Source organism: Bidens hawaiensis, unplaced genomic scaffold, assembly GCF_021521415.1.
Source record: "Bidens hawaiensis isolate Kalapana, Puna unplaced genomic scaffold, B.hawaiensis_p1.1 tig00013806_1, whole genome shotgun sequence".
Classification (NCBI taxonomy): Eukaryota; Viridiplantae; Streptophyta; class Magnoliopsida; order Asterales; family Asteraceae; genus Bidens; species Bidens hawaiensis.
This window is the reverse complement of record NW_027492180.1, coordinates 509877-654055: the sequence shown is the minus strand read 5'-3', so window position 1 is coordinate 654055 and position 144179 is coordinate 509877. Positions and strand designations below refer to the sequence as shown.

The 144179-nt window shown below is 38.8% G+C and overlaps 10 protein-coding genes and 1 pseudogene across 11 annotated transcripts; 5 read left to right on the top strand and 6 right to left on the bottom strand.

The window, feature by feature from the left end:
* The first annotated feature begins 20714 nt into the window (after positions 1–20714).
* On the top strand, positions 20715–22568 carry LOC143545009 (adagio protein 3-like). Its single transcript, XM_077036970.1, has 2 exons — positions 20715–20882; positions 21035–22568. The coding sequence occupies exons 1-2, from the start codon at positions 20761–20763 to the stop codon at positions 22566–22568; spliced, it is 1656 nt and encodes a 551-aa protein (XP_076893085.1). The 5' UTR covers positions 20715–20760.
* A 1279-nt stretch (positions 22569–23847) lies between these two features.
* Positions 23848–24180, bottom strand: LOC143545027 (ethylene-responsive transcription factor 4-like). The gene has a single exon (XM_077036985.1). It carries the CDS (start codon positions 24178–24180, stop codon positions 23848–23850), a length of 333 nt encoding a protein of 110 aa, XP_076893100.1.
* An 8823-nt stretch (positions 24181–33003) lies between these two features.
* On the top strand, positions 33004–34585 carry LOC143545026 (ceramide synthase 1 LOH3-like). The gene is made up of 6 exons (XM_077036984.1): positions 33004–33193; positions 33355–33569; positions 33646–33801; positions 33868–34053; positions 34155–34339; positions 34554–34585. The coding sequence occupies exons 1-6, from the start codon at positions 33077–33079 to the stop codon at positions 34583–34585; spliced, it is 891 nt and encodes a 296-aa protein (XP_076893099.1). The 5' UTR covers positions 33004–33076.
* A 740-nt stretch (positions 34586–35325) lies between these two features.
* LOC143545012 (transportin MOS14-like) lies at positions 35326–41522 on the bottom strand. Its single transcript, XM_077036973.1, has 24 exons — positions 41319–41522; positions 41162–41260; positions 40874–41086; positions 40690–40809; positions 40495–40578; positions 40356–40415; positions 39722–39847; positions 39558–39619; positions 39180–39236; positions 38959–39073; positions 38748–38882; positions 38600–38680; positions 38362–38475; positions 38188–38267; positions 37598–37733; positions 37382–37531; positions 37218–37300; positions 36954–37139; positions 36785–36879; positions 36524–36711; positions 36335–36446; positions 35813–35970; positions 35617–35733; positions 35326–35545 (listed from the first exon to the last, which is right to left on the bottom strand). Exons 1-24 carry the CDS (start codon positions 41520–41522, stop codon positions 35330–35332), a joined length of 2991 nt encoding a protein of 996 aa, XP_076893088.1. The 3' UTR covers positions 35326–35329.
* Positions 41523–46449: 4927 nt separating this feature from the next.
* On the top strand, positions 46450–56984 carry LOC143545025 (threonine synthase, chloroplastic-like). Its single transcript, XM_077036982.1, has 2 exons — positions 46450–46825; positions 55996–56984. The coding sequence occupies exons 1-2, from the start codon at positions 46450–46452 to the stop codon at positions 56982–56984; spliced, it is 1365 nt and encodes a 454-aa protein (XP_076893097.1).
* Positions 56985–57493: 509 nt separating this feature from the next.
* Positions 57494–62708, top strand: LOC143545024 (acetyl-coenzyme A synthetase, chloroplastic/glyoxysomal-like; annotated as a pseudogene). Its single transcript, XR_013137353.1, has 18 exons — positions 57494–57644; positions 58426–58572; positions 58657–58812; positions 58889–59011; positions 59086–59254; positions 59366–59448; positions 59572–59673; positions 59761–59849; positions 60194–60284; positions 60749–60862; positions 60938–61014; positions 61104–61182; positions 61252–61320; positions 61390–61565; positions 61645–61701; positions 62009–62099; positions 62180–62278; positions 62358–62708. The product of XR_013137353.1 is annotated as an acetyl-coenzyme A synthetase, chloroplastic/glyoxysomal-like (transcript).
* Positions 62709–63261: 553 nt separating this feature from the next.
* Positions 63262–66117, bottom strand: LOC143545011 (uncharacterized). Its single transcript, XM_077036972.1, has 14 exons — positions 65914–66117; positions 65636–65730; positions 65338–65556; positions 65197–65268; positions 65004–65116; positions 64815–64943; positions 64672–64740; positions 64467–64554; positions 64327–64398; positions 64150–64250; positions 63962–64079; positions 63830–63889; positions 63637–63747; positions 63262–63372 (listed from the first exon to the last, which is right to left on the bottom strand). Exons 1-14 carry the CDS (start codon positions 66029–66031, stop codon positions 63262–63264), a joined length of 1476 nt encoding a protein of 491 aa, XP_076893087.1. The 5' UTR covers positions 66032–66117.
* Positions 66118–78205: 12088 nt separating this feature from the next.
* LOC143545008 (protein COFACTOR ASSEMBLY OF COMPLEX C SUBUNIT B CCB1, chloroplastic-like) lies at positions 78206–79396 on the top strand. Its single transcript, XM_077036968.1, has 4 exons — positions 78206–78502; positions 78572–78708; positions 78824–78976; positions 79050–79396. The coding sequence occupies exons 1-4, from the start codon at positions 78206–78208 to the stop codon at positions 79234–79236; spliced, it is 774 nt and encodes a 257-aa protein (XP_076893083.1). The 3' UTR covers positions 79237–79396.
* Positions 79397–80154: 758 nt separating this feature from the next.
* Positions 80155–81159, bottom strand: LOC143545007 (cytochrome b-c1 complex subunit Rieske-4, mitochondrial-like). Its single transcript, XM_077036967.1, has 2 exons — positions 80982–81159; positions 80155–80786 (listed from the first exon to the last, which is right to left on the bottom strand). Exons 1-2 carry the CDS (start codon positions 81157–81159, stop codon positions 80155–80157), a joined length of 810 nt encoding a protein of 269 aa, XP_076893082.1.
* Positions 81160–100149: 18990 nt separating this feature from the next.
* On the bottom strand, positions 100150–100887 carry LOC143545022 (uncharacterized). The gene has a single exon (XM_077036981.1). It carries the CDS (start codon positions 100885–100887, stop codon positions 100150–100152), a length of 738 nt encoding a protein of 245 aa, XP_076893096.1.
* Positions 100888–105459: 4572 nt separating this feature from the next.
* LOC143545006 (aspartokinase 2, chloroplastic-like) lies at positions 105460–109404 on the bottom strand. The gene is made up of 12 exons (XM_077036966.1): positions 109309–109404; positions 109139–109218; positions 108994–109034; positions 108115–108269; positions 107854–108003; positions 107643–107738; positions 106769–106885; positions 106328–106447; positions 106132–106224; positions 105930–106052; positions 105732–105848; positions 105460–105654 (listed from the first exon to the last, which is right to left on the bottom strand). Exons 1-12 carry the CDS (start codon positions 109402–109404, stop codon positions 105493–105495), a joined length of 1350 nt encoding a protein of 449 aa, XP_076893081.1. The 3' UTR covers positions 105460–105492.
* Between the last annotated feature and the right edge of the window lie 34775 nt (positions 109405–144179).

The window sequence follows — 144179 nt, the reverse complement described above, 5'->3', positions numbered from 1 at the left end:
AGTTTGGACAAAGCGCTTGAGGAAATCATAAAAGTTCATACACACCATACGATATTATACAATGTCTTTACTAATACCAATCCGCATTATAAGTTCTCAAAAAGTTTTATGTGCAAGGCCGGCTGGAGGGTGGCGTCGGTTAGACCGTCGACCGGGGCATGTAATTTTTAGGGACCAAAATTTTTTATATCTATATTTTTTATATATACATTTAAAAATATAAAACTTATAAAATATGAATTGCTCTTTACCATCTTATAATTACCGGGCCCGAAATTATTTTTTATCCATAATCCATTTAATTAAGTTTAAATTATTGGGCCCAAACTAAAACTAAAAACTAAAAAAATAAATAAATAAAAACCCGATGCAAAATAAAAGAAATAGCAGTCAATTGAAATTTCTCTTTGGTTCCTTCCTTCTTTGCGAATGTTGAACAACGACCAACCCAGTCGACCACCACTATTGGTTCGTTGTTAACCACAAGGCTCCTCCACGGTTGACCAAGTTAGCCACCAAGGACTAAGCTATTTTTTTTTTCCAGTGTTAGGACTTAGGAGAGTTTCACGAATCATTGGTTAATCGTTAATTATTACGGTATTTGATTTTAATAATATATTTTTCTATGTTTATTGTTATAGCATTAAGCCTCGTTTAAAAAAAATTAGCTTATATATTTCATTACTCCTTAAGGCTATGGGCCTTTTTTTTCTGGCTCGACTGAGGTATTTAAATCCTCGGAGATTGCTCTGTTTATGTGGAAGACCTTTAAACATCGGATCCACTAGCATGTTCATAGTGTTAATGTATTTGATACAAAGGTTATTTTCCTCTACTCGTGCACGTACGATTTCAAACAAGTACTTTGTATCAAGATAAAATGCAGGGCCACTCGAATTGTTATCATTCGAGAAACATATGGCATCCAACTTATCACAGTAAATCTTCAATGGCCATGATATGGAGTTAACAATTTTGATTCCACTTATCAGATTTCTTAACATACCATGGTCGCAAGGATTAATTTTAGGTGGACAACAACAAGTTGATTATATCTGTAGATTAGTTACCATCTGTATCATAGTCTAACAAGTCTAGGTTAGCTATATAAACCAAATTGTTATTTACCTTGTAATCAAACTTTTAAGTTAGTTTTCTTAGTTAATTTCTCAATATTTTGCCACCGAAGAATATGTGAATGTGTTGAAATAAACCAAGTAATGGCAAAATATGTAAACATTGGCGAATAACAGGTCGGCCATCTTGACGAAAGCTCTCACAGGGGTCAAGTTCAAGGAAATGCGGGAACTACTCGGTGTTGAAGACCTACCTAGTTTTAGTAGTAGATTAGCAGGGTGATTGTTGACTAATTACCGAACCTTAGTCCACATGTAATGATACCGAAACTTGCGGCGCAAGAATAGCTATTTGGAATCTAATAATAACTAGTTGGTTAATTATCCTAATCCGGTTATTTGACTTGGGTTTAAGTAATTTAGCAATCCTAGTTGTACTCTAACATATTTAGGTTTTGTCTATATATATCAAGCTATAGTAAGTTAAGTTGTGTTTGTTTTTGCTTAAAACATCTGCAGGAAGCTTATGTCTGCGGACGCGCAGACATAATCTTCTGAAGACTGTGTGTTTTTTTTTAAATAAGATCTGCAACTACTTTTATGGTCTTAAAAAAGAAGCTATTATTCAACTTCTTCACACATCTTCACACTTCTTAACATCTACCAACAACCAATTGTCCAACACCACCACCACCCATCATGCGCCGCCGCCACCACCACCCACCGTCCACCACCACCCACCACCACCGTCCACCACCACCACCCACCGTCTGCTGCCACCACCATCCATCACTGCCACCACCCATCGCCCACTACCACCACCACCACCATCCACCACCCACCACCACCGTCCATCACCACCACCACTGCCCACCCGTTAGCCACAACCATCATCCACTACCAGCACCCACCACCACCACCACCACCTACCATCCGCCACCAACACCATCCACCACCCACCACCACCGTCCATCACCACCACCACCATCCATCACCACCACCACCCACCCGTCGCCCACAACCATCGTCCACTACCACTACCTACCATCCGCCACCAACACCGTCAACCACCTACCACCATCACCGTCCATCACCACCACCACCCACCGTCTGCCACCACCACCACCTACCATCTGCCACCAACACCGTCCACCACTCACCACCATCACCGTCCATCACCACCGTCCACCGCCCACCACCAACTATTTTACTAGTCTACATACATTAAATGATTTCTATCTACTGTGATATGTATGATAGATAACTAATTTTCAGCTTATGCAGACGATACCCAGTTTATAAAACAAACAGTATTATATTTTCAGATTGCAGACCTTCAGACCACATCTTCAGTTGCAGACATGAAATCAGATGAAATCAGATTGCAGATAGTTTTTGTCTTAAAAAACAAACAGCACCTTAGTAAGGACTATAATCAAGTTTTTTGAGTTACATTTTCTTGAGTTATCCAAATTCTGTGCTTTGTTTTCATAAAAATTCAAGGCTTGAATTGGTGTAAGAGCCTTAACCAAGAACAAGGTAACAAAAGTCAGAGAACACATTCTAGAAACCAAAGAACACGACAAGAAGTTGATCACGACTTGTTCAAGAAGCCGATCAAGGCTTGTTTAAAAAGTGATCAACTCTCGATCAAGAAGACGATCGATAATTAATTAAGAAGCATGGAGATCATTACCCAAAGGTGAAGAAGCCACAATGCTATTCTTGGCATCCGTTTTGCTTTACTTTTTTATGTAGGGTGCAATTCTTTACAACCATTTTGCTTTTCTTTTTAATCCATGGTGCTATTCTTTACAATCATTTTTCTTTATGTAATAATAAAGTCGCTCAAAGTGTGCTATGACGACCTATGTTAGGTTTCTTTTCTAGCTTTATTTCACTTATTATTTAACAAGCTTTTATATTATTAAAGAAAGTAATGAATTTGATGTTAACTTGTCACATCCCATTTAGCAAATTGTGGAAGCGTAAAATGGAAATGTAACAGACACCTCTGGTATCAACCACATTGTTCATAAAGAACAATAAAACTAATTTACAATATTTTACATCGATCTAACTTCGTTTACAACTAGGTGATACAAACTAAATCCAGCCCGTTAAGTGGCTTTACTTCTTACTAGCGCACTTGTATCAATTCACCCAGCATTGATCGCAAGTCAAACACGTAGCACATTTACATTCTAGTTCAAATCCAGTATACCTGAAAAATATGTTAAATGAGTCAACTGCAAATAGTTGGTGAATTTCATGAGTTTAAAGAAAACAGTTTATGCATACATCATCATAGTTTGTAAGTACGCAAGTATGTATGTATGTATGTATGTATGTAAGTACGTTTGTTTGTATGTTTATGATGTAATTATGCTAAGCTACAGTGAAGTCTTGACTGTTCGTTCGTGCTGCGTGCCTCCATTTCCCACGCACAGTCAACCACTGTGGCCCCCCTTTCGCCCACAACATGCCTCGATTAGCTATGTCTAACACTACATAGCGTGTTTGTATAGTTATGATCATGTGCAAACGGCGTTATGTGTGCCACGTAACCAGGCCGGCTCCGTTTTGGGTTTGTCAAACCAATAGTACTATTCACAAGCCACTGGCTCGAAGTTAATCACCATGTTAGTGGGGACTTTTGTGTGTTAGCACTTAGATAGTTCCCATCATCAAACAATTCCAAGTATGTAGATATGTATCAACATGTTTTTCACCCTGAAAGTTCGTAAAAACAATTTAAAAGTGGGGTTATGAAACTCACGGTTTAGTATATATTCGGTGCTGTATCGGCTCGTGTTTCGTCTCACTCGCTCTTACTTAGTCCCTATAATCAATATTATAATAATATTAATATTTTAATATTATTATAATATTTATACTAAGCTGGGCTGTATCTCTGGTCTGGGTATAGCTGTTACACCCAGAAAGTGTCAATAGGCTTAGATTGTGATGTTGTTCAATGTCTAATACTTAAAAACGAACTTGGCTCAGTTTCCCTGTTTTACATGATTAGCCAAGTTGATTGTTTGCGCATTTAGAAAATAGATGCGAGTATGTAAAATTGGGTAAATGTGTTAGTTGATAAAATGATTAAGTTATAAAGAAATATCACAAATTAGGGGTCTAGATTCGCTACGGGGCTCATTTCCGTTTATTCAGTTTGGTTTGGAGAAAAGCGCGTACAATCCATCCATATTATCCGAATTTCTCACAAAAAGTTCGGTTTTACTTAATTATCCCAAAAATATGATTTTTGATCACTCTTGATGTTCTGATGTTCCAACATGTTCGTTAATCACGAACTCGTCGGTTCTTATTAGAATTGAATTTGTTTAATCTTCAATTTAGTACAATTAATTATCCGTTTATCATTAAATTATGAAAATTTATAAACTTATCAATTAAAATATGAATATTTTTATAAAAATATTTCTGGAATTATTTACTAATTTTTATTTTACAAAAATTCATTTTATGTGCTATAATTTACCCGAAAATTGTCCGTTTATACCCAAATATTTCTGAAAAATCCTAAAAAATTTTGAGTGATCCAAATATCTCCCAAAACACCTTGTAAAATTCCTAGAACCTAACACTTTTGCCAAATTACATTTATGAGCCAAAAACGACTATAAAAACTTGAATAAACGCGAATCCACAAAACATAGCTAGAGTTTTCCAAATGACCCCAAATTTCATATGTGATCATATCATACCAAATATGATTCTCCCACAAAATTTCATAATTTTTCAAGAATTTTAAGTATTTTCCCATATAAACGTCCCTAATTGGTAATAAATTCGCTAAATATTCTCGGATGGTCGAAAAATTACCAAATTTGAACAGGCACTCAATCATATGGTCCCTGATGTCCCTAAAAATTTTTACAAGCTAAAAATATGCACATCACAATCTAACCCTAAACAGCCCCTAAACGAGTAATTCGGTATTACCTTTGCGGTTTTTGTTTGTTTTCGCTCTCTTATTCAAATTTTTGGGTTAAGGTAGATACAAGCCCTATATCACAAAACAATCATGTACTATCAATAAATCAGCCTTGAAACTTAGGGTTTTGGTTAGGGCTTTAAACCGAATTTTTGAACCGTAAAACGCGATTTAAACCCCTTATTTCAGTGTTTGTGGCAAAAAAAAAAACTTATCAAAATAGGTTCCTAACCATGTGTATGATCAAACTATATTTTTGAAAAATTTTTAGGGTTTTTCATGTTTAGAAGTGATTTTTTGTAATCAAACTATGTTTTTATATAATTAAACATGGCTAAAATTGATCAAAATTGTGGGTGTTTGATGAAGAACAATAGGTTTTTCTCCATAAATTGTAAGAAAAGTGTGTTAAATTATCTTAAAACATCAGTATATAAAAAAAAGAAACATAAGGGGGAAAAGTCCGCTTTGGCGGGCAGGAAGTTAGGCCCCCCTTAGGCCCCATTTTGGGCCCATTTGCCCCGTTTTGCGTGCCTGAATATGAATTCCCGAGACCAAGTTTATTTTGGGTTCGGTTTTTGGCAAGAAAAATATATCGGGTACGACAAACAGCGCGAAAACGAGTGTTTTTCGGCCAAATTTCTTGTAAATTTAGAAAAACATACTTTGTAAAAATCGAAAATATTTTCACGAATCACTTAAAACATTTCAAAGTGTTGTGCAATTCTTTTTCGGCTTAACGGATGATACAATGCTTGTTTAGTAACTATCTTTCATGTTTAAGCTCATAGCAGGTAGTTAAACGAGCATGCTTTCGTTTAACTGGTTGGCTATCGTACTAAGGCCATAACATCAATATGCTGGCATATATTAAACGTATATCACTTATAGATGCCCCCCCTGAGATATCCAGGTCATAACCAGACCCGTTTAGTTATTTGTTCGTTCATTACACAATAAGCCGTTAAACACTTTTTCGATTTGTGAATACCGAGGTGTATCCGGTTTTGTCACGAATGTCATATAACTTCATAATTTTTATTAATTTTAGTTAACTAGTTTTTTCTAGTTCAATATTAGAAAAGCCAATGAACCTATCAGGTGTTGATATCCTTTTAGGCATGTTATGATCTTTTTTCTTTTTTTTTTTCTTGTTATAATAAGTGTTTGCCGATACCGTAACGTTACTGTAGGAAAACAAACTGATTCTTAATGAATCACCACCACATCCCGTGCCACACGGGGTTCAAGCCCAATATTATGTGTGTGTTTTTTAATTAGTATTAATACTAAGTTATTTGCAGCAACTAATTTGCGTTTGTTATTGATAAAGTTTATTAAAAAAGTATTAAAATAATATGTTGATTCATTTATTAAAGATGAGCTTGATCCCGAGCTTTACTTATCGAGCTTGAGTCGGCTTATGAACATACATGAGCCTATCATTTATATAATGTTTATTGAAGAGGTATGTACCCGCCTCAACACCGAGCAAGGCGGGTCAACCCACAAGATAAAGACATTGTGAAGACACAAAGCCAAAACCTATGCGCATGGCGCATACGTTACATCCTCAGGCATCATATGCCCAGGCACACATATGCTCGCGCATCACATATGCGCGTGGCGCATATCACATGCTCGTGCATATCACATCTGCCCAGACACACATGCTCGCGCATCACATATGCGCGCAGCGCATCAGCGCGCGGCGCATATCACATGCTCATGCATATCACATCTGCGCATGAAATATCTGCGCGTGAGAATAAAGAGAAGACCTCGCGCATCCTCAGGATGGGCGCATATCACACGTGCGCATAATCAACCTCGTCCTTATCCCAATCAGGATTAGGGCAACCTTGATTGTGCACGTCAGACAACCTTCCAGAAGGCATCTTTTTAAGGAGAAAGAATATGCTGATGTTGATAGCTGCCAAATGAAAGGTCGACAACTCAGCATGACACATGTGTTACCACGTGATTACAACCAACGAGAAAGCGCCAGGTGTCCCAGAGGACACGTGGCGCAGTGCGATTGGAGGAAGCCAACGAGGTTGAGCCCAACCGGTGGTAACCCTAGCACTATAAATACAGCATCAACTCCACTTTGATGGGACATTCATACTCAATCATTGACAGTTACAAGCAGTGATCACACATTCAATCATATTGAATCACATTCATTCACAGTCAGTTACATACAATCACACAGTCTCACAACCAAAGGGTATTGAGCAATTAAGCAAATACTCTTGAGATTCTCTGACACATTATTATCTTCTCCACAAATATACTGATTCTCACGCCGGAGGGTTACCCCAAAGAGGACCCCTCTGTCCCTTTCTGAGGGGTAAGTAACGGCGCTGTTCATTTTGTAGGTGGAAGAACACTGATCCAGAAGAACCGTCGATGAAATAGTATAATCACACCCGAGGAAAGTAGATCTGCTACCAGTGAGTAGATCCACGTTTCTTCATTGGCGCCAAACGGCAATCAGATCTCATCAGATCTATAAAAAAAAAAAAATCAATCACCATGGTTTCTGGAGTTCGTAACGTTGATCAAGCTCTGGAGGATATTGAACGTGAGGGTGTTAACGACGGACAGCAGGTTCTGAGGGTTCCGCGTGATTCTACGCGTACCACCAGCAACCGTCCCTTCGTCACAACCCCTCACGGCCAGACTGAAACTCCTCCAGACGATCTCACGTTACAAAATATGGCCGGCGCGAAGCTGAAAGGACCAATGGGTCCAGAAGATGAAGCAAATGATCCGAATGAATGGCTCATAAACGAGCAGCGGCGTCTGATTGAAAAGTACAACGAAATGGTCAAGCAGAAGAAGCTAGCCGACCAAACACAAAGGCAAGCTTTTGATAAGCAGACTACAAAGAGGCCGCGCGCGCCGGAAGAAGGACATTCTGTTCACACTGCACACACTGAGTTCAGTGATGAAGAAGTGCATAGCATGAGGAAGACACGGGATACTCATGCAGGAGGCTCACAGCTCCGCGCGCCTGTGAACATGGCGCCTGGAGCCAGAGCAGATCTGGATCTGCACATGCCGTACAGCCCACCGGTCAGAGGGCAAGTAGACGTAACCACGCCCTACAGACCAGCCATCCTGGTAAAACACTCAAAGTTTACTGCGCGCATCGCGCAGGCTCCCATCCAGCACAAGACAAAGATGCCAAGTGGTCTGGGCAACTATGATGGCACAACAGATCCAGATGACTTTTTGCAAGGTTTCTATAACACGGGAAACCTAGAGAGCTGGACGATGCCAACATGGTGTCATATGTTTGCTCGCTGCCTCACGGGCGCAGCGCGGGTATGGTTCGAGAGCTTGCCGACAGGGCAGATTGATGGGTTTGAGGAACTATTAGAAAAGTTCCAAGCCCACTTCGTACAGCAGCGCAGGCACACGCGCGATCCTGATGACATCATGCACTGCATACGCAGGAATGATGAAACGATTGAAGATTACATCACTCGTTTCAATCAGGAATCCCTGGCAATCGGGGGTATAACTGAGCAGCTCCTGCGCGTGGCCTTTATACAAGGCTGCGCGCAGTGATCAACTCCGCCGGGCTCTCGTAAGCAAAGATGGTATGCCCACCACGTGGGCCAAGTTAATGGAGGCATCGCGAGTTTTCGCGAGAAATGAGAAACAGATTGCCCAAGATAGGGCAAGAGAAAGAGCGCATCAGGCAGAATCACCGCGCAGCAAAGAGAAGAGGGCCAAACAGAACTCTGTATGGTCCAGGTTGCAGCCAACAAGTTTTTCTTCCGCGGAAAAACAAGCGCAACCAACCTCACCACAGCCCCAAAAAGAAGTTCGTAATCGCGGGGAGGGTGACAAGAGGGAGGGCGGCAGAGATCCTAGCAGACCTCTGCCAAGAATATGGACGCCCCTCACTAAAACACCTTCACAGGTGTTAAGTACTGAGAATGTCCAATTCAAGCCCCCCAAGCAACTACACTACAAGGGACCGCAAAACAGTGGCAAATATTGTGAATTTCACAGGTCCCCGGGCCACAACACCGACGCATGCCATCATTTAAAGGATGCCATCGAGAAGGATGTAAAGTCAGGCAGGCTGGCTCACTTGGTAAAAAACCAAAGAATAGAAGATGAGCAACCGGAAGGAGCCTCTGCCAGCAAGAAATACAAAAGAATCTGTGTGGCTGAGGGGGGACGACAAGGGCAGACGTCAAAAAAGAGAAGCGCGCAAATCCACGGAGATTGGCGCGAGCAGCAAGTCATCTTCCCAAGAATCAGGGGAGGACCTTCAATAAGCAGTCCTCTCGTCATCACCACACACATTGCTCATTACGAAGTGTCAAAGGTCCTGGTGGACACTGGAAGCGAATCTGACATTATGTATGAGCAGTGTTTCAGAAAGTTAGACCCGGCAGACCAAGCGCGGCTCGAAATTGTGAACGCACCAATCTGTGGTGTCTCAAATGAAATCATACATCCCCTAGGCCAGATTCAGTTTGAACTAACTATGGGGGATGATGAGCACAAGCGAGCCGAAGTTGTCAACTTCTTGGTCTTGCCCACCACGTCATGCCACAATATGATCCTGGGTAGGGGAACGATTGCTCAATTTAATGCTGTACCGTCGCCAGCGCACGGCGCATTGGGGTTCCCTACACCAACAGGCGTAACATTTGTTTACCGCGATCATTTGTGCGCAGTGACAAGCACGCCGCGGGAAGGGAGAATGAAACTTCCAATGGCTGACAATGCGCCAGAGAAGTGGATTTTAAACCCAAAATTCCCAGAGCAAACGGTCACAATTGGCGCTACCATTTCAGACGAAACGAGATTGAGAATGAAAAAGTTGCTCACAAAATACACGTCGGTTTTCGCGTGGCAACACTCCGATATGACGGGGGTACCGCGAGACTTGGCGCAACATTCTCTTAACACGTTCAAGTCGGTGGAGCCAATTGCTCAGAAAAAGAGAATCATGGGGGATGAAAAGGCGAAGGCCATGAATGAGCAAGTGGAGGACCTGTTGCGCGCAAACATCATCCGCCCGATCCGATACCAGACATGGGTAGCCAATCCTGTGATGGTAAAGAAAAGCAACGGGTCATGGAGAATGTGTATTGACTTCAAGGACCTCAACAAAGCATGTCCGAAAGACTGTTACCCCCTCCCAAACATCGACGCAAAGGTGGACTCCGTGGCGCCATTCAAGCTCAAATGTTTCCTGGATGCCTACAAAGGCTATCACCAGATTCAAATGGCACCACAGGATGAAGACAAGACTGCCTTCAGAACCGACAAGGGTGTTTTTTGTTACACAAAAATGCCCTTTGGTTTAAAGAATACGGGCGCAACCTATCAGAGACTTATGGATTCGGTTTTCAGTGAACAAATCGTAAGAAATCTAGAAGTCTACGTTGATGATTTGGTGATCAAGAGCAGGGAGGAGAGACAAATGCTCAAAGACATCGAGGAAACTCTTCAGCGCCTAACGGAAGTTAACATGAAGCTCAACCCGAGCAAATGTACTTTCGGTGCAGAAGAGGGGAAATTTCTTGGTGTAATGGTCACTAAGGATGGTTTCAAGGTGAACCCTGAAAAGGTGGAAGCCATCCTTGACATGCCTTCACCATCCACCATGAAAGAGGTTCAGAAGCTGAATGGTAGATTGGTGTCAATCAACAGGTTCCTAGCGAACCACGCCAACAAATCTACTCCATTCGTTAACACCTTGAGGAACTGTTTGAAGAAGAGCCAATTCAAGTGGACGCCTGAGGCTGAGCAAGCTTTCACTGAGATAAAAGAATGTCTCATAAAGTTGCCAGCGCTCACAGCTCCACTTCCTGGCGAAACCCTTACATTGTACCTGTCAGCTGGAGACCGCGCGATCGGCGCAGTATTATTGGTGGATCACAAGGGGATCCAAACGCCAATATACTATGTGAGTCGGGTGCTCACAGACCCTGAGACGCGCTATTCCATCATGGAAAAGTTAGTTTTGTCACTAACACACGCGTCGCGCAAGCTCCATAGATACTTCAATGGTCATCCTATTGAAGTTCTGACTGGTTACAACATCCAGCAAGTCTTGCGACGCCCCGCGCTCTCCGGAAGGCTGACAAAGTGGGCGCTGGAATTAGGTGAACACACGATCACTTATAAGCCCCGTCCAGCGATAAAGGGTCAAGTTTTGGCGGATTTCATCACGGAAATCCCAGAGGGAAAGATTGAAGAAGCTCAGCGCGAGGTAGACCCTCCGCGAGCAAATGATGAAGAAGATGTTTGGAGGCTATTCACTGATGGAGCCTCCAACAGCGAAGGGTCCGGCGCAGGCCTCAAACTGGTGGACCCTGATAATCATGAATATACTTATGCTATTAGGTTGGACTTCAAGAGTACCAACAATGAGGCTGAGTATGAAGCCCTGCTGGCTGGTCTGCGCATTGCGCGCAAGTTTGGAGTTAAAAGGCTAGAGGCCCATGTTGATTCTTACTTGGTAGCTGCTCAGGTCAACGGCCTATATGACGCCAAGGAGAACACAATGCCTCTATATCTAGAGCAGGCAAAAAAGTTCGTTGAGCAGTTTGACTTCTTCAGAATCATACACATCTCGCGCAGCGAAAACAAGTCCGCTGACGCGTTGAGTAAGATGGCATCAACTAATTTTGATCACTTTGGCAAAGATGTCAGGGTGGAAGTGACGAGCAACCCGTCAGTACAAACGCAATCGGTCCTTGTAATTCATACAACCCCTTCATCCTGGATAACTCCAATAATGGAATTCCTGACGGAGGGGACGTTACCGGATGATCGCGCACAGGCGAGAAAGGTAAGACACAAGGCGCAGAACTATGAACTACTTGATGGTACATTATATCGGCGCTCTTATCTTGGACCGCTCATGAAATGCCTGGATGCTGAAGAAGCAAGCTATGTGATTAGGGAGATTCATGAAGGAATCTGTGGAATACACGCTGGTCCGCGCATGGTGGTTGCCAAGGCAATGAGTTCAGGCTACTATTGGCCAGGCATGTACTTGGATGCGCTAAAAGAAATCCAAAAATGCAAGGCATGTCAGAGCTACGCGCCAAACACCATGCGTCCAAAGAACAACTTGATTCCAGTGACCTCCGCATGGCCTTTCCACAAATGGGCCATTGATATTGTGGGGCCCCTGCCGAAAGCGCAAGGGCGGGTGAAATTTTTGGTAGTGGCGATAGACTATTTCACAAAATGGGTTGAGGCCAAGCCACTAGCAAAAATCACAGCTGAGGCGATGAAGCAATTTATCTGGAGCCACATCATTTGCCGTTTTGGCCTTCCTATGGAAATTGTGAGCGACAATGGCAAACAATTCACTGACAGGAAGATATCAAGCTGGCTCAAAGAATTGCACATCAACCAAATCTTCACGTCCGTCTACCACCCTCAGGGGAATGGCCAAGTGGAGCGCGCGAATCAAAGTTTGCTAAATGGGCTGAAGAAAAGGTTGGAGGGAGAATCCCATTCTTGGGTCGAAGAGTTACCTAATGTCCTGTGGGCGCACAGGACATTAAGCAAAACTAGCAATGGCGAATCCCCGTTCAGCCTAACCTATGGGACAGAGGCTATGATCCCAGCAGAAATTGGATGCCCATCCCATAGGGTACTCATGATGAGCAAAACTGATAACGAGCGCGAAAGAAGATTGGACCTTAACTTGCTTGAAGGGCGCAGAGAAGCGGCTATCATTAATGAAGCCAGATACAAGAAAAAGCTGGAAAAATATTATAATCAGCGCGTTAAAGAGTGCCACTTCAAGAAAAATGATTTTGTCATTCGAAACAATGAAGCTAGTCGCGCAATACCCCCAGGAAAAATGTCCCCCAATTGGGAGGGACCTTATCAAATTTCAGAAGATTTGGGGAAAGGCGCGTACACTTTAAAAGATTTGAATGGAAAAAAGATACCGCGCGCGTGGAACGCGGCACAACTTAGAAAATGCTTCATGTAAAAAGTTCAAATATGTAATCAAGGCTTTTAAGCCATCATGAATGATGATTCGCGCTATCTTTCAATATTTGTCGCGCTATCTTTCAATATTTGTTCTATTACCTTTGCATACATGTTTCACACTTCCTTTATTAATTTGGAACAATATGACAACACTATATTGACTTCAAAGCAAAATAAAGCGAAGTAAAACATACATGCGCGAGCCTTAGCTCAAACGCGTTAACGAGTCTTAACTCTAAAACGCCAGGGCCTTAGCCCAAACTTACGAGCTTTAGCTCAAACACGTTAATGAGTCTTAACTCTAAAAACGTCAGGGCCTTAGCCCAAAACAAAGAGCCTTAGCTCAAAACACTCACAAACATCCATCTTACATCCCGCGCAGCCTAATCATAAAAATCCTTAAACACAACTAAGGCAAAGTACATGCCATATCATGTTAAGGTCTCAGGTCGAGGTCGCGCGCGGAATCATAGTGGATATCTGAGTAACACACGCTGACATGTAATGGCTAAACTCATACTTCCATATAAATACCGCGCGACAACGACGCGCAAAAAATAAATAATGAAAAGTTAGCGCGCATGTCAGCATGAGCAAGATACAGCGAAACCACAAACAAAATAGAACAGAGGTTAAGTGAATAATTTCCTTACAACCTTGTTCTTATTTTAACGTGCAAGCATATCTCATATCTACAAGCAAACATGAAGAGATGAATGGAAATGCGCAAGATGTGAAAAAGAAAAAACAAGTTTCATTCCATTGGATTGAAATTTACAAGTATGATGAGTTACAAATTACAAGTATAAAAAATTAAATATGTAAAATTTGATGAAGGGCTTCTCAAGTCTCCACGTCGACGTCAGCCACTTCATCACCTTCATCATCCCCCGCAGCATCTGACGCGGCCTGCTCTTCATCTCCGAACTGACCGTAGTCAAGTTCTTCCTCCTCATTGGAGTCTTCTATCACGACGGTGGCAGGAGCAGATTTATTCGCAGCGCCAGAGCCGCTGGCAGGGGCAACATCCCCCGCGCCATCATCATCGCCACCAGCCCTCTCGCATTCATCGAGCAACTTCTTTAGCGCGCCGAGGTCGGGCTGGTCAGCAAGCGCAGCTATCTGCAAAATCATTAGAAAATATTGAGTACAAAACACTTGGAAAAATTAGTCAAGTAAAACTCATTAAGGTCAAGGTACCTGCATAAGGATGGGGATGGGAGTATTCATATACTTTTCCCCCACCGCGGCCATGTCCGCGCAGGCCGCGTCGCTCTTGTAAGGGTACTCGGATGGGTTCTTCTTCAACATGCCATAGTCATACCCATCCGTAAACCCTTCAGCTCGGCCCACCAAGCGCGCGGCGGCATTGCAGTCCATCACAAGGGCCTGAAACTCGGCGGAATATTTCATCGCCAAAGCGCAGCGAGTTATGCCCTGTGACACCAGCCATTGGCGATCCTGCGCTAGGCCAGCAACAGACGTCTCGAGGACAGGAACCTGGGAGTTTAATAACTCAACAGTTTCCTTAGTCTTTTGTAGCTCCTCCTTATCAGACGCTGCTGCCGCCAAGATTTTTTCTTTCTCCGCCTGCGCAGCACCAAGTGCTTCCTGGATGGACGCCGCCGTCGCCAAGGCCTCATCTCTATCGGCCTGCGCGGCCGCCAACTCCCTCTTCAGGCGCGCAACCTCGCTCTCCAGTGATGATTTTTCAGTGATACTCTGGACGATAGCTTGGTCACGCGCCTCAGCCTGCTGTTCCAAGACACGCACTCTACGCGCGTACTTGGCAACTTCGGCCTCCGCCAACTGCTGCTTCTCCCGCGCAGCTTGGAGCTCATGCCCGCGCTTAATATAGGCGGTGTTGGCACTTGCTCTATTTTCGCTGAGCTCCGCCTGGAGTTTCTCAGCTCGTGCGCGAGCATCAGAAAGGTTCCAGGCAGCCACCTTAGCCTCTTGCTGGGCTGCCACAAGAGCATCGCGTACTTTAATATAATCGCGATGAAGCTCTTGGGAGGCAGCAAAGAAAGCTGACCCAGCGAAAATGTGATCGTTGAGCAAGTCAGCACGAGTGCGCTCCTCCTGATACCTCCTTTCAGTAGGAGGCACGGCATGAGCCCAGAAGTCCTCGCATACGCCCATGGATTGGAAGGAACTTTCTTCATTAATATTCCATCTCGGGCGATAAACGTGGTCACCTTCCTACAAAACACAAGAAATGTTCTAAGTCATAAAACATACTTATATGGAGGTACGCGCAGCGGAGCAACAAATTAAAACATACCTGCGGGGATGAAGCAGAAAAGTCAGCGCCAGCCCCACCAGAAGTATGCGCTGCGAAGACTTGTGGCATCGCAGGGCTGGCGCGGTCTCCCAAGGAGCCCTCAGCTTGAGCCCCCTCATCCTCCTCATCTTCTTGAATAGGCCTCTTCTCCTGCGACCTGGGGGGCTCCAAACCAGCCTCGCGGAGAGGGCTGCGCGTAGGAGGAGGCGAGGGAGGTCTCGACGCCGCCAGTTCGGCGCGCAAAACGGCTTCCTGCTCTTTTGTAACCCCAATAAGGGGAGAATCAGCACTAGCAGGAGCAGGACCAGAACCAGCGGCGCCGCCAACGGCGCCAGGAGTGTCGCCAGCAACTTGTACGCCAGCTACAACTCCTATGAACAAATCAACAAGGAAAAATGGTTTATGACTGAATCCAAAAGAAAAATAAAGAAGACAAGTGTGCAAAACATACCTTGGCGCAATTCTGTTCGCGCGGCGAACATCGCCATAAAATTCATTCTACCCTTTTCAGAGGGTAGAACAGGGGACTCCGAAGCAGCCCCCGGCGCAGCCTCAGCACCTTGTGGCGCCTGTGGCTCATCTCCTACCGTCGCCGGTTCTGCAAACATTCAAAGGAGGAAAGGTTTAATAACAATTCAGCCAGATGAAGATAAATAAAGTATACATGTTGCAGGCGCGGCACTGCTTCTCTCTTCAGCCGCGCGAAAGGAGGAGGCGACGCCACCATACCTCAAGTGGACAGGAGGTCTGCCCACTCTCACAGGCAGGGAAGCTAAAGAAACCTTTGTGGTAAACACTTGGGTTTCCTTAGGTCCCTTCGTTTGAGCATGGGGATGAGCGACAGGGGTGTCATCTTTCTTCTGTTTCTTACTGGCCCCTGCGCCAGATTTCCCCTTAGCTTTGCGCTTTAGTAGGGGCGCCTCCTCTTCCTCCTCCTCCTCTTCCGCGAGCTCTAGCTCGTAGTTTTCAAGCGCATCTACAAAAACAACCAACAGAACTGTTAATAAACTTGGGTATTCTAAAGGAATGAGCATAAGTGCGAAGGCTTACCAGGCGCGTCACTGTCAAAGTCAAATTCCAGATCCACTGGGATGAACATGTCATCGAAGCGATCTGGGAAACCAACTTCCCCAGCGCCAAGCGCGACGGAGCCACCCTCCACTTGTTCATCATAAGCGGCAAGGACATAATCCTTGGTGACTGCGCAAAAACAAATCAAGTGATATCAGCAAAATAATTATGTTCGCGCAGAAAAAATAAATAAACCAATGAAATAAACTTACACAACCCGTCGACTTGGATAACGGGCTCAAGCGCGCTATCGGCCCAAAGCTTACTCATGCCGACCCCAACCAGCGCCTCCTCGCAAATTTTCTTCGCGGGGGATGGTTCGGCGGTCAGTTTCTTAACCCAGGCGCCAGTTGGGTTCTTGAGGACACCCTCATCCGCAGGCGCAGAAGAGATAGAGCGCATGGTCATACGGATGGGGATCACACCAGCCCTTATGTAAAAGAACCTCTCAGACCAGTCATGAAGGCTCTTGAATGAAACAGTGGAGCACTTCACCTTCTGACTGCGAGGAATGAAAGAGATCCAATTGTCCTGGATCTTGGGCTTGTAAAAATATTGAAAGCGCCGAGGAGTGGGTTCCTCGCGCTGGGATTTGCACATGAACTCAAAGTGAGTCACGCGCACGAGTCCAAACGGATGGACTTGGGATATATGAATCCCATAGAACTTCAGCAGTGCACCCACAAACCTTGTCATCGGGAGACGAAGGTTGCAGTGGGTGAAAAAGTGGCTATATAGGGAAATATAGCCGGCAGGCGGGTCCGCCGCCGTTTGCCCGGACCTAGGCAACATGCAGCCAAACAGGGTGGGAAAGCCCTGAGAGGCGATGAGGTTGTCGAGATCGGCCTGCTTCAATTTGCAGAGGATTTCATTCCACCTTTTGGTGGCCTTGGTCCTCCCTACTTCCTCCGATGTGGTCTCAACAACCCTCTTCCCTTTCCCCTTTTGCTTCAATGTCGACATCACCACAGATTTCACACGGCGTCTTCGAGAGGCAACAGAGGTGATTGAGGGGTTAGACGAGTCTGAACTATCAGACATACAACTGCAGCAGCAGATAATCGAGAAATCGAAAAGATGGAAACACTCAATTCAGAATATGAAAGGCAGAAACTCGAAAATTATCAACAATGAAGATGAAGATAAAAAATTTCCTAAGGGCCTCCTTTTATAGGCCCAGGAGAGAGAAATGTGGCAGCTGATCGGATTTCACGCGCCCCCACTCGCGGGTGCAAGCCAACGAGGGCGCGACACGTGTCCCTAACACTGTTGAGGGGACATAAAATTGTAACCGACCTGCCACGGAGCAGAGACGCGCCCCCACTCGCAGGTGCTAACCAATGCGAGCGCGACACGTGTTCAAGACAGCTGTGTGAGGGGACGTGAAAGGCAACTGTAGCACCTCGAGCACACGAAACGTCTGACATGTTTACGGCGCACGTCACAACCAACTAACCACGTGTTCGACCCGTCGTTTTCAACCCTTCGTTTTCAAACAAATGGATAGAAATTCGCGCAACGATGGAGGCAACCAGGAAAACGACAAAACCCCGTTTAAAGACAAAAATCAGTGAGTCTAATATCCATCTTACCGCGCTCGCGCGAGATAAGACACACATTAGACTGGGGGGGCTTGAAGAGGTATGTACCCGCCTCAACACCGAGCAAGGCGGGTCAACCCACAAGATAAAGACATTGTGAAGACACAAAGCCAAAACCTATGCGCATGGCGCATACGTTACATCCTCAGGCATCATATGCCCAGGCACACATATGCTCGCGCATCACATATGCGCGTGGCGCATATCACATGCTCGTGCATATCACATCTGCCCAGACACACATGCTCGCGCATCACATATGCGCGCAGCGCATCAGCGCGCGGCGCATATCACATGCTCATGCATATCACATCTGCGCATGAAATATCTGCGCGTGAGAATAAAGAGAAGACCTCGCGCATCCTCAGGATGGGCGCATATCACACGTGCGCATAATCAACCTCGTCCTTATCCCAATCAGGATTAGGGCAACCTTGATTGTGCACGTCAGACAACCTTCCAGAAGGCATCTTTTTAAGGAGAAAGAATATGCTGATGTTGATAGCTGCCAAATGAAAGGTCGACAACTCAGCATGACACATGTGTTACCACGTGATTACAACCAACGAGAAAGCGCCAGGTGTCCCAGAGGACACGTGGCGCAGTGCGATTGGAGGAAGCCAACGAGGTTGAGCCCAACCGGTGGTAACCCTAGCACTATAAATACAGCATCAACTCCACTTTGATGGGACATTCATACTCAATCATTGACAGTTACAAGCAGTGATCACACATTCAATCATATTGAATCACATTCATTCACAGTCAGTTACATACAATCACACAGTCTCACAACCAAAGGGTATTGAGCAATTAAGCAAATACTCTTGAGATTCTCTGACACATTATTATCTTCTCCACAAATATACTGATTCTCACGCTGGAGGGTTACCCCAAAGAGGACCCCTCTGTCCCTTTCTGAGGGGTAAGTAACGGCGCTGTTCATTTTGTAGGTAGAAGAACACTGATCCAGAAGAACCGTCGGTGAAATAGTATAATCACACCCGAGGAAAGTAGATCTGCTACCAGTGAGTAGATCCACGTTTCTTCATTTATAACTAGTTTTTCTACCTGGCGCGTTGCGCCAGGGCAACTGACAAAACCCCAGCATTGAAACATGTGTCTTGGTAAAACCCGAGCGTTATAATGATGAGTTGACACGAATTCGGTCAGTACCAATTTAAGGTACCGGAATTAAAACAAAAGGTTCGGTAAAACTCGGGCGGTGCGGCGTGAGTCGGTAAAACCTTAGCGTTGTTGGTCTTGGGATTTTTGGCGTTAAGTCGAAACAAATTTAATTTGTTTCAATTACTCTTGTTACGATACCGAAACTACGAAACAAAATAAAAAATACAAAAAAAAACTTTGTTTAATGTCGGACTGCCACTTGGACCAATAAAATGCTAGCTGCACCAAACTTTTAATTTATTGCATAATCTGTTTTGTCTATGTTTTCTAAAAACACAAATAAAAATAGATGTAGTTATAGTTCATTCCACAAGTACATTTCAGTTTGAGCCGTTTTAATTTCTGTTGATATAAAAATCTTTATAGTATAAAACAAATATCGTGGAATTCCCACCGTTAATATGAAACTAGTGCAGTGGGTATCAAAACAGAATTTGCAGCCAAGATTCGAGCCATGCCATGTCATCAGCAAAATATCTATCTAAGAGAAATATCTATCATTCCATGATGACTTGGCGAAATATCTAAAAATAATATCAATCTTTTTGCACAACCCTAGGAAACATATATATATCATCATCATCATCATCATCATCATCGTACTTAGTATATCCCACCAATAGCAAAGCTATAGTAGAGTCTGAGGAGGGTAAGATGTAGGCAGCCTTACCTCTACCCCATAGGGATAGAGAGGCTGCTTCCGGTGAGACCCCCGGCTCGATAGTAGTTTTGCATCAAGCCTTAGACATAAGGCACATAGCACTCAATCATTGGGACATCGGCTGATCGGTGCATGTACCCTTATCTTTCAGCTATCAACGCCACTATATGATGCCTGATAAACCGTCCGTCACTTTTAACGTTATTTTCACGAGATTAGTAAAATAACGTCAAAATTAGTGCAATTTCACTTTTGCCCACCCGAGGGTTCACACATATATACATCATATGTGCGCACCGCAAGCAGGGCTAATATATATATATATATATATTAATAATCAGTTTACTCGGACACACACAGTATTATACATTTTATATTATTATATTTTTATTTATTCTTTTTTTTTTAATTTTACAAAACACGTAAATAAATAAATACATTTTTTATTAAAAATTTTAAAATATACATGAAAAATCAGCGTGACTGCAAGAATAAAATGTGTAGGACTTACAAAATTCAAAAAGAGTTGTTAATGAGAAGAAAATCGTTTAGCTTAATTCCACGTGTTATTTAGTAATATAAAATATTATTATACCCTAATTAATAAATAAGAAATTAGAGTTTTTACAAAAGAAAATATCATCTGAAAGGGGTTCCGGATATTTCGAAAGGGGCTAAGCCTGAGCAGGAGATATTTATTTATAAGTTGTTGAATACATAAATAAATAAATAAATATCTACAAGCTTCCTTCCTTTCATTCACCTTGTATTTGTGTGTGTGTATCTATCTACCTTAGAAATTAAAAGTAGCCGCAGCTATGGGGATGGATCTGAAGAGACTGAAATACGAAGACGACTACGCTGATGTAGACGAGGAGGAGAGCTGCGGCTTGAGGTTAGGCGACTTCTTGAATCCGATGATACCCACTTCAATTGTGGTTTCTGATGCTCTGGAACCTGATTTTCCTGTTATTTACGTTAATAAGGTCTTCGAATCCGTCACTGGTTATCGCGCCGATGAAGTCCTTGGCCGCAATTGGTACCAGTCTCATTCATACTTTAATTCAATTCATTCATTTGTAGATCTTATTATTGTTATTGTTTATATAAAGATATATGAAAAGTTAGTTAGTTAGTTAGTTAGCTAGGGTTAATAAATACTAATATTAATAGTAATTGGTGGTTTGTCAGTCGTTTCTTGCAGTACAGAGACCCCCGAGCTCAAAGACGGCACCCGTTGGTGGACCCGGATTGTGTTTCGGAGATCAGACGGTGTCTGGATGAAGGCATTCATTTCCAGGGGGAGCTTCTCAATTTCAGCAAGGATGGTACTCCTATTGTCAACCGACTACGCCTCGCCCCCATACACGGCGATGACGGCATTATCACACACATTATAGGCATCCAGCTCTTCACGCACGCCAAAATCGATCTCAATACCGTCTCCTACCCTGTTTTCAACCCCAAGACCACCAGCTTCACGCAGGAGACGTGCCCGATTCTTCAACTCTCCGACGAGGTGATGGCTCAGAACATCTTCTCCCGATTGACCCCTAGAGACGTGGCTTCCATTGGCTCTGTTTGCACCAGAATTCGCCAGCTTACCAAGAGCGAGCACCTGCGGAAAATGGTGTGTCAGAACGCTTGGGGAACAGAAGTCACGGGCGCCTTGGAGCACATGACCAACAAGCTCGGCTGGGGACGTCTTGCTCGTGAGCTCACCACTCTTGAAGCTGTTTGCTGGAAAAAACTTAGGGTCGGTGGCGCTGTGGAGCCCTCGCGCTGCAATTTCAGTGCGTGCGCGGCTGGGAACCGCTTGGTTTTATTTGGTGGGGAAGGAGTGAACATGCAGCCCATGGATGATACCTTCGTTCTCAATCTTGATGCTGTCAATCCCGAGTGGCGGCAGGTGAGCGTCAAGTCCGCTCCACCGGGTCGGTGGGGGCACACGCTCTCCTGCCTCAACGGTTCTTGGTTGGTGGTGTTTGGTGGGTGCGGGAAGCAAGGATTGCTGAATGATGTGTTTGTGCTTGACCTCGATGCGAAACAACCGACATGGATAGAAGTGTATGGCGGGAGTCCGCCGCCACCAAGATCGTGGCACAGCTCGTGCACCATAGAAGGGTCTAAGCTAGTGGTCTCAGGTGGGTGCACCGCAGCAGGAGTTCTTCTCAATGACACGTTTTTGCTTGATCTGACAATGGAAAAACCAGTGTGGAGAGAGATTCCAACTTCACGGGTGCCACCGTCTCGATTGGGGCATTCACTCTCGGTCTATGGGAGGACGAAGATTTTAATGTTTGGTGGGCTTGCTAATAGTGGTCATTTAAGGTTAAGATCAAATGAGGCATACACTATTGATCTGGTGGAGGAGAAGCCTGAATGGAGGGTTTTGGAATACAATGGGGTTGGGACACAGAACGCAGTGGTTCCACCGCCGCGGCTTGACCATGTGGCGATGAGTATGCCATGTGGACGCGTTATCATATTTGGTGGTTCGATTGCTGGGTTGCACTCTCCCTCCCAAGTATTCCTGTTGGACCCGTCGGAGGAGAAAGCATCTTGGAGGATACTAAACGTACCTGGTGAACCTCCCAAGTTTGCTTGGGGTCATAGCACCTGTGTGGTTGGGGGTACGCGGGTTCTTGTGTTGGGTGGTCACACAGGGGAAGAGTGGGTTCTTAATGAGCTGCATGAACTGTGCTTGGCAAGCAGGCAGGCGTAGGCATTGGTAAGTTACTAATTTTAAGTTGTTTGATGATTGCTATAGCTTAGTTTACAAAGGTGTGTGTGTGTTTGGGCCGCATTTTGCATCTAATAAGTTCATGGTCTTGTATGTTATGCATGCTCATTTTTATCTCAACTAAATATATTATTTTTCACCGTTTGTTTTAATCATTTATAAGTATTTGTCATGAATGAATACAGACTCACACTTCATAGATGTATTAGATATTTATCAACGGAAAAAGATTTGTTGAAGATATTACAAATTTATTAAAAATATTGCATCATATAATTAAGGTTTAAGAAATGAATTTACTCCTACTCTGTTACAGAAATCACAAAAAAAAAAGTAAATAAATAATAATAATAATAATAATAATTGAACTTGTAAAGTTGAACATAATTAATAAATAAAATGCTACTGAAAATCTGAAATTACCTGTTTAGATATGGGCCTTACCAGATTTTTAGCCGTGGCTAAAGTGTAGGGCATTTATTCATTCATCTCTTGAACATTATTCTGGTAGTCAGTCACAGCGTTTGCAGCAAGAACAGCTTCTTCTAGCTCGCGTGCAGTTTGTGTAAAGCAAGTTCCTTTGATTTTATGCTTTGTTGATTTCAAAATATTAGAGAATCAATGATAAGAATTTTTTAAAAACATCTAAAACTATCTTAAAATTATGCATAGTTAGTTGTCATACAAAGATCATTAAAATCCACTTAACAACTAACAAGGTCTAAAATCATTGTTATATAAATCACCATGTCTAATTTCTTTTCCTTTTCTTTTTCTTTATTTTTTCCAATTTTGTACTGTTTATATAATATAATAACCAATGAATGGCCCGTCTAATTTCTGGTAAAAAAACCTTAAAATGATCTAAACGTGTCTAGGCTAGCTAGTCAACTCTCAAATAGATTAAAAAGAAAGAAAAATAAAACATGATAAAATTTTCAAAATAGCCCTTTTTAGAGAGAGAAATCCTAAAATAGCTATTTTTTTCTCAAAATCTTTTATAATTTGGACTGTCAAGACGCATTGGGAATAGATAAAAATAAAGACGAGATTTTGAAAGAAAGTCAGGTAAAAGGCGAGATTTAGGGAAATAATGTCGATAAAGTCCAAATTATTTGTAATCTTGGAGCAAAAGTTCAAATTTTTCAAAAACTTTTTTACTCAAAAAAACCGTCTTGAGAGACTGTTTTTTTATGTTTCCTACATTTCATGTCCATATTTTTAAATTCTTAGAAAAATATATTTTTTACAATTATACCCCTTAACCACCACCATTACCGACGCCGTCGGTTGCCGGAGCTCCGGAAGATGAGATAGCGTTCGTTAGCCGGAGATCAATCGTCGTTGTCGCCGGTACCGTCACCGGAACGGAGTTAGACGACTCGCCAGTGCTACTATCTCTGCCGCCGCCGGTGAATTTAACCGGCGACGAAAAGTTCGTCTTCGCCTTATCGCCGCGGAACCGTCTAGTGGCGGCGTCGTACGCATGCGCCGCCTCTACGGCGGTGTCGTATGTGCCTAACCAGACACGGCTCTTCTTACCTGGATCTCGAATCTCAGCGGTGGTGGCGTCAGGTTTCCGGTGAGGAAGCATGGTGTGTGAGAATGAATGGGTGGATACGGGGGTTTATACGGTGGGTGAAGAGTTGTAAAAAAATGATACGCGCGGGAGAAATGGCATCGTCGGTGATGGTGGTGGTTCAGTGAAGATGAGAAAGGAAGATCGGAAGACGGTGGCCAGAGCTTCGGCAACCGACGGCGTCGGTGATGGTGGTGGTTCAAGGTGGTGGTGATGGTTAAGGGGTATAATTGTAAAAAATATATTTTTCTAAGAATTTGAAAATATGGACGGGAAAGCTAGGAAACATAAAAAAACAGTCTCTCAAGACGGTTTTTTTGAGTAAAAAAGTTTTTGAAAAATTTGAACTTTTGCTCCAAGATTACAAATAATTTGGACTTTACCGACATTATTTCCCCAAATCTCGCCTTTTACCTGACTTTCTTTCAAAATCTCGTCTTTATTTTTATCTATTCCCAATGCGTCTTGACAGTCCAAATTATAAAAGATTTTGAGAAAAAAATAGCTATTTTAGGATTTCTCTCTCTAAAAAGGGCTATTTTAAGAATTTTCCCATAAAATATTCATTTTTCAAAAATACTAAAAACCCATCTAAGAAAGAGGCGTAAAAAGTAAAAACGTCATCATACAAATATTTTCAATCCCTCACTTCTGGCTTGGTGGTATGAGGCTTGGGTTCTCCAATAGAGATTCAAGTTTGAATCCCACTTGTGTCATATTTTGGTGGATATCGGCAATGATGGAGAGTTAGGTCTTGTGCAAAGGCTGTCAGTTCGAATCCTGAGCCCATCCGGGTTTTCGTCCCGCCATGTGTTAACGGCTGTCAAGTGACAGTCGGCAGTATGGTTTCCCGAGGGAACGTCCAAAACAAACTCTAAAGCCAGCGTGGGCCCGGTTAAGACAACATAGTCTGACCAGAGTGGAGCATCGGGGCTCTCTAAATTTAAAAGGTGCGGTAGCCTAAATACAAGAAAGTCGACGTTCTAATAAAAAAATAAACTTTATTTTCAAATACTTTATTTTTTTTTTATATATAATATAATTAAAACTAAAGCCAGTACTCTATTATAATATTAAGTGAAAATTCTTAGAATACTCCTTTTAGTGTGACTTTAGTAAAGATATTTCACCTATGTTCTCATATGCTAATGGTTTCTAAAAACGTCCTTTCAAAACACTTAGGAAGCTACTTCTTTATTGAGAGCATTTTCATCCCACTTTCTATCCCTAAACTAAAAATTATACTAAAACTTACTACATTTTTTCTCTATTTTAATTAATACTTTTTATACATTTTATTATTACCTTTTCTCTTTCCTTCATTCACAACCACTCTCAAAATATATTAAAAAAATATAGGGGATGAATAGTAAGTTTTCAAATATACAGAAAAATCATTACTTTTTCTAATATAAAAACTATTCATTCACAACACCCTAAATCACCCTCTAAATTATAAAAATACCTCTCACATTAAATGAGGGGTTGGATGAAAATGCTCCAAGGCTTTGTTCAGTATCCAATGCATAGACGACATGTGCTACCAAACACGTCGGCAATACCAATTTGTGATCTGCCACCCAATTAATTCTGTCACGTCACCCTACGTTAATTCTGTCATCCCGACTTGAAACCATGCGTCCAAATGTTTTGAAGCTATAATTTTGAATTTTATATTATTATAATCAATTTTTAATTATATTTTGTTTTTCTTTTATAACTTTTAATGTATAAAGTTTTATAAAATTCTGAATATACCGTTGAGATGTTCTTATTTTTATGGTATATTGGTGTTTAATGATCCCAACTATTGTCTTTTGGTCACTTTGCTGGTCCCAACTAATGAATTGGCTACTAAGGGTCACAACTTTTAAAGTATTTGTTCTTAACGGTCCGCGACTAACAGAATCCTAACATCGTTAGTTTCAGGTCGCCGGAAAACCGGTTTTGGCCGGAAAACTTAATTTTTTTTCCCAAAAACTCAACATTTTCGTCCTAAACATCTTTGGTAACTTCGTATCGGACATTTAGGAACCTTTTTCTAGTAAAAGACTAAAAGCCCAAATTATTGAGGCTGCCGGAAACCTTAGAACCATCGTTGGAATTGGTTGATGGTGCTCAAGTGGTGGTAGTTGGTTAGCGGTGAGTCAATTGGCGGTGGTTGCGGTGTTCAGGTGGTGTTTTTCGGCAACAAATTTGAATTTTCCTGACAAAAGCGTTTTCCCGACGACCTGAAACGAACGACGTTAGGATTTTGTTAGTCGCGGACCATTAGGAACAAATACTTTAAAGTTGGGACCATCAGTATCCAATTCATTAGTTGGGACCAGCAGTGACCAAAAATCAATAATTGGGACCATCAAAAACCAATATACCTATTTTTATTTACATGCCAACATTAATTTTGAATATACTGATGAGATGCTCTTATTTTTTATCTGCATGCCGGCATTAGTTTTGTTGTCAAAATCGAGTCCGATCAAAATTATATCGAAACATTCAATAAAATTTGTCCATGATCGATTTTTAGTAAAGTTTATTGTGGCACACTGGCACTTAGATCAAATTAAAAGCATTTCAATGGTATGTCTAGAATTTTATAAAATTTATATTTAAAAACCTTTAAAAGAAAAAAGTAGATACGATTAAAATTAATATAATATTAAAATACAACTTCAAAACAAAGTTGAGGTTCAAATTCTGAAAGAGAATGTGACGGGACTGCGGAATAAAATGGGTGACGGGACGAGAATCGATTAAGTCAAATAAGTCGTCACGCTGTATTTGGTATGTAAATACATCGCTGCGGGTGTGGTCTTCTTTTTGGACGACCAAACATGTTGTCCAACTCAAAAACCACATCGTCGCCGACGTGCTTGGAGTGGACAATTTTGAAATTTTGTTGTTTTGGGAACATTGCTCGATTTTCTCTCTTTAAAACGGACATTTTCTAGGAATCAATATGATCGAAGTTTAAGGCTTCTAAGTATTTGAAAATGTTATAGCTCAACATGTGACTCCTTACATAAATTGTCTAGCTATGTGTGTGCAAAGTCGATTCATTTATAGGGACTTAATCATAATTGTAACCGAGGTCCGGTTATAGATGACTGTTTAACCACAACCATAATCGAATGGTCTGTTAATCATGGATCGGTTAATTGTCCAATGTATTTTTTATGTTTTTTTCCTTTTGTTATTATAGTTAAAATTGGCTACGTTATGGTGCTTCAAGCTTGCTTGTGAAGTTTCAAAACTATGTCGGTTCAAAGCTTAGTTATGGTGTTTCATGCTATGTTATAGACAGATGCACTATTAATTTAAATGTTCGAAGCCATAAATAGATGTATAAAAGAAGGAAATAGATGCATAAAATTTGAAAAAAACATAAGCGTATCTATAACTGAATGGTCAGTTAACCATATTCAGTTAACCATAACCGTCGGTTTTGTTCAATTATAGTTAATTTCAGTCAAATTTTTCGATCGATGGTTCGATTTTCGATTATGGTTTGATTTTTTCTCACCCCTATGTCTAGCAAATACTCGACTTTAAACAATGCAACAATGTGTGGTAATATTAAAAATGAATTGTAAGTATATATTTGGTTGAATGTCTTTAAGAGAGTTTTGTTGATAAATGCTTGTCCTACATGAAAACTAAAATGGTTTTATATGGTGTAAGCTTCTTTGATTATTATTTTTACGAAAATTGGATTTTTATAAATCAAACATTTGATTATTGATCACACCCATCAATTTGACTAGTGGTAATGTGACATTTTGATGGTGTACTTTACATGACTGTGGATGATGAGCGTAATGTGACCTTTTAATGATGCACTTTGCAGTTGATACCGAACACGATAGATCGGCTCGGTTGTTGCTAATTAAGTGGAATAATAACAATTGTTAGGAAGAATGGATGAAAGTCCGAAAGTCATGATGGTTTAAAGGACCGATTACTAGTTGAGTCTATCCGCTTACAAAAGAGTCAAAAGTCAAATGAATGGTAGAAACGAGCATAAAACAAACTTTGATACCATTTGTTAGAAATAGAGGGGCACGTAACGGAAGTAATTAGCACTCTCACATATATACGGTTATTCACGCGAAAATAGAAAACATAAATGACAAGAATTTATAGTGGTGGCTGCAACTAGGTTATTTCATTATTCAGGTTCAAAGATTACAGTTACGACATAGGAGTTTATATAATAACAATATTATGTTAACAAAACTTAGGCAACAAGATAACAATATAATTAGGGTCGACGAACTTTATTCCTTCTTTGCCAACCGTGCCGAAGGCCTAAAAGGCTTCTCAACGTACACAGCATTTATGATCATTCAAAAGCATGGGAATGTTGCCTATAAGCTTAGCTGGACCTTTCCTCATATTCTCGAATTCATCCAGTTTTCATGTATTCTTATTAAAGAAAGCTTATGGAACCAATCTTCCAGTTGGTCCCTATCCAAGCATACGCGCATTTGATTTACCAACCTCGAGCTATCATATTGATAGGCACCTAATTCGTAAGGAGGAATGGCTAGCTGCATAGGTCTTGGTCCACTAGAATAATCTACCTTTGTCAGAGGCAGTGTGGGAAGACTTGGAAGAATTTAAACTCAGGTTCCCGCAATTTGATTCTTGTTCTATGCGGGAAGTTTTGTTAAAAATACAGAGATTGTTTTTGCCATTGTATTCTTTTGTAATAGTTGTATTCAAGGAACAACTTTTGTAATAGTTACATTCTAGAGGACTAGAGTTGTTAGTCTAATAGTTAGTTCGTTAGAGTTTGTCTGTCCTAATAACAAACTAGCTATGAATTAAGATAATTTCCCTCTGTCTTTCTTCTTCAATTTCTAGCTTAATAATTTGATTATTGGGTGAGATACTAAGGGTTGATAATACAAGAGGAGTTTGTTTTAGGTCTAAGCAAGTGATCATGAATTAAGATTTGAGAACAAGATATCAAGTTCAAGTTGAATAGGTTCGAATTCAAACATAAAGTCTCGTCTCAAACTCATGGTTTATCCAACCGAAGTATAATTCAAATGGTTGAAAAGAGCTGTGTTAAAAGCAGCACAAAGAAGTTACAAGAGTTTGATCTTTGAAAACTAACTCTTGGAAAAGTGTCCTCAATGTGCATGCATAAGTTGTTTATTGGAGTATTTTGAAGTAGGTAAGTTTGCCGTTAAAAAAGCTGTTAGAAAAGTGTGTTAACTCCGTCTTATTCTACAAGTAATTATATATAACTAGATTTTATCTCCTCATATTACGGGGGTTGTTTTATATTATTCTTTTTTAATATTTATATATGTATATTTGGATTTTAATTTTTTTTATTGTAAGAAAGTTAATAATTAATATACTTGACGTTTGATGATGAAATGGTTTCACAAATAAATGATATGTTATAATCCGGTTTAAAAATTATCTGGGTTTGGTGATACCCATTACCCATTTATTTTATTTATTATAAAATTGTTTCTTAATTTTAAATAATATATATTTTTAAATAAAATAGGATATTAATTTTTAGTATATCCCTATTTTATAGGATTTTCATATCAAATATATTATGAGATTAATTTTTAATATAATGATATGTTATAACCCGTTTAAGAGCTATCTAGGTTTGCTCAGACGTTTACCCGTGAATTCGAGTCAAATGCGTGAGAAACCTTCATTTACAAATAAAGCAATCTGATGGCTTGAGAGAATGGTTATTTTACATTTTTCGTTTTTTAATATTTATTTTTTGGATTTTAATTTTCTTTATTGTAAAAAAGTTAATAATATACTTAGGGTTTGATGATGAAAGAGTTTCATAAATAAATGATATGTTATAACCCGTTTAAAAGCTATCTAGATTTGGTGACCCATGACCCGCTTATGTTTTTACTATAAAATTGTTTATTAATTATAAATAATATCTCTTTCTTTTTAAATTTGATATTAAATTTTAATATATCTCTATTTTATAGGATTTTCACATCAAATAATTGGTAAGATTAATTTTAATTTAATGAGATGTTATAACCCGTTTAAGAGCTATCTGGTTTTGGTAAGACCCATACCCATAAATTTGGGTTAAATCAATGAGATACCTCCATTTAAAAATTAAGCAATCTGATGACTTCCATAAAAGAGGAGCGACCACATCGCGACACGTAGGATTTTAGGGTTTTCATTTATATATATTATTATTACTAGATTTTATCCCCCGTATTACGGGGGTTGTTTTACATTATTCGTTTTTAGTATTTATATATGTATATTTGGATTTTAATTTTATTTATTGTAAGAAAGTTAATAATTAATATACTTGAGGTTTGATGATAAAATTGTTTCACAAATAAATGATATGTTATAATCCGGTTTAAAAGCTATCTGGGTTTGGTGATACCCATTACCCATTTATTTTCTTTATTATAAAACTGTTTCTTAATTATAAATAATATCTTTTTTTTAAATAAAATAGGATATTAATTTTTTGTATATCCCTATTTTATAGGATTTTCATATCAAATATTTTATGAGATTAATTTTTAATATAATGAAATGTTATAACTCATTTAAAAGTTATTTGGGTTTAGTGAGACCTTTACCCGTGAATTCGGGTCAAATGCGTGAGAAACCTTTATTTGCAAATAAAGCAATCTGATGGCTTGAGAAAATAGTTTTTTTACATTTTTTGTTTTTTAATATTTATTTTTTTTGGATTTAATTTTTTTTATTGTAAGAAAGTTAATAATATACTTAGGGTTTGATGATGAAAAGGTTTCATAAATAAATGATATGTTATAACCCGTTTAAAAGCTATCTGGATTTGTTGACCCATGACCAGCTTATGTTTTTACTATAAAATTGTTTATTAATTATAAATAATATCTTTTTCTTTTTAAATTGGATATTAAATTTTAGTATATCCCTATTTTATAGGATTTTCATATCAAATAATTGGTAAGATTAATTTTTAATTTAATTAGATGTTATAACCGTTTAAGAATTATCTGGTTTTGGTAAGACCCATACCCATGAATTTGGGTTAAATCAATGAGAGACCTCCATTTAAAAATCAAGCAATCTGGTGACTTCCATAAAAGGGGGGAGCGACCACATTATAACACGTAGGATTTTAGGGTTTTCGTTTATATATATTATAGATAGATAATTTAATTAATGAGTTAGTTGATGAATTTATTAAAACAAACACGTAACTTAATCACGCATATAGCAATGGCTTTAGTTGATAGATTTATACAATAATCATTTGTGTCTATCTATATTGATGTAAAGGAAATCATGTTATATACAACTAACAAAAAGACTTTATCAGATGCCATAATATATTTTCTGCGGATACTAGTAAAAGTAACATTTTAAGAAAAGTATGGTTATGTAACAATAACATTACCTTACATTAATTTTGATGTGAGATATGGTTTCTCACTTTATATACCACATAGAGTAGAACATAACATTACACAATAAATACATATACCATAGACACAAAATGTGAGACATGCAACACACACAACTCGTAAACTTTTATTGGTTTTGACAATGCATGTTTGATACGTTGAAGGGTTTGTCTTGATAAAGTTATAAATTTTGAAACTATTAAAGTTTGAGTTTGTGTTAGTTATTCAAGTTTAACATCTTTTATACGTTTATCATTTTTTTATTTAAATAAGTATATAAGAGTTTGACTCATAGTTGGTTTAGGTTTTGAGTTTACTATAAATAGTTTGAGAGGGCCGATACTAAGGATTAAAATGCTTTGGCCGAGTCGAAAGAAAAATACCCTTAGGCCCTAACGGGTAACGAACTATATAAACTAATTTTTTTAAAGGACAATTAGCATTATAACAGTAAACTTAGAAAAAGATATAGTATTAATGGTGGTTGAAGGTGATGGACAAGGTGGTCGATCACTCGGCAGTCGACTCCTCGACTCTTCCCCCTCTCATCTCTACTCTGTTTCTTTGTTAATTTTTTTTATTTTTATTCTTTTTTACTTCTAAGTTAGGCCCAATAGTTATAAAGGTTTTAAACTTTTAAAAGGATCTATTAATTTTTATAAAGTGTCGGCCTCAGCCAGGGGGTGAACCTCGCCCGCTCTTGGGGCCGACCCTGAATAGTATTGATGGCTTATGTGTGGTTTTGTTTTCAGGTTGATTACATTAATAAACTGACAAATCACATCGTTTTATTCTGATTCTTAACAATATAGGTGTTATTTGACTTTTAACTCATGTAATTTTATATGTTAGATTTATTAGACCATGTGTAGTGGTAACATTTACCACCATGGGACGTTATGCGACACATGACATACGTGCCATAAACGGGGCATTATACAAAAAATGGTGTAGTTGTATACCCCACCCCACCGCTTTTTCCCCTTCCAAACATTACCCAATAATTAATTAATTCTTATAATATAAATATTTGATTGGTTGGAGTTTATAAGGAAAAAACATGATTGGCTGGAACGATTGTGGGGCGAGCAATATTTACAAAACACCCAAGCCTATTACCCCCCCCCCCCCCCAACACCCTCTCTCATAAAGCCCCTAGGGGCGGTGTTTGGGGCGCTATAGGCACCTATAACGCCCCGCTATATATGATCTTACGGTTCATTAACCTTCATTTTTAGAAGGGCGTCATAAAACAGGAAAGGTTAATGTGTTATATGTGTATTATGGATTTAATGAAATTAAAGGTTTGATGAAAATATAAAGTTATTTTTGATATTTATTGTATTTCAAAGTACAAGGTAGGATGACCAAAGTCATTTAAGGAAGAGAGTAGTTTAAAACCCAACTTCCACCTGATTTCCAACTGCACTCACATAGTACAAAATCAATGCCCCAAGGATAACACCATCCATCCATCCATCATGTTCATTGATTTTGAACATGAATCCTTCCCAACTTATCAAGATTTTGTGTTTCTTCCTCTCTTTGCTATCTTCTTCCCAACTCTTCGCTTTTTCCTCGACAGACTTGTTTTCGTTGTAAGTTTAAGAATCGAATTTTATGCAAGGGAAATTAATATCATTAGTTTTACATCGTAGCAGTATTTCATCTAAAGTTCACATCAAACAAAGTAACATGTTGGGCATGACACAAAATAATTTGTTTGAGGTCTATGTTATATAAAATATATCTGTTGCAGCATATAGGAAGGCGCTTAATATGTAATCAACGGCTGGAAGATGATGAAAGAAACAAAAGGATGTATAAATTCAAGGAATCAGCCTGGAAATGCGTATATTATCTTTCAGCAGAAATCCTAACCTTGGCTGTAACTTTTAACGAGCCTTGGTTTACTAAGACGACCAACTTTTGGATCGGTCCCGGCAATCAGAGATGGCCACACCAGAAAATGAAGTATTTTATACTGCTTGCGCCCACTCATTATTAATTCATTCATTCATTCATGGTTTATGAATCTGACCACTTGTAGGTTAAAACTAAAAGCCATGTACATGTATACTGATGGATTCTACACATACTCGATATTTGCTTTGATTTTCTGGGAGACAAGACGATCGGATTTTGGTGTGTCGATGGGTCATCATGTTGCATCTGTCATTCTTATCACACTCTCGTATATATGCAGGCGGGTATCATTAGTACGCTAATTAATTCTTTATTCATATACGCTCTTTAAAAGTAGTTTTTGCAGGTTTGCTCGTGTTGGGTCGGTTGTTTTAGCTCTTCATGATGGCAGTGATGTATTTCTTGAAATAGGGAAGATGTCTAAATACAGCGGTTTTGAACGGATTGCAAGCTTTTCATTCATTTTGTTTGTATTTTCATGGGTGGTGCTTCGCCTTATTTATTTCCCCTTCTGGATCCTGTGGAGTACAAGGTCGATCGGTCATCAAATAAGTTATATTTTGTACAATCTATATATGTCCATCATTAGATATACATATTAATTAATAATATCTTTTGCTTTTGTTGTTGTAGTTATGAAGTTCTTCAAACTTTGGATGAAGAGAAGCAGACTCCAGAAGCACCAGTCTACTATTATGTTTTCAACACTCTGCTTTTTTGCTTGTTTGTTCTTCACATATATTGGTGGGTGCTAATGTACAGGATGCTTCTTAAACAAATCCAAGATAGAGGCAAACTCAGTGGCGATGTTCGTTCCGGTAAGTTGTTTTTGCTTCTTTCCATGAAATTAAAATGCAACTTTGGATTTGGTAAACCATAGCATTTTACTGATTATGATTTCCATTGAAGAATGAAACAACTCTTTCTTGTGGTCTTTATTTTGCTGATGATGCTTAACTATTTGTAATCAGTTTGCCTGTTCCACTAGCTAGCAATTATTAAATTTACACTTTCTCTTGATTCTTTTTGCAGATTCTGAAAGCGACAATGAACACGTAGATTGATGGTTGTATTGCTCAATGAACGTAATTAGTGGTCATTCTATGATTTGGTAAATGCCATTATATAATATACAAACCTCGCCGTGATCCTCTCAGCATACATACAAGATACGTCTGTCTATGGTCGAGAGTTAAAAGAATTTTGTTTATTCATATGAAGAAATTTGCCTGAAAACTGGGTTGAAAATATGATTTTCAAAGTTTTGAATCTAAATAATTATACTGATACATGATATATGTAATTTTATAATTTACTGGTTTGTATCTGTCATGGGAATTCTACAACAAGCTAGCCAACATGTGTCTAAAACCGAGCTAAGTTGAACGAAATATCAATGCTTAAAGGCCATCTAAGTGGAATTTCATCATAATAGCTGATTAGTGAAATAAACGGCTCTAAATAAATTAAATTTTAGTTTTCTTTTGACCATAATGGATCATTTCTAAAATGCACATTTTTTGACGTAGCATTAAAAAAAAAAAAAAAAAACAGAAGAAATTTAGTGAAGATAAATCTCATATTTTGTTCCATTTCACGAAACATTTTCTCCTTCCTTTTCCATAGGCAACTAGATAGGGAAAATTTTGATAGTGTATGATTAATAAGGCAAATTTTTCAAAAAAATATGGTTCTGTTCGGTTCATACAATCAAAGTTGTGGGTTGTTATTTGATTGAGAAACCCATAAAAGCATGCATGATGGTGATAGTAATAGTGATACAAGAAACAATGATGGGCAAAAATGTGTTAACATGCAGCAATGTTACGATGACTATCAACAAATTCTCTAAATAAAGACTTGAGCATCCTCCCGCCTTTTCCCCTCATATGTTTGTGTTCGTCACTTGCACTTGTTCTGCTTTCAACATAATCAATCCCTGCATCACCCAAAACCTTTATCCATACCCCCGCTAAACATTCTGCTTCCCCCTGCCTTAAGTACTCACCAGGTAGACTCCGAACCTGCTTTCAACATTATAACATTATTATTACTTCACATGATTCAAATAACAACAAAAGGTTAGACAAAATACCGCAGCATGTAGCCATCCATGTAAAGAATTCCAGCATAAGATAGATTTCCACTTTGTTTTCTCGCTAAAACTGCACACTGCAGCCAGCTGTTGCAAAATAGTTGCTGATTTGTGAACCTAAAAACAGGAAACACTTGACTCGTTTACTTTTTCACTATTTGATATTCGAGGGTTATGGATGAATTGACAGTTTTACCCTTGACATTGCAGACACACCAAGTAAAGCATATACCACATTTGAAACAAGTCCCTCACCACTGCGAGATATTACATTAACTGCCATTGATGTAACTAGTGATTCAGAGTTGCGTGTCACTGATTCCAGCAACCAACTCAGGCTAAGCTCTAGAAAACCTAAATAACAAGGAATAAATACTTCAATTACATATATCCAAAAGTTGCACATATATCCCTGTAAAATTTCATATATATCCTTCCAAATCCTTACGCTTTCGAAACACTAAATCTATCATACTTACCTATGAAATAGTTTACTAAAGCAGCTGAAGAAGTGAAAGCACTATTCACTCTCAGTTGTTTTCTATTTGTTAATAATTTAATAAACCAAACTGTTAAAAGTAACTGGTATTGTTTTATTTACTATGGAATAGAAAAAAATGATATTTTTAGTGGTTTAAACAAGTAAACATGATGTTAAAAAAATTAGAACGATATACAAGACATCCATTTGTAACTTATAGAGCGGAATGATGCTCACAAGACATATAAGACATCGCTGCAAGTGCTGCTCCACGATGCATAGCTGTACAACATATAGCTGCTTTCTGAAAGGAAACTTCTAAAAGAGGACCAGAAGAAGCTACTACTTCCTGCAATGCACAAAAACCCTAAATTAATAATGAATTTACCGCACAAACTGTACCATGAAGGAAGCAAGTAATTAGACCTTTGGAGAGTTATGAAGAAAGATTGAAGTGAAACTACAATAAGCCTCAACAAGATCAGGTTCTTGATCACAAACATATGATGAATTTAAAGCCATTATTGATGATGCATTTGTAAATCTTTCAAGCGTACTGATGAATAACGGTCCATATTCCTCTTTATTACCAAATTCTTCAATTATAACAGAGGCTGAAAAGAGGGTAATAAGAAACTGGCAGGCAGCATATATTCATCATTCTAAAATGCAAGGCAAGTGTTTTACCTGTTTTAATGTAGCACTCGTGTGTTTGAAATGAAGTGAAATTTGTTGATAAATAATCCAAAACTTTGGGCAGCAGTGTCACAAAATGGTGGCCATCAAATCAGGTAGCATTTATCATAATTGAGGTTTTTTGCAATTTATCAAAGATTAATGGGATAGTAACTTACCTGCAGACTTGATTGTTTGAGAAAGAGCCCTGCATGCTGACATGGATAAACTCGTATTCTCGATGTGCTTTGACTGGAAGAATTTCTCAAGCAGAGGCCAAAAATTTCCAAGAATAGTAATTAAAGAATTGTCTATATCATGACACGTAGAGGGTGATGCTACAATATTACTGAAAATCGTTCCTATCCTGAAAACATTTGCCAAGAGTTAATTCAAATGTTAGTAAATTACTAAACCTACATGTTCTGGACGGTTTAAGAAAAACCTGAAAAACCCTCTTGCTGCAGAGTTGACAAGATGAGTATATGGACCTGCTAGTTGCCTGGAATGGGCATAATCCCCCTCGATCTGAATAAAGATTTAATTTGCAAACATTATTGCTAAAACAACTCAACTTTTTTCCAAAATAGGGGCAAGAAGAAATCTTACAAGTTTGCCAATAGATCCAAAACTAGGGGCAAGCAATTTAAGTAATAAATTGTTTCTTAATTCCAAGTTAGGAAGGAATCCAAGAATGAGAGAAATAGAACTAATAACTTCTTCCTCATCTTCCAGAGGTAAGTGCCTCTTTTCCAGTCCCTGAAAATTATTTAAATATCAGTACACAAAAAAACTTAAAAAACCAAGAAACTATTCATGGCCAACCTCTGTGATCCACATTAACATTTCTAAACTAGAAGACTTGTGCAAAACTGCAGTAGCATCTTCACAAAACTTCCGGAAGGCAGTTGCACATGCATGTGAGCATAAAGGTTCTGACATACCAGCAGCAAAAAATAAACTGAAAACAAGATTTCAGTTAAGAACATGAAATATAGCAAGTGACATTGAGAAGAGCAAAGGTTAAAGATCAACATAGAGGTGGCAAAGAAGGTAGGACAGGTCATGCAATGGGTCAAAATGGCTAATATTTGGTACAGGTCGAGTTGACCCGAACCACCTTTTGCCCAAATATTTAAATTAGTGTGTCAAGTATAAAATTGTTGAGGTTTGCTTGCATAAAACACACTTCAGGAGACTTTTAATTCCTTTGACCTGTCACCTTATGACTATTTTTTTTTTTACTTTACCCAATTGACCTATTAGAGATAAGACATAAGTAAATAGGCTGAAATCGCCACCTCTGATCATTATTATTAATCCACAATGCAAAACTTTATGAACAGTTGTTTTCACATTTATGCAATAAATATATTCTGAGGCAGATTTGGACTACATTTAAAGAGATTCCTTACAGCAATGATCTGGCGTCAGTTATGTAAGAAGACATCCACTTCGAATAGGAACCAATAACATCTGCAAGTGATCTATGTACCTAAAATAAACCCAGCCAGAATATAAATAATATTTTGGTTCTGCATTATGGAGTTCTACACATGTTAAAACATTATTTGAAGTAAATGACATACAATGCACATAAAGCCTTTTGGTTCATATGATTCCCGGTCACACAAAAGTGTCACCAAGTGCAAAACCATGGAGAGATCAAATGTTTGGCCTTCATGCAGTACTACATCGGCCACCTGAAACAGAAAACGATTTTATTTAAATCATATATTTTGTATCAGTGTCCCTCAATTTGCCATTTATAAAATAACAATATAGTAGAAAAAATCTGATTTCTAGATCAGATTTTTTGAAACTGACCACACTAAGAGCAAACATTCTGGTTTCCACCTCCGTCCAAGGAATTTGTAAATTTGAAGACAACCAACCACCAGAAAAAATCTGATTCATAATTATATATTTATATTATTATTTTGGAGAAACATAATGTGGAATATAATATGCATACCTTTTGCAAAAATACAGCAGAAGTTAAAAGCTGGCAAATGTCCACCAAAAGCTCCACTACATTTAGCCTAAATTGAGCAAGGCCATCTGGCAAGTCCCTTGAGGCAGTGTCACAAGTATATGTTGAATCATCTACCTACCACAGTGAATGTCTACTTTAATGTCTATGTTTTAACGGAGAAAAACTTAGAACTTATTGGACATCTTGTCACCTGAGAACGCATCAGAAGAGCATCAAACAATGCTGAAAATACCGGGGAGAAAACATTTTTGCTACTTTCTGTGATCCCAATATCCATTCTAACAATATTGCTTGCAAGACAGCACCTATCAATTGAAAAAAAAAACAAACAAATTCAATTGATGAACATTCATCTGAACTGTGCATATAACTACTTTTTCTTAATACTGACTGAACTGGGAAAAGAACTACCAGAACTGCAAGGTTGAGTCTGCAATCTCCCAATCTTGACTTGGATAAGACACACAACTGCTAGAAATTGCATGAACTTAAAATTAAAGTGAAATCATGACTTATATTCAGTTTGAGCATCTAAAAGAGTAGGATGGACATCTAAAAGAGTAAGACAATGTAAAGCATAGTTATGTTTGTATGTATATCACATTTAATCAAGAAATTACTTTATGGTTCGAAAAATCCAACATATTTTGATATAAAATGGCAATAAGAGCTAGCGGCGCAGCTTGTTGCGTGCTTGCCTTCTATGTCGATGTAAACACTACTCTTTAAGTTATTAATGTATCTGTATTAATGTTTAAAAAAATAACAATCAATAATTTAAGCTGTGACCTTAAAAGTGCATCCACCAGCATAAGAGCTTCAGAATGGGCTTCTATAATCAAACTTGGAGCCTAGATACCAATATAATCAAGATCTTCATCACTACAAAAAAGCTACCTTTTTCGAAAATGTGAAGGAACATAAGACGGAGAACAAGATGTTTATTTACTTACAGCCTGACCAATCTCAGACATCAAGCATGCAATACCACTAATGACTTTTTCATCTCCGGCACTAAATGCTCGAAGAAGAACCTCTTTAAGAAATCCTACTTTGCATATAAGAACTTGTGGCAGTCCCTGTAGTGTGATTCAAATGTAAATTTATCCGAAAAAAGAAAAATGGATGTTTCACTTGATACCGAACCAGATATAATATCACATTTATTTGTAAGAAAGGGTGTATTTTTCATTCAGGATTATATAAATAGAACTGAAAGTCTTCTATTTTTTATCTTTCGTTTATTCAAAAACAAAAGGTAATAATGTAATAATACTATTATATTGTTGTGTTTAGTTTTTGTGATCTCCAACATGTATCTCTCTATTGTTCGATTTTGAAAAATAATCCGAGTGAGCTCTGACTTATAAAGGGTAAGTTCGTAAATCCATAGTCAGGGATTTGAAGGTGAAGATACTATGAAATACTACCATAAGATGAAATCTCAACAAACCATTTTGTAATGTTTCATTTTCAAATTGCGACCTGCCGTGAAATATTTAATAATTATTTTCAAATTTACTTCATTGACCAAGTTAGAGAAAACAAGCCTATATGATGATTCTATAACTTATAAAATATGCATACCTCATGCCGGCCAACGAGCTCAATCAAAACCTCAATTGCAAGATCAAATGTGGATGAAACCTACAAACACTCAACTGTAAGTTCAATGATTATATCCTTCATAAAGTATTGATAAATAACCAAAATGAAAGTTTTTCACCTGCAATGCGTTGAAAACGAAATTAAGAAGGGGGTGGTCTAGTAATGAGACAGGTACAACGTCTGAGAAACATCCTGCCCGAACCTGAAAATAAGAAAGCAAAATTCATACGTAGAAGAATGTCAAAACAAAACATTCAACAAGCAAATATTAAGTAATTACATCATAGTCAGAAAACATTTAAATTTGTCATACCCAACTCAACAAACAACGAAGGATCTTTCGGTTCCTTTCATGTAGTTGAACGGCATTATCAGAGGTTTCTTCAGATTGCTGCAGTAGGAACTTTAATACTGCTGATGTATGTGACAGTAGCTGTTAATTTATAAGATAATAAGTTAGTTGCAACTAAGAAAAGTGAAATAACTAAATCTAATACCTCCGGGCCAAAGTCAATTCTTTGAGCAGATTTGTTTTTATATTCATCCTCAACAACCTCAGGCAAGACAGTGAGCATTTCCAAAACAACAACATTGCCATCATCCTGACCTTGAAGATTGTGAAGACTGTAAAAGAGCTTCTGAATTGGGTTGTAGTAGTCGGTAGCACCAAGTATGAGTGTCGATAGAGCCAGACAAATTTGTGTTAAGAGCTACAACCAAACATAAATGATAATTAATCAAATGACTGAGTGAGTGCGCATAAATAATATAAGTAAAGTAGGTACCTGGGACGGGGCTAAAGTAAATCGTTTAGCGGCGAGAAGGAGGGCATTAACAAGAGACTCCTTAGCTTCAAGAGGGAGGCAATGGCCTTCATTTTGGATCTGGCATAAGTTAGTTAGTATAGGTAAGGTATTTATTAAGTTAAGTTGAAAATGGTACCTTTCGCTTAAGGAGTTGAGCAGCGAAGAAGTCTAGTTCGAAATCAAAATAAAAATCGGTGAGAATCGAAGTGGTGATCTCCCAGGCGGCATGAGTCTGCTGGAACTGAACCAGCCACTGATTGGCGGACACCCGATTGCAGGACTCGGTGTCGTGATTCAAGACGTGAACCGCCTGAGCCACCTGATTTTGCAGTAACTCCATTCAATACCAAAACCCCATCATCATCCTCCAATCCAATCCAGTACAATCAACAGTCTTTATTTTTATTCAATACCCTAACGACGGCTGCCGGAGGACGACGATACATGACATACGTGATTTATCATTAATTAATAATTTCATAAAAATAAATATAAATTATATATATATATATATAATATTTTTCAACTATCCTAACACACACAATATTACTACTGTTTCTTTGAAATCGTGCTTCTATTCATCTGTGTGAACTCCACGTGTTATGTATTAGTTTACACCTGTTGCCTAGAAAGTGTAAGAGAGACCAGTAGACCGCCACCATTTCTTTTTTCCTTGTCACCCACAGTCCCACACCCACTAAATTATAACCGCTCCAACTTTCTTCTTTGCATTCTCAATCGGCAGCGTCGTCTTCATTCTTCAGGTGATTCTTCATTTTACTGTTGCCGGGTTCTGTACGTGGCTAAGGTACTTCAGTGGGGTTCTATTTGAAAAATCGAGCGTTAATCGCTATTCCACACCTCCAGCCCCGACTTCGGTTGCTTCGCCTCTGATTTTGGGCATTTACTATGTTTCGATTTGTGTACATGTTTGGTTAATTAGATTTGTGAAATGATCCAAGCTCTGTTGGGTTGAATTGAAGAAGAAACCAAAACGTATGGCTACGATTTTGTGAGCTTTGATTTTTAACTTTAAGTTGTTTGTGTTCTTAATTTTCCAAAGATTTGTTGGGCTATGATGGTATTGCATTTGCAGCCATATGTCTTGAGTCAATCCGTTGTTGTTCATTGTTAGTGGTGTTTGGTCTGGCTTTTTTTGTTGTTGCTATGTTGCCGGCGACTTTCGGGTCGTCTATGGCAGCTGCGGATTTGCAACGTGTGTGTTCCAGGTTATGATGATTGTCGTAGAACTTAACCTCTTCAGATAGTTCGATTGCTTATATAACTATGATGCAATGCGATGCGATGCTCTAATTATGAGTTGAAATGATGAGACTATGCTCATTTTAGTGGTTGTTTTTGGGTTTTTATGGGTCGATGGTGTTCAAGGTTGTTATCGGATTTGTTTTTTACCCTTGATTTATTTGTGCTATGATAATGGTTTGAAACCAATTTGAGCGCATTCGCTATGATGCCCGCCGTTATTTGGAACGGCAACGTATGTTGTTGCCATAATGGAGATCTGAGCCTTTGTTGTATTTAAATTCCTTTGTGCTATCATGATGGTTTGAAACTGATCTAAGCAATTCAAATGCTTCTTAATTTTGATCAAACTTTGAAGTGAAAAAAAGTAGTAATTATGAGTTTATGACCTGATGAAATGAAGAAAAGCAATTAGTTTTAGTTGGCATCTTAATTTTTAAGGTACAACAAAGAGACGCATCTTATAAAAGGAATGGTATGCTTGCCAATGATGACGTTCCATTATTTGGAACGATAATATGTCGCAACCGTGACAGAGGATCTGTGCGTCAACTAATTTAATTCACTCGAGATCTTTTGTTTCGTTGTATATTTTAAACGTTGAGTTTGTTGCACGGGTTCTAAGTCGCCACTGAGTTCCCTACCCAGCGCAACGCGCGGGTCTAAAAACTAGTATAAATATAAAAATGAAATGATTTGTGAGTTAATTACCCTTTTGTCCCTGACCGATACCCCTCGTCTTATAAAGAAGACGAATAGAATATAATAGAATAGGCGTCCCTGTGGTTTTAAGGCGGACACAATGGTCTCTGAAAAAAAAAGTTTTGAACTAGTTGAGTCCCCGTGGTATCAGAAACGAACAATTTGAATCCCTGTGGTTTCAGAAACGAACAATTTGAGTCCCTGTGGTTCAGTAAAATGAAAGTTTACCATGAAAGTTAAGTAATGGCGGGACTCAAATGGTTCATTTTTGAAACCACAGGGTGTAACACCCGTTAATTTTCGGTTCAAGGATTTAAAACTTGTAAAGTATGTACATCTCTCGGGGTTTATCTGGCATTCCTCGGAAACCTTCTCGTCATCCCGGTACGTTAAATCAATTAACTTCTCATTCAAGTTATTTCTTCCTAATTGGAGGGGTTAGAGTGTAAAAGTTTAATATTATAATCAAACCCTAACCCCCCCCCCCCTCTTGTGTCCGATCGGCAGCAAGCAGCAGCCCCAAACCCCTCGTTTTTCTTTTTTGCAGCCAAGGTTAGGGTGTAAAACTTCAATTGAAGGTTAGTCCCATGTTCCCTCAAGTCTTTTACACCTTAATTCATCGTTATATCTCGCGTATTGATCGTTAAATCGCGTGTTGTAGGCTTACCGGGTGGCTGTCCATTCAAGCATTTTCGGGGCTGTTTGGTTAAGGTTTTTGCTCTATAATCTTCCTAGGTATGTCCAATGTAACATAGTTTAATATCGTGTACATTGGTGTTCGTTTGATTGGTCAACTAGTTGTAGATTGAAAGTTGATATTCGGTTGTCTAGAATAGTGAATTGTTGCGTTTAACGCGAGTGTTGGAGTAATTAACGACCAATTCAGTTCGGGTGACTTCGGTTCGGTTTACGGGTTGTTGGAAAATTATTTTTATAAGTATTGGGGCTGAATTGGTTGTCGATTTCTCAAACGGGTCGGTACAACGTGTATTCGCGTTTATTGAATAGTTGGTGCGTTGTGCTTGCGAGTTACCGACCCATTCAACTCGTGTAGTGTCGTGTGGACTTGTTGGCTGTAAATTTATCAAATTGGGTCCACACGGGACTGAGTTGGATTTTAAGTGCCTAAACAACTCTTAAACGCGCATATTAGTCTCACCTAGTGCTTTCGGGGGTAATTTGGGAATTCTTTGTTCTCGGGAGTAACTATGGGTCGTTTTTGGTAAATATAAGGCCCCGGGGGCTGTTTTAATCGAACGTGGTGAGGTTGAGGCTTTAGGTAACTTGAACCATATTGGAACGCCTCGTAGGATAAACGAGTCATTTCGGTATCGTTAGATACTATTGTATATAATCCGACAGGCGCGTGAGTTGTGGAATTACTTAGGGGCCCTCTAGCTTGTGGTGAATTGGTGCCTCGTGTCAGGTGAGTTCATGATGCCCCTTCTCACTCTTTTCAAGTTTTGGGCTAGCATACACACTTAACTAATTTTACTTGATGAACCGTTTAAATTATTTTGCATGGGCTTACTTGTATAGAGTATGCCTTGGGATGATATTTAAGTATGTTTGTATGTATGTTTATACATGTGTTATTTGATGGTCAATAATTGGCGATGTTAATTAGTCGTTATCGACTAAGGATGTTTACGTATGCCTACTTTGTATTTGCATACGTTGGATGGAATGTTACGTGTTTGGGTTGTGCGTGTGCTCGACCCTGATGTTATTACTTGGATGTTATGCATAGGGATATAACTATATAGATATATAAGTATGACTACTTATCGTTTATTATGGCCTAACTGTTCATATCCCGTTTATATTTTGAACTCTTGGAGTGATTTTTAGAATGTTGTTTATTAAAACTTGAACTAACTCAGCTCAAGCTGACTTTGTGTGTATATTAGTGTGAGTTTCAGGTTAGGAGGAGGATGCTTACCGCTTGGACGTGCTCGAGACTACTCGGTCGGTTGAAGGCATAGCCAGTCGGGAAAGTTAATAATGAAGACTGTTTATTTTTAATTTTTATTAAACATATTTAAATTTGGTTTTGGGAACTTGTTTTAATACTTATGATTTTTCCGCTGAACTTATACTTTGAATTGGTTTTCGAAATAAAGTGAATTGATTTGAGTTTTTAAATCTTTGCAAAGTTTTGTCATGATTACCAACTGTGGGATTCCCGGGATTCGGGGTCTTACACAGGGACTCAACCGGTTCAAAATTTTTTTTGAGGACTCATTGTGCCTCCGCCTTAAAACCATAGGGACGCAAGCAATAATTTTCTCTAGAATATAACTAGTTTTTTAGTCCACGCATTACGCGGGTTTAGTTAGATTTTTGTTTTTTTAATTATTTTATAATTATATATTTGTAATTAATTGTTTTAGTATAATTTATTATAAGAAAGCTTGTTATATTCATTCAAATTTATATATTTAGATGTGTATTATATTTATTGTTTATATTATTGTGAATAAATATATTTTTGTGGATTTTAATTTAATGTATTTTCGAAAGTTTTTTAGATTTTTATACATACATATTAGTTTGTCATTTTTGGCACCTTTTTTTGCATTTTTTTGTATGAAAATATTTCTCCGTTTCTTATTTATATTATTTCATTATTTTATGCTACATTGTCTTGTAGGTCCACGTGGCACCAAGTAGTTGTGCTACATTGTCGATTTTTTTCTATTATTTTTGCCAAGAAGAAAGCGATAGCCTCATTACTCTAAGGCGGTAACGGAATAATTGCTCTTGTCGGCGTATTACATATGAAGAGGTGCAGATGGGACTTAGGAAGATGGGAAGGGCGAAGGCGGTTGGTTTAGATAACATACTGCTTGAGGTGTGGATATGTTTGGGAGAAAAAGGAGTCCAATGGCTAACTACTTTGTTCAATCTTATCTTCCAAACTGGAAAAATGCCAGATCAGTGGAGGTGCAGTGTCGTAGTCCCGCTTTACAAGAACAAGGGTGATGCTCAATGTTGTGGGAACTATAGAGGGATTAAGCTCCTCGGGCATACTACGAAGTTATGGGAGAGAGTAATTGACAGTAGACTTAGAAGAGAAATGCAAGTTACATCAAACCAATTTGGTTTCATGCCAGGGAGGTCAACCACTGAAGCGATACATATTCTGAGGAGACTGATTAAGAAGTATAGGGAGAACAAGAGAGACCTACATATGGTGTTCATTGATCTAGAAAAGGTGTACGATAGTGTCCCGCGTAGACTGATTTGGGATAATTGAAGGGTCGAGGTGTCCCGGGAAATATATAGACTTAATTAGGGATATGTATTCCAAGACCAAAACAAGTGTTCGTGCACCTGTGGAGGATACTGACCTATTCCCTGTGGAGATAGGACTACATCAAGGATCTGCTTTAAGCCCGTTTCTTTTTTCCATGGTCCTAGATGAGTTGTCAAAATCCATCCAAGAGGAAGTCCCATGGTGCATGCCTTTTGCGGATGATATTGTGCTAATGGCAGAGAGTCAAAAGAGCCTGAATGGGAGGCTAGAAGAGTGGCGTGCAGCTCTCGAAGATAAAGGTTTAAGGATTAGTCGATCTAAGATGGAGTATCTTTACTGTGACTTCAGTGATACAGGTGGTGACGAAGACACCCACATCACCATTGAGGGTCAAATAGTTCCGCAAACAACAATTTCAAGTATCTAAGATCTTTTGTATATAGTGATGGAGAAATAGACAGAGATGTAGCCCACCGGGTGCAGGCAGGCTGGTGTAGATGGAGAGTTGCCACAGGGGTATTGTGCGACAAGAGATTCCTAGTTAAACTAAAAGGGAAATTTTATAGGGTTTCCATTAGGCCTGCGATGTTATACGGAACTGATTGTTGGGCCATCAACAAAACACAGGCACGCAAGTTGGAGGTAGCAGAGATGAGGATGTTGAGATGGATGTGTGGGCACAATAGGTTGGATCGAATTAGAAACGAGGTCTTTAGGGGAAGATTAAGGGTAGCTAGTATTGTAGATAAAACTAGGGAAGGGAGGTTGAGATGGTTTGGGCATGCGAAGAGGAGACACGAGTCTGCACCTGTAAAAGTGGTAGAAACCCTTGTTTTATAGGGGAAAAGGAGTAAAGGTAGACCAAAACTGACTTGGGATGAGGGATTAGGCATGATCTGATAGAATGACACCTCTCTGAGGGTATGGTTTAGGATAGGAGTTCGTGGAGACGTATGATTAAAGTTAAGGACTTTTAGAAGGATATTTTGTGGTCTTAACATTTGTCTAGGGGCCTAGATCTTACTATAGCGTAGGCTACGATATTTGTTTATTACTCATCTCTATCTATGTATATATGTTGTTGCATATGTTTACTTTACCCTTTCTATTTTTCTTTGGTTACACACACACACACATTGTGACATTTGAGACAAAACCAGGTACACCTCAGTATGTATTTACCGATTAAGCAATTGAACGCTTATTACGTACCGAAAAAACGAATAACCGAATGGGTCTGGTTATGACCCAGATATCCCGGGGGGCATCTATAAGTGATATACGTGTAATATAAGCCAACATATTAATATTATGGCCTTAGTACGATAGTAAACCAGTTAAACAAAAATATGCTCGGTTAACTACCCGCTATGAATGTAAACGCGAAAGAGAGTTACAAAACAAGCATTGTATCGTCCGTTAAGCTGAAAAAGATTTACAAAACACTTAGTGGGAATGTTTTAAGCAATCCGTGAAAATATTTTCGGTTCTTATAAACAAATACTATGTTTTTCTAAATTTACAAGAAATTGGCCGAAAAACACTCGTTTTCGCGCTGTTTGTCGTATCCGATATATTTTTCGCGCTAAAAACCGAACTGAGAAATAAATTTGGACTCGAGATTTCATGTTTAGGCTCGCAAAATAGGATTAATGGGCTAAATTTGGGCCCAAAAGAGGGCCCAACATTCCCGACCGCCAAACTTGAATGAACACCACATTTTTTATATTTTAACTTTCATCCTAATCTTATGGACAACTCCTATTACCAATGCACCTTATCGTTTGGAAGTCTCCGAAATGTAAGAACTAATTACACAACTACAAGAATTATAAGATAAGGATGTCATAGAACCTAATTATCATCATTGGGGAGCACCGAAGCTGTCGTTAAAAGAAGAAAGATGAAAGCCTAGGATGTGCGTCGATTACCGGGGAACACACAAATTGTCATAAAATTCAACAGGAAGATGTTTTCGATAATTAGGCGACTGGCTCAACCAACTCCAAAGGGCGAATTACTTTTCGAAAATTGATTTTCGATTTGGTTATCTTCAAGTTAAAATTCAACAGGAAGATGTTTTTAAAACAGTATTTCGAGCTCGGCATGATCACTATGAGCCCTTAGTTATGCCTTCGGACAAATAATACACCCGCAGTTTTCATGAATCACCCGAACCGAGTTGTAAACCGTACCGCGACAAATTCATTATAATGTTAATAATGATTTCGTGATGTAATCGAAAACTGAAAAAGGAACCTAAACAACAACTATGATCAATCTTGGAGGCGTTAAGGCAGGAGGAATTGTCCAAGTATGAATTCTAGATACAAGGAATATGATTTTTCGAACATGTTATTAATTGACACGGAATTTACATACTTTAATTCACCAAAACTGATAAACACCAAAGTCAAAAAAAAAGAAAGAAAGAAATTCACCAAATTTTGGAACTAGCTGAGTACTGTCGGCACTTCGTAGTACACTTTCCAGTTTAGCCCAACCCTTAACTCTTTTAACCCAAGAAAACTGAATTTATGATTAGGAAAGAGAACAAGAAATGACTTTTAATCGTTAAAAACAGAAACTTTGTCAAACCCCTATACTAAATCTCCCAGAAGGGATTGATCCTTGTAATCTATTGTGATACATCCCGAGATGAATTAGAATGTGTACTAATACAAAAAAACAAGGTTATAACACACACTTCCTAACAATCAAAAACACATGAGAAAATTACACTATCTTTGACCCGGAGAATGGGATGGTTGTTTTTACACCTAAGGCATGGGATTGATACATATATGCCATTAAATGAACAATTACATGAATCATAAAAGTCTATGACCTGCAATTGAACGGTCAAAACTAGATATGGAGTAACGAGGACGAGGCTCGTGAAACAATTGTAATTGAGAAAAACCAAAAGCCTTAAGATGAAGGAATAAAGTTAAACATTGGAAAGTACGGGTATTTAAAACGATTGGTTAGGCAAACATAATCGGGCCTATTCATATCGCCCAAATAAAACTCAAAGAGTATAATATTTAGAAAACTAAATCCTGTACGGGGACGAGAAGAACTTTAAAAAGGAAAACAGAAGAAATTCTGTACCTCGAACAAACCGAGTTTAGATTCTAAATCTTGGTAACTTACGAGACTTGGTCATGGACGTAGGACACAAGTCTAGATATTCCAACTATTCAGGAACCGGTAAGATGTACAAGGAATTAAGGAATGTTAATGGTGACCGGTATAAAGAAAGTTGTAACTACACATATCGATAAATACCTTAATAGTGCGAGAACTAAAATAAAGTATCTAAAACCCTCAATAATGCTATAACAACCGGAAACTCCCAATAGAAGTGGAAATAGATTATAATAAGCCTCATAACACACTTGTTCATTTCGAGAACATAGTATAGTCCGGGTACTAATTGGCCGGCTAAATTAAATTGCATACTCTCCCCCGATTCATAACAACTACACAACTGAATTGCGCGTCTACCACTATGTCAACAAGATCACATCTCGACAGGGTATGTCTAGTTCGATTACTTTAGACTGAGATAGTCATTTCGCTTTTTATATTCTGACAAACTTAAAAAAAATCGAATCGGTTTAAGCACGACCTGTCGTTCCCAAACAAATGATCGATTTAGACAAACTATGCAGACACTGAAAGAATTACCGAACCTTAGAGAAATTTAGGACCAACGTTTTCACTGGTCTAATCCTCGTATACTAATAGTTATCATAATATTATACGAGTGGCACTAAAACTAATATGATACGAACAAGAACATGAATCAATACTTTATTAAGAGTTGGCAACACTCGAAATGCAAAAATCTGATTTGATTCCAGAAACCACCGACTAAGCTCGTAAGATTCAAAAACAAACTAAAAGCGGCTTAAGACTGACAAAAGAGATATACTGATGTATGCAATAACTTGTTAACCTTTGAAAGGTGTTATTTGAGTTGAGGAAAGTGAAAATTTAACATCAATATATACGGAACCGTAAGAGGTTAACTTGAAATTTAATCCCATAGCAAATCGATTAAAACCATGTTTAGTGTCGAGTTTTAGTCCTATTAATAATTTTCTCTATACCGAAACAAACAAGTGCCTTATTGACAAGGCAGAAATAATAACATTTGAAAACTTACTTATAACTAAACTTGGTAAAGAACCCGTATGAATATGGGACAGGAAATTCAAGCAGTTACGATTCGTCAAAAATTTCATTGATCAAAATTCGGTAAAATCCACAGCGGGAACCAAATATATTTGAAAACGAAAACAAATACTCCAATTGGTCCCTAAGGAACGTATAATTGGCAAATTGAATTTCGGGGACACAATTTTCTAACGGGGAGAGAATGTGACAGTTGAGCCAAAACCAGGTACACCACAGTACGTAGTTACCGATTTAACGATTAAACGCTTATTACGTAACGATCGAATGATTAACCGAGTGGGTTTGGTTATGATCCAGATATCCCGGGCGGCCATCTATAAGTGATATACGTTTAATATAAGCTAAAATATTAGTATTATGGCCTTAGTTCGATAGCAAACAAGTTAAACGAAAACATGCTCGTTTAACTACCCTCTATAGATTTAAACGCGAAAGATAGTTACAAACCAAGCATTGTATCATCCGTAAAGCCAAAAAAGACTTACCAAACACTTATTTGGAATGTTTTAGGCAATCCATGAAAATATTTTCGATTTTTACAAATGTATACTATGTTTTTATAAATTTACACAAAAATAGCCGAAAAACACTCTTTTTCGTACTGTATGTCGTACCCGGTATATTTTTCGCGCCAAAAGTCGAACCTGAAATAAATTTGGACTCGGCATTTATCATACGGACAATCAAATAAAGAAAATTAGATCAAATAAAGCCAAATGGGGGGGCTATAAATGTCCGGCCGCCACCCCCCCTATATTATTATATTATCTTTGTTAACTTCCCTTATAAGCTGATTGAGATATTTGTCATCTCATTTCTTTCACAAAATCTGGAAATATTTGCTGTGTTCTTCATCCAAGATCAAACCATAGGTAAATCTTCCTTTTAATCAAGTTTTTTCATCTTGTTAATCATGTTTGATTTCATATAAACATAATTTGATTACCAAAAATCACTTCTAACCATACAAAAATCCTAAAAATTGAAAAAAAACATATTTTGATCATACACATGGTTAGGAACCTGTTTTGATAAGTCTTTTGGCCATAAACACGGATTAGAGGGCTTAAACGACGTTTTTACGGTTCAAAAGTTCGGTTTAAAGCCCTAACCGAAACCCTAAGTTCCAAGGCTGCCATATTGATGAAACATTCTTGGTTTGTGATATAGGATCCGTACTTAGCTTATATAGAAGCACAAAAACCCAGAAATTAGATTAAGAGAGCGAAAACGGGCGAAAACCTCAAAGGTAATGACGAATTGCTCGTTTAAGGGTTGTTTAAGATTCGATTATGATGTGCATATTTTTAGGTCATGAAATTTTGCACGAAATCAAGGACCATATCATTGAGTCCCTATTGAAATTTGGTAATTATTCGACCATCCGAGAATATTTGGCGAATTTAATACCGAATTGGAACGTTTATTTGGGAAAAATAGTTAAAATGCTTGAAAAATTATGAAATTTTGTGAAATACTCATATTTGATATATTATGATTACATGTGAAATTTTGGGATCATTTGGAAAAGCCTAAGTATGTTTTATTCATTCACGCTTATTTGAGTTTTCGTAATTATTTTCGGCTCGAAAAGAGTAATTGGCAAGGTTGTTAGAGTTTGGGATTTTTCCAGGATGTTTTGGGATATGTTTTGGTCACTCAGTAATTTTGGTGGATTTTTTGGAAATCGTTTGGTATAAACGGACGATTTTCGGGCTAAATATAGCAGATAAAATGAATTTTTATAGATTAATAAATCAGTAAATAATTCTAGAAATATTTTTATTAAAATATAAATATTTTAATTGATAAGTGGCTAAATTTTCATAATTTAAGGATTAACGGATAATTAACTGTGCTAATTTAAAGATTAAACAAATTCAATTCTGATAAAAACCGACGAGTTCGTGATTAACGAACCTGTTGGAATATCAGAACACCAAGAGTGATCAAAAATCATATTTTTGGATTAATTAAGTAAAAACTAACTTTTTATGAGAAAACCGGACAATTTGAATAGATTGTGCGCGTCTTTCTCAAATCAAACTGAATAACAAAAACGAGCTCCGTAGTGTATCCGAAACCCCAATATGTGATCTTTCTATATAACTTAATCATTTTATCAACCAACATATTTACCCAAGCTTACTTTCCCATAACTGTTTTCTGAACACATAAACGAACAACTTGGCTCAGCTGGGAAAACGGGGAAACTGAGCCAAGTTCGGTTTTAAGCATTAGACATTGAACAACATCACAACCGAAGCCTATTAACAATTTCAGGGCGTTCCAGCTATACTCAGATTAGTTATACGGCCCAGTTTAGTATTGAGATTATAATAATATTAAAATATTAATATTATTATAATATTGATTATAAGAACTAGTGATAGCGAATGGAACAAACCGCGAGCTGACACAGTGCTGATTATCTACTAAACACTGAGTTTCATGACCCCACTTTTAAACTGTTTTTACGAACTTTCGGGGTGAAAAACATGTTGATACATATCTGTATACTATGAAATGTTTGATGATGGGAATTATCTAAGTGCTAACACATGAAAGTCCCCACGAACACAGTGATTAACTTCAAGCCGGTGACTTGTGAATAGTACTATTGGTTTGACAAACCCAAACGGAGCCGACATGGATTGCTGCGACTTTACACCGTTTTCACATGACCATAATTAAACAAACACGCTATGTAGTGTTAGACATAGCTACTCGGGGCATGTTGTGGGCGGAAAGGGGCCACAGTGGTTGAGTGAGCGTAGGAAATGGATGCATACAGCACGAACAGTCAAGGCTTCATTGTAGCTTAGCATAATTACATCATAAACATACAAACAAACGTACTTGTGAACATACATACATACATACATACATACATACTTGCGTATTTACAAACTATGATTGTTGTACGCACAACTAATTTCTTGAAACTCGTGAAACTCACCAACTATTTGTAGTTGACCCGTTTTAATATGTTTTTCAGGTATACCGGACTCGGACTAGAAAGTCAATGTGCTATGTGTTTGACTTGCGATCAATACTGGGTGAATTGATGCAAGTGTACTAATAGGAAGTAAAGCCGCTTAACGGACTGGATTTAGTTTGTATCACCTAGTTGTAAACAAAGTTAGATCGATGTAAAATATTGTAAACAAGTTTGTATTGTTTTTTATAAACAATGTGGTTGATATCAGATGTGTCTGTTACGTTTACGTTTTACGTTTCCGCAAATCGCTTAACGGTGTGTGACAGTTTACATCCCCAAAACTGTTCTCTAAACGCGTAAACGAACAACTTGGCCCAGCTGGTAAAACGGGGAAACTGAGCCAAGTTATGTTTTAAGTATTTTGTTGAAAGTCATTAAATGATAATCCTAATTAGGCAATAATCCAAATGACATCTAGGTGACGTTCTAAGTAGAGACCCTAGAATGGTGCCATGTGAATAATAAGGAGTGAATTATTAGATTAGTAAGATAGGAGATATTTGACTTCAAGAGTAAGTTATGATTTTGGTCCATGTGCTTTGGCATGCTTAACCCATTCGGTACTAAAATGAATCTTTTGACATATGACGACGACATTTAACACAAAAAATTGAATGAGGCTAGCATCAGGGACTGAAAGGGTTTGACTCGTTTAACAATTATTATATATAACAATTACAAATTTTGGTGTCGCTAAATGCCGATTGGGTCATTTGGCGGCACCGTATTGGTCATTGAATTTTGTTTTTTTGTTTGTTTTTTTTTTCTTTTTTGCGTTTTAGTTCCGATAACGTGTCGAATATAACGAAAACCGCTCAAATTCATGTAGACTTACAACCTCAACGTTCAGGTTTTATCTACGCTAGATTTACCAGCTGACGTCACCCCATTAGTTCACCTCGTTTTTATACAAACACCAATATATATAAACCTCAATGTATGATATGCCTAAGTTTTTTATTTTATTTTTATCTTTTTTTTGCATTATACATGTCAAACTAAAAAAAAACAAAAGGTAGCTTATTTATAATTTAACTAGCTTTAGAAACCCGTGTATTACACGGTATAAGTTAATTTATAAATTACAATGAATAATTTAATACAAATAAATTAAAAGGTAATTAATGTAAAAAGCAATACCACTGGAAGCACCATTTAAAACAATGAGGCATTTAGATCTGAAGGATGTAGTTAAAGTCTTTCACAAAAATGTTCACTCCATACCCTAAACCCTAAATCATAAACAAAATAAGACACCAGATTTTCCTTTTTAAACAGCTTTCATGATATCCTTATAAACACACTGTTGTTCAATTGTCACAATAGTCTTATACTAAATATAAAAAATAGAAAATTTGTCTATGATTTTTAAGATTTATTAAACATTGGATACTTGTAAAAAGTAAACCAAATTATTATAGTTTTCTTCAATATGAAGATGTCTCAACAGTTAAATGTTAGTGTATTCTTTAAACACAAATTCTTTTATATACATTTTAATTTAAAAAAAAATATCTTTATGACACGTAATTATTATATATATTAATATTTTTTTATATTAAGTATGTTTACAATATAACTTATAGTATTAATAATTCAATTAATAAAGATTGACCAATTAATACGGTATGTTGAATTTATAATCAATACTATATTTAGAACAAAGATATTTTTTTTGTTTTCCATCAATAGAAGAGTAGTGATTTAGGCGGAAATTTGATACTGAGGATTAACCACAGAATGCCATGTGCCCAGATTATTTTCTTTTATTAGTATACAGGTAGATTTTTTTTTGGAACAACCAACTAAGTAACGCCGGGTACTCCGTACGCGGCCCCCAATGGCTAAAGGTAGCCCGAGCCGGCCACGAGTCCGGACGGACAGAGCCTCTAGCGGTCCTCCTATTGAGGGATTCCCCAGATAAAACCCGACCCCCACGCCCGCCAAACGGCACGACAGCGAGGGGTCGGTAAAACCGGGTGAGATCAGGACTTGAACCCAGCAAGCCAAGGTATCTCTCATATCTCCAATATAAATTGGTGGTAGTGAGGTCTCTCACTAATGAATAAAGTGAGTATATAGGTAGATAATAAATTTTGATTACTTTATAACTAATAATAATAATAATAAGGACTATTGGTTTTTATTGGTCCCAAGTATTTCATTTTTGCCAGCGCTGGTCCCAACTATCACTTTAACTACCAACGGTCCCAACTTTCACACATGTGTCTGCCACCAGTCCACGACTAACCGAGTACTAACTCCGTTATGTTTTAGATGACGTGTCCATCCTACGTGTTAAAAAACCTTGACGTGGCTGCATGCGTGTATATTAATAACAAAAAACCCTTCTCCTCCTTGAATATATAATAATATCAGCAGATGACAATCGATCGATATCTCCAATCGATCGAGAACCCAATCGATCAAGAACAACCCAATCGATCGTCTACCGCTCACGCTCCGGCGGCTTACTCGACGTCCAAGACGACATCGAAGCGTTAAAAGCCTTCGACGGATCCTACTGGAAGTCTTTATTCGATTCACGCATCGGCAAGACCACTTGGCCATACGGGCCGGGTGTCTGGTCCAAAAAAGAATGGGTCTTGCCCGGGATCGATTCCGACGATATCGTATCGGCTTTCGAAGGTAATTCGAATATGTTCTGGGCCGAAAGGTTTGGGAAACAACATTTGGGTATGAATGATTTGTGGGTTAAGCATTGCGGGATTAGTCACACGGGTAGTTTTAAGGATTTGGGTATGACTGTGTTAGTTAGTCAGGTTAATCGTTTGCGTAAAATGAACCGGCCCGTTGTCGGGGTGGGCTGCGCGTCGACCGGGGACACGTCGGCCGCGTTGTCGGCCTACTGCGCGTCCGCAGGTATTCCGAGTATTGTTTTCTTGCCTGCGAACAAGATTTCCATGGCGCAGTTGGTTCAGCCGATTGCGGATGGGGCGTTTGTGTTGAGTCTTGATACGGATTTCGATGGGTGTATGCAGTTGGTCAGGGAGATTACGTCTGAGTTACCGATTTATTTAGCGAATTCGTTGAATAGTTTGAGGTTAGAGGAGCAAAAGACTGCTGCGATCGAGATCTTGCAGCAGTTTGACTGGGAGGTGCCGGATTGGGTTATTGTTCCCGGGGGTAATTTGGGGAATATTTACGCGTTTTATAAAGGGTTTCATATGTGTAAAGAGTTGGGGTTGGTTGATAGGATTCCGAGGCTCGTGTGTGCGCAGGCTGCTGGGGTTGTTCTTGATCGATTGGGTTCTCGATCGATTGAAGATATTGATTTGGGGATTTGTATTAAATTGTCATATGCTGATATTATTCTATATTCAAGGAGGAGAAGGGTTTTTTGTTATTAATATACACGCATGCAGCCACGTCAAGGTTTTTTAACACGTAGGATGGACACGTCATCTAAAACATAACGGAGTTAGTACTCGGTTAGTCGTGGACTGGTGGCAGACACATGTGTGAAAGTTGGGACCGTTGGCAGTTAAAGTGATAGTTGGGACCAGCGCCGGCAAAAATGAAATACTTGGGACCAATAAAAACCAATAGTCCTAATAATAATAATAATTTGTATTTGGATCTCGTGGTAAAACAAAAAATAAATATAGATGGAAGAAAGTCAAGAAAGTAGGAAATTCTATAATAGTTAATTATTCTCTAAATGGTCTTGAAATCACCAGCTCCAGCTCCACCTCCTAAAAATTTATTATTATTATTATTAGAATAATAATAAGATAGTGCCATCAATTTCCAACTCCCTTCCTTCCGTGCCGGCTGGCTTGATTCGTCAACTCCTCCGATCTCTTTTTTTGTTTTGTTTGCTAGGTGAGGAGGTGAACGCAACTTCATTTGCAGATAGATGACGACAAGCAAGCACCCCCTCCGCCATGTTGAATCAATGCGGATCCGGTGCTGGCAGGATACCCCAACTCAACGCTGTTATACTCGGCGACTCTCTTGCCTCCGAGGAGAACGATCTCATCTTTCCCAGTCAACATTTCTCCAGCCAGGCAAGGTTCTATTCTTATTCTTATCAAATACAAATGACTTTCTTTTATCGTCGGTGATAAGCGTAGAGTAATTATGTTAACACCAAACTTTAACTTTTGAACCACTATTTTATTTTTTATAACATAATAATTCATGCCTAGTTCAAGTTATTTTTATGTTTAGTCGGTTAATACCGGATCCCACCCCTATTATTATTATTATTATTGTTTAATTTGAATGAGATTCAGATTTAAATTAGTCACTAGTATTAAGGGTTGGATTGCTTATTAAATATAAAACTGAAAAGTAGTGATTTTATCGAAACAGAAGGCAAGCGGCGCTGCTTCCCCCTTTTGAATTGTAAAGCTCAATCTTTTAAAATCTACATTATTGGCTGATCTTGGAGTCATAGCATTACTCGTTGAACTCGGTTAAGTAACTCCACAGCCTCAGGCAACCAAAAATGAGTATTTAAAAAAGTGTTTGGATTTGCATTTGTATTGAACTGGGAAAAGCTAATAATTCATGTAAAATGACCACATGGGTGGATACTAGATAATGTGGGTAGTAATATTTGTAATTTGATATTCTAAAAGTAAGCAGAAACAAAAAGCCACGGTTTGCGGCTTCTCAAAAACAGCTTTTAGCCCATACCAAAAAGCACTTCTGTCAAACCCAAATGCCTTATTGACTTATTGTTTTTTTTAAAGCCAATAAGTCAATAAGCTCTTTCTAAAAGTTTAGCTAAACACTCTCTTACTTTCAATTGGCATTTTGATAGTAACTGATTATCTATTGTAGTACTTGGAGATGTACAAAAGGTCAATTGAAGATCCTGCTGCCTTTTGGGCTGATATTGCATCTCAATTTTATTGGAAAAAGAAATGGCCTCAACACCAGGTTTATTCTGAAAACCTTGATGTCACAAAAGGGAACATCAGCATTCAGGTAGTAATTCATTCCCAGTGCTTATTCTTTTCATATTATTATACATTGCATATAGCCAGCCGCCAATTGCTTTGTCTTTCTCAGTGGTTCAAGGGTGGTATAACCAACATCTGCTACAACTGTTTAGACACAAATATTAAATCCGGCAACGGAGACAAAATTGCACTTTACTGGGAAGGAAATGAGCCTGGGATTGATGGCTCACTGACTTATTCACAACTTCTTCACAGAGTTTGCCAGGTTTCATCTTCTTTTGCATCTCTTCGTTTTTAGGTTATGATTTCCTTCTTACATTATTCATTCTTTCCCCTCACAGCTTGCAAATTTCTTGAAAGACAATGGCGTTCAAAAGGGCGATACCGTAATTATTTACTTACCCATGATCATGGAGCTGCCAATCGCAATGCTGGCATGTGCTCGCATTGGTGCCGTTCACTCGGTTCTGCTCAAAAATACCTTTTACATCCTATTATTATTGGAAATAACTAGCACTGATTCGTGTTTGATTTTCAGGTTGTTTTTGCTGGTTACTCTGCAGAATCGCTTCACCAAAGAGTTATGGACTGCAAACCAAAGATTGTGATAACTTGTAATGCAGTTATGAGAGGGAAAAAAGTAATAGATCTCAAAGGCATTGTTGATGCTGCACTTTTGGAATCATCTCAAAATGGATTATCTGTAGGTGGACTATACTTATCTTATGCACGGCCTACGAATACATTTTTGTATTTTTGTAGCTGATGCTTTCTGAATACATATATTTACCATTTGCTTTCTCTCATGTAACAAACAGATTTATGCTTGACTTATGAAAACGAGTCAGTTATGAAGAGGGAAGCTACTAAATGGCAAACGGGAAGAGATATTTGGTGGCAGGCATGTGGTTTTATTTGTAGTGCTTTCTGTATCCTATACCGTTCATTTTTTTAGTTATCATATGATCATGTGCATTAAATTTTAAGGCTTTTAGTAAATGCCTAAAGGGTTGAAGTTTTTCAGGATGTTGTTCCTAAATACTCTACTACATGTGATGTGGAGTGGGTTGACGCAGAGGATCCGCTTTTTCTACTTTATACCAGTGGAAGCACTGGAAAGCCTAAGGTATTTAAGTAGCATTAAATCTATAAAAAATGTTTTTTTATATTACTGGTTAGGTTTTCTAATAAACTATGTTGGTGCATTTGATAGGGTGTTCTGCATTCTACAGGAGGGTACATGATTTACACTGCAACAACATTCAAATATGCATTCGACTACAAAGATTCTGATATATACTGGTACAGCTTCATTTCTAGAGAGTTAGTTAATTCTAATTTATGGGAAAATATGGCAGATAAACATGTTTTTCAAGTTACATATTCTGAACAAAATATTTCAGCATCCAGTAATCATATCAGATCCTAGTTTTTTTATTTATTTTTATTCAAATTACTAAACATAAATCATCTATTGTTCTTCCTTTAGTTCTCTTGTATCAGAGTTTACTATTTATGATAATAAGTTAATCAAAACTCGAAGAGAATGACGTAACAAGTTTATATTTTTGGACAGTACACATTTCACCGATAAGTCTTGTTGTTTCAGGGTATGTTTATAATATTTGTTTCTTCTGAATATATAGGTGTACGGCTGACTGTGGTTGGATTACTGGACACAGTTATGTTACTTATGGACCTCTACTTAATGGAGCAACAGTTGTACTTTATGAAGGGGTAAAACAATTTGTATTTTGTATTTTTCAGATAACTAAAGGTAATACATTAGGTTACATATCTATACCTAATAAATAAGTAACTATCCACTGCCATGTGTCACAATAAGTAACCTACATTTTCCCGTCTCTCTTATTTTACGCCTTTGCAATATATAAGATTACAACTTGCGAAATTAGAGAAAATTTGTTCTCTTTAATATTTTAACTATTCGACCCATGTAATACATGGGTTTCTAATCTAGTAATCTAATAAAATGATTTCTATCATCTTACAATCCATTATATTAAGGGCATTTCCTTTTTCTGTCATTATAATTTAGCTATGAAGGTTAAAAATGCTAAGTAGTATCTATCAGCTATTAAAAAGTTGAGATCTTTTGTGTTATCTTTGGGGCATATGTACATGCCTGTGATTTAATAAAACTTGATGTGATAGAGCATTTTTCTAAACGGTACCTGCAGGTTCCTAACTATCCAGATTCTGGACGCTGCTGGGAAATTGTTGACAAATACAAGGTTACATTATTCTACACTGCTCCTACTCTGGTGCGGTCTCTTATGCGTGATGGAGATGAGGCAAGCAACCATCTATTTTTTTATTTATTTATTGTATTTGAAATTCTTTTAGTCATATATTTTTACTCCATGCAGTATGTTACTCGTCATTCCCGTAAATCTTTACGGGTCCTTGGTAGTGTAGGCGAGCCGATCAACCCAAGTGCATGGAGGTTCTTCATTTGTTCAGTTTTTATTTTTCAAGAGGACGATGAATTATTATATGTTGTATCTCATGAAAATTCTTTTATTGACTTTACAGATGGTTTTTCAATGTAGTTGGAGATTCAAGGTGTCCGATATCAGATACCTGGTGGCAAACAGAGACTGGAGGTTTCATGGTACACACTAGTTAATCATTATTTTTATTTTTGTTTATTTTATGATCTTATGCCACCTGTTGCCTCCAGATTACTCCCTTACCTGGCGCGTGGCCACAAAAACCTGGTTCTGCCACTTTCCCATTTTTCGGGGTGCAGGTAATTTACTGAAAGTTGCATCTGTTCACCAATCGCTATCGACTTTCTTCATAAAAATTATAAATGCAGCCTGTGATAGTGGATGAAAAGGGAAATGAAATTGATGGAGAGTGCAGTGGCTATTTATGTATTAAAAGCTCATGGCCCGGGGCATTTAGGACACTCTATGGCGATCATGATAGATATGAAACAACTTATTTCAAGGTGTTCCCTGGCTATTATTTTAGTGGTGACGGTTGCAGTAGGTAATAACGTCTTGAGAATATCTTAAAAATTCATATGCTAAATGACAAGTAATATATGTCGAATGTGGAATTGTTCCAGGGACAAGGATGGATATCATTGGCTCACAGGGAGAGTTGATGATGTAATTAATGTCAGGTATATTCAACAAGGTTTACTGTTAGCACCTAAAACAATGAATTAGACTGAAGAAGTAAACCAAATAGAACAGGCCTAAGACTAGTCAATTGCCAAATCAGACATGTCTAATTTTGCAATTGAAAGTTTAATGAAGTTGGATGCATTGCTAAAGGATACTTGTCATTGTAGGACCTCCCATTCTTATTAATTATATATATGCAATATCTTTTAATGGGCACACCAATTGGAACCAAGCTCTTATTTTACATCCCATTGCAAATTTACCTTTTACTGCTGAAATTCATAATATGTAATATGTGAACAGTGGACACCGTATTGGTACTGCAGAAGTTGAGTCAGCTCTAGTTTCACACCCCCATTGTGCTGAAGCAGCTGTTGTTGGTGTTGAACATGAGGTAGCTTCTTTGTTTTTTTATAAATCTTGGGCTGAATGCTATTTACAATCATTATTTGTAATATGTGTTTGTGTTGTTAGGTGAAAGGTCAGGGAATATATGCATTTGTTACTCTGGTGGAGGGTGTTCCATACAGTGAAGATCTTCGCAAAAGCCTTGTGCTTGTCGTTCGAAACCAAGTAAGTTTTTATTTGTTTTTCCTTTTAAAATTTCAACCTCTTCTTTTAAATGTCTATAATAAGTTAATTTGTGCATCAGATTGGAGCATTTGCAGCACTTGACAAAATTCATTGGGCACCCAGTCTTCCAAAGACAAGAAGTGGAAAGATAATGAGGAGAATTCTGAGGAAAATAGCCTCTAGACAGCTAGATGAACTTGGGGATATAAGCACGCTTGCAGAACCAAGTGTTGTTGATCAGCTTATCGCTCTTGCTGATTCCTAAGCATCAGGTTTTATTTACGTCTTTTCTCAGGAAATAAGTGGTGAATGGATTATATAAATTTTCATGGACTATGAGTGGTTTCTAATATACTAACATCACCCTTTGTAAAGAGGGAACCATATCATTGTTTGCTTCGTTTTTCTTCCTTCTTTAGTAATTGAATTCATTGTGCAATTTTGTTGTTACTACAACCAAATCCTTATCAGCTCTTGTTTCCGCATAGTATTTGTGAGTCTTGATCTAAGCTACAGCATTAAAATAGACCATTAGAAGGCGGCTACCCGAGGCTGAAGCCTCAGGATCACTCTCCTATATAAACTATCCTCATTGGTATATATGTGTGTTATGTCATATGTGAGAGTGTAGAATGTGGGCCGGATTCAGGGTTCACGTCACCATCTATGGTTCAAAAATGTCACATACTCTTGGAAGATTTGCAATGGTGACTGCTGGGAGGTTAATGTTAATTTTTTTATTATTTTTTTTTAATAACTAAAATGAGGCATTGTCATTGTCATTTTCAGTACAGTATAGATTACTGCATTTTAAAGGAGTTCTATAAATACGATTCACATGATACATCAGTAAAACTGTATAAGCGGCTATTAATGCCACAAGTATAGTTAACTATATATATATTAAAAGTCTAAATTTGACTGAAATTTTAGCTTAGAAAAGTGTGATGTGGCTGCCAGCTAGATGCCCCATGGCAACACATTTAAGCACTGCTTTCCTCCTGCCTTGCCTTAAGTACCAGCTCTTCTGTGGTGGTGCCGATGATCTCATTTGCACGTTTAAGACCAGCACAGTAATACCTTCCAATTTGATCCTAAATTAAGAAAACTCAAAATCTTATATTAAGTCACGCTTTTTACAAAACCAGTTTTAAGTAGAGAACCATATAGGCACTTGTACATTGGTGTTTTTAAGATATAATGGGGGAGAGAAAGGTGGTTACATAATTGTCGTATGTGTCATAGTTATATCAATAGGTACAAGTGTTCATGCGGTTCTCATAGTTCACCTAAAAGTGGTTCCCACTTTATATGATCCAAGCAAGCGACATTTGGTTTTTTGTTTTTTTTAATCTGACCTTCGATATAATACCCAGTTTTTCTAATTTGCTGACTGCATCATCCACATCAAAGTTGCATTTTTCACCAAACTCTTCCTTTATTAAATCCTCACATTTTTGGTCTAGTTCCTAAAATGCATAAATAAAATTAATTAATAATTAATTTAGTGTTAAACGTATACATATGGATTGACAAATACATGATAACTACCTTCAAAGTTGCTTTCCCCTGTTCCATTAGTATAAAGAAACAAATGATCACCTCCTTTACCTGAGTATGATTAAGTTATCCTAATTAATAATTGCATAATCCAAAATTTAAATTCTATATATGCATGCTTACTTCTTGTTGAATGACATCATCACACAAATGAAGAAGAGTGCCTCTTCCACTATCCAGTTGTTTGTTATACATGAATTGGGTGATCAAGTTCTGATATGTGTCCATATTTGCCTGAAACCTGCATTCCCAGATTTTTGGTAACAAAAATGAAAAGACAGTATCTGTATATCTAAAGGATGACGACTCACGTAAAGTATACTTTGGCAAAGTAACCAACTACCGTAGAGACAACTGCAATGATCACCCAAAAGTCAGCTTTAGGGGTCTCAATTGAACCTGTAGCAGCTGCCTGCAGCAAAATGTAAACATTTCAAAAATTAAGAATAAAAAAGAGGGAAAATGAAGTAAATGAACAACTGACTAACCAGACCGAAGACGGCAGTTGCAAGAAATTTCACCCAGTCCATAGGGGTCAAACTGGGATTTTTCTTCTCGGGCTGTTAAAGCGAATATCGTCAATAGTCAAACTAGAGAAAAGTCAAATCAAAGAGAGCAAACAACTCACCAAAACTATTTCCATATCTGCCATTGGGATTTGTTTTAAATGCTTCACATAGATTCCTCTTTCCTTGTTTGCCTTGCTTCCAGCTAGCCTGTATGAATCAAACATCATATTAAATTAAATAGTAAATGCCATGTCACTCCTTCAGGAATAGGACACAATAATATAGCGCATATCATAGACGAGAGTACCATCAAAGGAATGATACCTGTAAACAACAATTATCCTGTCAAATGTAGGTTCTTGGATGGTAATCTTACTAGCCAGATTCTGTAAACTGGTAGAATCATGTATGTTATTGTTAGCTAATGTCTACCTAGCAACAACCAAAAATAAAGAAATAATTACAACCTCAAGTCCATTTTTTCAATCCGGATTCGCTCAACATACAAGTCATCCTGAAATTCTTCATCAGTGATTTCATCATCTTTCTTAGGCAGTACAGCAGTACTAGTTTTCTTAGGAAAAAACTTTTCTAACCTGCAACACAATTACAAGTCTTATAATCTTTGAGGTTAAACTGTAAGAAAACAAACTTACCGAGTTACTCTCATGATGCATGCCCATATGCGTGCAATGATCATGTCGACCTTCTCCATGATAAAGTAATCAGTTGTACGATCAATTCCAATGCCACGTCTAAAGATTATATACTGCGAACAAAAAGACGTAAATGCTATTTATTTATTTATTTATTTATTTATTATGATATAATGTTGTAAAGCTAGAATACCTTATCAGCAAAGTCAGGAAGGTTTTCTTGTGGATGCTCCTTAAAGTACCTCTTTAATAAGTTTTTATCAAGCTACAATTAAAAAAAAAATATATGTAAATATTAATAAACATAATACAAACAACCAGATTGAAGGCATACCTTTGATTCATCGACCGAAATAGGAAGATTGAGAAGATATTGGCCTGATTGTGCAACCTCAATCTCCTCGTTAGTAGCAATCTTAAAATTGCTCTTTTCTAGGACCTTAAACAAATAGGTGAGGAAGTTCTGTTCAAGATTATCGATCTCCTGCGAGGATAAATTCTGCTGCGCCAGTTTCTGAGCCCCATATACGGGATCAAACAGCGCGTATAGTTGCTGAAAGTAATGAAATCAGATAGGCGCATGTTGGTGGGAGAATATGTTATTTGGAGGGAGAAAATGATCGAAGAATTACCATAAGGTCTTCAAACTGAAGAAAATACCAGGCTCGAATCATGTACTCGACTCTCTTGCAGAGTTTCAAGAAGTCTGCCCTGTCAGCAGTTTGCTCTGCAAATCACTCACAATCAAGAAATGTTTGTTATTAATCTAGAAACATGAAATTGAATAGCATACAGAGGGGTGATTGGTGATCATATCATTCAAGATTTGATAGAAGAAAGACATGCATCATGCATGCATGCATTGCATACGTATGTAAATTAATAAAATGAAATGGAAGAGGTTACTAACCAATGAGGTTAGCCAAAGCCATGATGAGCCTGGGCTTCAAAACTGGAATGACTGATTCTCGTTCCAATCGGATCACTTCTCTGTTTTCTTGGTATTTGGTGAGACTCGCCATCGGCATTCCAATTCAATTCATCTATCAAAATAACCAAGAAACACAGAATAAAACAACAGATCCAATGAAACGTAGATGGGCTTAATTAATGGAGAACTAAATGCAACAAATGAATCATAACGTAACCAGTTTTACATGCATGTATTTATATATTTTTAACGTAATTTATTTAAGATTTTAAGGTAACAACATATTAAGTAAATAAAAAAAAAAGAGTTTTTTGAGTTAAAGCACTGAAATATAGCTTGTTATCTAAGTTACACAAAATTACTGGAATATTTAATTAAGAGGGAAAAGTTAAAATACAAATGGAGACAAAAATGAGAAGGATTTATAGCCACACAAAAAACCCCTCAAAAAAATTCAAAAAAATTAATAAAAAAAATCATAACTCAAAATATAAATAAAAAATTAAAAAAGTAAAAAAAAAAACAAAAATGTTTCCCTCATCATTCTCGTTCAAAAAAAAAACCCTCGAAAAGACACAATGCAGAGACAAAAAACATAATGACGAAAAGAACAAAAGACACAATGTAGAGACAAAAGACACGATTAAGAAAATGAGCAAAAGACACAATTATGACTAAAAAAGACACAATAAATCGCAAAATATAACACAATGCCGAACAAAATATAACAGAATGTTGACTAATATAACACAATATCAAGAAAAAAAGACATAATGTTAAGGAAAAAAGACATAATAAATGACAAAAATAAACACAAAACACAATGATAAACAAAAAGACACAATGGTCTTTTTTACTCAACATTGTGTCTTTTTCGAGGTTTTTTTTTTAAGAATGAGGAAGATGGTGAAAACATTTTTGTGTTTTTACTTTTTTGGTTTCACAATGGTCTTTTCCACACCCCACAGTTTCAAGGTTTAAACACACACCCCACCTCCACTGCGTAACCCACCCACCGCGCCTCCGCCAGTCACCCCACCCACCGCACCTCCGTCACTCTGTAACCCACCCACCCCACTCACCCCACCCACCGCACCTTCGTCCCTCCGTAACCCACCCACCCAACCTTCGTCACTCCATCACCCATCCACCCATCGCACCTCCGCCACACTGTCACCCACCAAACCACATCTTTTATTGATGTGGGTTTGAGGTAAATGTGGTTACAAAGTCTTTTAGTTTCAAGATTCTTGGTGGGTGTTGGGGTTTGATTAATGCTTGGGGAATGGGAGTTCAATCTTGGAGCTTTTGTGGTTTTGTGGGTTTGGAAACCAACTAGATTTCTAGCCCGGCTCTAAGGGATTCATTTGGTAATCGGTTGTCGGTTCCACATCATTTCTCGTGGTGGATTGGTTAGGGTGGGCCTAGCAATGGAGTGGGTGTTCGGCCTTCGGGGGGTGTTTGGCTGTGTCCTTTTCGGGGGTTCCATTGTTGCCCGGATGGACGGGCGGGGTTCAAGGGGTTCCCTCGGTTGGTTACGCATATCAAACGACTTCATTTGTCGTCGGATGAGCGAAAAGGAGCCCTACGGGACGCCGTCTCCACGGATTGTGATTTATTTATTTCGGTTGGGGAGGCTTTAAAGGCTTCGGACCAGTGGCTATGTGGGTTGTGTATGCGTGTAAATGCTCTTAGACGGGCGTGTCATCATGCTGATGGGGTTGCCAAGTTCAAGGAAGGCGTGGGAGATGTGGATGAGTTTATTGTGGGGATTGATAAACCGTATGTTATGAGGGATGTTGCTCCCTTGGGAGGGATAATGGTGGATGAGGTTCTCCTTGACTGCGTCTTCTCTCTTCCTATCATGACTGTTAAGAGCATCCCTCGTAGTTGTCGTATGGCTTTTGCTTAGGCCTTAACTGCGGCCCTAGCAAAGGTGGTTGCTATGCCAGAGTCTGTGGAGGCATGGGTGAGACTTTTGTTGTTACCGCGGTGCACATTGTGAGTTTTCAGACCTTCTAGTCGTTAAGAGCGCAAGTCCGGCTTGCAATGTCATAGTATTCAGCGGGCACTAACAGCTTGGGGTGTTAAGGATGGTTTTGATGCGCTTATTTTATCCCTTTTTGCCCAACCTTTGAGGGTGGGCTCGAGTCATGATGGGCCTCTCGCTAAGCATGATGACTCTGCGGTGTGCAACAATGTGAAACAATGTTTACGAAAAGTGACGGATGGGCATTTCACCACCGCAATTAAAGTATTATGCTCTTCAGGGGTTGCACATTTCGGCAATGATACTTTGAAAGCATTAGTGGCTAAGCATCCCAACTTGTCCCCGCCGGTTATGCGTACTTCATTGCTTTCTAAAGGGACGTCTTGCGGGCGAGATGGATTGAGGGCCAAACACATTTTGGATGCTTTTTGTGGGGAGGGGTCGACGATCGCTGTTGGGTTGCTAAAAGCTACTACTGCGGTGGTTAATTTATCTCTGGGGGGAGATGCCCGAGGGTTTTGGCGGAGTTCATTGCGTCGGCTCCTCTCACACCGTTGCTCAAACCGGACAATGGGATTAGACCCATTGCCGTAGGTGCCATTTGGAGGAGATTGATCTCTAAAGTGGCTATGAGGGGTGTTGGAAAGGAAACTGCCAAATACCTTTGTGACTTTCAGTTTGGGGTGGGAGTCCCTAGTGGTGCAGAGGCCGTGCTTCATAGCGCGAACAGGTTTTTAAATAAGTATCATTCTGATGGGTCGTTGACTATGCTTACCGTTGATTTTTGTAATGCTTTCAACTTGGTGGATAGGACTGCCCTTTTGAATGAGGTTCGTGCCCGATGCCCGTCTATTTCTTTATGGGTGAACTTTTTATATGGGCAGCCGGCTAGGCTATATGTGGGAGATGACCACATTTGGTCCACCACTAGGGTTCAGCAGGGGGACCCTTTGGGGCCTCTTCTTTTCGCTTTAAATCTGCACCCTCTTATTCATCTGGTCCAGGATGTCTTGTAAGCTCCTCTTCCATGCCTGGTACCTAGATGATGGTACAATTATTGGAGACACTAAAGAGGTTGCTAAAGCTTTAGATATTATCAGGACAGAGGGCCCTCGCCTGGGCCTTGATCTTAACGTTAATAAAACAGAAGTATTTTGGCCGTCATGCAATGGGGTTAGAGTTCAGGAGGGGGTGTTTCCATGTGAGATTGGAAGGCCAATGTTAGGTGTGAAACTGCTTGGGGGAGCCGTTAGTCGAGATGCGGAATTCATTAGCGGACTTGCTGTGAAAAGGGCTTCGCGGGCTGTGGAACTGATGAGCCATATCCCATGTTTGCGGGACCCCTAATGCGAGCTCCTTTTGCTTCGCTCATGTATGAGAGTGGGTAAGTTGTTGTTCGGCCTCAGAACGTGCCAACCTGTGTTTGTAGGGGAAGCTGTTTCTGTTTTTGACAATGGCCTTCGAGGGGCGATTGAGAACATCGTGGTTTGTGGTGGTGCATTTTTTGGAGAATTTCAATGGAGGTTGGCATCACTTCCGACTCGTTTTGGAGGTTTGGGTTTATGTTCAGCTTCAGACGTATCTGCATATGCGTTTGTGGCCTCGAGGGCACAATCTTGGAAATTGCAAGACCACATCCTTCGAGATTGTTGTATTGATGGGTTTGACTCCGATTATGGGAGTACGATAGATCGGTTGCACATTTCGCTTCCAGAGTTTGATATTAGAGGTTTCTCTAATAAAGACACCGCCCCACCTAAAGCCCAACATGCTTTGGCGAGTGCCCTTTATAGTGGAATCATCCAGAGTCTGGAAGTGAAGTTTAATTTATCTCCTCGTCAGAAAGTGGTGTTTGAGTGCCTTCGGGCTCCCCAGGCTCAAGATTTTTTAAATGTTATCCCTATTGAAGGATTAGGCCAACATATGTCGGCTTTGGAGTACCGGACCATCCTTAAGTATCGGCTAATGATCCCTTTGTTCCCGGTAGATGAGCCATGCCCAGTTTGCCGCAAGGTTTGCTTGGATTCTTTTGGTGAACACGCAGTTCATTGTAAAGAGTTACCTGGGTTTAAGTACATACGTGATTTGGTGAGGGATGTTCTATGCGATGTTTTTAAACAGGCCGGAATTTCGGTTAAAAAGGAGCCCCCGTAAACTTTCTTACGGATCCTCTTGAAGGAAGATCTACTTTACGACCTGCCGATATTCTTGTTTTTGGGTGGGTAGGGGGTAAACACGTTTGTGTGGATCTCATAGGAGTGTCCCCTCTTGTTGGTCTTAGGGAAAATGGTTTTGTAGCAGGCCAGGCTGTGACATCTGACCCGATCCGACCCGACCCAGGTACCCGTTTCTCTTACCCGAACTCTTTCTTTTATGATTTAATATTTATTTATACTTATATTTTACTTTTAATAATAATAATGTTTTCCTTCCCGCCTCTTTCTCTCTCTTTCTTTCCGCCGTCCCGTCCCTCTTCTTCTCTCTTTCCGCCTTCTTTTCCCTCTTGTCGCCGTCCCGCCCTTACGCCTTGTTTCCCTCTTTTTCTTCTAACTCTTTGCTTGTCCTTTGTTCCTTCCCGCCTAAGGTTGTCTGCGCAGCTCCACGCGCCAGACTCCCTTACAAGGAATCCTGCGTGAAGACCACCTGTTTCAGCGATACGCGAGACGAACTCTTCTCGCAGCGCGTTAAGAATTGTAATTCTTCTCGCAGTGCGCGAAGGACGGAAGTTCTTCCCGCGACGCGCTAAGGATTTGTAGTTCTTCTCGCAGCGCGCTAAGAATCGTAGTTCATCCCTCGACGCGCGAAGAATTATAGTTCTTCCCGCGGCGCGCTAGGAATTTTAGTTCCTCCCGCGGCGCGCTAAGAAATGTGACTCTTCCCGCGGCGCGCTTAGAAATGGTAGTTCTTTCCGCGACGCGTTAAGGTTAGTTCTGTCTGCCTTCGCGCTCGCGCTCTCTTGACCTTCTGTGTCTGCCTTCGCGCCTTAGCCTTCTCGCGCTGAATCCTTCGAGTTTTCTTCTGTTTAAATCTAGCCGTTTGCTTTTGTGTTGTCTTATCTTTTGAGCTGTTGACCTAATCTGCTTTATGTCTGAAAAGCCACTTTTGGCGCAGCATGCGCACCAACCCCATTGATTGACTGATAAAGTGACTGACATTATCTTTTGAGATCTGCTTTTTCCATGCTTGACCTGTACCTTTATCTGAACCGCCCATGCCTTTTTACTGTTCCCTGTCAGCCTTTTTCTCTTTTTCCTGCTGCCATATCTTTTGATATCTTTTGCTTTTGGAATCTTTTGCTTTTTGAGATCTTTTCCCCTTTTTCTAGGGATTGTGTTCCCTAGGGTTTCTCTATAAATAATAGTATTATTTTTCCTAACACTACACACACAAAACACTTAATCTCTCCTGTTTTCCTTGCTCTCTGCCGCCTCCCTCTCTGCCTCCGTCTTCCTCCCTGTTCTGTCCTGCTCTTCCGGTAATATATATATTATATATAATAATTTACTTATTAATTATGCTAACTTATAATCAAGACTTAAAACAGATCGTTAAAACAATAATCTTTAATTATAGGTTAACTTGTGCTTGTTTAAAGTTGGTTCTTGCTTTATCTTACACCGCATCGTTTATCAAGTGAGTAATCTCGTACCTAATCCCTTGTTGCTTTTAATGTTTTGGGATGTTCATGTGTTCATACAAACTTAGAGTCTTAAACTTGTTTATGAGCTTTAGTCGCGCAGTATCCCATGTGTTGAGGACGTTTACTTGGCTGTTTATTTGTATGTGTGTATCATTAACCGCTTTGTTCGGCCTATTCCGCAGTTTTCATGGATCCATTAGATGAACACGGGAGACCTATCGTTTACGGTTTTCTTTGTTTACACTTGCACAGATGTTTTCTCGTTTTTGTGCTCAATTGGGAGCACGGATTGAACTATGAACTATGAGCTATGATCTATTTAGGCTTGATCACAATCTGATTGCACCCTTGTTAAACACCAGACATACACGTGTTGCGCGCAGATTTATTGTTATCTATGTATTGTATTAAACTTGATTTCTCACCAACACGCAAGTGTTTGACGTTTATTTTAACACATGTTCAGGTTTGCAGTAGCTGTTTTGGAGCTTGTGGACACATAGGAAGTTTCTTTATTTTGGACCTAGATTAAAATGTATCAAGACAAGTTTTTGCTGTTCGAATATTATAATTTATAATATATTGATTTATGATGTTTTATGTTATCTTGTTTACTTTGCGCGTGCGCGAATAAATGTATTTATTAAATATTGACACCCAATAGTGTCACGAGTAATGAAACAATATGTGGCGCCCCGATGTATAATCCGCCTTTGGTCGGGGTGTTACAGATTGGTATCAGAGCTCGTTGACTTTAGGATAGGTGGTTAGACGTAACGGCCTAGAATACCTAAGAGTCCCTTCTCGCGCATGAGAGAAATCTCATGTTTGCGCGCTTATTGTTAATTACTCGTTATTTATGAATATGCTCGCGCTTGCGCAGTATATGATTTTATTCCGCGATATTTCGATTTTTGTTGAATTTCGATTTTTATTGATTTTACTTACCTATTCGTTTGTTGGGATTGAAAATCCGAAAAGTCATGGTGATACATGAATAGTTGATTTTCAATTTCCATTTACGATTATGTTCTGAGGTTGGAGACTTGAAAAGTCATGGTGATACATGAATTGTCAACCTCCAATACTCATTTTCTTGTATGTTTTATATTGAAGATTGAAAAGTCATGGTGATACATGAATTGTCAACCTCCAATACTCATTTTCTTGTATGTTTTATATTGAAGATTGAAAAGTCATGGTGATACATGAATCGTCAATCTCCAATACTCGTTTGCTCGTATATTTTAAATTGGGAATTCGGAAAGTCATGGTGATACATGAATTGTCGATTCTTGATTCGAATTTGTTACCTTTATTAAGTCTGCATTTTGGGTCATTTATTTTACTTTAACTTTTGATAGCATCTAACTCCGTGAAACCAAGCTTTATAAGATTAAAACTTTGCGATAAAAACCAAGATATTAACTAAAATTAAAATTTTTATAGAATGCCTCCGCTATCTCGCCAATTTCAGAGAAGAGAAGCCTCGCGCATGCGTAGACAGCAACGTTCCCAGGAAATGGCCGCCGCAATAGCCCAAGCTTTGAGCCAAAACAATACCAACACCTCCAGTTATAACATTAAGTCCTTTAACGCGGGTAACCCTCCAAAGTTCACAGGTCTTGAAGGAGCCACCGTGATGCTCCAATGGCTTGAGAAAATAGAAAACACTTTCCTCCACACCCAATGCCCCTCAGACAGACGAACCCTATATGCTTCCAGTGTCCTGGAATCCAGAGCGCTTACATGGTGGAATGGAGTAGCTCATGCGCGTGGCGCAGAGGTTGCTTCTAGCATGACATGGGAGGAATTCAAGGAAATTCTGACACGAGAATTCTGCCCTCCCAACGAAGTTAAGCGCCTGGAAGAAGAATTTTGGAATCTTAAGCAGTACAGCGGAGAAGCGCGCGAGTACGCGACGCGTTTCCACGAGCTAAGCTTACTGGTCCCTCACCTTGTTACCCCTTCCCGCCGAGCCATAGAGAAATTCCTTGGGGGTCTCCCCATGGAAATTCAAGATTCTGTATGGGCCAGAAACCCAGTTACCCTCTCTGACGCCATTGAGTTGGCCGCTGTGCTCAGCGACAACCATGTCAGAGAAGGAACCCTGTTCCTGCGGGGAACTGAGAAGACCAAACTCACCAAGACTGCCCCTGAACCAACAGAAACCAAACCTGAACCCTCAAACCGTAACAACCTCAAGCGCAGGCGCAAGGCCTATGCGCTTACCAACCCGCCCATTGCCCAGCAACCCATCTACCAACCTCCAGTTTACGCGCCTAACCCTCTGTCAGCCTACCCAACACCTCCTGTAGTCCATAACTATGCCTTAACCAATCCAGCACTCCCTGCCCCGCCTCCTAAGAAACCTTACACAGGAAATCAACTCTTTTGCCCAACCTGTAGACTTCACCACCCAACCCAAACCCCGTGTCGACAATGTAACCGATGTGGCCGCGTTGGTCACTCTGCCGAATACTGTAGAGTCCCTCTCGCCAACCCAATTGCGCCAACACCACCAGTCTACCCGCAGAATCCACAACCAACCTACCAAAACCCACGACCCAGATCGTGCTTTAACTGCGGTGATCCCAGTCATTTCCGGAACGCGTGCCCAAGGCTACAAGTTCAGATTACGCAAGCGAATCCGGTGAACCAGATTTCAAACCAAGTGACGCGTGGACGAGCTTTTAACATAACCGCGCACCAAGCGCAAGCGAATAATGACGTAGTTAATGGTACATTTTTGCTTAACGGATTTTATGCTTCTGTACTTTTTGATACTGGCGCCGATCGAAGTTTTATTTCTCGCGCCTTCGAGCAGAAGCTTGCGCGACCGCGCAACGATTTAAAAGAAGATTTTTCAGTTGAATTGGCTAATGGTGAAACTGTTTTAATAAACTCAGTGATTAAAGATTGTACGCTTAACCTTAACGAAAACAATTTTCTGATCGACCTCATCCCTATGCCTCTTGGAAGCTTTGATGTTATCATTGGTATGGACTGGCTTACGCATAATCGCGCCGAAGTTATTTGCGCCAAGAAGATGATTCGCATACCTCGAGAAAATGGTGATCTTCATATCTACGGCGAGAAACCCTCCCGCGGTCTTAAACTTATGTCTTGCGCCGAAGCCCAAAGACTCATGCGGAAGAAGTGTATTGCATTTCTAGCCCATGTGGTTAAACCTGCTGAAGAAAAGAAGCTTCGCGATATCCCCGTCGTGCGTGATTTCCCTGAAGTTTTTCCTGATGATCTTCCTGGTATCCCTCCCGCTCGTGAAGTCGAGTTCCGTATTGATCTTGTCCCTGGTGCTTCCCCCGTAGCTAAATCTCCTTACCGTCTTGCACCCGCTGAGATGCAAGAATTGGCCAGCCAACTTCAAGAGTTGACTGCTAAAGGATTCATTCGCCCTAGCTCTTCGCCCTGGGGTGCTCCGGTGTTGTTCGTTAAAAAGAAAGATGGATCGTTTCGCATGTGTATTGATTACCGCGAGTTGAACAAACTCACCATTAAGAACCGGTATCCCTTACCGCGTATTGACGACCTCTTTGATCAACTCCAAGGTGCCTCTTGTTTCTCCAAGATTGATCTCCGCTCTGGCTATCACCAGTTGCGCATCCGCGATGAAGATGTTCCGAAGACTGCTTTTCGAACTCGTTATGGCCATTTTGAATTCTTGGTCATGTCCTTCGGTCTAACCAACGCACCCGCCGTTTTCATGGATCTGATGAATCGGGTGTGTAGGCCTTTCTTGGATAAATTCGTGATCGTGTTTATCGATGATGTTCTGGTGTATTCTAAGACCAAGGCCAAGCACGAGCAACATCTCCGATTGGTGTTGCAAAAGCTTAGAGCTGAGCAACTCTATGCTAAGCTTTCCAAGTGTGAATTTTGGTCGGATGAAGTACAGTTTCTTGGCCATGTTGTTAACAAGATGGGTATTCATGTCGACCCATCCAAAATTGAAGCAATCAAGAACTGGATTCAAGAAAGGATGTGAATACAGGAAGCATTCCTTTATAAGGACTAAGCAGGTTTCGAGGACGAAACCTCTTATAAGGTGGGTAGACTTGTAATATCCCAAGTTTCACGAGTTATTTAAAAGAATCGAGTTAAATGAATTATGGAAGATAAGTGTAACTATCTAAAGTACAAGGAGGTTTAGCGTCAATAGATGAAAAGATTAAAAATGAAACCCTACACTCTTCCTATAATATAGCCACCATCCTATTTTATAACAATCTTAACCTCTAGCCTCCCTTCTTATAAGATTCTCGTTTTTGAGAAAGTAACCCACAGAGATCCGACGATTCCTGGAGATCTAACCGTCGGAGCGGTCTCAAATTTTAACTGAGTGTTCATAGTATATAAATGAAGATTTCCACAGGACGGATCTTCGATCAGAGGTCGGAAGCCCGTTTTTTATCAGCAAAACCGTAACAGTGGAAAATGAAGATTTCCAGCGATTGTTTGGGTTTTCCGGCGACGGTGACGGCGGATTCCGGCGGCGGAAGTGGGCGACGCTGGTAGATCTCGGCGACCGGGTCGCGTGGCCGCTTGAATCACTCAATTCCGAGATCGTTTGATATGGTTTTTGTCTATTCAAGTGATTTCGAACAAATACCTCAAATGTGCGTTTTTATTAAGAATGCTTACTTTTCGTGTACGGATTTGCATGAAACTTGGTAGGATGATAGATTGGGCCACGATTAGTGATAAAGTAATGAACTTGTTAGTAAATGTGTTAGTTGGTTCGGTTCGGGTACAACGAGTAGCATTCGGTTTGTTAAAAGGATGGGTATACAAAGTTTGTACGGCCCAAAACCCATAAAAAGGGTAAAATTGGGTTTTAAGTAAGGACCTAGTAGGAATATGACTTTTGAATGATTTCCACGAGAATAGTTTTATTCTCATGAGAATAGTTCTCATGAGATTCTCATGAGAATGGTTTCCATGAAAATGGTTTTATTCTCATGAGAATAGTTTTCATGAGAATGGTTTCCATGAGAAAGGTTTTATTCTCATGAGAATGGTTTCCATACGATTTGTTTTCCCATGCGATGCGATTCGTTAGGAACTTCACTAAGAATGACAGGGTTAGAAATATTTAATTAATACTATAAATTATTAAATAGATTGACGTGAGCAACTAAGGAGAAGTGTTACAAATAACTCCGAGAGGAACAACATTCAGGTGAGTTCTAGCCCCTTTTTTCCTTAAAACGTTTTGGGGCTGTATGCATACTCAAGAAAGAAGATAAAGACGAAAGATATATGTTTAAAAGAGAAAGTAAATGCGTAGATTACGGAAGTGGATAAGTCATGATGTGGACATCAGGGGGGTCGTGGTACCTTATACCTGTCCACATCATGAGTACTCGTGAGCGATGTGCAGACACGTACGCAACAGACAGATGCTCTAGTTAGGGAAACAACGTAGTTCTATGAACGGGAAATCACAGGCACGAATACAATAAAGGACTAAAAGCCTATACTGTGTTCGGGCACATGTTATTATAGTAATGTGGTCTAGTTATAGATACAACGAACTAATTGATTAGGATAATATATATACTATGGTCCAGTTATGGACACAATGAATATGTGGTCCATATATGGATACAATGAATAGCTGGTCCAGTTATGGACACAATGAATAGCTGGTCCAGTTATGGACACAATGAATAGGCGGTCCATATATGGATACAATGAATAGCTGGTCCAGTTATGGACACAATGAATAGCTGGTCCAGTTATGGACACAATGAATAAGCGGTCCAGTTATGGATACAATGAATAGCTGGTCCAGCTATGGATACAATGAATAGGCGGTCCAGCTATGGATACAATGAATAGGCGGCATAGTTATGGATACAATGAATAGGCGGCACAGTTATGGATACAATGAATAACTAGTCCAATTATGGATACTAAGTACAGTAGTCATTAATTATGTGTGTATAGGTAGTATGATTGCATGGCAAATCCTTTGATTTGATATGGTTCGATTACGAGTAAGAATAGAAGGCTCGATTACGAGCAAGTACTTACGAGATTAATTATAGACGAGTGTTACATTGCGTATGAATAAAGAATGTGATTTAATTATAATTCAAAATTGTAAGAAAAGAAAGAAACGTTAGAACTCACTCAACGTGTAGCTGACTTTTAGTATGCATGCAGGTATTATTAATGCGTGGCAAGCTTGGGGTGCGCGTGAGGCTATCCATATTGAAGATCTAGTGAGAGTTAGAAGTATTTTAATAAAGTTTAAATTTCCGCTGCAATTTGTATAGACTTTCGCTATAACAATTTGAGTTTATGAGTAAATCCAACGCTAAAGTAGGGCACCCGAGCTCGAGGCCTTACAGCGTGATAGTCTTTTCATGATTTTCAGTAATGGCTAAGCCACCTTCCATATTTTTAACCGTCTTGAAGTACGTTACGAAGCCTGATTTGCTCGTATCGAATGTCTCAGGGGTTGGAAGCTAAATTTTGATGTGTGTTTTTTTAAAACATTTAATCAAAGTTGATTATTTATGTAATTTTTGTATATAAAAATAGAAAAGAAGAAAAACGAATGAGGATAAAAGGGAAGGTGAGGTAATCCAACAGCCAATCAAAACCAGGAAGCGATGGCAGTAGCGAAGCAGCAGCTGCTTCTCCCGCCACTCAATCTCAATCCCAAGCTCCCTTCCATATATTCTCTCCATCGTCAACAACAACCATGGAAGAACAAACGGACGCCAATCTCCGCATCGCTGCTGCTTCACGAGACTAGTGCCACAATCTCTGCTATTCAGAGTCCTCTGTTGGTAATTGCAGATGCCGCCGTTGGCTATTCCACCGCCAGCTACTACACCTCCCTCGGTTTGTTTGTCATCTCCGTACCCGGACTCTGGTCTCTCATCAAGCGCTCCGTCAAATCCAAGGTTCTCTACTCTCTTTTCTTCTCATCAGATAATATTAAGCAATGAGTGATTTGGCTGGCTGTCATTCAGGTCGTTAAGAAGACGTTCGTGGAAGATTCATTTGAAGGAAATAAGATGAAGAAGACACCTAACCAAGTGGCCGGAGAAATCCTCTCATTCTTCACGCGCAACAACTTCTCCGTGGTCGATAGAGGGGAGACTATCACGTAACCATCATTTCCACTTCTGGTTTTTATTTTATTTTATTTTATTTGATTGAATGAATTAATGAATGTGAGAGGACGTTAGTCTGTTAGTTAGTTAAATCATTTGTTGCAACAGATTCGAAGGCGAGATGGTTCCAAGCAGAGGCCAAGCGGCACTCCTCACCTTCTGCACTTGTATCAGCTTGGCTAGTGTAGCCCTCGTGCTTACCATCACCGTCCCTGACGTTGGTAACAATTGGTTTGCCATCACCCTCCTCAGCCCACTCGCGTAAGTAATCTATCTATCAATTAATCAATATTCATGTATCAGTTCAAAATAATAATAATAATGTCTGCAACAGAGGGGTGTATTACTGGAAGCGAGCATCAAGAAAAGAGCAGATTAAGGTGAGGATGACAGTGGCTGAAGACGGGACGTTGTCGGAGATAATCATTCAAGGAGACGACCAGCAGGTTGACCAGATGAGAAAGGAACTCAAGCTGAGTGAGAAAGGCATGGTGTACGTCAAAGGCATCTTCGAGAGATAATAAATCAAATCCTTTCGATTTTGTATTACTACACTAAAAAGTGGCTAAATAGTTAATAGGACAATACAAATTTGCCTCTTTAAGGTTGAATATAATCATACTCTACAATTCTACTGCATGACACAATGACTTTTGGCTAGTATGGTAGAACGTGTATCCATCTTGACCCAACATTGGTCTGTAAATGTTCAATTGACTTAGGGCTTGTCCTAGGCCATCATTGGTCGGTCTGAAAGTTTCAACCATTATTAATACCGTTTTTAGGTTAGGTTCATTTACGTTTTCTTGATATCTGCTTAGTGAAAGATTGAATCAAGGCAAAGCTTAAACATGTTTAGTACTAATTTGAAGTTCGCTTCATAAATAATATAGAGTCCAAGTTTGGCTATACTCACAAGCCTAAAAAACCTTATTATATATTTATTAGTACTTTTCATTTCATTTCATCCAAGCACAAGTTCAAGCTTACAAAAGTTACAAGCCAATCTCAAGCTTTAAAAATAAAGCTTGATATAAGCGAAATCCAAGCTTGTAAAACTGCTCACAAGCTAAGCTAAACTTTTGGGAAATTGAACCAAACTCGAGCTTAGGCATGCTCAGGCTCTTTAAGCCCATACACTCACCTAATCAATTTCATAACTAAGGTGTCAGCAGTTAAAATCTAGATACTACACAAAACATCCAAACTCATGTTCTATTGCCATTCACCGCAATTACTTAGTCAAGAGTTGAAAACGTAAATGCAATCAAGATTTTGCATAGCGTTATCTAAAATATCATCAACGTCATTTCAAATGAGGCAGCAAGTCTTATTCACGCGAAACATGAAATGGATGCTCCCATCTTTCAAAAACATGTAAACTAAGCATGCCCAAAATGACCTTTTGGCCTCTTAACACCCATTAGTAATTTAAAACTCTAACCAATCAGCAACTTGTTCTCATCCAAGAAGGTGTAAGTCGGGACTTCCAGATTATAAGGGGCCGGGCCCTTTCGAATCCTGCCAGATATGTCATAATGAGAACCGTGACAAGGGCAAAACCACCCACCAAAGTCACCAGCATTTGGCAAGGGGATGCAGCCCAGATGGGTGCACACACCAACGACTATCAGCCATTCAGGGTTCTTCACTCGAGCCGCATCCTCTTGTGGGTCCCGCAGAGACGCCACATCAACACTGTTAGCCAGCTTCACGTCATCCTGCCTCCGCCGCCTGATAAACACGGGCTTTCCACGCCATTTGACGGTGACAGTGGTCCCGGGCTCAATGGTAGAAAGATCAACCTCAAGAGAGGCAAGGGCAAGAACGTCTTTACTGGCAGACATGCTCAAAACTAACTTGAGGACCAGAAGCCGGATTAAAGAGGCGTACACGAACCTGCCACCTGTCAAGACAAAATACGCAAATGCTCGTTTGCTTGGGTCGCCAGGTGAATAACGCCGATGATTATACTCATCATATACTATCTTTGAAGTAGGGTTTTGAATGGCTGCTTCTGTTGGTGGAAGTTCGTCCTCAAACTTTGGGGTTATTGAGTTTGAAGCAAATCCTGCAATGAATAAAATAGATGCCTATAAAGTAAATAACTATCCGTACCTCAACAAAGAGTGATGCATTCATCATCCCAAGTCACTCTAGCTATCCAATTAATTAATTTAATTTAATACAATGAACAGAGGCAGTTTTAAATGGCTGAATTAGGGCTGTTTAATTTGAGATTTGGATAATTAGTAAGAAAAGGTACCTCTGGAGATGAGATGAAAATAATAATAATAACGGGATGAAGATCGGAGATGGTCATCGATGATCTGAGTGTTGTTGTTTTTGGAGACGGAGGCAGCAGAAGAGTTTGTGTGCCTCCATGGAGAAGACGGCGACGGAGATATGAGAGAAGACAGTCTCCTGCTTCCGGCTCGAAGCATTCTCTTCTCTTCTCTTCAGTTTGTTTCTCACTCGCTTTAGCCATAGGGTTGGATGAAAAAACTATTAAAGGAGGGTTTGTAAATGATAATGAATGGTCGTGACTCTTAATTATCGGACGGAGAGAGAAAATATAGTGAATTTTTAGAGAAAACTGTAATGATAAAGATATAAAGGGTTAGGTGATAATAGGAAGCATAGTTTTTGTAGGAAGGATATGAAGTAATCTTGTCCATTGATTTTGTATATGGATGGTTGATATTAGTTTAGGGGGAAATCAAGTGTGAACACAAGGTAAATGACATAAAAGGAATAACACATTTGTTGACTTTCTCTCTCCACATACAAGGCACATGCCAATTTCCCCATCATTTTAAAACGTCAATAACTTTTTTTTACGACATTTTTATTGAAAAACAAATTCACCATAATAACGAGTGTCTTTTTATCTTTTATATGAGTACCATATTGTTATATAAAAATTAAAAAAAAATTAGTGGGTTTTTTACGTATTGTGTTTTACCAAATTGTGTTATACAATAGTATTTTTCATTGTGTTTTTTACATTGTGTCATACAATTGTGTTTTTTATTGTGTTTTTATCATTGTGTTTTTTTTTCATAGTGTTTTTTTCCATTGTGTTTTTTACATTGTGTTTTTCGTAGTGTTTTTCATTGTGTTTTTTGGACTTTTCTAGCGAGGTGGTGGCGGTGGGTGACGGTTGTGGTGGCGGTTGGCGGTGGAGTGGTGGTGGTTGTAGGAGATGAGTGAATGTGTAATTGGGTTTTATGTAAGTGGGTTTTTGAAAATTAATGTAAGTTAGTTTTGAGATTAAAGCAGGTGGGTTTTGATGTTAAAGTGTTAGACTAAAATACCCTCCTTCCTAGTCTTCTTAGGAAAATCAAATTTCGTATTTGAACCTAACCCAAGGTATAAAAAAGTATTGTTTAATTGAAAAGGAGAGAAAAATATAGTGTTTTTAGTGTAATTATAGAGATGAGGATGGGAGACGGGCTAGGAATGCTCTTACACACCAACATGGCGTTTTTTTATGCCATCATCATTTTTTATAGAAAAAAATAGCAAAGCCAGTCCATTATGTTTGCACGCTTTTCTAATGGTCGTTCTTTCGCAAACTTAATGACATAAAGCATCATTTTCGTTTAAAAACTATATCACCTTATGTCCTTTTGGCCTAGCTCAGTTAACTTTTCTCGTTAAATCCTGTCATGTGCAAGGCACATGAAGGTAGTTTTGTACATTTACATATTTATTTAATAATTGAAACTAAAAATTAATTAAGAAGCCCTAATCTCTTCCCTACTCTCCATCAATCTGTTCTCTTCATCTTCTTTCTCTCTCACCACCATGTCAACCGCCACCACCACAACCATCGTCAACTGACGCGCCACCACCACCACCATCATCAACCGTTGCTGCCAAACATCTGAATAAAATTCCCCAAGCCAATTGCTTGGCTGATTTTCTTGCGACTAGGATGTAAAACACCTAATATGAACACTAACTCTTCCTGGGTTGGGGTATGGCTTCAAATTGAATTCGAACTAGATCTGAACAGAGATGGTGTCGGCGTTGATTAGGGCTTCGAACTAGATCTGAACGATAACACAGTTGGGTTCATCAATTAGGGTTTCTTCAACAATAAGAAGTGAAAATTAAAATTCTTCTTGGGTAACAAAGCCCCGACACTTGCCGGAAACACAGCGGGAGACTCTGCACGGAACTTGGGGGTATCCATGTTCTGTAAACCTAAAACCCTAATTTTGTTCTTGAACCGAACCATCTTCATCCAAAACCTTTGGATTTATGGATTTTGAGGTAGTGGTCCGATGGTGTGGGTGGTCGCCGGACGGTGTGGTGGCGATGGTCAGAGACAGAAAAAGAGAAAGAAGTAAGAGAGAGAGAGAGAGAGAGAGAGAGAGTGAGTGAGTTTAATATATATATATATATATAATGTTTATTTTTTCAATTATTAAATAAATATGTAAATGTACAAAACTACCCTCATGTGCCTTGCATATGGCCGGATTTAACGAGAAAAGTTAACCGGGTTAGGCCAAAAGGACATAAGGTGATATAGTTTTTAAACAAAAAGGATGTTTTCTGTCATTAAGTTTGCGAAAGGATGACCATTGAAAAAACGTGCAAACATAAATGACTAGTTTTGCTGTTTTGTCTTTTTTATACATTCTAAATAACCCAATTTTAAATACTATTATATTATTATTATTATTTGAAAGAATAACTACCAAATCTTCTAATTAGATCACTCATGTAATTTTTTTCAAACGAGGCCACTAAATCGTCTAGAAAGCAGTAGAGTAGAACATGTGGGAGGCGAGATTTGCAATATATATACATGACAAAACATCAAAACTAGTCCTTTATGTTTTCACGTTTTTTCAATGGTTGTCCTTTCGCAAACTTAATGGCAAAAAACATCCTTTATGCTTCAAAACTCTATCACGTTATGTCCTTTGGTCCTAACCCAGTTAACTTTTCTCGTTAAATTCGGTCATGTGCCAGGCATATGAGGGTAAGTTAGTCTTTTTACTCATTTATTTTAGAAAACATTTTTATATTAAAAACTAAAATGATATCTCTCTTTCTTTAACTCTCTCTTTAACTCTCTCACCTCTCTCTCTCTCTCTCTCTCTCTCTCTCTCTCTTTTTACCAGCCACCTACAGGTAGCAGCCACCCACAACCACCAACTCTCTCACCCACAAGCACCACCACCACCATTAGGGACCACCACGAAACTGAACCATCACTGGTTCATAACAGAAATGGAGGTGAAACAACTTTAAAAACCATAGATCTAGAGGGACTGGATGAATCTGACCAAATCAGACCCGAATCAAAGACAAATTACACCTGAATCAGAACAAACCGAAGCTTATGTGAAGAACTAGAACATAAAAGATCCGAAATCAGACCCGAATTGGGTCATCATGTTTGTGAAGATTTGGGCATCTACAACAGTCAGATTTAAGGATGGGTTGAGGTGGGTGGTCTAACAGTTGTAAATCTGATGGTTGTAAATGGTGGCAGAAGTGGGTAGCGGTGGTTGTAGATCTGATGGTTGTAACTGACGGCGGCAGGGAGTTTAGGTGGGCGGCGGTGGCTAGTGTTAGAGATGGAGATAGATATGGGTGAAGGTGGTTCTTCAAACATTCCTTAAACTGATATTTGTTGGCCAGAGGAGTGGTGACGGTGGTAGCCGGTGGTGGTGTTGGGGTGGATGGTGGAGGCGTTGGCCGGAGGAGTGGTGACGGTGATGGTCGGTGGTGGTGTTGGGGTGGATGGTGGAGGCGTTGGCCGGAGGAGTGGTGACGGTGGTGGTGTTGGGGTGGATGGTGGAGGTGTTGACCGAATGAGTGGTGGTTGAAAGGTGGGAGATGAGGATGAAGATTTGATGTCGATTTGGTGTTTTGCGGCTGTCGATTTGATGGATTCACCTCAAGGTTTGGTGCTGCCATCGGAAAGGAAGGGGGTGGCGAAGATGGCGGTGGTTGCGGAGTGGCGGTGGTCAGAGAGAGAGAAAGAAGTGTGTGAGAGAGAGTGAGTTTAAGATATATATATATATATATATATATATATAGAATATTTTTTTTAAAAGTATATATGGAATATTGTTTCTTTTATTTTTAATTATTAAATTATGTAAATTTACAAAATTACCCCCATATGCAATGTACATGACCAGATTTTAAGAGAAAACTTAAGTGAGTTAGGGTCAAAGGACAAAGCGTGATAGAGTTTTTGAATACAAAGGATGTTTTTTGCCATAAGTTTGCAAAAGGACAACCAATGAAAAAACATGCAAACATAAAGGACTAGTTTTGATATTTTTTCTATATATTATATTTAAAATTTTAAAAAATTATATTAAAAATAAAAAAAATAAAATCTACGTTATCACTCTGCATCAACATAAAAAAAAGATAAAAATATTTCCTGACTGAAATAAATGCAAAACATGAAAAAAAAATGTTAAAACCTATAATTTAATAAAATATAGACAGAATTACAGAAATTGTCCTTTATCTTTCACCCAAATTTCACTCGTTGTCCCACATCTTTAAAATTGATCTTTTTTGTCTTTTACGTTTCAAAATCCTTCAGTGTTTGTCCTTTTCGCCTAACCCAGTTAAAAATCCTCGTTAAGGCAAATTAGTCCCTACTAAATTAAAAAAATGTTTTAATAAATAAAGAATAAAGAAAAACAATAAAAAACTAAAAAATTATATTTAATTAATTCTTTCTCTCTCCTCCTCCTCCTCCTTCTTCTTCTTCTAACAACCTTCAACAGCCACCACCGTCACCGTCCCCACTGCTACCACCACCAGCCCACACCTATCACCACCACACCTTCATTCCACATGTTCCTTACACGTGCCTGCATTTGTACTTCTCTTCCCTTCCATATGTGTAACACAAACAGACCTTCACCTTCCCACCACACCTTCGAATCAATCCAACTGTAATCATAAATCCGCCCCTCACGAAATCTTCAGCGGCACAATCAACCTTCTCATGCTTTAGTCATATAGAAACCTAAATCGATCATATCCGAGCCCTAAATCGACCCTGTCGTCTATTATGTCCCTGATATCTCAGCCCTCTCCTCCGGCACCGTCGCCGCCCGCGTTGAGAAGATCCAAGACGACATCCCACCGGCCACCATCAGCCCTTCTACGGCACCGCCGCCGCCTTGAAGAAACAAGCCCGCCGCACCTCAACGTCACGTAGACCCAACGGCTTCTCCGTACTCGTCAACGGCGCCGGAGGCTTTGTCGGAACTCACTGCTCGTTAGCCTTAAAAAACGCGGTGACGGTGTGTTGGGTTTGGATAAGATAGAATTAGAGATCCTTGTTTATTAAGACTAAAGATCGTTGTTTGCCCGGCGGGAGACGGGCTGATGGTGGCCGATGGGATGACGGGAATGGTGGTGATTCGCGATGATGGCGAACTGATGGTGGCCGACGGGAGACATGATGATGGTGACGGAGAGGTGATGAAGCAGTTTTGTTAGAGAAGACGTCGGTGGTGGCCACCAGAGAGTCTGGTGGTGGCCGGAAAGCGTGGCTATGGAGGAAGAAGAAGGGGGAGAAGAGAGAGAGAGAGAGAGAGAGAGAGAGTTTTAATTATATATTAATTTTTTATTTTTTTTTATTTATTAAAATATTATTTTAACTTAATAGGTAAAATGACTAATTTGCCCTCATGTGCAAAGCACATGACCTGACTTAACGAGAAAATCTAACCGGGGTAGGCGAAAAGGATAAACGCTGAAGGATTTTGAAACGTAAAGGACAAAAAAGATCAATTTTGAAGATGAGGGATAACGAGTGAAAATTGGGTGAAAGATAAAGGACAATTTCTGTAATTCTATCTAAAATATATGAAAGTTGAATGATTTAATTGAAACACTTTTTAAACTTAAAGGGTCTAATTGAAATACTTTTTAAACTTGATTACTATACGGTTGCCTCACAATCATTAACCATTCGTTCATTCATAACTTTTATATTAATTGAAATGTTAGTTGCTTCATTTTGTTTCTTCATCTCATCACATCTTCCATGGAAGCCCCTGTCCACCGCACTATCACACCACCGTACAACTATATCTTTAATAATAATAGCAACATGATGTTCACCATTCCTAAACGTTCTTAGTTCTTAACTACCGGTTCCACAACCAAATAAGAAAGATAAATCACCATATCTTATAACAAATGGTGGTGCTCATGTTTGTTCTTGGAATCTCCACCTCTTTATTACTTGAGCTAGTACATGACATAAGCGCAATATATATGAAATAACAGCCTTTGAATTGTTAGGTTATTTTATGATTATATTGTTAGTTTATTTACGTTAGCGTTAAAGAGCTAACATTCTCGAATTATACCATGACCATGTATAATCTGATTTATAATCTTTAATTACTATAGGGTTTTTTTATTGATTCAAGTCTTCAACCATTGCTAACGCAAGGTTTTACAAAAGCACGCATGATGCACTTCTAGGGGGCGGGCATCCATGCATGGCGCACACGTATGAAGAGATGATGCATGCAACTATAACAATCTCATTTTTCTTATATAAAGAAAATGATTTGTGTTCATAAGTAACGAACTGCGTTGTTCTGGTTGAGTATTTGATAAAATGTATTAAGTGGGAATTTTACAAACTGTCTTGAACATTGCTGTGATCCTATATTCTATCTGCTCAATCACCTGTCCGTTTTGCCAGGTACATACACATAGGACTCGTTCGAGCTAGAGATGATCAAAAAAACCGGTTCCGGAACCGGAACCGGACCCGAACCGGTTCCTACCCGATTTTTGTAGGAACCGGACCCTATCTGATTCAACCCGATGATCCGTGACCGGTTCTTGTATTTCTGAGTGGGGGCGGGTAGGAACCGGAACCGGTTAGGAACCGGTTCCATCCGGAACCGGTTAGGAACCGGTTCTAGCCGTTGGATCGATATAGCCGTTTTTTGGCCGTTGGGGTCAAAAATAGCCGTTTTTTGGCTCCCCCAAGCACCCCACTACTAGTATAAATAGGTATTTGGTGTCATGGGTTCATCACAACACTCAAAACGCAAACCCGAACGCAAAAAAATACAAAAAAACGCTATTACAACGTTTTGAGTTCTCTAATCTCTTGTTTTCTCTTCTTCTATATTCATATTTGTTGTTATGGCTGCCTCACAATCATCGGTTGGTCAAGGTTCCAACGCCGAACCAAGTTTCGTTCGTATTGTACCTCATAATCGTAATCAAGAGATTTGGTGCAATTGGGATTTGGTTGAATTGAGTGACCATTCATTGAAGGCTCGGTGCAAGTTTTGTGGGGTTTATTTAAACCCACTTTCGAATTCAAATTTGAAGAAACACATCGAAAAACCGTATTGCAAGGCGTAGAAAAAGAACGTCGATTCGCAACAAACGCAAATGGATAGTGAAGGCGGAATATTTACATACCAAATTGACCGAGTTCAAGATCGTATGGCGAAGTTTGTGATTCAAGAAGCTTTGCCGTTTAGCCACTTCGACAACCCTCGCTTAACCGCCATGATTCGAGATACGCTGCAACCACAATACACTCACGTAAGTCGTCATACTCTTAAACGTTATTGTTTAAAATTGTGGAAGAAGGCCAAAGAGGTACTAATTGCATATTTTGAAAATATAAATACGGGAATAAACTTAACTAGTGATGTTTGGTCGGCTCCACATGGTCTACCCGAATCTTATCTTTGTGTCACCGCTCATTGGGTAGACCCGTCATCGTGGGAAATGATGAAACGCACCATTGCTTTCGAACTCTTTGAGTATCCACATACGGGAGATAATTTGTTTGAAATTTTAGATTATGTTATAAAAACTTATAAACTAGAAAATAAAATATTTTCAATGGCATTTGATAACGCGTCGAATAATACATCGGCGGTTGATAAATTAAAATTAAAATATACGCCGATTTGCAATGGTGTATTTTTTCACTCAAGGTGTGTTGCACATATCATTAATTTAATCGTGCAAGACGGACTTGCTTCGGATGAGGTTACATCGGTTATAAACGATTTTAGACTAATGATACATGAAGTTTTTAAGAAAAGTAAAAAAAGACAAATGGATTATAGAAAATTTTGTAAAGATACGGGAAGAAAAGCTTTGGGAGCTAATTGGGATGTACCTCATCGATGGAATTCCACTTGCATAATGTTTCAAAGTGCTTTGGAACAAAGAGAAACTTTACAAATGTTTCATTCTAGTCTTGTCGAGAATGATTTGGTAATCCCCTTTTCAAATGAGAAATGGGAAATTATCAATGACTTATCGACTTTTCTTGAAGTTTTTAAAACATCAACTACGAAACTATCGGGAACGTATTATCCGACAAGTCCCTTGGTTCTTTCGGAGTTATTTTTAATGGTTAACAATCTTAAAGAATTTGAAAATAAAAGTCCAATGTTTTCAAACATCATATTACCAATGAAGTTTAAATTAAAAAAATACTTTCTTGAATTGCCACCGGTTTTTACTTGCGCCGCCGCTTTAAACCCAATGTTAAATGTTACGGGGGTTGAATGTGTGATAGACGAAATTTTTTCAGCCTAAGATATGCATGAAATTGACCCAAACTTTTCAACAGAGGCAAAAAATTATTTTAACTTGAATTTTAAATTTATGTATGACTTTTATTTAAATAAATATGGGTCAAACATACACATGCCTATGCCGGGGGGTCTTCATCAAGTTCAAGTGCTACTAGAGTACGAGATCCCATGATTAGCCTTATGAACACCGTTCGCAACGTAACGGCTAAAAAACAAAGGGGTAACACCCCTTCAAGCGAACTAGGAAGGTATAGTGCAAATGATTACTCTACCGGTTTATCCGAAGAGGAATATGGCACTTTTGATGTTTTGGCTTGGTGGAAGGTAAAGGAAACCGAGTTTCCGATTCTTGCCACCATGGCCCGTGATTTACTAACCGTCCAAGCTTCTACGGTAGCTTCGGAATCCGCTTTTTCTCTTAGTGGCAGGGTAATATCGGTGAGAAGAACAAGACTAAATTCGGAGTCGGTGGAGATGTGCATTTGCTTAAAGGATCACTTGGACTCAATCGATCGTATTCAACACTTAACCACTCTCGAAGATGAAACACCACTTGATGTTCGAGTGCACGACGAACAAGAAGGCATTTCTACAAGTAATTCCGAGGAAGAAGTCGCCGCTCAATAATTACGACGAACAAGAAGGCTTTTCTAGAAACAATATGTCACAACTTTATATTTATAAGTTTAATGTTTTGTTAGTTTGTTTTTGAAGATTTTAAAACATGTAACCTTTTTTTTTGAACTTCTTAAAGTAAATAAAATGAATTTTATGTTAATTGTTTTGTTTATTTTTCATGCTATACAAATACGAATCGTAGTTTAGAATCCAAATCGCAAACGAAAAACGAAAAAAAAAAAAAAATTTTACACTGTAAACCGGTTACAGTGCAGGAACCGGTAAGAACCGGTTCCATAGGTTAGGGGTCCGAGGGTGGGAGAACCGGTTCGGTTCCCTAACCAGTTCGAGCCTAGAACCGGTTTCAAAGGGGGTTTTGAATATAGGAACCGGTTAGGAACCGGTTCCGGTTCCTAGTCCCAAACGTTTTGAACATCTCTAGTTCGAGCACCTAAGTGTGCCTTTTGCACAACAACCTTGGTGAATCACACATGCCTCATTTATGTACATGAACTAGTTGTAAGATGTACATATCCTTAGTGTTGGATTGGGTGCATACATACACATTCACACTAAATTTACTGTCAAATAAATATAACCTATGTTGGATTGTCAATCTGTGATTGAGCATAAATATTTCAAAAGCAACTACAGTACTATTTTTGGCATGTAGTTTGGGTGACTCCACTTCCACACTGGTTGAATCAATCTGTCAAAAATTGGTATGGAGGGATGGTTGGTAAGCTTGAAAAGCTTTGAGCATTTATATGTGCTTGTATAATAAAACACAATTCAACAATACACGAAACAGTTTTATGCAAATACAATACTAATATTGGCTACCTTATTCCACATCAGTAGTGCCTTTTGTTCGATATCTTCGACCACTTCTCTGCAAGCTGCTGCTGCTACTTTTAACGGTAGGCTCATCTTCATCCATCATGTAAACTTCAACACTATCAGCAATACTAACGGGAACAACTTTTTTTCTTTCATTTACATCTACCTTACTTTCCTTCATTGAAATATCACTTGATTTCTTTCTTGGAGTGAACATTACTGATGTTAGAGTATCAGTGGAAACATCATCTTGAATCTCCATGGCAGCTGACCCTTTAAATGAATTAAACAAATCCATGTAAGCTTTTCGATTGGATTCTTCATCAACATTATCCATTGAATCAAAGGTATAATGTGTGTATCTTGACGGATTGCGTACATAATCTGGCACACTTCGGGTTGCTGATTTTGATCCTGGAGGTTCATTGATCACTACCTGTTGGTTGGATTCTATAGCAATTTGATCTGATTCCTGAATGTTGCCTTGAGAAACCTGCAGGCCCAATTTTCTAGCTGACTCATCGTCTTCTTTGAGCCTGAGTTTTGCTGCCATGTGATTTGCTCGAGGATCCCTGGTTATATCTGTAAATGAGGTGGGAAGCTCATCGGTTGAATCTATATCAACTTCATAATCATTAACATTCTTCATGTAAAATCGATCTGCAGGTTCTTCCTTCCCTACAGCCACTTTGTCAAATGCATCTTCCTCTTCCTGCAATGAAATGATATAAATCAATATGTAACAGAAATCCTACACTCATCGTGTCTATATGTTCCTGCATTGTTCAAGTCAAGTACACGACCGGTAATGCAGTGAAAGAAATGACAGTTTTTTGTTTTCGTTAAAAGAAAACAATTGCTTACACTGATCTCCAAAAGAGATTTACATTGATCGAATTGTGATTAGTTATGGCTATATATAAAGTTGGCATCGGTAATATTCAAATTTACAAACCTTAATATTCAAATATATTAAAATTCAGTCGTATTCACTAATTTTTGTGGTGCCACCAAAAAGACATAGAATTAGTTACAATAAGATCCTGTAAATCACTTCCTGATATCATTAAGCAATCACATCGTTTAAATTCTCATTATTGTAAATTTTTAAAAATTCTTCTTTTAGCGAAAACTTGTGGGGATGAGCAGGTACCGAACCGGCAATGACCGGTATCAATACCAAAAACCCCAGTCCCAATTTTCCCAAAACCTTGGTACTAGAACGGTACAATACTGGCGCCGAAAGTCAAAAATTTGGAACAATACTGGTACCAAATGCGACGCAGAAATGTTTGTTCATATATGTTGTTCATGAAAGTTATTTGTACATTTTATATTCTTTTAAGTTATTCTCCCTAACATAAAATATGTCTCACATTGTTTTTTGCATTGTTCCCATTTCCTTTCTCCTCATTCACATCGATTTCAAACTCTAGACTCCAATTTATTTGTATTTCCTTAAAGAAAGAACACAAACATCAAAACTTGGTGAACACTTAACAAAGGAACATGAACAAGGCCTTGTCCAATCGGTTTACGTACGGTTTTGTACTTGACTTAAAACAACAAAATTGAAAAGATAAGAAATAATAATAATAATAATACCTCGTTGTCGAGAGTGCAGTCCATGCCGACTGAAGATCGGATATCCCACTCCTCGTTGGTGTGATCTTCCGGCTTAGACAGGTTTTCCTCATCATCATCGTCGAGGTCTTGAAGATCGGAAGTGTGGGGTTGGGCAACAAAGCCCTGGAGAAAGGGTTTAGGATTGTTGAGACGGTAGATGTGTTCATCGTGTTCTGTTTGGGGATCGACTGCTTTGTGTTGAAGGCCCCATTTGTTTCTTTCGATTTCTTCGTCGGTGAGGCACCAGAGAGACCTCAGAGAAGAAGAAGAAGAAGAAGATTGGAGAGATCCGAAAGTCCTGTCAACACGAACCTTGAAGCTGTCTTCCATGTTTGGTTTCTACCAACAACCAAAGGGGTTTAGGTTTAGGGTTTCTTTCTCAATTTTTAAGAGAGTCGGTCCTGGTGTTTAATTGTTCATTTAATTTTTTCTTTTTTTTTTTTTGGTACGGCCACTTCTTTTTATAACCTTCTAAATTAAAGAGCTTCGGTTGTCTTCATTTTGGTTATACTATGTTGTGTTTTATAGTTTGGTTTGGGTGTTTCTTTAAGAAACCATACCATCGACTCTGCCACTTGACATAACACACGTTGTCCTCGTTTAAGAAAAAAGTAAAAACGAGAAATGAACTAAACCAAAAAAATCGACGAAAACAAAATTAAAAACCAAAACGAACAGATCGAAACCTGAAAAATCGATCAAAACGAAACTAAAATCTAAAACCAAACATAAGCGTAACTAAAAAACCGACCAAAACGAAACATAAAACCGAAAATGAATCCGAAATCGACCAAAACAAAACAAAAGAAACCGATACCCAAACCGTCTTGTGCGAAAACTCGTGTCGGCTTGAAACTTGATCCAAGCCAAAACTTGAACCGAACCCGTTCCAATCCTTGTGGAAATCTATGCCACTCAAAAACCTGTTCCGACCCGAACCTGCCACATTTCCTTAGGACAATAACCCACATCGTTCTTTTAAATTGTCAACCAATTTGACCCGAAATGATAAAGAGGAATTTAAAGTGACTCATTTTGACTTATTTAGTTAAAATTTCTTAGCCAAACCAACCTATATAAATTTTAAACTAACCTATTTAAAATGCTTTAGGTCAAGATTACCTTGAGTTGTGTACAATTTTCTATTTTCTATCTATGAATATGATTATGCACAAAATAAGTGAAGAACAGGACTGAATTGTGGAATAAAAGTATAAGTTAAATAAATGGATTGTAAAGTATTAAATTGAAGCCTTATGTTAGGATAAAACGCGCACACGAACTGAACACACACGCGGAAGAAATAAACGAACACGAGGATTTAACGTGGTTCGGTCTAAACTGGCCTACGTCTACTGGTGGCAACTAAGTATTCTTTATTGAGTGACAAATAATTACAAGTACATATCGTTGTTTAAAAATAGAGAATGAACTAGGGTTTGTAAATTATTAAACAAGAAACCTCAACCGGGCTGGGCTTGGGCCCGGCCACCCTTACTCGTCTCTTCTTTGACTTCAAATTTTAAACCGGCCCAAACAAGGCCTACGAAACCCAAAAATCTCCCACTCGGAGGCCTTGAGTACTCTTGTCTGCACTTCTGATTGTACTTTTGTAATCCGAACATTAAACATTTTCTAGTTGTCACCGTCTTCTCATCAATTAACCTGAAGGCTCGTTGAAGCTCCCCGGAGCTCCAACACGTCAGTCACGACTAAACCTGCCCTTGACTCATTCTCTGTCCCTACCGGCTCACACTGTAACGAACTACCGGATCCTGAGATATCCCGAGGACAAACACTCTCCATATTCAGCAAGTAATTCACTGGAGAGACTTTCACAGCTGGAACACTGGTTTTCTTAATCCACTGTCGACCTGGAACTATAACTGAAACACGACTTGTGCTCCCACTGTCACGATGTCCCCCAACAGATTTAAACCTTCCTAGCTTGTTCATCTTAAATATTCACTTTGGCTCTAGGTTTGTTACTTGCAAAACAAACCATCTTCTGCCCACGAGATTCTGTGAACCGAATTTTGTCTTTCATCAAAACTAGATCCACTCCTTTCGATGACGTATCGACCATATACAACGAACCCATTTTCTTGCCACGAGCAACCACGAGATTCCTTTTAACTACCTTTCACTGCCCATTCCCGAACTTAACATCGTGCCCCTGGTCATCCAACTATCCAACTGAAATCAAGCGATTCTTCAAACCTGGAATAACCCTCACGTCTTTCAAAGTCCAAGAACTATCGGCTGAAGTTATCAAATCAACATCTCCCATACCCGTAACCTCTAAAATATCATCATTCGCTAGTCGAACCTTTCCAAAATCCCCAAACTTAAGATTCCTCATCGTTTCACTATAGTGAGTGGCATGAAACGATGCACCAGAATCCAACACCCAAGCATCAACGTTACTCTCAACACTGCAAACCAAAGTCTCATCACTACTGACCCCGTCACCTGTGTTGTCTTCTGTAACGTTCACCTCTTTTTTACAATTCGGACACTGATTCCTGAAGTTTCCCTTCTCTTTACAATCCCAGCATTCAATATCTTTACGAGTATTAGACTGACTCCTCTTCCTACTCCCACTGCCTCGCTGTTTTCCCCTACCTCTTCCTTCTGTGACTAACATATTACCTGATGATTCACTTGAACTTCTGCGTCTTGAATCTTCTCCCAGAATCAGGTCCCGAATCCCATCAAAAGTAATTTTTGTAGACGAACTACAAACCGCAGTCACTGTTTGAGACCAACTGTCGGGTAAAGAGGATAATAACAATAGGCCTTGAACTTCATCATCAAACTTAATGTCAACTGACACTAAGCGGGACAAGATCGAATTAAGATTATTGATATGCGTTGTAACTGATCCACCCTCTTTCATTCTAGTTGTCACTAGCTCTCAGATAAGATAGACTTTATTCGCTGCCGAAGGGTTCTCATACATGTTGGATAGTGCCTCCATCATACCACGCGCTGTGGTTTCCTTCATGATGTTAAACGCCACATCTTCTGATAACGACAGTGTAATACAAGCCCTAGCTTTCTTGTCTAACTTCTTCCAATCTGCTTCTGACAACTTTTCTGGTTTTTCATCCTCAAGTACTACATCCAAGTCTTTCTGACAAAGTAGCGCCTCAATGTGCATCTTCCACCAACCAAACTTCTGCCCGTCAAACTTCTGTATCGAAACCTTTCCGTTTTCTGCCATGACAATGATTAAAACGAAAAACTGGATAAAAACAGAGACAGACACTGGCACGGGCCTGAACTTAATGATTGTTCTACTGAACTCTTTTAAACAATCAACCTTTTTTATTCGCATCGGAATAACGAACTAAAAATCAGAAACTGAAATTTTAAACCGAAACGTAAAAACCTGACAATCGTGGTTGGCACTGGTTCTCAGTTTCTTTAACGTTTCTTTTGACTTGACACTGTTCTTTAAAAAATAGAATCTTGATTCAAACGTTCTAGGCTTGTACTTTGCAAAAAAGTTACTCGACTCAAAGTTATTTCCAGGCTAAACTGCCTCAAGACTTGGGCCACACAAAATTAGGCCTGCTACCCGTATATTTTAAAGCCCAAAAATAAATAATTTGGTACACCAAAGTTCAAGCCCATCTAATTAAGGAAAAAACACAAATTAGGCTTGCCTAGCCCTTTGCTTTCACAGCGCAAGAAAAGAAAGTTGTCTTCTACAATCGTACCTTTGCTTTCACAACAAGACAAAACGAAAAAAGAAGAAGCAACTACTTTTTTTTTCTTTCTTGAATGGCGCAAATAACCAAACAAAAATCACATATGCTTTTAACTTTGATAGATGGTCACACGATGCAAACTACGATCTTGACTTCAAGTTTCTGCAAATCTTGCTCGTCGGCTTAACTGCCTTACATAAAGAATTCTTGCGGCAACAAATGGTTGCGATGCGGTGCTCGACTTTCGTAACAGAACCTAACCTGATCGACGGTGGATGGATCTAGAAACCCTAACCGGCTTTTCACTGGTGACGACGGCGAGCGGCAGCAACAAACCTAGGGTTGCGGCGTCTGCCGGTGGAACCCTAAAACCGTTAATGGTAATATCAGAGAACAATAATCACTCAAATTTTCTGGATCCTTTATTCAATAAAAGAGGTGCTATATATATGGCTTACAAGAAATAACTGAAAGCAACTAAACCTTAGAAACAAGCGTAAGACTCGAGACTCCATAAAACTAGGACAAACCCACATGACTTGATCAAATCTTCTAACTGACTAAACTTGCATGAAGTCATGCATATTAAAAACAAACTCTAACAAACAAGTTGGACTAAAGCCCAATTATTCAATACTTAAAAAACCAAAACGGGCCCACTTCAAATCCTTCCCTTAAACTGCAATGGGTCACCCAGCAGTTTAATCATCCAGATCAATGACTCCAAGCAACTTCCTCATTCTTTCAAAGACATCCAGCTTGACCGGTTTAGTCAAAACATCAGCCACTTGATCTTTTGAATAACTTAATACCAACCGAATCTTTTCTTCATTCACTAAATTCCTCAAGTAATGAAACCGAACATCAATATGCTTAGTCCTTCTGTGTAAAACTGGATTCTTTGATAGTTTGATAGTAGAAGTATTATCACACTGAATTTCAATTGTACCAATCTCTTCATTACTTATCTCTTCCAACAATCCCTTGAGCCAAACGCTATGACATGCACACGCTGTAGCTGCTACATACTCGGCCTCCGTTGACGAAAGGGTAACAATACTTTGTTTCTTCGAGCTCCAACAAATTGCTGCACTGCTCAAAATGCATGCATACCCGGATGTGTATTTTCTATCTTCAATATCTTGAGCATAGTCACTATCCGTAAACACCTTTAGTTTGGCTCCAGTCTTTCGACCATAAAATAACCCAAATCCATAAGTACCTTTAACATACCTTAACATTCTCTTAGCCAATGCCATGTGTTCTTCACGAGGATTAGCCATGAATCTAGAAATAAAGCTAACTCCATACATAAGATCAGGCCTTGTGACCGTGAGGTACATGAGTCTTCCCACCAAGCTTTTATATTCTATGTCATTCACTTTACTTCCCTCTCCAGCCTTTGTAACTTTAGTTCCAGGTACTATAGTGTTCTTAACACTATTACTTTCCCACATGTGAAAACGTTCTAATATTTCTTTAGCATATTTCTTTTGGCGCATGCTTATCCCGGTAGCATCTTGATTTACTTCAACACCCAAAAAATATTTCATCGAACCCAAGTCTGTCATCTCAAACTCTTGCATCGTGGATTCTTTAAACCTTTCACACATTACCTCATTATCACCTGTATATATGAGATCGTTCACATACAGACTCACAATCACCACTCCTTTTGTTGTTTTTTTAACAAAAAGAGTATGATCATAATGACTTTTCTCAAAACCTTCCTTAACAAAGTACCTTTCTATACGATTGAACCATGCACGAGGTGCCTGTTTTAACCCATACAACGCCTTTTTCAATCTGCACACCTTGAACTCTTCACCATCTTTAATGAAACCTTGCGGTTGCTCTATAAATATCGTTTCTTTCAGTTCTCCATTCAAGAAAGCAGGCTTTACATCAACTTGCTTTATTTTCCAACCCCTTTTTCAATCTGCACACCTTGAACTTCTTCATAGTCTACGCCTCTTTTCTGGGAATATCCTTTCACAACTAAACGAGCCTTGTATTTTTCCACTTCCGCTTTCTCATTTAACTTTGTTTTAAATACCCATTTAACCCCAATTAGGGTTATTCCTTCCGGCTTCTCCACTAATTCCCAAGTTTCATTCTTAATTATAGATTCCATTTCAAGTTTCATTGATTGAACCCACTTGTGCTCTTTAATTGCTTCTTCATAATTTGTGGGGTCCTCAAAGGAAGTGTACATTGCAAAGTCAACTTCACTTTCTGACCATCCTTCCCCACTCTCATAATCTTTCATCCAAGTGGGGACGTTGGTTGTCCTTTTTAATGCATCCTTCCCCACTCTGATAATGCGCCCCCTCTCGCGCCCCCCACACCCCTCAGCCTAAGCTCCACTGCACTACTTTCTTCATTATGGTTTGTAGGGTCCACTGTATTGGATGAATTGTTTGACCGAGGAGTATTACTTCCACTTGCTTCATTTGTCCTTTCTACAGTCCTAGATGGATTTTGAGGCACACTAGTATCCAAAATAGGACTGGTCACATCTGAGTGTGACTCATCAAGACTTTCATCTTGACTTACTTCCCCGTCACCATCAGGAATTATTAATTCCTTGCTACCAAACGATTCATCGTTCCAAACCTATGCTTCATTTTTTGAAAAAACCACATCCTTACTTATAACAATCTTTTGTTGCACAGGATCATACATCCTGTACGCCTTTGATTCAGTGCTAATTCCCAAATAGATGCATTTAATACTTCTATTATCTAACTTGGATCTTAGCTATACATGGACGTAACCTATACAACCGAAAATTTTGAAAAACTCAACATTTGGTTTATGTCCTGACCAAGCTTCTTCAGGGACTTTGTCTTCTAAAGAGGTAGTGACACATCTGTTCAAGACAAAACAGGCCCAATTGGTCGCCTCTGTCCAAAACCGTTTGGGCATGTTCTTCTCAATCAACAAACACCTGACCATATTCATTAAGGTTATGTTGCGACGTTCTGCCACTCCATTTTGTTGTGGAGTGTAAGCAGCTGTCAATTGCCTTTTAATTCCATACTCTCCACAAAAATTATTAAATTCCCTAGAAGTGAACTCTCCTCCTCGGTCACTTCTTAAACATTTTATAGTAAGCCCCGTTTCATTTTCAACCATAGACTTAAAATTCTTAAAAGTTTTAAAACTTTCACTTTTCCTTGACAAGAAATAAACCCACCATTTTCTAGAAAAATATCAATTAACACCATAACATACCTCTTTCCACTTGATGATTCAGGTTTTATTGGCCCACACAGATCAGTGTGGATGAGTTCCAAATGAGTTGAAGCTCTCCAATTACTTTTCCTAGGTATATCGGCTCGCTGGTTTTTTCCCAGATTGCATACCTCACAGACCTTGCTGGACTCAGCTAGTTGAGGGAGTCCCTTTACCATTTGTCTGAATTGCATGGTTCTTAGTGATTTGTTCTTTATGTGCCCAAGCCTTCTATGCCAAATCTGCTCGTTTCCTTCTTGTTCAATCTTCAAACATCGTCTTTCCATGGATTTCATCCTTGCATTCACCAAAAACATTCTATTTCTCGCATTCTTGACGTTGTTATCACACCTCGCTGAGGATGATAAATTTTGCACACATCTCTACGAATTACCACCGTCAAGTCTTTCTCTTGCAGCTGCCCCAAACTTAGTAAATCTAAGGTTAGTTCAGGGACATAGTACACTCGGCTGATAATTTGTGTTATCCCTTCAACTTCGAACCTGACTTCACCGATTCCTTTGACTGTAAGTCGATGATCGTTTCCCAATTTTACCGAGTGCTTGAATCCTTCATCTAAATTAACAAACCATTCACGTGTTCCTGTCATATGATTCGAACAAGCCGAATCCAAGAACCATATTCCTTCTTTGCTTTCTTTCTTTACTTCTGCATGTGTCATTAAGAGTAAGTCTTCTCTTTCATCAAATTCAGTGTAATTAACCGCCTTGTCTCCCCGAGTACATTCATAAGCAAAATGCCTAGTTGATGGCATTTGTAACATTCTACAACGGATTTGTCAAAATCCGGCCTTGATCTTCCCACAACCACGTCCTCTGTTAGATGGGCTTCTGCCACGTCCCCGTCCACGTCCTCCGGCTGAATCAAATTCAATTCTTAATACTTGCTCGTCAATGGGTTTCTTCACGAGCTTTTGTTCATGCACAAGTAATGAACTTTGTAACTCATCCACATACATCACATCTATGTCCTTCGATTCTTCTATGGTGCACACCACGTAGTTAAAATTTTCAGTTAGCGATCTGAGGATCTTCTCAACAATCATTACATCTGTTATCGTTTCTCTAAAATTTCTCATCTCATTTGCTGTGGTCATCACCCGACCAAAGTAATCAGTAACGCTTTCACTTTCCTTCATTTCCAAGATTTCGAACTCTCTTCGTAATCTTTGCAAGTGTGCTTTCTTCACTCTTATGTTGCCTTGGTATTTGTTCTTCATAGCCTCCCAAATCTGTTTGGCTGTTTCTTTGTGAGTCATGGTCTTCAAGATCTGTTTATCTATCGACTGAAACAGATAGTTTTGAGCCTTTAGATCCTTGAGACGCATAGCATCTAAATTTTCTTGCTGAGTGGCCGTAAGTTCTGCTGCTTCTTGAGGTTCAGTGTACCCCGGTTCTATTACGGCCCAATACTCCTTTGACTTTAGCAACGTCTTCATTAGCATGCTCCAATGCTCGTAATCTCCGTAGAACTTTGGGACACTCGGTACTTGAAAAGTAGCGTGTCCGGCTACCATGTTCTCTCTTAAATACTCTCCCAGATTGCTCTGATACCACTGTTAATGGTAATATCAGAGAAAAATGATCACTCAAATTTTCTGGATCCTTTACTCAATAAAAGAGGTGCTATATATATAGCTTACAAGAAATAACTGAAAGCAACTAAACCCTAGAAACAAGCGTAAGACTCGAGACTCCATAAAACTAGGACAAACCCACATGACTCGATCAAATCTTCTAACTAACTAAACTTGCATCAAATCATGCATATTAAAAACAAACTCTAACAAACAAGTTGGACTAAAGCCCAATTACTCAATACTTAAAAAACCAAAACGGGCCCACTTCAAAAACTGATCTGGTGCGGCGGCGGTGTACGAAACTGGTTCAGCATGCTCTTCGTGTGAACCGAACCTAAGCTCTTGATACCACTTGTTAGGATAAAACGCGCACACAAACTGAACACACACGTGGAAGCAATAAACGAACACGAGGATTTAACGTGGTTTGGTCTAAACTAACCTACGTCCACGGGTGGCAACTATGTATTCTTTATTGAGTGACAAATAATTAAAAGTACATATCGTTGTTTAAAAATAGAGAATGAACTAGGGTTTGCAAATTATTAAACAAGAAACCTCAACTGGCCAAGCCTGGCCGCCCGCACCCGTCTCCTCTTTGACTTCAAATTTTAAACCGGCCCAAACAAGGCCTACGCCCAACACCTTAACGGGCTAAAAAGGAGTTGGTGGGCTCTATGAATAATCTAGTGTATTATATACTGTATATACACTTAAAATAAATAAAGGAAACGAAAATTATGTCAGGTATACAATCGAGTTAACATGTACCAATTATCGGATAAATACGTAAATGTTTTGAAACTAGCCTAATAGCAAAGGAATAAGCGGGAGAAGGGGAGAGATTTTCATTAATTAGATGTGTATAATACAATGAGATACAATGTGATATTTATAGAAGATGAAAACTTGGAGAAAAAAATAAACTATATTAGGGGGTTGATAACCATAATATTAACACTCCTTCTTTGTTATCAACTTAATACTACCTCATTAAAAACCTTGCTGGGAAAACCTGGTGGGATAAAACTATAGCTAAGGGGAAATGAGTGCAACGCGAATTGTCTCCCCCTGATTTATATATCCGCTAAAATGGTAAATCTAGGTCTTTTGTGAAAGCCCAAAACTTTTGTATTCAATCATTTGTGTTTCCGTCCCTTGAAATATGAATCTTAAGTTGAACAATGTTGTATGATCTTCACGTGAAAATTTATATTGCTTCATCTGGTAAACATATCAATTGTATCCATAAACCTGTTGCGTTTCTCTGCATCAACAAGGCTAACCAAGCTTGTTTTGATGGGTTAGAAAAATATAATCACATATCTTTCATACCTGAAATATATATTTTAATTCATTCTGATGTCTCCTAGCTTGACACATGCTGATAAATATAAATAAAATATATAGAAATCATATATGGTTATCAATAAATATTAATGCACATATGCATTTAATTATGGTAATTCTAAAACAATAATGTTTCATTCTGTATTAGGAAAGGATATGTGATGCATTATTGAACAACCTTTAGTGAGCTCAAATTATGAAATTTGTCCATGATAAAATGTTTCATCATCTTCTAGATGCACTTTAATTGATTGATTAACATATAATTACACATATACCTGAACTATAAGTTGAGCAACGATCACACCGTGTCAAGGTCTTTCAAAAATTCTTCCTCTAAAAGTTTGTCAATTTCTCTCGATGATGTGTACATCATCACTGTAAACTATGATTATAGTGAACATTTTAAAGTTGGATGTTGATAAAAGTATGACTACTTTTTCAAACTTATATCATTCTTTATCACAATATCTTCTGATTAACACCACATTCAACTCGACTAGTTTTCATGCGTAGTAAGCATAACTTTATATATGCTTCAAACATTTTCAACCCATTAGAATCTTTTGTCTATATTGACCAATTATGCATGGGCATTCACTCTTTTCAAGAGTTTTGGTACATAAACTTTATCACTTAGCAAATCAATTGCAAAAGTTGATAACATCCAAGTTATTTTCAATAGACAATGTACCATTCTTATAGATTGAGATCCTGTAATTATCGGGCATAGCTTTTCTATGAATGTATATTGGTGCACAATATTTACATCCTTAAGATGTTAACATTTTACACATTTATGTACTTAGGAACTAACTTTTAGGAGTCTCAACTATATTAAGCATATAAAATAATCATAACTAGGGGTGTTTGCAGTCCTGTTTGGGGGGGTTTTAGATTAAACCGTGAACCAAACTGCTAGTAACGGTTTTAAATATCAAAAACTGAAACCGAATCATTGAAACTGAAAACCAAACCGAACCGAACCATTACCAACGGTTTGGTTCCGGTTTGGTTTCACGGTTTTAAACAATTTTATTAATTATCCTACTCTCTAGATCTTGATAAATCTAAAAAATGTTGATTTACATTCACATATGAAGTTGTTTACGCTCCATAGGTTATAAACCAATTACACACATAATAAACTTGATATAGGGAGCTACAATCGATGGATCCAATCAATCTCTAATAGACTGAGATAGTTGTTATCTGTTGAATATAACATAAATATAAGACTTTTACAAAGTTGAAAGTTCACATGCTAATGAAAAAAAATAAGCATAAAAAGTGTGGAGTTTTAGTTAAAAAACCAAGCATACTAATTAAATTTTACCTAAGTGTCACCACCCAAGATTTAACACGTACTATATGTAATCTATATATAATTTTAGAAAGTTAAAATATTTGGAAATTCAAAAGTCTTTCGGTCCGGTCCGGTCCGGTTTTATACGGTTGGTTTTTGGTATAAACCACAAACCAAACCGCTCGTTACGGTTTGAAAATTTTGAAACCGACTGAAAGTTAAGAAAATAAACCAACCATGAAACCAAACCGATGACCGGTTTGGGCGGTTTCACGGTTTCAAACCGAACCGTGAACACCCCTAATCATAACATATCAAATCTGAATATGTATACAACATGAGTCGTAGTGCTCTTGAAAACTTACTTTACATTATTTGATAATTTGAAATCCTTTAGATACTTTCACGTAAAGTTTTCAGTATCATGAATCACTACATTTATTAGACACATATCAATTCTCTCTTTGTTTTACCACACTATTTAGGTATCTGAAAGTCATTGCTTCCAGGATTGGAAAATGCCTCTCCTCATAATCAATCATAGGTCTTTAGATTGAAGTTGGGTTTATGCGAGAAAAAAGGTTGTTAAGATACTACTTGAACAGTGTTGTGTAGGGATGAGCGTTTTCGGTACCGGTCGAACCGGTACCGGTACCGAAGTCGGTACCGATTTGGTACTGTTGGTACCAAATTGGTACCGAAGTTTTGAGTTGCGGGACCGGTACGGGACGGGACGGTACCGGTATTTCCCGAATTTTTACCTTCAATACCGGTACCGTCCTGGTACCGGTACCGAACCGAATATTTCGGTACCCGTACCAAGAATTTATGATTTTCGGGACCGGGATTTTCGGTACCGATCTGGCGATCTCATCCCTAGTGTTGTGCCTTTAGATTGAAGTTGCTCTTTCTGCACCCACAATCATCACTTCCTCACACTACTTATGAAAGTTATGTTTGTCATCCGATTCAGTCATTCAGATAGCTTGTTGCTAAATCTCCATTTGCAGGTTAATCATATAAGCAACGAATTAGGTGTAAGTTAACAGTTTGACTATTATGATGTTTGCAGTACTTAAATCCTAGATTCAATGGTTGTTGCATGCTTCCATCAATGCAATTGTAACATGATCACCATCTGTTTCTTGTTATAATCCTATCTTGTGAAGTAACACCACAGTTTGACTTTATGTAAGTCAAACCATTTTGCCCTTGCTTGCTTTCAATACTTCCAACATATTTACAAACCCTTTTGGTTACTTAACATATAATACAGGAGCAATGTGTGTGTATGCCTAAATATTTTGTTAAGGGCACTCAAAATGTCAAACCTTAAAACGGACACTCACAACGTCAAACTTCTTTATGAAGGGCACACACAAACTCGATCCTTTTTATCAAGGAGAAACAAAGTCAAACCTCTTTATTGGGAACACTTAGAAAGTTAGAAAGTAAAACCTTTTTATTAAGGACTCTCCGTTACATCTTTGGTTACTTTACCGATTTGTTTATACCTAAAAAGCATGTTTAATGACAAAAATACAATCTGTCCAAAAAGCATGAACAAGTCAAGGTCAAACTCTTTTGAGTTATATGAGCCAAGCTCAAGCTCGGGCTTGGCTTATTTACACAGAGAGCTTATATATCCTTAAAAGAGCGTTGAAAATATAGATGTGAATTTGCAACTTAAAGCCTGCCACACTCGGTGAGCTTTTTCCTCATAATACATGCGTATCGGAAGGAAAGGAAAAATCCCATAACATTGCGTACCAATTATTCCTAATACACCAATAGTGATTCTAATAAGTTCAAAACAGGTGGCTTAAATCTAAGCAAAAAAAAAAAAAACAAATTGCATTGCTAATTTATTGTTACGAATGAACGAATCAATTGATGTCAGACGCTTCACTTTCAAAGAAGGCTGAATGCAGAGCTGTCACACATCTTTCTGCTTCATTGTCATTTACTATGAGTGATATATTCACTTTTGATGCTCCTTGGGATATCATCTGAACATTCACTCCATTCACACGAAGAACTTGGAATGCCTATATCGGAAACATACAAAATGGTCAATTTCAAAAACCACCAAGTCAATCAGTGCAAGATTCAAAATAAGGCATACCTTCTCTAATACAAGTGATGACCTCTGAACATTCCCAATCAGTGAAATAATCGATCTGTGTTGAAGGAGATTCACTTTAGCGATTTTTTCAAGTTCTTCTACAACATGATCAAGTTCCTGCACAAACAGTTGAATGTTTCACACCAAACTGAGCTATATATATGCGATTGTTTAATCAGATTGAGAATAATATCATACGCTTGCCTGCTGAATCAGCTCCCTACTCCAAAGCTTTGAAGGATCTAAAGTTAAAGAAATGCTAACTTCACTCGTAGCTACAACATCCACGGATATGCCCAAATCCTCAAAGATTGAGAAAACCTGAATCATATACTCATTGCAGATTCAAAAACTGTGGGGCAGCCAAAAAGAGTAGGTGTTAATTATGACTTTGTTTTACCTTAGCAAGAAATTCATATTGACCCAGCATACGGGTGCTAACAATGTCTAACATGGTGACATTACGTTTCAGAACAATGCTGGTTAGTACTGCCTGAAAATGAGATAAATAGACATAATATTAGTCTTGTATCGATCTAATTTCTAATTACCAGCTAGGTTTTACAATGTTTTATCAAAAGTATAGTGCTACTCACCTTACTCATATCTCTTGATTTAGTTATCAAGGTACCTGGAGCGCCAGGGTTATAAGAGTTTTTAACCCTAACAGGTATATCACCCTCTCTTGCAGGCCTCATAGACTGTGGATGTAGGACCTATTGAAAGAGCAGAGAAAAAATTGATCACGTCATAATTTGTTCAGTACTTCAGTTTCCCTGATATTTGTCACATATAGTATAGAGGTGGCAAAATGGGACAAGTCAGGTTAGCCCGAAATACCTTTTGTTCCATTTTGTAATTTTCTACAAAGTGTTTAATTTAACTACAAAAGGTATATTATAACAAACTAATTTTTGGAATCAAGCGATTTAGTATGTTGTTAAGTGCATTAAAAATGGCTTTCTGGATGACTGTTGACTGATTTAAGAGTAAATGAATGTTAATTGCCACCACTAAATATGCAAGTTGAGCTATACCTGAGCACCAAAATATGCAAGTTCAGCTGCCTCATCAAATGTTAAATATGGCACAGGTTCAGCACCCGAGTATATATTAGGGTCACATGTCAAGACACCATCCACATCTTTCCATTCCTGCAATGAATGAATTAAGTGCTTTTTTGCCAAACCATATGAATATTGTAATGGGGTGTTTGGATGTGCAGTTTGAAAACACTTATGTGATTTCAAATTATAGAATTAAAAATAGTAAGAATAATTATGTGATTTCATAACACTTATGTGTTTTCAAGCAGCACAAGTTCTCCAACCCTATGAACAATTTATAGAATTAAAAATAGTAAGAATAATTAATGGAAATTAAACAAGAAAACTATTTAGCCTGCTTGCGGTGCGCACATATGATGTATATATGTGTGAACCCTCGGGTGGGCAAAAGTGAAATTGCACTAATTTTGACGTTATTTTACTAATCTCGTGAAAATAACGTTAAAAGTGACGGACGGTTAATCAGGCATCATGTAGTGGCGTTGATAGCCGAAAGACAAGGGTACATGCACCGATCAGCCGGTGTCCCGATGATTGAGTGCTATGTGCCTTATGTCCAAGGCTTGATGCAAAACTACTATCGAGCCGGGGGTCTCACCAGAAGCAGCCTCTCTATCCTTATGGGGTAGAGGTAAGGCTGTCTACATCTTACCCTCCTCAGACCCTACTATAGCTTTGCTATTGGTGGGATATACTGAGTACGATGATGATGATGATGATTATGTGATTTCAAATTATTAGAATCATAAAATCTTCTGTAATAAAAAGCGCACACAATTAAAGATCCAATGCAGCATCTTCATATATTTTTCATTATTATTTAAATTTTGGGTTGTTCACAAACCTGAATTTCCCTCAACCCAAGTGCTTTACCAATGGTGGTGGCAGTCAAATCGCTACCACCTCGGCCCAGTGTAGTCACAGCACAAGTTCTCCAACCCTATGAACAATTTATAGAATTAAAAATAGTAAGAATAATTAATGGAAATTAAACAAGAAAACTATTTTCAAGAAGTTGATGACAGAAACAAGCGTAGACTATGTAAATAGAGGACCTTTCCAAGGAAGCCAGAAACAATAGGGATTGCAGGATCCCTAATCCAGTCACCGTTTAGTCTTTTTGCTACAGCTGGATAAGTTGCTTCCAATATATCTGCATCAGTAAACTCATCTGTTGTTATGATACCCATTTCGAATGCATCGTACTGCCACAAAAACACAAAGTCAGATCCAGATGCTTGTTGTATAAATATAAACCATATTCCAGAATGCATTTTAAAATAGAAATTAGAAAAGAGTGCAAATTAACCACATACTTGGCGTGCTTTGACACCGATGTTATTCAAATATGCAGCAAAAATCCTTGTGGACATGCACTCCCCAAATGAGACTAGGTAATCTTTGGCACGTGGTGTGAATTCCTTCAGTACAAGAATCCCGTTAAGTAATCGCTCTAGTTTTTCCAAGTGTTCTGCAAGAAAGACAAATGTAAGATAAAAGTTAATAAATATTTAGCATTCGAATCGAACTCAAGGAACTCAAAATTTTGACCCGACTCGCATCGAATTTGAAGGCTCAAATTCGTTTTTCAATCATTCGAATTCGATCCGGTTCGAATTCAATTTAGTAATCAAATTTAGAATGGAAGACGAATTTATGATTTTGAATTCGATTTAAAATTCGAATTCAAATTATACATTTTATTTTTACTACAATTATTCATATTTATAAAGAGATAAATTACAAAAGTCTTTTAAGTTATAAAAACTAAAAATTGATAAGTTTATCATTTTGGTTATTAATTCATGTAATTAGATGTTACCCCTATAAATATTTAGGATAATAGGAAATGATTTCTTTGATTTTATAGATTTGTATTTTTTGTTGTTAAAAAAACTCAAGTTTGTGGTGGTTTTGATATTGGGATCAAAATAGTTTGTTTTTTTTACTGAACTTGAATCGCATCCATTCGAAGTTTCGAGCTTCATTTTCGAATCAAATTGAATTTCAAAATGGCTATTTAAAATTCGAATTGAATTTGTTGAACTTATTTCGAATTCGAATCCAACTTGAAAATTACAAAATTTGAATATTCAAAATTTGATTCGTTGAACACTCCTACAAGGGACATTTGATCAAAGAAAATAAGATAGCAGTTCACTTATATTACAAAGTATATAACATTGCAGATGTACCTGTAATGAGTGTTCTTTCTAATCCAAGCTCATCCACCGTCCTGAGAATGTAAAAGTAAAACCGTTGCCCGATCATCAGTAAACCAATGTCTAAGAAGTTGAAATTAGGTAATTAAAACTGATAATGAAGAATTTTTGACCTGACCTATAATGGAGGTCTTTGACAAAGCCGAATTCTTCAATTTCAGGCACAACTGAAACACAAGTTGCAGCCTTCTCTCCAGCCTGTAACAACACACAACTCAAATTGAATTCAACAACTAAACATAATAAAATAAATACAGGAATAATAATAATAAGAAGAATAAGTAGAACCTGTAAAAGGTTGTTGGTGGTCTTGCCCATGGCAGATAAGACAATGACAGGGGCCTCTTGCGGGAAACTGAGAATCAAGTCAGCCACCTGTTTCATTCTTTCACCAAACTTCATCACACAGGATAGCTTTCTGCATGTGTCTTGGGGAGGTTGGCTGGCTGGCTCATTAGTTCTGGTGAATTAGCTAGCTCTCTCTGATATAGAAAACAGAAGAGAAGGAGCACCTGAAAATTAGTTGAATTACTGCAAAATCATAGAAGAAGAAGAAAGAGGAGCTGCATGTTTCATATCATCAATAACAATGCGAGTGTAATGAATAGTACGTGCAGTGCAGATGGAAATGATACCTGTCGGGGCGGAAGAAGAAGGTAATAAAAAAGGTATGTATAGTTGGTGGAATGAATATTATACAAGAACAGGAATTCCTTCCCTTCAGATCCTTGTGTCCACACTTACAATACAACTGCTCTCCTCTTTTTACCACAGATTTTGCTTGCTTTTTCAAACATTTTTTTGTCTCTGAATTCTTTTCTATTTTTATTACTATTATTATTATTATTATTATTCAAACGTCAATAATTCAAATTGATTTGACTTTTATATTTTATTTTAATTTAATTTTAAGAAAAAATTCTTAAAATAGTCTCGAGAATATTTCAAAATAGCCCTTTTTTCCTCAAAATAATTTAAACTGCATTCTCGGGTTTAAAATATAGGAAAAAGAAATGAAAAAATTGGATAGGGGAAGAAAAGAAAAGAAATTACATATTTAAAAGACACTCTCGAGTTAAAATAAAAGAATAGAAAAGAAAGTAGATAATTACATTCTTGAGTTAAATAGGAAGGAAATGATAGGAAAAAAAATTATAACTTTACAATAATGTCCTAATTATTGAGTTAGATAGGAATAAAAAAATATGGTTAATTAGTAATATTATGTATAACCATAAACTTTCCTTCCGAATCAAGTCATATTTGACTGGAAAGTTTTGGATGAAAAAACCATAACTTTTCTTTCCATTCTTTTTCTTTTCTTTTAATGAAAAAACTCAAGAATGAAAAAAGAAAAGTTTTATTATCTTTTCCTTTCCAAACCCTTAAATAAAAAACTCAAGAATGCAGTATTAAGATTTGGACTGGCAAAACGCAATGTGAAAAGATAAAATAATGAGGGAGCAGCCCAAATTTTGAAGGAAAGTAAGGTAGGAGACGGGATTTGGGAAAATAATGAAGGTAAAGTCCAAATTATTTTGTAATCTTGGAGCAAAAGTCCAAATTTTCCCAAAACTTTTCTTTCAAAAAACCGTCTTGAGATACTGTTTTTTTATGTTTCCTACCTTTCCCGTCCATATTTTCAAATTCTTAGGAAAATATGTTTTTTACAATTACCCCCCTGAACCACCACCACTTTGAACCACCACCATCACCAACGCCGTCGGCCCCACCCCATCACCACCACTGTCACTATCACCATAGACGCCTCCACCATCAATTTCCGTCGCCGGAGAAAACCACCACCACCATACCCGTCAAAGAGTTCCAACTTAATTTTAAAGGGAAACAAAAGATTTGAGCAATGGATTATGGATGCAACCAACTTAAACTTCAGTTGGATTGTGCTTGTAACGAATTGATGGACTCCACTGTATTTTAACATTATCATCCTCTGTTTTTATTTTTTCTTTTTTTTTAATTAATTTCAAGTTTCAATCTAATCAGTTGACAAAAGTGACCGTGCAAGAAAGTTGGATATGGTGGTGGTTGGAGGTATTAGCGACGACTAGGAGATCGGGAAGAGGGTCTCACAAGTGTAATCGGAAAACAAGTCGGAGAAGGTAGCCTTCGCCGGAAAACAAGTCGGCTTTGACGGGTATGGTGATGGTGGTTTTCTCTGGTGACAGAAATTGACGGTGGAGGCGGCTATGGTGACAGTGACGGTGGTGGTGATGGGGTGGGGCCGACGGTGTCGGTGATGGTGGTTGTTCAAGGTGGTGGTGGTTCAGGAATATAATTGTAAAAAACATATTTTTCCAATAATTTAAAAATATGGACGTGAAATGTAGGAAACATAAAAAACAGTCTCTCAAGACGGTTTTTTGAAAGAAAAAGTTTTGGAAAAATTTGGACTTTTGCTTCAAGATTACAAAATAATTTGGACTTTACCTTTATTATTTTCTCAAATCCCGTCTCTCTTACTTTTCTTCAAAATTTGGACTGCTCCCTCATTATTTTTATCTTTTCTCAATGTGTCTTACCAGTCCAAATATTAAATTATTTTGAGGAAAAAAGGGCTATTTTAGGAATATTCAAAAGAGGCTATTTTGAGAATTTTTCCGTTTGGTCTTTTGTTATGATGTGACCGTAAAATTGTATAATTAAAGGATTTTTATTACATCCTTTATAGAAATATAAAAGTAACCTAGATAAAAAAGTAAAGAATCCACCACCCTTGGATGGAGATCCCTCTTTTAGTCGACGAATGAAGGGGACAAAGCTTGTACGAACCACAAGTGGTCATTTAAGGCCACCCACGATTTGTTGGTTTCTAGAGAATGACATTGGATGTTTTTGACGCTTTTTTGGCCATCGGTTTTCCACAAAGCATTCCAAACCAACTTGTGATGGCTCCATGTACTATATATAATAAACCTCTGTATACAGGGGATAAAAACTAGAGGAAAATAAATCATGATTACTTGGTGACAAAATTTAGGGAATAGTTTCATGTGGGAATAAGGATTTCAATGAAACCCGAATTTAATGAGAAAAGTCGAAACCCGACATAAATGGGACGGGTAATACCCGACTCATTAGGGTTTGGGATTAGTTTTAAAATTTTTCGTGGGTTTGAGACGGGTCTGGGAAATCTAATATACCCGATTAACCGACCCAATTACCCGATAGCATAGACCCATTTGCCCGATTATATACTCGATATAACTTATTATATTATATAGGGCAAAGATAACATACAAATAGAAAAAGTATGCGAAGCGTACAAACTATAACAAAATTGGAGGCGGTGACATTTTTGTAAATAAGTAGAAATCATGTTTGTAGTGTAATTTAATTACTATGTACAATTTACAAATAGAGTAATTTTATTACTTTGTTTGTAACTATATAGAGTAATTTTATTACTCTACTTGTTTCAACTAGAGTAATTATTTTATTAGTAGAGTAATTATTAAATCTGCTTCTTCTTCTTTCTCAAATTGTCTGCTTCAAAAACCTTTAACTACAAATCGATTGGCAAATCACACACTTTCTTGTTTCAATATGCCATAAAAAGCTTCAAATCGGCGAAATCGTAAACATATATCTTCTGATTCTTCTCTAACATCATCATAATAATCCGGTCTTGCCGGCGACGTAGGGATTTAACTTCCGATTGGAACGATACATTGGCTTTGGTGGTTAGCCGCAACCAATTAGAACGATTATGCTGCAGCAGAAAACGACGGCGATGCCGCCACCAGAGTCAAAGTCTCGCCGGATTTGTCACAATTGTAGATACCATAGATGTGGTTGGTGTCGGCGGCGAGTCAACGGAGCATTGGTTGAAGGAAAGGTAGCGGAGGTTGGCGGTGAAGTGATTGGAGTCCAGTGATTTTGTGGTGGACTGGTGGATGAGGAAGAAGATGGAGATGGGGTCTGGTGGTTGAATGAGGAAGAAGATGAAGATGTAGTGTGGTGGTTTTGTTCAGTTTTTATGTTTAGTACAGTTTTTATATAGTATATATATATACTATATTCTAAATATATTATTTGTCGAAACTTGTTTATGTCAGCTATTTGAGATATTTTATCTTTATGGTAACCATCTTTGTAATCGATTAGTTATATTTTGTCAAAACCTGGTAGAAACCCGATGGGTTTTGAGCCGGATATACCCGACGTGTATTGAGTCAAAACCCGATAGGAAACCCAAAACCCAATGGGAAAACCTGAAACCCGACAGGTAATATTACCCGATTAAAACCCGACGGGTTTGAAACGAACTTTAATAACCGGGTATGAATTTGAGAATACCTAAACCTGACCCATTGCCATCCATATATTAGGAACATGCTTTTATTTTCACTGTCTTTTGTTACAGAAATTTCATTGTCTTTTCCACGTAAACCATGATCATATATAAGCTCTGCATTTGCATGTGCATTACTTTATACAAATGGCTTCATTTTAAGGTATGCATGTGCTACATGTAACATGACAATATTGGTGTCTTGCAATTAAATTCTTAGGTGGAGTATCCAATCGATATCTCGACGACAAAAGACAAGATTTCAAGCGATGGTACTATGTGTCATATAATTTCACGATGGCCACATATTGGTCACGGTTTTTGGTTAAGTTTGAACAACCTAATACTGATGGCCTAACTCACGCGGGTGTGTTCAGTCTATAACTAGACAAGTTGTTGGCATTGGACATGTCGACTCCGGTAAGTCCACAACAATCAACCACCTGATCTACAAAAGTTGAGTGGTATCGATAAGAGGGTTATCGAGTGGTTCCCGAAGGAAGCAGCTGAGATGAACAAAAGGTCTTTCAAATACGCCTAGATTCTTGACAAGCTTAAGGTCGAGCGTGAAAGAGGTATCACCATTGATACTGTTTCGTGGAAGTTTGAGGCCACTAATATGTTTAAGTTCTGTTTGATATGAGGTAATGGAATGGACGACGGAATGGAATGAATGTGGTAATGGAATGGACAAAGGAATGGAATGAGTTATTGCTATTCCAATGAGATGTTTGGTTACTACATGAGAATGAAATGAATGATTATTTGTGTTATTTGTTAGGCAGGAAAAAAAAGAAAAAATAAAATTAAAATGGTGGTAAGTGGCGGCGGCGGTGGTGGTGGTGGGAGGTAGGTGGCGGTCGTGGCATTGGTGGGCGGTGATGGTGGATGATGGTGGCGGGTGGTGGTGGGTGACTGGAGATAATGGTGGTGGTAGGTAGGTGGTGTCGGGGGGTGGGTAGTGGAGGTGGCAAGCGGCTAGCACTGATGGCGATGGTTGGTGGCGGGGTAACGGCGGCGGTGGACAGCAATGGTGGTGGTGGCGGTGGTGGTGGTGGCCGGCTGGTATCGATGGCGATGGTTGGTGGCGGTATCGGTTGGTGGTGGTGGTGGTGGGTGGCGGTGGTGGTTGGTGGTGGTGGTGGTGGCGGTGATGGTTGGTGGTGGCGGTGGGTGTTGATGGTGGTGGAGGTGATGTAGGGTGAAAAAGGGAATGGAATGAAAAAAAAGTATGAGGTATAAATGGAATGAAATTGAGGTGTTTTAGAGAGAATGAAATGGACTAGGTAATGGGTTATTCCATTCATTTGATAAACCAAACACACTTTTCTCCATTCCCCCACAATGGGTCATTCCATTCCGCCCTCCATTCCGCCATACCAAACGCTACCTTAGGGTTTGATGATAAAAGGGTTTCACAAATTAATGAGAGATTATAACCCGGTTTAAAAGTTATCTGGGTTTGGTGAGACACAAGACCCGCTTATTTTTTTTACTATAAAGTTGTTTTTTAATTATAAATAATATCTTTTAAAAAAAATCATATATTAATTTTAGTATATCCTTATTTTAAAGGATTTTTACGTCAAATATTTGGTGAGATTAATTTTTAATTTAATGAGATGTTATAACCCGTTTAAGGGCTATCTGGGTTTGGTGAGACCCATACTCGTAAATTCGGGTCAAATGCATAAGAAACCTTCATTTACAAATGAAGCAATCTGGTGGCTTGAGAAAAAAATAGGGAGCAACCTTTGGATTTTAATTTTATTTTGTAAGGAAGTTAATAGTATACTTAGGGTTTGATAATGAAAGTGTTCACAAATAAATAAGATGTTATAATCTGTTTAAAAGCTATCTGGGTTTTGGTGAGACCCATGACCCGCTTACTTTTTGTACTATAAAATTGTTTCTTAATATAAATAATAGCTTTCATTTAAAAAAAAGAATATTAATTTTTAGTATATCCCTAATTTATAGGATTTTCATATCAAATATCTGATAAGATTAATTTTTAATTTAATGAGGTGTTATAACTCGTTTAAGAGTTATCTGGGTTTGGTGAGACTCATACCTGTGAATTCGGGTCAAATGCATGAGAAACTTCCATTTATAAATAAAGTAATCTGGTAGCTTGAGAGAATTTAGGGAGCAACCAGAGAGATTTTGAAGGTGTCGTTTATATATATATATATATATAATCACAAAATGTTTTTTATTTTTAAATAAAAAAAGATACCCAAATTAAATTAAATAGAATAAAATGTTTGTTTGTATGAGGTAATTCTTTTTATTAAATAAATCTTATGGTATAAAAAATGTCATTTAAAAATCATGGAAAGAAGTTAGTTTTCCTATTATTGTATGAAACTAATCAGCCTACTAAATAACACGGTATCCATTTATATGTTCAACTAGCATTGATCATATCTTATATGGTTGCCAAACATCAACGCCATCAGCATAGTCACATTTTTACTTGTAACACCATACATGTTTTTCAAAGCTCGAAATGACACAATACTAAACAACAAATCGTTAATGCTAAGCAAATTGGTGGGAGATATAGAGTCGTCTTTATTTCTTTGTATTATTCAATGGAATAAGCATTTGAAGATAAAATGGGAGAATTGATGGAGTTTTAATCTTGATTGATTTGTATTATTTGGTGCGGGGTTTCTTTTAAGAGGCCTGAGTTTGTAATTTTTTTCCTTTTCGTTTGTACTTTGGACCCCTTGTGTCATACTTGGGTGTTATTTTCTTATCTTAGGCTATCTATTGTGGCTCACCAACGGCTGGCGTGAGGGAATGTGCTGTCACACCCCGACTCAGGGCCTAGGCGTGTGACTCTCAGTTGGTACTTGTTTTGTAAATATATCAGAGTTTATGGGTTAATTTTGGCGAAAGACTTTAAGTTATTATAATATTAATTTACAATGAAAATTTACTTGGAAATTAAATACTCAAGTATTTGTTTACAAAATATTGTTTTATATTACGAGGATTTTATAATCAAAATCGAGCCATCTTGTAATGCGAGCTTCTATCTTGATGACTCTAATCCTTGCTATGGATACTGAACTTAGTTACCTGCAATGTGGGAATTAAATAAGTCAGCTGTCTGCTGGTGGACGTTGACTCTAAAAGCATAAACAACAATCATAATACAAATATAGTTTTCTTAACAAACTCAGCGGAAATATTTCTATTCTCGGTACTTGTAACACCGCGCTACACACAAATTTGTTTCTCTGAGCCACGCAGCCCATACTGGAGAACCAGTTATGACTGTTAATCGGCGACCACATAGTCTTTGATTGTTTAGGCTAGACAGCTATGTTTGGATCCATACACATATGTAATCGGTCTGAGTTGCTTTTATTCTCTAATTTGTATTACAACGTTTTAGACATCACGTAATCTCATGTAAACGTTTGACTGACTCTTTAAGATAAACAACCCGTTTATCTTATAGAGTTTAAATATGTTTTGACTGTTTGTAAAATGTTTAACGTATTCACCTGTATCATCAGTGTGTTGTTGATAAACCTTCTTGATATGAATGTGAATGATGTCAACCTATAAATAAATAGGTTTGTAGGAGTACCTTGATGGTATTTCTTGATTAGACTGCAGACCTTAAGTCTGGTTTTAACCTTATTTAGGTTTGTGAATATTATCTTTGAAATAATATCTGTATGTGTGTGACGTTTGATATAGCATGCTTTGGCCTAATAGGTTCTAACACGTTGGTGAGTTTCTCTATGTAAGTAAACGGGTCCCGCGGTTGATTGGGATTTGTACGAATTACTTTCCTAGACAAGAAACTCACTACTAGTGATGTCCCCTTCCAATTATGTCCGTCAAAAAATAATTTTGTGTAACATTACTTCTCATAGAAGTAACGTTTATTGAAAACCTTTGCGAATGCTTTAAAAATTTTCAAGGTTAAAAGGCCATTGCCTTAACTGAGTCTAAGCTATTCATAACATACTTGAAATAACTTAAACTTAGATCCTACCTTAGCGGACACTTGGGAATGCTAATAATAAGAAAAGAGTGATCGTTTGACTGGCAGGGTCTCGTTTCTAGCTCGTTTGACTGAGCAATAAAGCGTCGAAACTTCAATACTTGCACAAATCTCGAGAAAACAGGGCATTGGGACGTCATAGCAATCAGGCACACTTCCCTATGCTAAGTGTGTGAGAATGGAGGTGAAATTTGGGATGAAATGGCTCAAACCCGTCACTCCGCTTTTATAGCTAAAATTTAGCTACTTCGCGTAGCGCGAAGGACGAAGTTCATGTTCGTTCGCGTCGTGCGAACCGACCCTTAGCCGCCTTTTGACATGTGGCTTATACAATAGTGCCACATGTTGACACGTGGTTGGACATGTGTATCCGATTACTTAGCAAGGTTTCGCGTACCGCAAAGGAATACTTTGCGTAGCGCGAACTAACTATATCTTGATTTCCGTGATGAGAACTTCACGTATCACGAAGGAATGTCTTACTACTGCTTCGCGTCACGCGAAGGAATGAAATCAGAAATTTTCATTTTAAGTCCCTTAACTTTTGAATATTGGCAATTTTGGTAAAAATCTTATGTTGAAATTTTTGAGGTGTTACATGCGCGAGCTAGGTCGAAGGTGAACACCACAACAAGGTGGGGCGATGGATGGCGCCAGTGAGTGGCCCGAGCTGGCTAGCGGCTGGTAAAGGAGAATTTGGAAATGGGGGAAAGAAAGTTGGGTCTTGATCTATGCAATTTCTTTATTTATTAATAGAAAATGATGAAGAAGATGCAACATGTAGGGTATCATGATGAAGAAAAAGATGGTTAGGGTATGAGGATGAGCTTTTCTTTTAGGACCTTTGTTTTATAAACAAAGAGATGGGCTTTTTTTTTTTGAGTAATTTGTATTTTGTTGCCCAATTTTGAATATGTATTCCATAGCCTAAAATGTTATAATATTTCGTATTAATTTGTTCGGTTTTGTTCAAAAATAAAAAAATATATCAGGTTACAAATTTAGAAAGAAAAAAATGAAAAAGCGTTGAGGCCCCTCACTTGTATTTTTTTATGCTTTTAAGATGTTTAATGTTTTTTTAATTATAAAAATTATTTTTTAGTTTACATCGTGTTATATTAAAAAAAAAATAAAAAAACAAAAAACTCGCTGAAGCCGTTGTTCGCGTGAACCACAAAGGCTTAGGCGGCCTTAGCGGTGGCTTCATTGAGTGGCAAGTCAGCACTGCATGAGACAATATTATTAGATGAATTCTACGACAACGCATAGTCTTAATATATTTGGCTTTTTAGGAACATCGAACCGGCTGGTTTTCATAGAAATTTGGTTTATACCGGTAAAATGGTTTAAAAGCCCACCGGATTTTTTATGTTTTAGGCCCATTTTTTTTGTATATGTTACTTAGTTCATGTAATTTTTGTATATTATGATTATAGGTAACTAAAATTTCTTATTTATTATTTATTATTGTAAGAAATGAAAGTACTTATACTCTTGTTGATGAGGATGACGATGAGAGTGAATTTCATCTTTTGAGCGATCGTGAACTCGATTCATACAATACTTTGATGGCATAAATCTATTGCGTGCCTTTATTATAAAAAAACTTTGTTTGAAAATCAATTGCTTTTGTATTGTTTGTTAAATATGGATTAACTTTTGAATGATATTTTATTATGGAGTCACGTATATTTTGATTTTTTTTGAGTTAAGGTTGTATTTATATGAAATTATAACGTAACATACAGCTCGGCTGAACCTCCCAATATAACCCGGTTCAACCGGTTATACCATTTTTGAGTCCAATCTGGTATAAATAAAATACTGGTTTTTAAAACATTGGTTCATACACATCCCAACAAATGGGTCGTTGAAGGTGATGGAACTCATGGAAGAGCTGCCATCTTTTTGAGACTCCCCAAGCATTGATTTTTCATGCACGTCTACCAAGGGAATGTTATTCATAACTGAAAGAGACTACAAACATGCATGATTAGTATTTACGAGCAGTATATATAGTACATTATAAAACCCTAGACTATGTAGTGATAAGATTAAAACCGTAATTTAGAATACTTGGTAAATAATATTATATATGTGTGTGTATTAATTTTGAATCATGCTATAGTTTATTTTCTTATTAATGAATTCTGAACAATTCTTTGGTTGTTTACATAATTAGTTTGATTATAATGATAAACTCGTATCTTCATAACTTTAATAGAATTCCTTGAAATTGAAATCAATCTACACCATCATCCCCTGGGCCTTAGTTCATATATAATAGGGCATTATATGGGTGGATAAAGCCCCTACTCAATCCCAGGGCCATCATGAGGTGTTATAAGGGCATAAGTGTTTTAACAACAATGCCTATATGTATCTTGAAGTGGTAATGAATGAAGGACATTAAAGGATATTATCCATTATACATGTTTTTAACTAAAAAAAAAGTGATAAGGATGATGATGATGTAACGAAAATGCTCTGTGAAATGCATTAACCATCACTCACGGTCCATTTACAAAATGAAACTAATTTGTTTTTGAGTTGTTTTTTATAAAGGGAGTTGGTACCCTCCTTTCATCTTATTAAATTGTTATTTTATTATCTATAATATATAAAAACGAAATCTCTAAAATCCTATGTGCTGCGCTCTGGTCGCTCCCCACCCTTTATGGAGCCACCAGATTGCTTGATTTTTAAATGATGAACTCTTATTGATTTAGCCCGATCTTGACCAATTTAAGCTTTACACGGGTCATAACATCTCAAATACCAAATAATTCTTTATTTATAAAACCCTTATTCCTGTCCTTTGCTCATACATCATTGCTTTTCAAACACGTAGCAAAGTAGCGAGATGCCATTGTCTTTCCCAAAATCAATACCCTAATTTGCTATTAGCTTTGATGCTTCAAATTTTGACTTGCAATTGAATTGTCTGTCTTTAGGTTGTGAATTAATTCGTACTAGGGTTGATTCGTTTTGGTTTATTCGCCTTTTGCATAATTTGAATATGTAGCTAAGTTATGTAAAATTTGTGTGCTTCGTTTTGGTTTTTCGCTTTTCTGTTTTTTACAGATGTTCGTAATTTTGAATTGCATGATGTTGGATATACATATATGGTTGCTTATGGGTTATTTTTTCACATTAGCTTACGGCTTTATCTACTGATTGAATGTGTTTAATTTAGAATTTGAATGTATTTGTGCAGGATTTGGCTTCAAAAGATCACCTTTTATAGGTTCAAAATGTTAATACTTTCATTATTTATATGGCAATAATTATCATTTATATAATAATAGATCAAAATAATTAAATTATACCTTATTATATTTATTTGGTAATTGTTGATAGGCCATATTACCATTACTAGCTTATAAAAAGGTTTCCCCTTGGATGTATATAAAGAGAGATAAAGATTAATATCATAACCTAACCACAGACACATAACAATTTTGTGTGTCTCCTCTCTTCTAATACCCGGTTCCTTGATGTGCTAAAAGTAGTCTAATAAAAACACGCTAATCTAGACACTAAGTAATAAATTATAGACTCTTAACTAAACTAAAACTACTAACCGGCAAGTGAACCGATCGACTCTAGTACTGCTAATGAAAGACCCCGAATCCTGGGAATCCTACAGTTGGTATTCATCCAAAATACTTACAAAAATACTTAAACTTAAAATAAGTCATTCTATTAAAACAATCAATTCAGAATATAATTCAGCGGAAAACCATAAATAATAAAATAAGTTCCCAAAACCCGGGAATTATGCCCAAAACCAATTTAAATGTATTTGATAAAACTTTAAAAAGAAATGTTCAATATTTAAAACTTCCGTCTACGTATACCCTTCACTGTCCAAGTGGCTTCGTGCACGTTCAAGCGGTAGCGCATTCTCATCCTAACCTGAAACTCACACTAACATGCACACAAAGTCAGCTTGAGCTGAGTGAGTTCAAGTTTTAATAAATAACATCAGTAATAATAATCATAATAGTCATTCCAAGGGTTTTAAAATAAAACGGGATATAACAGTTAGGCCATCATCAACAACAAGAAATCACCATTATATATATATATAGCTATATATATAAACATCCTTATAATTACATCCCTATATATATATCATCCAAATAATAACATCAGGGCCGAGCACACGTACAACCCAAACACGTAACATCTCATCCAACGTATGCAAACACGAAGTAGGCATACGTAAACATCCGTAGTCGATAAAGACTACTAAACATCGCCAAATATTGGCCATACAATAATATATGTACAAACATACTTACAACATACAATAATATCATCTCAAGGCCTACCCTAAACAAGTAAGCCCATCCAAAATAATTTAAACAGTTGATCAAGCAAAATCGCTTAGGTGTGCATGCTAGCCCAAAATCTTAAAAGAGTAAAAAGGGGGCATCATGAACTCACCTGACATAAGGCACGAGTTCACCACGAGCTAGAGAACTCCTAAGTATCCCAACAACTCAAACGTCTGTCGGTTTACACACAATCATTACTAATGATATCGAAAGGACTCGTTTATCCTACGAGACATTCTAACATGGTTCGAGTTACCTAAAGCCTCGACCCCATCAAACCCAATCATAACAGCCCCTGGGGCCTTAAATTCACCAACACGACCCTTAGATACTCCCGGGAATAAAGAATTCCCAAAATACCCCCGGAAGCACGAGGTGACACTAGCACGCACGTTTAAGAGTCGTTTAGGGAATTAACATCCAACTCAGCTCCGTGCGGACCCAATATGACAAATTCACAGCCAACAAGTCCACACGACGCTACACGAGTCGAATGGATCGGTAGTTCGCAAGTACAACGCGCTAACTATTCAATAAACGTGAATATGCGTTTTACCGACCCAATTGAGTAACCGACAACCAATTCAGCCCCATGACTTATAAAAATGATTTTTCAACAGCCCGTACATCAAACCGAGTTCACCCGAGCTGAATTGGTCGCTAATCACATCAACCCTCGCGTTAAACACAACAGTCTACCATTCTAGTCAACCGAAAACAATCTTTCAAACTACAACTAGTTGACCAATCAAACGAACACCAATGAACATGACTTTAAAGTATGTTATACTAGACATACCTAGGAAGATATTGGTGCAAAAACCTTAACCAAAACATTCTCAGAAAAGCTCAATTGGACAGCCACCCGGTTAGCCTAAAACATGCCATTAATCGATCAATACGAGTGCTATAATGACCAATTAAGGTGTAAAAGACTTGTAGGGACATAGTACTAACCTTCAATTGGAGTTTTGGACCTTAACCTTGGCTGCACAAAAGAAAATCGCAGGGGGGGGGGGGGGAGGGCTGCGCACTTCCTATCGGGATAGGAGAGGGAGGGGTTAGGGTTTGGTTTATGTTATAAAAATTTTTCACATCTATCCCTTCAAATTTTAAAGAAGTAACATCTTGGTTGAAAAGTTAAATGTTTTAACGTATCGGGATGATGAGAAGGTTTCCGAGAAATGCTGGTTAAATCCCGAGAAATATACATACTTTATAAGCTTCGAATCCTTAAACCGAAAATTAATGGGCGTTACAAGCCCACCCCCTTACAACGGGATTCGTCCCCGAATCCCGATGCGACAAGAACAACTGCGGATAGAGTTTCATCATCTTGTCTTCGGACTCCCAAGTAGCCTCGGAATCCTTACAGTGCCTCCACTGCACCTTCACCTGTCTAACCACTTTATTTCTCAAACGTCTTTCCTGACGGTCAAGAATAGCGATAGGCTCTTCAACGTAGTTCAGCTTACTATCAAGCTCAATATCATCAAGAGGCACATGGGCCTCCTCATCAGCTAAAAATTTCCTCAAATGGGACACGTGGAAAGTAGGATGAATCCTCGCGAGCTCATCGGGCAACTCCAGTCTATACGCTACCTCACCAACACGGGACGATATACGGAACCGACCAATGAACCTCGAACTAAACTTCCCCCTCTTACGAAAATGAATAATACCCTTCCAAGGAGAAACTTTCAACATAACCCGATCCCTAGCCTCAAACACAATAGGTCTTCGCCTTTTATCCGCATAGGACTTTTGACGATCCTGAGCGGCCTTCATAAAAGCCTTAATCTTATTGAGCTTCTCAGTCATAGCCGCAACCACCTCCAAATTGCCCAACTGTTTCTGACCAATGGAACCCCAACAGACTGGAATCCTACACCTCCTACCATACAACATCTCAAACGGTGGCATTCCAATCGTGGCGTGATAACTGTTATTATAAGAGAACTCGACTAACGGTAAGTGACGATCCCAACTACCACCAAAATCGATAACACAAGCTCGCAACATATCCTTGAGAGTTTGAATGGTCCTCTCGGATTGACCATCCGTCTGCGGGTGATAAGCGGTACTCATGAGAAGTTTGGTACCCATCTGCTCATGAAACTTCTTCCAAAACCTGGAGGTAAAACGCGTATCCATATCCGAAACAATAGATACCGGCACCCTGTGCCTAGAAACAATCTCACGAATAAATACATCGGCCAACTGCTCGAAATTAAAATTTCTCGGATCGGCAAGAAATGAGCGCTCTTGGTCAGTCTATCAACGATTACCCAAATGGTGTCATAACTACCCCTAGGAGTACGAGGCAGTTTAGTCACAAAATCCATCGTAAGATGCTCCTACTTCCACTCAGTTATTTCCAAGGGTTGAAGTTTCCCGAAAGGCTTTTGGTGCTCGACCTTAACTTGTAGACACATCAAACACTTACTCACGTACTGAGCCACCTCATACTTCATCGCAGGCCACCAATAATTCTTCTTCAGGTCTTGGTACATCTTGGTCGCGCCTGGATGAATGGAATAGCACGACTTGTGTGCTTCATCCAATATTTTATCCCTGAATCCCCCATACCTGGGTACCCATAGACGCCCATCCTTATACTTCACCCCATCACCGATGTCTTCCAACAATTTTTCTTGACCCCAAATACGCTCTGACATAATCCATTCCCCCTACAAAGCCTCATTCTGAACATTGGCTATCTGCTTCAAAATATCAGGTTTAAGAATAAGCTGGTAAGATTTCACACGAATAGGTTTCGGTCTCTCCTTCCGTCTCGACGCGTCGGCTACCACGTTAGCCTTACCGGGATGGTACATAATCTCCAAATCGTAATCCTTAATCAACTCCAGCCACCGACGCTGACGCATATTCAATTCCTTTTGCTCGAAAAAGTACTTTAAGCTCTTATGATCGGTATAGATAACACAAGGGACACCGTACAAATAATGCCTCCACAACTTAATCGCAAACACAACCGCCGCCAGCTCCAAATCGTGGGTAGAATAATTCGCCTCATGAGGCTTTAACTGTCGTGAGGCATAAGCGATGACTCGGCCTCACTGCATCAGAACACACCCAAGCCCCTGGTAAGAGGCATCAGAATAAACAACCAGATCGTCAGTGCCATCGGGTAACGCTAAAATCGGAGCATGCGTCAACATGTTCTTTAATTCGAGAAAAGACTCCTCCTTCTCGGTAGCCCAAACAAACTTAACACTCTTCTTGGTCAACTTGGTCAAGGATGAAGCAATTTTCGAAAAGTCGGGAATGAAGCGGCGATAATACCCCGCCAAGCCCAGAAAGCTACGGATTTCGGACGGAGACTTAGGAGATTCCCATTCGTTTACGGCTTCCACCTTTGCAGGGTCAACCAAAATACCACTCGGGTTAATTAAATGACCCAAGAACTGAACCTCGAGTAACCAAAAAGAACACTTAGAAAATTTCGCATACAACTTGTTCTTTCACAGAGCTTCCAAAACATCCGTGAGATGACCGGCGTGATCGGATTCACTTTTGGAATACACAAGAATGTCGTCGATGAACATAACCGAACGATCGAGCATCGGCCTACACACCAGGTTTATAAGATCCATGAACGCAGCCGGTGCGTTGGTCAAACCGAAAGACATCACGAGGAATTCATAATGCCTATAACGAGTGCGGAAGGCAGCCTTAGGGATATCTTCCTCACGAATTTTCAACTGATGATACCCGGACGTAAGGTCGATCTTCGAGAACCAACTAGCTCCTTGGAGCTGATCAAATAAGTCGTTGATCCTTGGGAGAGGGTACCGATTTTTAACAGTGAGTTTATTCAATTCACGGTAGTCAATGCACATCCGCATGCTACCGTCCTTCTTCTTAACGAAAAGGACCGGGGCTCCCCAAGGTGAGATGCTCGGTCGAATGAAGCCCTTGTCGAGCAAGTCTTCCAATTGAGCCATAAGTTCTTTCATTTCATTCGGCTCTAGACGGTAAGGAGCTCGAGCAACGGGTTTTGTGCCCGGTACAAGGTCTATATGGAATTCGAACTCGCGATCTGGCGGCACATCTGACAAATCATCTGGAAATACATTCGGGAAATCCCAAATAATAGGAACATCACCGATGGTAGCCACCTCGTTTTTCCCGTTTATAGCATACGCCAGATACGCCCCACACCCCCGCTGCATCAGTTTTCCCGCCTTAAGCATAGATATGATATGTGGCGTCGCACCATTCCGATCAACAAAGACCGTAATTTGGGTCCCATCCGGGGCCCTTAGATGATCAAGTGTTTGACCACTAACGATCTGAGCATAAACACTTGCGAGCCAATCCATCCCAAGCACCACATCGAAACAGCCAAGCGGCATCAAGTACAACCGCACCGGAAATCTATACCCAGACAACTCGATGGAACAACCCTAAATAGCCCTAGACACGGAAACGGACTTTCCTACGGCGACCTCAACCTCAAACACATCGACTAAGCGCTCGGGTAATTTATTCAACGAGGAACAGAAAGCGGTAGACACAAAACTTCTACTGGCACCCGAATCAAATAAGACCGACGCCTGTAATTCATCAAGTAAAAAGGTACCTGGGGTAACATTACACTACAGCTTAGCTACACGATCATACATACGATTCCAAAGGAATGAGAAATTATAGCGGTAGAATATAAAGATAATAAGGAAAAAGTACCTGAAACAACATCCGCATCATCCTTCGCCTCTCTCTTGGAGATGTTGAAGGCCCTCGCCCTGGCCTTCGGCTTCTCTTCCACTTTCCCCCTCGAGGAAGTCCCCGACCGGACCCCCCCGAATTGCTGGTAGGACAGTTTGATGCCAAGTGGCCGGCACCCTTACAGCGGAAACAAGTCAACGTCGGACACTCGAAATGGCGGTGTCCAACCTTATCACAACGAAAACAGGAACCAGACCCAATCTTACATTCCCCTTTGTGCGGTTTCCCGCACTTCTTACAATTGCCAAACGTCGCATCCCTCTTAAATTCAGAAGTCTCAGTCTTTACCCTCTTCTCAGACGAACTAAAATTGTTTCCCCTGGGCCGTTTACCGTGCGAATTTGAGTTCCATGTCTTCCGAGTCTCTGTCGGTGGTAACTTCTCCCTCTGATCATACAATGTACCTGCTAGGGTAACCACCGAGTGAAACGAGTTCATGTCGGTGATCTCCACACCCCTACGAATATCTGCCGGGAGCCCCTTCACATACTTTTTAATCCTCTTGGCTTCGGGAGTAACCAAATCGGGACATAAACGAGCCATCTTATTAAACTTTGTGGTATACTTCCTAATGCGTCATACTTCCCGCCTCCAAGGTCAAGAAATCCTGTTCAATCTTATCCAATTCGTGTGGAGGACAAAACTGATCCAGAACCAATTTCTTCAACTCATCCCACGTCAACCTCCTAATCGAATGATCACTCATAGCCTGTGCCAAGTTATCCCACCAACACAGTGCCTCAAAATGAAAAGTGGCAGTAGCATAACTCACCATGTCATCCCCTTTATAATTACTAACTCTCAGAACGGCCTCCATCTCCCTCACCCACTGATGTGCTGCCAACGCATCTTTAGTACCATCGAAAGAAGGGGGGGTCACACTTTTTAAAGTCACCATACGAGCCACCCCGAGTCTAACAGTCCGCACTTCGTCTTCATCCCCACTCGGCACATGCGCCTCCTCTTCCTCTTCGACCTGCGTCGCCTTACCCTTCCTTCCCTTATCCGAACTCTTACCAACCAATGACTCCTCCATGGCCCTAACGGCCTCAGCAACGATCTCGGGAATGGCGCTATGATGCACCTAGTAAACCTCATCCGCGATTCCCGCGCGCATAGTAGGATCTAAGGTGGGGCTATCCCCCTCCTCATGAATCGGGGTTTCCTGCTGGGGAGTAGGAATCTCACTCTCAGCTTCCGCACGTGGCTTAGGACCACGGCCACGAACAATAGGAACACCTCTCTTAGCTGCTCGAGTATTAACCATGACTTATCCCTACAAAGACAGAATTTTAACACAGTCAAGTACAAGTGGCATTTAGAACATGTAAGGTAGGGGTAAACTGCTAATGACGTTGATCATGTGTAATTAGTCGTTTACTTTACCCGCCCGTCCTAATCACCCCTGCCCCTAAGCACATTAGCATTCTATCTACCACTTAAACAATTAATCACATATTGGAAGCTTTAAAATTCAAAGGAATGACTAACAATTAAAGTTACTCTTGGCGTGTAGCTACTCGCGGTGAGCATACTAGTCTCTTCCCTTACGGTTCGAGTCTAAGCATTCGGGGATGCTCGGATCCCTCAAACCATGGCACCGATACCAACTTGTAAGACCTCGAATCCCGGGAATCCTACAGTTGGTATTCATCCAAAATTCTTACAAAAATACTTAAACTTAAAATAAGACATTCTATTAAAACAACCAATTCAGAATATATTTCAGCGGAAAACCATAAATAATAAAATAAGTTCCCAAAACCCGGGAATTATGCCCAAAACCAATTTAAATGTATTTGATAAAACTTTAAAAAGAAATGTTCAATATTTAAAACTTCCGTCTACATATACCCTTCACCTTCCAAGTAGCTTCGTGCACGTCCAAGCGGTAGCGCATTCTCATCCTAACCTGAAACTCACACTAACATGCACACAAAGTCAGCTTGGAGCTGAGTGAGTTCAAGTTTTAATAAATAACATCAGTAATAATAATCATAATAGTCATTCCAAGGGTTTTAAAATAAAACGGGATATAACAGTTAGGCCATCATCAACAACAAGAAATCATCATTATATATATATATATAAACATCCTTATAATTACATCCCTATATATATATATATCATCCAAATAATAACATCAGGGCCGAGCACACGTACAACCCAACACGTAACATCTCATCCAACGTATGCAAACACGAAGTAGGCATACGTAAACATCCGTAGTCGATAACGACTACTAAACATCGCCAAATATTGGCCATACAATAATATATGTACAAACATACTTACAACATACAATAATATCATCTCAAGGCCTACCCTAAACAAGTAAGCCCATCCAAAATAATTTAAACAGTTGATCAAGCAAAATCGCTTAGGTGTGAATGCTAGCCCAAAATCTTAAAAGAGTAAAAAGGGGGCATCATGAACTCACCTGACACAAGGCACGAGTTCACCACTAGCTATAGAACTCCTAAGTATCCCAACAACTCAAACGTCTGTCGGTTTACACACAATCATTACTAGTGATATCGAAAGGACTCGTTTATCCTACGAGACATTCTAACATGGTTCGAGTTACCTAAAGCCTCGACCCCATCAAACCCAATCATAACAGCCCCTGGGGCCTTAAATTCACCAACACGACCCTTAGATACTCCCGGGAATAAAGAATTCCCAAAATACCCCCGGAAGCACGAGGTGACACTAGCACGCGCGTTTAAGAGTTGTTTAGGGAATTAACATCCAACTCAGCTCCGTGCGGACCCAATATGACAAATTCACAGCCAACAAGTCCACACGACGCTACACGAGTCGAATGGATCGGTAGTTCGCAAGTACAACGCGCTAACTATTCAATAAACGTGAATACGCGTTGTACCGACCCAATTGAGTTACCGAAAACCAATTCAGCCCCATGACTTATAAAAATGATTTTTCAACTGCCCGTACATCAAACCGAGTTCACCCGAACTGAATTGGTCGCTAATCACATCAACCCTCGCGTTAAACACAACAGTCTACCATTCTAGTCAACCGAAAACAATCTTTCAAACTACAACTAGTTGACCAATCAAACGAACACCAATGAACATGATTTTAAAGTATGTTATACTAGACATACCTAGGAATATATTGGTGCAAAAAACTTCAACCAAAATAGTCCCAGAAAAGCTCAATTGGACAGCTACCCGGTTAGCCTAAAACATGCCATTAATCGATCAATATGCGTGCTATAATGACCAATTAAGGTGTAAAAGACTTGTAGGGACATAGTACTAACCTTCAATTGGAGTTTTGGACCTTAACCTTGGCTGCACAAAAGAAAATCGCGGGGGGGGGGGGGGGTGCGCACTTCCGATCGGGATATGAGAGGGAGGGGTTAGGGTTTGGTTTATGTAATAAAAATTTTTCACATCTATCCCTTCAAATTTTAAAGAAGTAACATCTTGGTTGAAAAGTTAAATGTTTTAACGTACCGGGATGACGAGAAGGATTCCGAGAAATGCCGGTTAAATCTCGAGAAATATACATACTTTACAAGGTTTGAATCCTTGAACCCAAAATTAACGGGCGTTACAGCTAAGTAAGTCCGGATATCGAACCCACGAGACTCTTTTAATTACGTAAACTAGCTAAATTAGACTCAACATCAGACACGACTATTTATTTATTCTTTGTTTAAGGGGGTTTACTAATAAACTAATTTTAAACTAATTAAGAAAACTGAAGACTACTAAACTCAGAACTTGGAGTTAATTCAGATGATGATGAGATAACTACTTAGGCTAGAATCCCCTAAATTTCAGTCGTTAATTAATTGGGAAAATATTTAGTTATGGACTGGGATCGTAAAATAGACACTTAAGAGAAAACCCGAACATGACCCCTGACCCTTCTCAAGAGACACCTATGGGTTTCTAAGTTTTAACGTACACCAGTATTAAAAATCAAGTTTCCTTACGGTTACCAAATATTTATGACTTAGTTCCTTTATACGAAATCCTATCTTACAGCGCGGAAATCATAGACAATTTAATATATTTAATTGATTCAATAGACAATAATAAATAGTAAAACCTAGACGGACTACTTACGAAAAACTAAATCTAGCAAGATTAAATAATAAAGATCTGTCAATAACCTAGCACTTTACAGATTTAGGTTAGCAGCACACTTAGGTTTATTTAATTAATTATTATTATTATTATTATTATTATTCCTATGATCTAATCACGAATCAATCATAAAGTAGTCAAAAATACAAAGTAGATGACCTAATAGCAAGCTATCATAATGACAAACAATAATCAAGGCAACTATGGAATAATAACAATCAATTAAACAATCCTAAGTATCCATATGCATCAATTTAATATGATTAAACCTTTTACTAAATCAAAAAACCATAAAGATAAATAATCCCAAATCAAAACACAACGTCAAAGTAGGTTCATCATAAGCCTAGGCAGTCTATAATGTTTAGCCTAGCATCTTAAAGTAAAACAAAACAATAATAAAGGAATTTATGGCGAAAATATATAAGAACAGAAGATTAAAGGCGATAAAACCCGTGGTCTTCGTCCTTGAATGATAAGCACTTTGCCGGCTGATTCCTTGCCTTCAAACCCGCCAAATATTGCAATCCTAAGCTCCAGGAAACTCCAAATTCGGCTTGGTTCGCAGGGAATTCATGTTATTTTTAAGGTTGAATTTAGAGGTGTTTAAATAGGTTTTCTGGACCCAAAACTGGTAAAAATCGAAGTTTCTAGACTCTGATCCCCGCCACGCCGCGCGGCGTGGAAGCTCATGTTGGCCGTTTAAATAGGTTTTCTGGACCCAAAGCAGGTAAAAATCGAAGTTTCTGGACTCTGATCCCCGCCACGCCGCGCAGCGTGGAAGCTCTTGTTGGCGCTCCGGCAAAGTGGGAGGGGCCGGTCTGACCGGTCCGGTTCAATTCTGATGCGGTCCGGTTCGTTTCCTGATGCTCTGGTTCAATTCTAATGCAGTCAGGTTCAATTCTGATGCTCTGGTTCACCGGTTTGGCTTGTTTTAGCTTGTTTTTCTGCCCATTTTAACCACGATCAACCTCCGGAACCTACATTTTTCAATTATATTAGTAATATACAAATTCTAATAAAAACCGAACGAAAACTAATAAAATATTATATTAAATATTCAAGGGATTTATATATATTTAGCCTTATATCATTCCTCTAAAGAACCCTAACACCATACTTAACTGTACACCCTAAAAGGGAACTCGACCAAGCTAAAAACTATGTCGTCTACATCCTTCTCGGATGCGGTTACTACTTTCCATGTTGTAACAGGTACACATATGATTAATTGGTTTATCATATTATCATGTTTTCCATTATCACTGTGAGGAATTGATCAACATGTGGTATCAAGAGCGATGTTGTTTAATCGGTTCTTCATGGTTTTCTATTATATCTGGATTTTAACCGGAAGACACGAATCTAAAGTCTTGATAAACCCTATTTTCGATTTTTATTATGCTTGTACTTATTGAAATCGGTTTATATATAAACTGTTTAAGAATTTTTGAACCCGATTTCACATTAAAACCTGTTAAAAATTTATGATTTTTCAATTTTGTTCTTCATGTTCATCATGGGTTTTTTCGAATATAATACATATTTTGGTTAAAATTCGTATTATGATTGTGCTTTTCCTAAAATAATTAGATATACAAATTTCCAAAGATTTTTTGAAATTTCAATAATTATTAAGAATATAAATTTCAAAATTAAACAAATCTTGGAGATAAAATTTTCTGTAACAATTTAAACCGAAATATCATAACCTCAAATAATTTTTGAATGCTAAACGAAATCTCGGTCAAACCAAGAAATCCTAAAACTGAAATCTCACAAAACTGAGATTCCATCAAAACCGAAATCTCATTAAAATCGAGATCCCAATAAAAACCGAAAACTTAATAAAAACCGAAAACCCAATAAAAACCGAGAACTCAAGTGTTGACCGAGAACTCATAAGTTTTGACCGAGAAGTCATAAGTGTTGACCGAGAACTCATTACTAGAATCAAGAACTCATTACAAAACCGAAAACCAAAATTTTCTAAACTAGACAAGTTACTATTAACTAATTAAATGCCTTAAAAACTTAAAAACTTTTTACAAAACATAAAAGCTTTATTTGAATGAATTTTGATGTAAGATTTAATTAGGTTTATTAGGAATATGCAATGGGAAACCTTTCAAGACTAGTTGGGCCTACCGACACATCCCAAGCTTAGTACGCCTTCTTTAATATTATCTCATATTATTAGTAGTTTGAAAAACCTATTCCCGATAAATATCCTTATCTCCCATTTAAAAGCTAAAAGAAACAAAATTAAGGGACATTTTTCAAAACTTTTTTTTTAATTTTAACTATGACTCAAATGTCCTATCCCCACACTTAAATTTATCATTGTCCTCAATGCAAGAATAAGGACGAAAAATAAAAATAAAATCGAAATACAAAAACCTAAAAACCAAAAAAAAATAATAATAATAAATAAAAATAAACAAGCAAGATTAATAATTGAAAAGACTTAGCTGGTAATATGCGCATGAAATATGATGTCAAAGTCTTCTTCCAAAGCTGCCTCCAACTCTGAACGTGCTCAGCAAACGGTATCTCCTTCTTTCACTCACGAACGGAAGCCGCAAAAACAACAAACAATATCTAAAAATATCTTATCAATTTGATAGATGTTAAACATTTAAGTATTTTACCAGACCAACTAACCCACCCAATATATATAACAATATCAGCAGATAATAAAAAGTATACAGTTCGGCTGCTCCATCCCCACACTTGAATTTTGCATTATACTTCATGGGGGTCATTTTTCTAGCTCTCTCAATCCTGCAAAAACTTAAAAACAAAAACAAAGAAGAGCTACAAAAATCTACGTTAGTGACTCGACACGACTCAAAAATAAAGATAGGACAAATATACAAACTCTACACTTAAGTTTTCATTCAAGACACTCTCCTATGTGATATAATCGGCTGCCCAAGTGGAGATTCCTCCACCTCGTTAAAGCTCCATGGCCCTCCAAGAAATTGCATCACGATACGACCACTCACCAATCTTATTTTGGTTATCTCCAACTTCTCCAAACTCCACAAACTTTTGCGGACCACCACCTCTCTCTTTATCAAACTCCATCGACTCTCGAGAACTCGCGACCTCTCTCTCCTCCTCTAAACAAACTTTGAAGGAACGGGGGTGATCGAGACGTGGATCCATGCTCGGAACAAAAGACTCAATCGAATAAACGAGATGACATGGATCAATTAGACCGTCTTGACCACTCAGGTGTCTCATGGATTTAGCAACATAAGTGAAACTATCGTCGCAGGCTCTAAGAGTGATCTTACCTTCAAATACATCAACTAGTGCCCTAGCAGTACGCAAGAATGGACGACCTAAAATAATAGGAACTCTCTCATCGGCCTCCATATCTAAAACCACAAAATCTACAGGGAAAACTAAATTATCGATTTTCACGAGCAAGTTTTCTATGATTCCCTTAGGGTACTTCACCGAACGGTCAGCTAAAGATAACGACATACGAGTGGAGGTGAGTTCTCCTAGGCCTAGCTTCTTAAACGATGAATATAGCATTAAGTTTATGCTAGCTCCTAGGTCCGCTAACGCTTGACACGAGGTATCCCTACCAAACAAACATGGAATAGTAAAAATATCAGGATTGGGTCAACTTTTCGGGTACCTTATTGAGAACTACTGCCGAACACTCTCCGTTCAATGGAACGGTCGAAAGCTCCTCCAGACTTTCCTTTCGTTTAAGAAGATCTTTCAAAAACTTGGCATATTTCGGCATATGCTGGAGGGCCTCGATAAGTGGAAGATTACTCCTAAGCTGCCTAAACATATCTAAGAAGTTCCCGTACTCTTTAGTAAATTTCTCATTCTTAACACGGGATGGGTACGGGATACAAGCATGATCTATAAGTGGTGATGGCCTAATATCTCTCGGTTTCTTTTATTCACTCCCTCTAACTATGGGCTCATTGGTTGGTGCGGTACTCGCTGGGTCTAGCCTAGGTTGCACCCTCCCAGGAGTCTCCATCACTATCTCCTCATTAACTAACTCATCTCTCTCCTCTACCTCAATCTCTCTCTCCGGACCTAAAACCCTACCACTATGTGAAGAAATGGCATTTAACTGAGCTACCGGATGTTGCTGAGTAGAACCCGAAAACTGACCTGGGGGTCTCTCATCTAAACGTCGGGCTATATCACCTACGGTTCTCTGAAGATCTAAGAGTGCGGACTGGTGATTCCTCAAAAGCAAATCATGATCGATAAGTTTTTTCTGAGTTTCCCGATCTCTAACTAGTATTTGCTTCATCATCTCCTCTAACCTACCAATACCACTACTCAAATCCTGCCCATTACTCCCACCTTGACTACTTTGATCCCCACTAAACGACTGATCTTGCCCCCGGTTAAGATTTGAATTTGATTTGAAACCAGGGGGTGCACCGGGGGAATTGTAGGTTCCTGGACGGATCGTACACGGGATGTCGCTAACAACGCAGGTGCGGAATCCCTGCGTAGGTAGATACGAGTGTAGAGTATGTAGAGATCGAACACGCAAGCAATAAACCAACCACGTTATATTGATAACAAGCACGTGACCCGAGGTCACTGTTACAGACTATGACACGTAACTCGGTTACTGAATAACTGAAACAAAACCCTAAACGACCAACACAATAGGCGAAGTTGTCAATAACTTCGCTGGTTCAACAAGTTCGCCATAGCGAACTTGTTGACAACTTCGCGTATTACACAAATAAACATAATCAAAACATAATTGCATTACAGACTCGATTACAAATGCTAGACTATGAACTACTGACACACATGTACCAACAGACTCCCCCTTGGCAGTAGCTTCATATCTTGATCTTCAAATCTTGAGTCTTGTAACCTTGCATCTCTACGCGTGCGCTCCTTCTCTAACACATACCGACACCACCCGTTGATATTTCCTAGCTTGATCCTTCCAAGCAGGAATGTAGAAGATCTTCTTCTCGTTGAGCACTTTCAGATCAGCCTGCGATAGATTAACAAGATGCATCGGGTCGTAAACCCGAAGTACTTCTTGTTCATCCTCATCTTCCATTACCGCCTCAGCTGTCTCGCAATCCACGTACCACCATTTTAGATCTTTGAGCACGTCCTTGGGCATGAACTTCATCGGTACTTCTTTAAGGCACCGGATCGGTTTGTATTTCATGACCATCCAAGGTTTTCCATCAACTCTCAGACCTCTATCCTTGTCTTCAACAAGTTTCCCCTTTTGTGGTTTCAGTAGCTCAAACTTTTTCTCTTTAACGCACTCTTTCCACACGATCTTCGCAATGATTCTAGCCATGTTGTCTTCACTTCTGTTTACCAATCCCAATCTGGCTAAATCTTTTACTTCACATTCTGGCAGTGTGTTTAGAGATCTCAACTTTCTCTGGAAGTACTGAATGCCATCGTATCTCTTGATCACGAAGAGCCGCAGCTGCTCGTCGTATAACCAGCAGATAATACCTTTCTTGGCTTCCGCGTATCCCTTAATATTGTAACTTTTTCTGAACATCTTAGGGACCGCCGGCTTCTTCGTCTTTACGAACCAGTGGGCACAACCCTCCTTCCACTTCGGTTGTTCCTCCCACTCAGCATCTTCCTCCACGTTCTCATCACCCAAACCTGTTCTCTCAACCTCCGGAATCTCGTGTTCCACGGAGTCATCAACAATCTCCCCTTCCTCCAACACGTTTTCAACCGTAATCTGCTCTCCAATCCTCTCGATCTCATCAACTGGCAACACATCATCTTCAATCATAAACTCATCATCCTCCTCATCCAACTCTTTCAATGCGTCGATAACATCTTCAACATCAGCATCATCATCACCATCTACAACATCGTCACCAGCTGCATTTGTAGACTCCCCCTCAGCTGTGGAAGCCCCAAGAGCCTGAGAGGTTCTTGGCAGCTCACCACCTGCACCTTCCGGTGCATTGGGATCATCGTCATGATCTTCTCTCCGTTTCGTCCTCAACTCATCTCCCCTACATGTCTTCTCCCCCTGAGATGCCAAGAATGCCTTGAAGGCATCTATCACTTTTCCGTGTTCAACCAGGAGGGCTGCTTGTAGTCGATTGGATTCCACTAGGCTCTGAATGGTCTTTGTCCGATCAGCAACAATCTGCTCTAGTGATGTAATCCTCTCGGAATCTGAAGTAGGCGTTGGAGTTGGCGGGACATCAGCAGCAGACGTGACCGCAGGTGGTACACTTGGTAACCCTGCAGTAGTAGTGACGGTCGACTCCACAAATCGTGCAACCACCACCGGTGTAGTAAGCGATTGGGGTGGTAGAGACACAACTGCTGGGGCCGACGTCTCGACAGCAGTAACCTGTGCTGTAGTAGGAATAAGAGACATACCAGACAAGGCAGGTGGAGCAAAACGCACCAGCCTCGAAGATTCTCCAGCTCCGGAACCCATACCTGTCCGTTCTCTTCGTGAACGTCTGAGCACAATCTGCACTGCCTCCTCTTCATCAACTTCGTCCTCATCCTCGTCTACCGTTCTCGGCCTCTTTCCCGTAATTCTCTCCCGAGACACCATAAGTCGTCTCGCTTCAGCAAATGTTTCGTCTAGATCGGAGTCAGCTACCGAAGTAACTGCTCTAGTAACATCCACAAACTGAGGACCCGAGACATCCATATCAAACACACCATGTACGCCAAAGGCAGCATTAAGATCAACATCTTCAGCAGTAGACACAGCAGTAGATACCGCAGCTGGCACAGCAGCAGAGGCAACAGTAGATACAACAGGCGCAGCTGATACAGCATGTGGTGCTGCCGCCTGATGTGGCTGTGGGTCTCTGAACTCGTCCCCTCCTGCAGGAACATACCCCGGGTTGATAAGATACCCGAACAGTGGAGTATGCCTGGGACGCAGCTCAGGCTTGCTACGAGTGCTCGAAGTGCGGCACTGAGCAAAGATACGTTTCGTCACGCATTCGACGTATCTAATCGGGCGTCTTTGCGGTAGCGACGGAGCGACATGATTCAAAATCATTTGTAAGAAACGAGGATACATAGTGAATCGCTCGCGCGCCACAGCCCTTCTCTGACGATCGATCTCGTAGAATATTAGCTGACTAAAAGAATATCTGCGGTTGTAAGTCAGCGCTATCATGGCCGACTGCATCGTCGCGCCCATCCCATCTGTTCCTGCCTTCCTGCCGGACATGCATACAATCAATACATGCATCAGGAAGCGCCATTGATCCAGCAGAAACCCTTTCCTCCTCTGCGAGTCCCCCAGCGGACCCGAATAACCCATCCTCAAATAAGCTCCATCACGGAAAGGAGCTACGAACTCCGTTGGGTCATCTCTTGTTTCTTCACCGAACTGCAGAGCCAACCGTATGTCTTCCGAGGAAAACTGTATGTTATGACCATTTACGGTTGCTCGCATCACCGGAGGCTCAGGCCTGCAATCATAGTACACTGTCTGCCAAAAGTCTTCAATGTTAGGCAGAGAAATGGGCAGTGTATTTGTGAGCGCGTGAAAGACTCTTGATCGCAGGAGAAACGTGATAATCTCCCTGTAGTCTTCTACGCCTCGTGCGTCTGGATCTAAAGTGATGTACTGGTTATGTGCTGGAAAGAATTGTCTTTGATCATCACCGTCGTCACCACCAGCACCTCCAACAGCAGCCATATCTGCACAAAACAAAACAAGTTAGAGAACAGTTAAGCAACTAACAAGTTCGCATTGTACCACGTGCGAAGTTGTGATTAAACCTGTACAGGCGAACTTATAGGTGAGGCGAAGTTGGGAACAAATTCGCTTCAACTGTAAGTTCGTCAAAAAACTGTTAAGTAAATGGGTATAGGCGAAGTTGGTGATAACTTCGCCTTATCACAACATCGCCACAGGCGAACTTGAGTTCAAGGCGAAGTTACGGATAACTTCGCCACAGGCGAAATTAATCTCCTGGCGAAGTTGTGGATAACTTCGCCTAAACTTTAACTTCGCCTGAATCTGAAACGGCGACTGTTCAGATTCAAAGGTTTAGATCCGATGTTTTCGCAACGATTTGACGATTTAGGAGTGAAGAACAACATAGATTAATGATTTTGAGACGTAAAGGTCGTCCATGAACACGTAATACACGGGTGAAAAACTTGGTTTTGAAAGTTCGACGACCCGAGGTCTCGAACCGGGTAAAACTATAACGAACGAGTGAGTTTGGGAATGATATTGACAACACATACCGTCAATGAACACAAGAAACTGAAATCAAAGATCGAAAACGGAAGGTAAACAATATCGCCGGAATTCTGTTTTTGATTTTTATGTTCGCCGGAAATTCGAATATATGTTACTGTACCAGATAAAAAATCCTTATATAGGGCTGAGTTGGTTCAGGCGAAGTTACGCTTAACTTCGCCTAGGCGAAGTTAAGCACAACTTCGCCGAATTCAACAACTTCGCCCGTAATTTCAAAATCAGCCCTTTAAGTTTGAATAATCTTGCACTTAACATTAGAAGTTTCCAAAAAGAGTTAAACAAAAATGATCATGTCCAAGTAACCAGTTGTACAATAACACAACTACAAAAATAGAAAAAACTTATAAAAATTTTAACGAAATAAGGGATCAAATTTCAGTCTAGTCAGGGACCACTACGTTTTAGAAAAGATCCTAACAGGAATCATACTAACTATGTGACTGTCACTTGGATCCGTGTTTAGCTGTATTATGACATAGAGAAACAGGTTGTAAGCATGTAAATAACTTAAATGGTTTTCATCGTTTCTGTGATACGGATTAAGGTTCAGTTAAGCTCGAAATTTTAAGTGGGCAACAACTCAGAGATAATGATATCTTCTATCTATTCTCAAAGCGTATTTGGCTATACCCAAGTCACCCCGAATTGACTTCGACCCAAAGTGTCTGATTAATTTGTAGATACTCGTTGTCTGCTTCCCGTTCACTTCTTACTCCAGAATTGAGAAGTCTTGATTATTACTATGTCTCATAAGTAAAAATATACACGTTTTTTTTTTTTTTTTTTTTTTTTTTTTTTTTTTTTTTTAAACCAAACATTCTTATTGACTTCGGAGTACTAAACCACTGCAAGTCCCGAATCTGGATCACTGCAGTGTCTTGAAATGCTTTCTTCACGGGAATCAGAACACTCACGGGCTCGTGTATGACTGGGTAGTCGCTTTTCTGCCTATCATTCGGAAAGATATGTGTGAAGACATTCAAAACTCTTAAGGAGTTTCCATGTAAATTCGAGTAGTTTAAGTTAGTATCACATACACTATTACGCACCATAAAAATTTACCATGACATACAATGACTGTTCTAAAGCCTTTTAAGCCTAATAACTTCACTAGTTAAGCACACACAATCAGTATATATATCATTTTCCAAGGTTGGATCAATTTTCTGTTAAACACAGCAAAGAACTTCTTACGAAGTATTAGACTTGAAAAGTAATTTCATTTCCCCAAAAAAAAAATTTGATTTCAATCGCCCCGATCACGTCAAAGTCTTCAGGTAAACGGCAATCCTGAAGATCCAATGGATCAACTGGACCGACCACATACAAGTATGTGTCCTTCTTACTAAGAATGACCGACTAATTTTCAGCAACTGAAAGAACACACGTCATAACTGCCCCGGTCACTTTCAGTCTTCCGGTTATTGGCTATCCTCATTCTCTAAGTCGAAACGAGGACCAAAACATATCCGAGGATATGTCCATCAAACTGAGGTAACCGACTAATTTTAAGCAATAATGACACAAAATTTTTTAAATTTTTTTTTTTTTTTAAATAAACACAAAGGCATGGTTACTCGGGATTGATCATCCCGTTCAGCTCAATTAGGTTTTGAAATCTGGATTTATCAAACGCTTTTGTGAACAAGTCAGCAAAATTTTCAAGTGTATCAACTTTTTCGATCTTGATCAGTTTCTTCTCAGCACAATCCCGTATGAAGTGATGACGAATGTCAATATGCTTAGTTTTACTGTGCTTCACGGGATTGTTAATTACTGAGATGGCGGCAGTGTTATCAATTAAAATAGGAGTGAGTAAGAAATTTAGACCATAGTCGCGTAATTGTTGCTGAATCCACAAAACCTGAGAGCAGCAGTTGGATGCTGCCATGTATTCAGCTTCGCATGTTGAAATTGCAGCTGATGTCTGTTTCTTGCACTGCCAGGAAACTAATCTTCCTCCAAGAAACTGACAGCCTCCTGTGGTTGACTTCCGACTCTGATTGCATCCCCCATAATCAGAATCTGTATATGCCACTAGTTCAACGTCTCCTCCCTTCGGGTACCACAACCCCAGCTTCGACTTGCCCTTGAGATACCGTAGTATCCTCTTTGCACCTTTCAAATGAGATTCTTTCGGATTTGCCTGAAAACGTGCACAAAGACAAACATCAAACATTATATCAGGCCTAGAAGCAGTTAAATACATTAATGAACCTATTATCGCCCGATACAGAGTTGGGTCCACATCTGCGTCACCATCTGATTCAGCACCCAATTTGTGATTGACGCAGATGGGAGTATCATATGGAGAACTGTCCTCCATCTTGAATCTTTTCAGCACATTATGAACGTACTTCGTTTGATGAATGAACATCCCGTCCTTCTTCTGATCAACCTGCAATCCAAGAAAGAAAGTTAGTTCACCCATAGCACTCATCTCGAATCGTTTCTTCATGACAGCTTCAAAATCCTGACACATGGATACTCTTGATGCAGCAAAAATGATATCATCCACGTAGACTTGAACCAATAGGAAGTCACATCCTTCTCTCTTCACAAACAACGTACTGTCAATCAATCCCCTTTCAAAACCATTTTCCAGCAAGTAGTCCGATAACGTTGAATACCAGGCACGAGGTGCCTGATGTAACCCATATAACGCCTTGCTCAACCTGTATACGTGATCAGGAAAGTCTGGGTCAGGAAAACCCGGAGGTTGCTCAACATACACAACCTCATCAACTTTCCCGTTTAGAAACGAGCTCTTCACATCCAACTGAAATACCTTCATCTTTTTAAATGCAGCAAACGCCAAAAACAATCGAATCGCTTCTAACCGGGCGACAGGAGCGAACACCTCATTGTAATCAATACCCTCTTGCTGATTAAAACCTTTAACAACCAGCCTCGCCTTATTTCTTACAATAATTCCCTTATCATCTCTCTTACACTTGAACACCATTTTGTGCCTATAGCATGCACATTTCTTGGTTTTTCAACCAAGGTCCAAACTTCCATTTTCTCGAACTGAGCCAACTCTTCTTGCATGGCCTCGACCCACGAGCTGTCCTTTAAAGCCATTTGATAATTCTTTGGTTCAATTTGGCTTATAAAGCAGGAGTACAAACATTCATTCATTATACCCGTTTCTTTTATGCTTGTATAAACACAGGTGTGCTCATTCAAGCTACTTCTGGTTTGTACACTGGAGGACACATCACCTATAACGTTCTCCAGTGGGTGATCTTTGTGAATTCTCGTGGTCGGAACAGCACCGACATGTAAATTGTCTTCCAAGTTTGAAGAGATCTCATCTATGGTTGTTTCTGCTGAGAGTGAAAAGGATTAATAAATTCATCTTCAGTTGAGGCCGCAGGGGTATCGATAGGGTTTGATGTGGAAGGTTGAGATTTCTCAAACATCTGATGTTGCAATAGATTCTCTTCCTCATCAAGTATCATCTTCGTCACAGCTCTTTCGTCTTCTTCAGAAATTTCCAAATCAGGTACGTTAAACGACTTAAAAAGTTTAACATAGTCGAAAAGCTCAGCAGGTCCATTGCTTGGTTTTGGCGGTTGGTAACTAGTAATGTCGGTGTTACAAACCACCTCCACCTTGCAAGTCGACGTATTGAAGACCCGTCTGTTGGGAGTCCCAACAACATAACCGACTAGGATTCCCTCATCGGCTACTTCACCAAATTTCGAATTAGTCTTCAAAATCGAACAAGGAGACCCAAATGGTTCAAGACCGCACAAGTTGGGCTTCCTTCCGTGCATAAGCTCGTAACAAGTTTTTCCAAGTTTCTTAACGGTTAACACCCTATTCAGAACATAGCAGGCTGTAGCAACTGCTTCAGCCCAGAACATCACAGGAAGCTTCGAGTCTGCCAGCATAGTTCTGGCTCCTTCAATTAACGTTCGGTTCTTCCTTTCAGCCACTCCATTCTGTTGCGGAGTATACGGAGCGCTGTATTGATGTTCAATTCCCTTCTGAAGACAGAAGATTTCCATTTCAAAGTTCTTGAACTCTGTCCCATTGTCACTTCTGATGAATTTAACTGATTTGCTCATGACGTTCTCAACTTTTGTAATTAGATTCTTCACCATTTGAGCCGTCTCATCTTTCGTTTTCAGAAAATATACCCACGAATATCGCGAGTAATCATCAGTGATCACCAAGCAGTAAGAGGTACCTCCTAGACTTTGTACATTCACGGGACCGAAGAGATCCATATGAAGTAGTTCTAGAGTACCGGCAATAGAATTAATCTTTTTGGTGAGATGGGATTTCTTGTGTTGCTTTCCCTTCTTGCATGCTATACATTTGTCTTCAAAGTTAAAACTTTTTAAGGGAACGCCCATCACAAGCCCATTCTTGACAATGAAGTTCATCTTCCGAAGATGAATATGTCCCATTCTCCTGTGCCATAATTCTGATTCTGATTCGCTTGCTTTTGTCATTAAACAGGATTCTCCAGTGACCATTTCAGTAGACCTCATATCCATCACATATGTATTCGTTTCACGTGGAGCTTTCATCACTATCCATTCGTCTGGTATTAGAAAACCAGGCTTCAATACGATCGCTTCATTCTTTGTGAAATGGACAGTGTAATCTTTATCAAAAATCTGCGACACACTCAGCAGATTGTGCTTTAATTCCTCCACAAAATTTACATTCTCAAGTGTCATTTTCCCATTCGACACAGTTCCTCTACCGGTAATCCTACCACCGCTCTCACCAGCAAAACTAACTCTTGCTCCCTGAACAGGTTTTAAATCTTGCAACAAGTGTTTGTTGCCCGTCATGTGCCGGGAACAGCCGCTATCTACAATCCAAAGATTGTTGGCAGCCCTGTTCAACTGTTCCTGCACAATAAAACAAAGAGTTAGAATCTTGGGACCCAAGACCAATTGGTCTTGGATCGATACGTCCCGTACCCTGGCTTTCTCAAATTAGCATCAGGATAATTTCTGTAAGTCCTGTTAGGGAATCTCCTTGCAGATTGAGGGTAAAGCCTCCCAAACCTTTGAGAATTGAAAGTGTTATATCTTGTGGTTTGGTTGTAAAACTGAGGTCTGTTTTTATGAAAACTTGAATTCTTCACATTTTGGCATTTTGTAAAGTTTTCATTTTTAGCAGTATCAAAATGACGCTTATTCTCAGTTTTGTTTGACTTCACACCTCTGAATCTCGGCTCCAGAGGGCAATCTGCAACTAAATGCCCTAATTTGTTACATCTAAAGCAACACCGACGCTCCATTTTCTTGTCAAATGTTGGTTTGGATGTAGAGGCAGTGTTACCAGTCGTTCGTCTCACATAAGGTGGGAC

What these genes read in the sequence shown, in the direction of transcription:
- LOC143545009 (XM_077036970.1), top strand. Translation starts at nt 20,761, where the DNA reads ATGATACCCACTTCAATTGTGGTTTCTGATGCTCTGGAACCTGATTTT. An exon ending in GAAGTCCTTGGCCGCAATTG is followed by an intron (nt 20,883 to 21,034) that starts GTACCAGTCTCA and finishes GTGGTTTGTCAG; the next exon opens with TCGTTTCTTGCAGTACAGAG.
- LOC143545027 (XM_077036985.1), bottom strand. Translation starts at nt 24,180, where the DNA reads ATGCTTCCTCACCGGAAACCTGACGCCACCACCGCTGAGATTCGAGAT.
- LOC143545026 (XM_077036984.1), top strand. Translation starts at nt 33,077, where the DNA reads ATGTTCATTGATTTTGAACATGAATCCTTCCCAACTTATCAAGATTTT. An exon ending in TGGCCACACCAGAAAATGAA is followed by an intron (nt 33,570 to 33,645) that starts GTATTTTATACT and finishes GACCACTTGTAG; the next exon opens with GTTAAAACTAAAAGCCATGT. An exon ending in ACACTCTCGTATATATGCAG is followed by an intron (nt 33,802 to 33,867) that starts GCGGGTATCATT and finishes TAGTTTTTGCAG; the next exon opens with GTTTGCTCGTGTTGGGTCGG.
- LOC143545012 (XM_077036973.1), bottom strand. Translation starts at nt 41,522, where the DNA reads ATGGAGTTACTGCAAAATCAGGTGGCTCAGGCGGTTCACGTCTTGAAT. An exon ending in ACTGACGCCAGATCATTGCT is followed by an intron (nt 37,734 to 38,187) that starts GTAAGGAATCTC and finishes TCTTGTTTTCAG; the next exon opens with TTTATTTTTTGCTGCTGGTA. An exon ending in GTGTGTCTGCAATGTCAAGG is followed by an intron (nt 35,734 to 35,812) that starts GTAAAACTGTCA and finishes TCCTGTTTTTAG; the next exon opens with GTTCACAAATCAGCAACTAT.
- LOC143545025 (XM_077036982.1), top strand. Translation starts at nt 46,450, where the DNA reads ATGTATTCCAAGACCAAAACAAGTGTTCGTGCACCTGTGGAGGATACT. An exon ending in TCCGCAAACAACAATTTCAA is followed by an intron (nt 46,826 to 55,995) that starts GTATCTAAGATC and finishes TAATATCAGCAG; the next exon opens with ATGACAATCGATCGATATCT.
- LOC143545011 (XM_077036972.1), bottom strand. Translation starts at nt 66,031, where the DNA reads ATGCCGATGGCGAGTCTCACCAAATACCAAGAAAACAGAGAAGTGATC. An exon ending in TTCCTGACTTTGCTGATAAG is followed by an intron (nt 65,117 to 65,196) that starts GTATTCTAGCTT and finishes TTTTGTTCGCAG; the next exon opens with TATATAATCTTTAGACGTGG. An exon ending in TGCATCATGAGAGTAACTCG is followed by an intron (nt 64,944 to 65,003) that starts GTAAGTTTGTTT and finishes ATTGTGTTGCAG; the next exon opens with GTTAGAAAAGTTTTTTCCTA.
- LOC143545008 (XM_077036968.1), top strand. Translation starts at nt 78,206, where the DNA reads ATGGCAGTAGCGAAGCAGCAGCTGCTTCTCCCGCCACTCAATCTCAAT. An exon ending in GATAGAGGGGAGACTATCAC is followed by an intron (nt 78,709 to 78,823) that starts GTAACCATCATT and finishes TTGTTGCAACAG; the next exon opens with ATTCGAAGGCGAGATGGTTC. An exon ending in ACCCTCCTCAGCCCACTCGC is followed by an intron (nt 78,977 to 79,049) that starts GTAAGTAATCTA and finishes TGTCTGCAACAG; the next exon opens with AGGGGTGTATTACTGGAAGC.
- LOC143545007 (XM_077036967.1), bottom strand. Translation starts at nt 81,159, where the DNA reads ATGCTTCGAGCCGGAAGCAGGAGACTGTCTTCTCTCATATCTCCGTCG. An exon ending in TTTTCATCTCATCTCCAGAG is followed by an intron (nt 80,787 to 80,981) that starts GTACCTTTTCTT and finishes TATTCATTGCAG; the next exon opens with GATTTGCTTCAAACTCAATA.
- LOC143545022 (XM_077036981.1), bottom strand. Translation starts at nt 100,887, where the DNA reads ATGGTAGCCGGACACGCTACTTTTCAAGTACCGAGTGTCCCAAAGTTC.
- LOC143545006 (XM_077036966.1), bottom strand. Translation starts at nt 109,404, where the DNA reads ATGAAACAGGTGGCTGACTTGATTCTCAGTTTCCCGCAAGAGGCCCCT. An exon ending in TCGGTGTCAAAGCACGCCAA is followed by an intron (nt 108,004 to 108,114) that starts GTATGTGGTTAA and finishes TTTTTGTGGCAG; the next exon opens with TACGATGCATTCGAAATGGG. An exon ending in AATATGAATTTCTTGCTAAG is followed by an intron (nt 106,053 to 106,131) that starts GTAAAACAAAGT and finishes TATATGATTCAG; the next exon opens with GTTTTCTCAATCTTTGAGGA.